General features: G+C 35.9%; 2 protein-coding genes and 1 long non-coding RNA gene across 4 annotated transcripts in view; all 3 read right to left on the bottom strand.

The window, feature by feature from the left end:
* Window positions 1-6085: 6085 nt before the first annotated feature.
* Window positions 6086-68529, bottom strand: LOC123552900 (protein MMS22-like). Of its 2 annotated transcripts, XM_053541374.1 has the most exons (34): window positions 68312-68529; window positions 53530-53633; window positions 53222-53321; window positions 51468-51590; window positions 48499-48557; window positions 47491-47566; window positions 46371-46494; window positions 44834-44924; window positions 44002-44129; window positions 43270-43377; window positions 41477-41555; window positions 40474-40595; window positions 40131-40196; window positions 39250-39369; window positions 35435-35553; window positions 32104-32211; window positions 31606-31717; window positions 26965-27137; window positions 26646-26773; window positions 25591-25681; window positions 24630-24694; window positions 24166-24286; window positions 21442-21516; window positions 20746-20904; window positions 18834-18960; window positions 18209-18379; window positions 17618-17734; window positions 16280-16378; window positions 15431-15487; window positions 12945-13076; window positions 11954-12012; window positions 9662-9799; window positions 8700-8891; window positions 6086-6292 (listed from the first exon to the last, which is right to left on the bottom strand). In XM_053541374.1, the coding sequence occupies exons 2-34, from the start codon at window positions 53630-53632 to the stop codon at window positions 6211-6213; spliced, it is 3624 nt and encodes a 1207-aa protein (XP_053397349.1). In that variant the 5' UTR covers window position 53633; window positions 68312-68529; the 3' UTR covers window positions 6086-6210. The 2 variants fall into 2 exon arrangements, with proteins under 2 accessions (XP_053397349.1, XP_053397350.1); XM_053541375.1 differs by lacking the exons at window positions 6086-6292; window positions 8700-8891; window positions 9662-9799; window positions 11954-12012; window positions 12945-13076 and adding an exon at window positions 13407-13636.
* A 24298-nt stretch (window positions 68530-92827) lies between these two features.
* LOC128556393 (uncharacterized) lies at window positions 92828-98758 on the bottom strand. The gene is made up of 2 exons (XR_008370618.1): window positions 97174-98758; window positions 92828-94030 (listed from the first exon to the last, which is right to left on the bottom strand). It is a non-coding gene; the product is annotated as an uncharacterized LOC128556393 (long non-coding RNA).
* A 35013-nt stretch (window positions 98759-133771) lies between these two features.
* Window positions 133772-144179, bottom strand: part of LOC123551818 (putative uncharacterized protein DDB_G0290521) — an 11750-nt gene continuing 1342 nt past the window's right edge. The window contains exons 2-3 of the mRNA XM_053541377.1: window positions 144045-144179; window positions 133772-139032 (exon numbers count right to left, since the gene is read on the bottom strand). The exon at window positions 144045-144179 is cut by the window's right edge and continues 214 nt beyond it. Coding sequence (XP_053397352.1) covers window positions 138153-139032; window positions 144045-144179 — 1015 coding nt within the window. The 3' untranslated portion in view covers window positions 133772-138152. The remainder of the gene's footprint in view (window positions 139033-144044) is intronic.

Raw genomic sequence — 144179 nt, forward strand, 5'->3', positions numbered from 1 at the left:
AAAAAGCATATTCTAAGTCGAAAAGGGGCCATAATTCAGTCAAAATACTTGATAGAGTTGCCTCCTCCTTTTTACAGACTGGGGTCATGATGGTTAACAAGTATGCAAAATATCAAAGCAATATCTCAATGGACTTTGAAAATATTTGGGGTGGTATGCAAACTTTAACATTTGTGTGACGCTCACGCTCAAGCCGACGCCGGGGCGAGTAGGATAGCTCCCCTATTATTCAAAAGTCGAGCTAAAAATGTGGCTTCTATAGACTGTAAATAAGATTTTTCTTCGATTTGGCCTAGCAACCTAGTTTTTGCCCCAACCTGACCCAATTTTTAACCGTCTGAGATTTCATGGAGACAAAAATTCTGAATAATTTTCATCAAGACTGGACCAAAAATATGGCCTGTTGAGTGTAAACAAGCATTCTCCTTGATTTGACTAGTTTTTGACCCAACATGACATAGATTAGAACTCGTCCAAGTTTTCAAAGAGACAAACATCCTGACAAAGTTTCGTGAAGATTGGAGCAAAAGTGGTCTCTAGAGTGTAAACAAGTTTTTTCTTTGATATGAGCTAGTTTTTGACACCATGTGACTCAGATCAGAACTCATCTGAGATTTCATGGAGACAAACATTCTGACCAAGTTTCGCGCATATCAAATGAAAAATGCAGCCCCTAATGTACACACCAAGTTTTTTCTTTGATTTGACAGTGACTGTTTTTGACCCCAGATTACTTATATGCAAACTTGACCTAGATTTGATAAAGACAATCTGTTCAAAATCCACGAATATCCAGTGAAAAAATGCAGTCCCTATTACATACAAGGTTTTTCTTTGATTTCACCAAGTGACCTAGATTAAGACCCAAGGTGAACCATATCCGACGTAGATTTCATCAAGATCATTTTGACCAAATTTCACAAACATCCAGTGAAAAATGCAGCCACTATCGCATACACGAGGTTTTTCCTTTATTTGAACGGGTGACCTACTTTTTGATCCCAGATGACCCAGATTCGAACTTGACTCATAGGTCAAGACAATTTATTTATTTGGGTTTTACAGTGCACCAACACAGTAAAGGTTATATGGCGTCAAACAGGACTACAAATTTTGGTTCCACATCTCATTTACATCGAAATAAAAACACGAGGTATGGAATCAAAATTTGCATACCTGCTGGAATCACAGAGTTACTGCAAAACCAAGTGTTAAGACCCTATTAGTCGCCTCTTACGGTCATGCAAGGGTAAGGCAGTGGTTCCAATTCTTTTCATACACAGATCGTCCCAGAACCACATGGGGTCAATTCTCATGAGTTTAAAACTTTAAACTGTTGACGACTCTAGTGTTAACATGATTTTCCTTTGATCTGGCCAATTGAACTAGTTTTTGACCCCACATAACCCAGTTTCAAACTTGACCTAGATTTTATCAAGACCAACATTCTGACCAAATTTCATGAAGATAGGATCATAAATGTAGCTTACAAGCTTTTCCTTTGAATTGACCAGGTGACCTGGTTTTTTTATCCCACATGACCCAGATTCAAACCTGACCTAAAGGTCATCAAGAAAAACATTCTTACCAATTCACACGAGTTTTAAACTTAAACTGTGGTCTCTAGAGTGTTAACAAGATTTTCCTTTGATCTGGCCTACTGACCTAGTTTTTGAACCCACATGACCCAGTTTCAAACTTGACCTAGAGATCATCAAGACAAACATTATGACCAAGTTTCATAATTATTGGAAAAAAACCTGTGACCTCGAGAATGTTAACTAGGCAGATGTTGACACACAACGGACAATGTCCTGACACAATAGCTCAAAAACGCAACTGCAATATGCACAACTACATTTCATACTAATCATTGCTGTGATGTTTTATCGAGATCCAACCAGTGATCAAGATGTTGCAAAGACACAGACTGAATTTATGTACAACAAAGGCTGAACACAAGACTATTATACAAGAGCGCCGCCAAGCGGGGCAATATACGCCCGAAGGATTACATCATAGGATGGGAGCAAAATTTTAAGAACTTGACTGTTGTAGCCCAAAGGACTGGAACAACAAAAGGAAAACTTCAAAAAACAAATCCACAAAAAAATATTCAAGGCCTACAAAAAAATCCTTATCAGGTACAGGTATGTAAAAATTGAAAGTACCATCCATGTTGTACCACAGAAAAGTGGTCTCGGTTTTTCCCTACGGCCAATAATAAAAAAGTTTCAAAATAAGCTATTTATAGTAACATAAAAGGGAAGTAATTCAAAAAAAAAAAAAAATTGTAAGTACAAAAAAGAGATCTGCCAAATAAAAACAAGAGCACTGCAATGCAGAGCAATATACACAAAGCAAAGTCATATATGACCTTTGACCCTTAAGTGTGACCTTGATCTTGAAGCGAGTCATCCGGAACATGCACTCCGCACATCGTCTCAGTGTGGTGAACATTTCTGCCAAGTTTCTTTGAAATCCTTCCAGCAGTTCAAGAGTTACAGAGCGGACACAAAACAAACTGATATGACTTTTGACCCCTAAGTGTGACCTTGACCTTGAAGCGAGTCATCTGGAACATGCGCTCTGCACGTCGTCTTGGTGTGGTGAACATTTGTGTCAAGTTTCTTTGAAATCCTTCAAGGGGATCAAGAGTTACAGAGCGGACACGAAACAAACTGAAATGATCTTTGACTCCATATGTGACCTTGACCTTGAAGCGAGTCATCTGGAACATGCGCTCTGCACGTCGTCTTGGTGTGGTGGACATTTGTGTCAAGTTTCTTTGAAATCCTTCAAGGGGATCAAGAGTTACAGAGCGGACACGAAACAAACTGATATGACCTTTGACTCCTAAGTTTGACCTTGACCTTGAAGCGAGACATCCAAAACATGCGCTCTGCACGGCGTCTCAGTGTGGTGAACATTTGTGTCAAGTTTCCTTGAAATCCTTCAAGGGGTTCAAGAGTTACAGAGCGGACAGGAAATTGCTAACGGACAGAACTGATATGACCTTCGACTCCTAAGTTTGACCTTGACCTTGAAGCGAGACATCCAAAACATGCGCTCTGCACGTCGTCTCAGTGTGGTGAACATTTGTGTCAAGTTTCCTTGAAATCCTTCAAGGGGTTCAAGAGTTACAGAGCGGACACGAAATTGCTAACGGACAGACACAAAATTGCTAACGGACAGACGGACACCAGCGTCATAACATAATACGTCCCTTCGGGCGTATAACAACTAAGTTGAACAAGGGCCGGGGCCTCCGTGGTCGAGTGGTTAAGGTCGCTGACTTCAAATCATTTGCCCCTCATCGATGTGGGTTCGAGCTTCACTCGGGGCGTTGAATTCTTCATGCGAGGAAGCCATCCAGCTCGCTTATGGAAGGTCGGTGGTTCTACCCAGGTGCCCGCTCGTGATGAAATAATGCACGGAGGGGCACCTGGGGTCTTCCTCCACCATTAAAGCTGGAAAGTCGCCATATGACCTTTCATGTGTCGGTGCGACGTTAAATTCAAAAAAAAAAAAAAAAAAAAAAAATGAACAAGGGCCATAACATGGCAAGACTTATAAATTATTTTATTACAATTAAAGATTTTATTATGGCAATGACATTTTACATGCAAAACTTTAACCAAATTTTCAAAGTCAAACAAGGATATACTTTTCGACCAAGAGTACTTTTAACTTGTTTATGTATGTACATTTGGATGAGAAGGATGTCTTGTGTGAAGTTTTAATTTAATATGTGTGATTTTTAGTGCGATACTGATTGCAAGTTAGTTGCACTTAACGGGAGTTTATTAGTCAAAAAGGGGCCATAATTTGAACAAGAGGGCCATGATGGCCCTATATTGCTCACCTGAGTTTAATTGCTTGCTTGAACAAGTTTCTTTGCTAAAGCTTCAAAAACAAGAGGGCTAAGATGGCACTAGGTCGCTCACCTTAGAAAAACACCGTAACAGTGTGAACAAGTTTGATCTAGTGATTTCATGGAAACAAATATTTTGACCAATTTTCATTAAGGTTCGACCAAAAACGTGGACACTGTAAATAAGTATTTCCGTCAATTTGACCTAGTGATCTAGTTTTTGAGCCAAGATTACCTACATTCGAACTTGACCTAGATTTGATCAAGGCAATCATTCTGACCAAATTTCATGAACCTCATTGAAAAATACAGCCTCTATCACATACAAAACGTTTTCCTTTGATTTGTCCAAGCGACCTAGTTTTTGACCAAAGATGACCCATGCATATTCAAACTTGACCTTAATTTCATCAAGGCTATCATTCTGACCAAATTTCATGAACATCAATTGAAAAATACAGTCTCTATCGCATACGTGAGGTTTTCTTTGCTTTGACCTAGTTTTTGACCACAGACGACCCATATTCTAACTTGACCTATATTTCATCAAGGCAATCATTCTGATTTCATTTTATGAGTATTGAATAGCCAGTGTAAAATGCAGCCCCTATTGTGTACACAAGGTTTTTCTTTAACTTGACCAGGTAACCTAGTTTTTCACCCTAGATGACCCATATTCAAACTCGACCTACATTTCATCCAGACAAACATTCTGATCAAATTTCATGAAGATCCAGTATAAAATGCAGTCCCTATTGTATACAGTTTTTCTTTGACTTGACCAAGTGACCTAGTTTTTTACCCCAGATGACATATATTCAAATCAGACCTAGATTTCATCAAGGAAATCATTCCGACCAAATTTCATGAACATCAATTGGAAAATACAGTATCGCATACACAAGGTTTTTCTTATGTAAGTCTATGTAAAACAGGGCCTCTTTTCACCATAGGGGCAAAACTTTGAACAATTATGGTAGAGGACTATTAGGCAATGCAACATACCAAATACAGAAAGCCTAGGCCTTGCAGTTTCAAGTTTTATACTATACAAGTCTATGGAAAAACTTGGGACCCCTGGGGCGGGGCCTCTTTTCACCCCAGGGTAATAACTCGGAAAATCTTGGTAGAGGACCACCAGGAAATGCTACATACCAAATATCAAAGGCCTAGGCCTTGTGGTTTAAGACAAGATTTTCAAAGTTTTTTCCTATAAAAATGTAAATCTCGAGACCCCTGGGGAGGGGCCTCTTTTCACCCCAGAGGCATAATTCGAATAGTCTTGGTAGGGCATCACTAGATGATGTCACATACCTAATACCAAAGCCCTATGCCCTGTGCTTTTTGACAAGAAGATAAAGTTTTTCCCTATATAAATCTATGTTAACCATGTGACCCCCGGGGCAGGACCCTATTTGACCAAAGGTTGATAATTTGAATAGTCTTGTTAGAGAACCACTAGATGATGATACATAGCAAATATCGAAGCCCTTAGCCCAGTGGTTTTGGACAATAAGGTTTTTAAAGTTTTTCCTTTCCGTTGCCATGGCAACCTGAGTTCTGTATGGAATTCATTTCTTTTACTAATTTTCAATGAGGATCATGCAAGGAACATTCCTGTGAAGATTCTTCAAAATTGGATTGGTGGTTTTGGCTGGGAGGTGCTTACTGACGCCGGACAATCACTGACCACAAAAGCTCACCCAGCTAGTTAAATACCACCAGGATGAATATTATTCTTAACAATGCTGGAAAGTAGTAAAATGTAATTTGCCATTTTAATTATGGCCAGTTTTGGTAAATACCGACATACATGTATCAAACAACATTTCTCCAGTATGTGAGTTTTCTACAAGCTTTATTGAAATATATAACATTTGTCACTGAGATCTATTATATTCATCAATCTTAACAATGTGCTTCAGACATTTAGTATTCATTCATACATGGAGTGTTATTTAAAATACCAGTGAACATAAATACATTTTAATATCAAGCATACGTTTTATTTTTGTTGGGCTAAAGATCACACTTGCACAATAAAAGGTCATATTGTGACCTCAGGTGCCCCTCTGGGCATTATTTCAGGCATGAAATGGCACCCTTAAAAACCACCAACATTCCATAAGCCAGCCAGGAACCTCACATAAAGAATTCTAAACAACAAACGAGGTTTAAAACCCATAGTGGTGATGAGCAAGAGATTCAAAGTTTAAGCACTTTCAAGTTTATTATACTCATGTTCCACAGACGTGTAAAAAAATCACAGTTGGTAAAGAACCAGTCAGCTAAAGACAAGTCCTTTCTATCTGCCTTCCTCAAAGATGGTAACACATTCAGGAGACATTAGACTGTAGTCTCTTTATTTCCTCAACTCCTCTCTCGCCTAACTGTTTAAGAACTTGATAGTACTGCCCTCTGAAATATTCAAACAGTAAAGCATAAATAATATCACAAGCTGTTACTCTTAAGATTACAAGCAGTTTTTTCTCTCTATGTAAATAACTGTTTTAAAAGTTCTACAGAACCTGACCTTATATACTTTGACTAGAAAAGTGTCCATAGGACACTACGCAAAATTTAAATGTGTGTGTCAGTGATTGTGCTTTGACAACAGACTGGATCAAAGCTGTGACCTTAGAGGTTTAAATTACACATCTTGTTATAGTGAAAGTATAACATAGTTATTAGAATATCCATCTAAGGATACAGAAGTTATCAACCAAACATGAAAAACAATGTAAAATCTTTGACCTCCAAGTGTGACCTTGACATTTGCACAAGGTGTCTAAGTCCTCCTTGCAACAAATTGTTTATTAATTGCTAATTTGGGTTTTATAGTTCACCAACAAAGAACAGGTTATATGGCACCAAAAAAAGACAAAAATATTTGGTTTTACATCTCATTTACATTAAAATAAATTTATGAGGTATGGAATCAATTGGAATCACAGAGATACAGTAAAACCAAGTGTTTTGCTCAAGTGCTTCTGGTTGCTTAAGTTATCAATGCTGAAGCAAACAGTGTTTCATTGCAGTTATTGTTCAGTCATATACTTGCCAAAAGAAACTTAGAACTAGAGCTACATTTGAGAAAAGCTCATGTCTCCCACAACTGCCTAATCATCTAAATTGACATTTCTTCTCCATTATGTATCCAAGTCAACAATGCGCCAAGACCTGTATCACTGGCATCAGTATTTTCAGTAATTCAAAGGCCATAATTCTGAAGTGCCTGGGCTGACTTGACTAGTCAGAGAACTTGGCCGAGGACTCATTGGCAAACACATTTTCATTTTTGTTCAAGTTTGGTGAAGATTGGATGAGAAATGTTAGACTTAAAGAGTGCGGACAAGATTTGTGACAGACAGACAGGAGTAAATCAATATGTTTCCCACCAAAGTGGTGTGGGAGACATAACTATATTGACTTGAACGTGTTATGCTAAGAAACCAGTTTAAGGTATCTTCTGTTTTCTTTCATCCTACTGATCACAAAAAAACATTGAGATTTATTCATTTGTCTTAAACTCATTCACATCTACCCTTTTGGTTTGGAAATTATATTAATCTGATATAAATGCTCATCTGACTAATGAATCAACAGATCCCAGTTAACTTCTGATCTACGCCTACTCCCCAGCTGATCTGAACATTATTACCTTTACATCCAATTCAGGTCTACACCACACTTGTTCTCGGCAATGTTTACCTTGATCCACACCAGTTCCACAGTTGTTCTCAATTATAGTGTTTACCTTAATTTCTGATCCATGCCTACTCCCTAGTTGTTCTCAGTAATGGTTATCTTAATTTCTGATCCATGCCTAGTCCCCCAATTGTTCTCAATAGATTTTACTGTAATTTCTAATCCATGCTTACTCCTATTTCTAATCCATGCTTACTCCTAAGTTGTTTTCAACAGTATTTACCTAAAATTCTGATCTATGCCTAATCAACAAATGTTTTCAATAGTTAACCTTAATTTCAGATCCACCCTTACTTCCCAATTGTTCTCAATAGTGTTCACCTTAATTTTCCATACACACCTACAATTTTCAATAGCATTTACCTTAATTTCTGATTCATGTCTACTCCTATTATTTTCAGGTGGCATTGGTAAAAATTGAAATCTGGCCAGATGATGGTGGAAATGGGCTACACTGACTAGAATTTGATAGAAAATGACAAATTTGTTACAATTTTGTTGTAAATGAAGATAAAACCCAAAAATATCACATTTTCACTGTTTTGGGTGTATTTTTTTCAAAAACTTCATATTTATAGCTAACTGCTAATTTCTGGCAATCGGAGGTAAAAATGAACAAATTTAACAGTTTAAATGTGTAATCTGTATGCAAATCAGAATGGAAAATGACAAAACAGGGCAAAACAAGGCTGCAGTTAACATAACTGCTTGAAAACTATGTTGCAACAGCTATTTTTGGCAAAATCTGACATGTTATCTTATGTTACTGAAAATGCCTTAAAACTATAGAAACTGTTGAAATCAAGTTAAAACTTTGTATTTTTTCATGCAATCAAGTTGCTTGTACATTTCAAATGAAACTAGCACAATGTCAGAGAAAAAAAGTTTTTCTTCTAGGCATACAGACACTAAATGGGAAAATGGTGTGAAAAAAAGGTTGTCAAATAATGGCAGATAAAAATAGTCCCCAGTTCTTCTGATCCATGCCTACTTCTTAGATGTTCTCAATAGTGTTTACCTCAACTTTCAGTTCATGCCTACTGCCAAGTTGTTCAAAATAGTGTTTGCCTTAATTTCTGATTTATGCCTACACCCAGTTATTCTCATCAATGTTTACCTTAATTTCTGATCCATGCCTACTCCTCGCTTGTTCTCAATTTCCATCACACAATCAGACAGTTTTTTAATGACAGTGACAACAACATTTTGTAACAACAAGGCCAATTTCTCCATCAATTTAATAACACCTGTACTACTAAACTTGAAGTAATTGGAGATGAACTGCTCACACAATACTGTCAGCTCTGATCTGTAAAAAAAAAAGAAGTGATAAAAATTAGAGATATGACTTGTAAATGGCTAGTGGAGTGTTCGTGATTTGTTTGTTTGTTTTGGATTTAACGCCGTTTTTCAACAGTATTTCAGACATGTAATGGCAGGCAGTTAACCTAGCCAGTTTTCCTGGATTCTGTACCAGTACAAACCTGTTCTCCGCAAGTAACTGCCAACTTCTCCACATGAATCAGAGGTGGAGGATTAATGATTTCAGACACAATGTCGTTTATCAAATAGTCACGGAAAACATGCGCCCAGCCCGAGGATCGAACTCACGACCCCGCGATCCGTAGACCAACGCTCTTACCTACTGAGCTAAGTGGGCGGGCTTGGAGTGTTCATGAATCTAAGATAGCTGTAGGTTACCTGCTAAAAATTGTAACCTTTTGGTGAAGGTATATATTTCCAAAAAATACAGCATAAATAAACTAACTCTGGTTTGTGAAAATTCTTTCCTTTTGGAAAGCCAGTGGCAATGACAAGTTATGCCAAATATACTTAAACAAATCCAATTACACTACTAATCATAAGGTGAAATAACAGCTAGGCAGTAAATTGCTCAAATGCAATTAATAATTAAAGGAATTAAGTGTCTAGGAGTACAGATCCATACCTCCAGAATCTGATTTGAAAATACGTACCCCTGAACACTTCCAGTATTAAAACCAAAGTACAAATTCACATACACAATGTTACATTAATTACTATTACCAGGCATGCAGATTTCCATTTAAATACACTTACAACTGTATGCACTGTCCGTGGCTGCAGTAAGCATCTGCAAGCTGCTGAAGAATGCCTAACACATTGTTCCATGTAGAAGAATTATTGGGCAACAGTAACAAATACTCCAGGCACACAGGAAGCACTACAGGCAGATCTCTGTAAAATGGTACACAGAAGAATCATAACATCAATAAAAGCAAAGAAAATTGATTCTGTTCATAACAGTTCATGGAGTCTCTTGCCCCTTAGCACAGACTCTGGGATTCCAAAAGAACTAAAAACAGAACAAGACTGAGTTCAATTACTTACGTTTGCTCGTAGAAATCCATATTTCTTGGCAAGTGCAGAATTTGTAAAGGAAATACAAAAATCCTACTATTCATATGACTAATGTGCTATAATCTCTGCCAAGTTAATGCAAAACAATGTTTCAAAGTCTACTATATAAACTTTTAATTGTACACTGAAACGTGATACTTTACCCAGACAATCTTCATTCATATTTCACCATGAAGAGAATTGTCTTTAATACTCAAGTTCAGATAAATCTATGGTATTTGTAGGAGATTATTTCTGTGAATTTTCCAAATTCAATCCCATAGCATGAATTAAATTCCAAATTGTTTTATCTTTAAACTATATCCTTACGAGATACTGCAAACAAGAAATGCGGCAATGCCACGAAACCAGGTTTTCAACACTTTTCATAAGAATAAAAAAGTATACTGAATCACAGTGCACCACTTTGAAGCACAAGCCTAACCCTAAATCCTAACCCTAACCCTAACTTTAGTAACAATGACCTTGACCTTGATCCCAGAAACCCCAAAATCAATCCCAAGCTACAACTTTATATAAGTTTTCTATACACCAAGTTTCATCATGATAGCTCATTCCTAAGTTAAGTTATTGACCGGAAACCCTTTTTCTATTTTAAGTAACAGTGTCCTTGACCTTGATCCCAGAAACCCCAAAATCAATCCCAGCCTTTGTCTTGATATAAGCTACACACATACCAAGATTTATTCAAATATCTTTACCGAAACAAAAGTTATTGACCGGAAACACCAGTTTGACGCCACCCGCCCGACCAACGACATACCCCAATCTAATAACTCAGGTTTTCAATGACCTGGTTAAAAACATGGAATGATGGGACAGGATGCGATGAGGAGCGGCAATACAAGATACTGATAACTTCAGCTGAAACTTGGTATCTCAAACTCACTCACCTCGAATACTCTCTGGGTATTTTAATAAAATTTTCAAGTCTCGTCCCAAGGACACCGTCATCAAATACAATTTTAAATACAATTTACCTTCTCTCAAAGTAAAGTGCAAAGGTACTAGTAACAACGTTTTTTCATGTTTAATTTAGTAAAAATAATCGGTAACTGAATCACTCCAGTCTTTTTCTCGAACTCACCAAATTTATATTGGACAGAGATCTAAAACTGCACCAAATATACAACTGCACCAATAAATCCATTTTGGTGCAAACAAAATTCAGTGTTTTTTTTTTTTTTATAAATTATCAGTGTTAAAACAAAAAAAGCTGTCAGGACAGTGCACTTGACTATTCGAAAAGGTTAACCAAGACATTATCACTATAAAGTATGGGTAAGTGTGAGAAAAGTAATAGGGGCTGAGGAGGTGGAAAGGAGGGAGTAGTTTGTGTATAATGAATCTAAGGAACAGTATGAAATTTAAGTAAATGTGACAAATGTGAATTTATATAGGGGGGGGGGGGGGGGGGGGGGGAAGAGAGAGAAGGGGAGCAGTGCTGGGGGTTGCAATGAGGGAAACATGAGATAGAAATGAAATGAAACAGAGAAGAGTATAATAAACTTTAACCAACTCTTATTGCAACTGCAATCTGACTCAAGCATTCACTGACCTTGACCTTTATGGTACCTGGCCACAGAGCAAAAGTTGTCTGCCCCTTAATAAGATCAATCCTTATGCAAGGTTTGATAAATATGGGAGCAGTAGTTCTGACATGGTGAAATTGCGAAAGCTTGCCATAAAACTTTAACCAACACTACTAAAACATTTGAACCAAGTGACCTTGACCAGTAGGATTCCTGACCCTAAGATATGAGATGTCTGCCCCTTACCAAGGCCAACCCTTATGTGAAGTTTGATGATAACTGGAGAGGTAGCTAAGGATACAGAGTGAAATTGAGAAGCATACCATGAAACTTTAATCTGAATGCGATTGGGACAGTGACATTGACACCAACTTGAGTACAACAGCCCTGCTTATTCTTCAAATAATGTAACTAATAACTGTAAGAAACTGAGACTTGCCTTGCTTTTGTTTCAGGACTTGTGGTCCTCTGGACAACTTCTTGTATAAAGCTAAAGCCCTGCAGACAAGAAATCAATTATGTTTAGATAGCATTTAATTTCTACATCTGAATCTCTATTTTCTATACAGAAATGTTACCTGCCCGTCACTACAGTACAAATCTGAATACTCATAATAGTATTAATTCAAACTAGAGCTGCTTTTGAGAACAGTGCATGTCTCTCCCACAACTGCCTAATCATCTGAATAGTAAGTTTGTCTTTATATATATATTTAGTGAGTCTGGATGGACTCGTATGAATGATTCAGTAATTTTTGGTCATGTGAGTCCAGATGGAATTGTATGAATGGTTCCGTAATTTTTGGTCAAAGGCCATAATTCTGAAGTGCATTGGCCGACTTGGCTAATTATCGAACTTGGCCAAAGACTTATTGGCAAGCACATTTTGTTCAAGTTAGGTGAAGATTGGAGTGCAGACAAGCTTTGAGACAGACAGATACACAGACAGACAGACACACAGACTGGAGTAAATCAATATGTTTCCCACACCACTATGTGGTGGGAGACATAATCATAATTAAATGTATGATAAAATGCTTATTGCTGTATTTTCTTGTTGGGCTTAATGTCACAACAACACAATGTAGGCCATATGACAACGTTTAAGCTTTTCAAGCAATATTTCAGGAACAGGTGTGTACCTGGGTAAAACCATCAACTTTCCACACTCTCGCACATGAAAGAATTCTACATGCATAGCAAGATTTTTTACCAAAAGCACCAACGGGGAAATGGTTTCAAAGCTGGCAACCTTTACCACCTGGAGACAGTGGAAATAGACAATTCATGTGAGGTTACTTATTCATCTACACCAAATTAAAGAGAGGAAGTTGTCTATTACTTATGGTAACAAATGGGTATTTGCACTAAATCAGGGAATGCTATTTAGCTAACTGACCTACAAACAAAGTAGAAGACAACAGACTTACCAGATTATGATTCTGATGAACAGTCATATTTTTCACAGATATGAAGTTGCTGATTACCATGTGGATGAAGTAATGTCTAAACTTCACAGATTCCTCATAAGGACTCTGACTGAATGACCCATTCAAGCTGATCTGAAATAACAACCCAGGTTGTGAAACAGGAGGAAGTAAAATTAATGGATTTTTTTTTATGAAGGATGTGTGTGTGGGTGGGGGGTGGGGGTGCTCTGGACACAAAAAATGACAGATGTTACCTTTGAGATCAATTTGTGATCTTCACCTTTGACCCTACAGACCCAGTTCATGCCCTCTACATATGGCCTAATTGCCATCATCCTATATGCCAAGTTTTAAATGCATATCTTGATGGCTATTAAGTTATACTTCAGACACAATATATGATAGACAGATGGACGTGCCATCACATAACATGTTCTGTTTTTCCAAAACAGGCTTATAAAAAATACTAACACACTGTATAAGAGTCTGGTGTATGGGTGTTTTACAATCGGCACTAACAACAAGAGAAGCTTCTTGAACTTGAGCCCTGTCCTCCCATTCATTATCAGTTTATTGGAGGAGTTGCCTATCTGGATAATTCACAGCAAAACTATCTTTTTTAGATATACACTCCACGACATCTAGTACATATTGCAGATCTTCTAAAATAACTACGTTTATGTATCTCTTGGCTGAAAGTAGAAAGCCAGCATAACACAATTTAAAACAAGAGCACCGCCTTGCGGGTGCTGACGCTCATCTGATTTTTTTTGTATAATAGAAATATTGTCCTACCCATGATTTTCTAAGTCTAAAAAGGGCCATCATTCTTGCAAAAAGCAGGATAGAGTTATGTTTCTTGATGTACAGTGTCCACTTATGATGGTGAAAAACTGTTGCAAGTTTTAAAGCAATAGCTTTGATAGTTTATGAGAAAAGTTGACTTAAACATAATATTCAACCAAGAAAATGATTTTTCTAAGTCCAAAAGGGGCAATAATTATTGCAAAAAGCAGGATGGAGTTATGTTGCTTGCTTTACAGGGTCAGCTTATGATGGTGAACAACAGTTGCAAGTTTTAAAGCAATAGCTGTGATGGTTTAAGAGAAAAAGTTGACCTAAACATAAAACTTAACCAAGAAATCTGATATTTTCTAAGTCCAAAAGGGGCCATCATTCTTGCAAAAAGCAGGATGGAGTTATGTTTCTTGCTGTACAGGGTCCACATATGATGGTGAAAAACTGTTGCAAGTTTTAAAGCAATTGCTTTGATAGTTTAGGATAAAAGTTGACCTAAACATAAAATTTAACCAAGAAAACTGATTTTCTAAGTCCAAAAGGGGCAATAATTCTTGCAAAAAGCAAGATGGAGTTATGTTTCTTGATGTACAGGGTCTGCTTATGATGGTGAACAAGTATTCCAAGTTTCAAAGCAATAGCTTTGATAGTTTAGGAGAAAAGTTGACCTAAACATAAAACTTAACCAAGAAATCTGATATTTTCTAAGTACAAAAGGGGCCATAAATCTTGCAAAATGCAAGATGGAGTTATGTTTCTTGCTATACAGGGTCAGCTTATGATGGTGAACAAGTATTCCAAGTTTCAAAGCAATAGCTTTGATAGTTTAGGAGAAAAGCTGACCTAAGCATAAAACTTAACCAAGCAACGCCGACGCCGACAACCGCTCAAGTGATGACAATAACTCATCATTTTTTTTCAAAAAATCAGATGAGCTAATGATGCACCTCTTTATTTTACATCAAATATTTACTGAGCAACTAGCATAGTAGATTTAATTTCTTCCATATACTACATACAAAAACAAATAGGTCTTGGGTTCGATCCCCGGCCACATCATACCAAAGACGTAAAAAATGGTACTAGTAGCTTCCTCACTCAGCATTAAGAGGGTAGTGCTAGGACGTCAGTATAATTTGACATGGAGGGACACGTGCACCCACACACTTCCTTTGTCAAATTTGTTTTTACTTACAAGTATATAATCAAACCTGTCTGCCCAAACTAATCCTTAGGAAATGAAATGAATGGTCTTTGTGGCTAGATGCATGGTCTCTAACACAGATTTACACTATTCGCAGTTAAATGGCAAGAGAAAATGGCGTTTTAAACACAGACTTTATAGTAGTGTCCTTTATTTGGAGGTGGTCTTTAGCAATGGGATTGTACTTACAAAATTTTAATTGAGTCATTTAAATTGTGAGGTATGACATACATCTGAAGGGGTGTCGCCTTTCAAATGTTCTATGTGTAATCCCATACCAGGTCTTTCTTTGAACACATGAATTTGTGGATTCCAACTTCTAAACATAAAATAGATAAGAATTTTACTTGTTCCCTGGAATTTAATTTCATGGATTTAACCATGAAAAATTAATCCTCCATAAATATTAATTTCTTGGTTTATATAAAAATAATCATTTAACTACTTTGTTTCACAATTGATAAATATTTCGAGGTTAACTTACAACAACTGGATGGACTGTGGTCACACTACTTGCTGTCATGGATACTGAACTGGATCGCTGAAAAATCAAACATGGCTCATCGAAATATTTATAGTAAGGCTGAGCCTGATTCTAAGGGCATAAAAAGAGTAGCCATTACAATCTGATATGTCGCAACCTGCATGCAAAAAGCAGTTTGAGGAATGATAGAAATGATACTTCTCCAATGGTGAATTTGCAATTTTTTTCTGGTAAATTCTGATATTCAAATACAACAAAAAATTATAGTCTTTGATGAACAAATCCATTCACAAAATAATACCAGACTTACTTTTTATTAAATATTGAAAATGTGCCAAACAAAATGAGCACAAAATATAATTTCTGAAACTGTTAACAGTTAAATACATGTAACTTGCCAGTTTTTGACTATTTATCAGCTTAAGAAACAGTGAAAGGCTGATACTGATGGAAAAGGTACCAGTTTATGTTTCTGTTGCAGTATACACCATATGCCTGACAAGTTTCACTAAAATCTGTATAAGGTTAACAAATACAGATCAAAAGGTAATTTTATCATTTCAGAGTCAAAGTCCATGTTTCAGACTTAACCTTCACCTTGCTACATTTCTGTAATGAACTTGTCTATCTTTCAATTTTGACAGTACCAATAACTGTTAAAAGGGCTGCTTATCAAAAAGATACTGACTGAATGGCGAACAGTGAAGATCTTGATCAGACTGCACAGATGTGCAGGCTGATCATTATCTACATTGGTTGCAAAAGCAGAATCAATCATGTCCAGCATGATAAGGGTTAAAATGTTCATGAATACAGGCCCAGGCATTTATGCACATGCAACATACATACCATGGAGAATTTAGGTAGATAGACATTGACAATATCCCTCAATCTTCTCTGCACAAAAGGATCTCGATCATACGGCAGCTTGCTAAGACCCTCGATAAACTGGAAAAGCAATACAAAACAAGAGCTGTCTCCATAGGATGACACATGCTCCCGATGGCACTTTGAATGAATAGTTATGGCGGATGTTAGAGTTTAGGACCTTTGACTTATGGAGCTGGGTCTTGCACGCGACACGTCGTCTTACTGTGTCACACATTCATGCGTAGTTCTTTTAAAATCCATGCATGAATGACAAAGATATGGACCGGACACGCCCATCAATGCACTATCATGAAAAATGACCTTTAACGTCTAAGTGTGACCTTGACCTTTGAGCTACGGACCTGGGTCTTGCGTGCGACAAGTCGTCTTACTGTGGATCACATTCATGCCAAGTTATTTGAAAATCCATCCCTGGATGACAAAGATATGGACCGGACACGCCCATCAATGCACTATCCTTTAACGTCTAAGTGTAACCTTGACCTTTGAGCTACGGACCTGGGTCTTGCGCGCAACACGTCGTCTTACTGTGGTACACATTCTTGCCAAGTTATTTGAAAATCCATCCATCGATGACAAAGATATGGACCGGACACGCCCATCAATGCACTATCCTTTAACGTCTAAGTGTGACCTTGACCTTTGAGCTACGGACCTGGGTCTTGCACGCGACATGTCGTCTTACTGTGGTACACATTCATGCCAAGTTATTTGAAAATCCATCCATCGATGACAAAGATATGGACCGGACACGCCCATCAATGCACTATCCTTTAATGTCTAAGCGTGACCTTGACCTTTGAGCTACGGACCTGGGTCTTGCGCCCGACAGGTCGTCTTACTGTGGTACACATTCATGCCAAGTTATTTGAAAATCCATCCATCGATGACAAAGATATGGACCGGACACGAAAATTGCGGACAAACTGACAGACGGTTCAAAAACTATAAGCATCCCTTCGGGGGCATAAAAAATTTACATTCTTGAGAAGAATTCTGTAAATAACTTCACTATTATTTACAACGTAACAGATTGATAACCCAGCTAGGAGTATGAATTTCCATCCAATGGCAAAACAAAGTGACCATCTGCTTGCAACAGCACATATTGTACAATCATGGGCAATTAGTATTTTGTGGTGTCAGCTATTCTGTGGAGATTTCAAAGTTTCAGTATATATAAATGGAAATTCTATTTGTTGAGATCTGACTGATGCAACAATGTAATCCCGGAAAATATTTTGTCACCGCAAGCAATAAAAGCTTTTAAGATATGAAAACAGAGCAGAATCTTACCAGTTGAAGGTGATCCCTGATCACCTTAAGGAAGACAGGGTTCAGAGGTTTATCAGGGTTGAGCACATTATGTGGAACCACCAGACTGCTAATCAGACTTGGTACTATCACATCTTGCTGCAAAACATGTAATACAAAACTAAGCAAAACTGTAATAAAAATTTTCCCACTTACACTCATGAGGAAGGGTAAGAGCAAATTTAGTGTTCTATGTGCATGCAAGTAAAGTACTTCAGAACCGTTTTGTTCTAACCCCTAGATGTGCTTTATTCGTTTTTTTCAAACAGTGTCTTTCACAGAAATGAAAGTACGCATTTCTCATTACCTAAAAATTAAATTAATGTTACAACATTTCAATGTTTAAACCATGAAACTGCAACTCTGAATAAGTGTCACAATAATAAAATCTGTTTGCATTTATTTCTTTAAATTTAATTTTTAATGCTGAAATTTCAAATACATATATTAGGAGCCTCGACTTTCATTGACTTAGCAGTTGTATCAAATGTATTGTATTCATTACTATTGCAATTGTTTAGCTTTTTCATTTTTTACTAAACCAAACAGACTAGCAGTCCCTGCATTACTTACCCTGACATATATAAGCTTGGCACAGTGTTTGACGAGATAGCCCGTCATTTTGTAGACATTGTTTACAACTTCCTGAGGTGTCATTGTCCTCAATATTGGAGCTATATGTTTCTGTACATCACAGAAATAAGGTATAACCTGCTTCTGGAATGCCATCCTCTCCTGCCAATCCTACAATCAATGTCATATTTTGTAAAACTGTAGCCCCAGAATGTTGAGGAATTTTACACTGTTAACACTTACACTAACAAGAGGACTGTCTTGCGGGTGCAGACGGTCATCTGATTTTTTTGTCTCTGTATAATAGAAATATTGTCCTACCCATGATTTTCTAAGTCCAAAAGTGGCTGTAATTCTTGCAAAAAGCAATGTAGAGTTACGGTACTTGATGTGCAGAAACAGCTTTTAATGGCAAATAACTTGAAGACTGCCATAGCCACATTTAAACATCAACCCTGAATTTCATTTTTTCCTGACTTTTCTAAAATTTCATTTTTCACTGACCATTATTAAGATTTCCTTGACAATTCACTGACCTATAAAAAACAACACACTTCCCCCTGACTTTTCACGGTAAGCGGTAACCCTGCCAAAAATATGAAATAAAAGAAGCATCTAATTTTACCAGTATTTTAATGTGAGCTTTTTCCAAAGCTTTAAGAAAAAGAAGTGGGGCCTGGTCTATGTCCTCAACACTGCTCATATCAGCCTGTTGTAATATATCTCGTACTGCTTTCAACTGTAACACAGGTCTGAAAATACAGTAAACTATGTACTGTGAATATTTTGTGACAGAGGCACTTACATGTTTATACTGCTTCTGAGGTAAAACCTCAATAACTTCATTCCAATAAACAAGTAGCATTCTATCCTTTTCATTATTTGAATCTGAAATCCACAAATCTATATCCTTTGAAACAATTATTTTGGACTATATCACAAAATTGTGTGCCAAAGAAATGAAAAATGCCTAGAGAATACTTTCAGCTAATATAGAAAACTAATTCATAATTCATGAAACAATTTCTTACCCCACTAAAATCACATAAAACTTGTATTTTTTCCATATTCTCAATTACAAATGTGGTTTACTGTACCATACCTTGTGATTTCTACCAACATCTGCCATCCTTCAGGTACATGTAAACAAGAGGGCCATGATGGCCCTATATCGCTCACCTGAATAGAGTTGTTTGCTTGAACAAATTTCCTAGCTGAAGCTTTAAAAATGGCATACTGATGCTAAATTATTAGAAAGTAGGTCACATTCATGGTAAATGAAAGTCAGTTTTAAGATCGGTATGTAAAACTGTACATGTCATCCAAATTTCAAGGCTGTATCTCAAAAAACAAGAAAGTAGGTCAGTTGGTCAAGGTTACAGTAAGGTGACAAGTAATCACTTGGATACAACAGGTAAATATAATTAAACAGTCCAGGAAATATGATTTGATAATTTTTGAAGTATCTTTTCCTATATAACTCATATAACAAGTGACCACCAGGGCAGGGCCTCTTTTCACCCCAGGGGCATAATTTGAACAATCCTGTTAGAGGTCCAATAGGCAATGATACATATCAAATAACAAAGGCCTAGGCCTTGAACATTCAGACAAGAAGATTTTTATTTTTTTCCCTATATAAGTCTATGTTCAACTTGGGACCCCCGGGGTAGGACCTCTTTTCACCCCAGGGTAATAATTTGAACAATTTTGGTAGAGAACCACAAGGCAATGCAACACACCAAATATCAAAAGCCTAGGCCTTGCAGTTTCAGACAAGAAGATTTTTTTTTAAAGTTTTCTCCTACATAAGTCTATGTAAAACTTAGGACCCCCGGGGTGGGGCCTCTTTTCAACCCAGGGGCACAATTTGAACAATCTTGTTAGAAGACCATAAGACGATGTCACATGCCAAATATCAAGGCTCTAGGTCTTGCAGTTTTGGACAAGAAAATCTTTAAAGTTTTTTCCTATATGTCTATGTAAAATTTGAGGACCCCCGATGCGGAGCCTCTTTTCACCTCAGTGTAATAATTTGAACAATTTTGGTAGAGGGCCACAAGGCAATGCTACATACCATATATAAAAGGTTTAGGTCTTATGGTTTTAGACAGGAAGATTTTTAAAGTTTTTTCCTATATAAGTCTATGTAAAACTTGTGACCTCCGGGGTGGGGCCTCTTTTCAACCCAGGGGCACAATTTGAAAATTCTTGATAGAGGACCATAAGACGATGTCACATGCCAAATATCAAGGCTCTACGTCTTGCAGTTTTGGACAAGAAAATCTTTAAAGTTTTTCCTTTTGGTTGCCATGGCAACCAGAGTTCTTCTGGAATTAAATTGAACAATTTTAAAAGGGGACCACCCAAGGGTCATTCCTGTGAAGTTTGGTGAAATTCTGCCCAGTAGTTTTCAAGGAGAAGGTTTTTTTAGAAAATGTTGACGGACACACGACACACGTCAAAGGACGAACATTGAGCCTTTGGCTCAGGTGAGCTATAACATTCGAACAAAACACTTAAACCCTATATTATACCTTGTGATTTCTACTAACATCTGCGATCCTGCAGGAACATACAAACAACATCTGAACCAAACACTGATAATGAACCTCTCATAATTGTCAAGGTCTGACTGCAGCTTGTCCATAACTTCACCACATGACAACAGGTGGCTAAGGAAGCGGCAGCTTATGCTGAAAAATATCATATACATACAAGACTGTGTAATAATACAGATTATTGTTTTTTTTTTTGTCCAATTACTCTTTCTGAGATCATCACAACTTAAAATACTTTTTAAATCTGAAAAAGCAAATCCACTGAACTGGTATTCCCTAAAACATGGGCATATAGTCCCAAATTTTCATGATGAAAATACTAGCTAGCAAAGTATCAAGCACAAACCTATATGCGATTTCAGCAAGATAGTGCAATGAAGTCAAGGAAAAATAGTCCAAACAGTTTACATAATTATAAAAACTTCCTAATACCTCATTCCCAACTTGTGTTTAACAAAAAGCTATTTTCTTTTCTAAATATAATCCAATGAAACTAAAAATGCAAATTCAGTCTCAAAGAATTCAATGCACCAAACAAGGCTCGAACCAATTTTGGTTAGGGGCAAGTGATTCTGAGTCAGAGACCTTAATCACTCGGCAATGGAGGCACCCTACAAGAATTTTAGGAGATCATAAAATGTTTACGACTTAAAAACAAAACAAAAAATTTACCTGACATTGACTTTGTCAGATGATGCAAATGTTTGAAATACAGTCAGGAATGTCAAGCTTCTATCATCTGAAGGACTGAAAATAGCGGAGAGATATATGTGATATATAACTGCAATATAGCCAATATCAGACTACTAGTATACGTCAGATCACAATAGCATGAGATATATCATCCATTAAAATAATCTCTAAAACAAATTTTCTTCTAAACTGAGATAAAAATCATAACTAGTAAATAGGTTAAGTAATTCTTTAGCAAGTAATCAAACAAGACATATATACTGGTACTGATGATAAACCCGAACAGAAAATGAGGTTTTTTACCTGTAACTTTTTTATTTCTGCAATTTGTAATCAATGGTCGGTATCAAAATAAAGCTTAACATTTCCTGAAAACTTTACATAATTCAAATTGATATTTAGTTAGCAAACTCACACGAAGTGAGGCCCTGAAAGGGGTTTGTAAAATGGGGACTGTAAGCAGGTTGACAGATGATAAATTCAAACACTTTGTCATTTACAAAATTTTCTTCTTAGTATTATATTGAAACTTTCCCCAAAAAGCTGCAACAGTCATTCCTGATCAAGTAATGAAGAGTGACCCAATATCAGACCTTCATGTGGCGACAGTGAGCATGCGCAAAAAAACACCCTCTTCCCCAGTAATTTTGGATAAATATTTTTTATACAGATAAATGTAAGTCATTTATTTATACAGAATATTTACCAATTTTGTTTTTATTTACACCATTTGGTGTTGTAAATGGAACCTATTAGATGGTGTGTTCAATTTTATAAATAACCGATTGCAATCGAATATTTCCAAGGTGGTCGACTTTATCATCTGTCCGAGTTTATCATCAGTACCAGTACATCAGGTTAGCATAACAATACAAACAAACAGCCCTTCAAAACTATACAAGAGGGCCAAGATAGCCCTAGGTTGCTCACCTAAGAAACACACCATAACAGTATAAAACATGTTTGACCTAGTGATTTCATGGAAACAAATATTCTGACCAATTTTCATTAAGATTGGACCAAAAAATTGGTCTCTTGCGATAAAACAAGCATTTTCTTAGATATGACCTAGTTTTTGACCCTATATGACCAATGTTCAAACTCGACCTAGATTTTATCAAGGCAATCATTCTGACCAAAATTCATGAAGATCAATTGAAAAATACAGCCTCTATCACATACACAAGTTTTTTCTTTGATTTGACCAAGTGACCTAGTTTTTGACCTCAGATGACCCATATTAAAATTCGACCTAGATTTCATTAAGGCAATCATCCTGACCAAATTTCATAAAAATCAATTGAAAAAAAAATCAGTCTCTATCGCATACACAAGATTTTTCTTTAATTTGACCTAGTGACCTAGTTTTTGACCTCAGATAACCCATATTCAAACTCGACCTAGATTTCATCAAAGCAATCACTCTGACCAAATTTCATGAAGATCAATTGAAAAATACATCCTCTATTGCATACACAATGTTTTTCTTCGATTTGACCTAGTGACCTAGTTTTTGACTCCAGATCAGCTGCTCCAGATGACCCATTTTCGAACTCGGCCTAGATTTTATCAAGGTAATCATTCTGGCTAAATTTCATGAAGATCAGTTGAAAAATACAGCCTCTATTGCATACACAAGGTTTTTCTTTGATTTGACCTAGTGACCTAGTTTTTGACCCCAGATGACCCATTTTCGAACTTGGTCTAAATTTCATCAAGGTAATCATTCTGACCAAAATTCATGAAGATCAATTGAAAAATACAGCCTCTATCACATACACAAGGTTTTTCCTTGATTTGACCTAGTGACCTAGTTTTTGACCCAAGATGACCCATTTTCGAACCCGGCCTAGATTTCATCAAGGTAATCATTCTGACCAAAATTCATGAAGATCAATTGAAAAATACCACCTCTATCGCATACACAAGGTTTTTCTTTACTTTGACCTAGTGACCTAGTTTTTGACCCGAGATGACCCATTTTCGAACTCGGCCTAGATTTCATCAAGGCAATCATTCTGACCATTATTTATGAAGATCAATTGAAAAATACAGCCTCTATCGAATACACAAGGTTTTTCTTTGATTTGACCTAGTGACCTAGTTTTTAACCCCAGATGACCCATTTTCGAACTCGGCCTAGATTTCATCAAGGTTATCATTCTGACCAATATTCATGAAGATTAATTGAAAAATACAGCCTCTATCGCATACACAAGGTTTTTCTTTGATTTGACCTAATGACCTAGTTTTTGACCTGAGATGACCCATTTTCGAACTAGGCCTAGATTTCATCAAGGTTATCATTCTGACCAAAATTCATGAAGATTAATTGAAAAATACAGTCTCTATCGCATACACAAGCTAAATGTTGACAGACGACAGACGACGGACATCGAGCGATCAGAAAAACTCACCTGAGCATTGCTCAGGTGAGCTAAAAATACATGTCTTGAATATCGTAACTGCAGGGTCCGGATTTTATGACTGGACTGATGGGACAAACAAAGGCGGGGGATTTAAGAGACTGGACTGTGAAATATATATGTGTATTTAACCAGTACCATGTAAGAGACTGGACTGTGAAATATATACACGTTTAACCTGTTTAACCATGTTAGAGACTGGATAGTGAAAAATATTCATTTTTCACCAGTACCATGTCAGAGACTGGACAGTGAAATATATGTGTTTATCCAATACCATGTAAGAGACAAGAGGCAAAATGATGCTGCTATATCCGCTATTACTGCTGGTGGGGTTAATGTCTGTGCATGATCCACAATAAAACTATACACATTCCTCCAGAGGGCGCCACCAAACTCTGAAAATATAACATGAAAATTATGAGGCATTTCATTTCATAAAACAATACAGTTCATTAAATACTAAATACTAATAACAGTCATAATATACTTATAATTTCCAAACTTTATAAACTCTACTTGTAAACAATGTTTCCAGCTAAAAGTCAACCCTGAATGTCAACTGAACAAAAGAAAGTATTGTGTCCGGCATCAGAGGACCAAACCATTCACACCTTAATATCTCTTTCAATATCATGATCTAAGAAATGACGGAGTTTATATTTCGCATTTATATCTCATATGACAGATTATACACTTAAAATAAATACTCAAGAAACATTTCACAAATTGTGTGTTTACCTGCATGCTGTAATGAACATCTGACAGTTGACAAAACCTCTCTTCCTGCTTCCAACCTCACCTGCCTAAACAGATTTAACAAAGTAACACTTATTTGCATGTTAGCAATGTACACTGTACCTATAGGTCAGTCTTTCATTTGTCAATTTATCAAGCATACTATAAATTAGGAACTCTGCACCTCATATCACCATCACCTACCTACAATACATCCCAAGTAAAGTCAATACTTTCAATGGTTAACAAGCTATGTTCTGAACACTAAATACAACAGACAGATTTGACCTTTGAGCTCAATTTGTGACCTTAAACTTAAAGACCAGGTTCATGTTCTCTGCACAATGTCTCATCGCTACATACCTATCTGACAAGATTGAAGCCAATACCTTGAATGGTTAATAAGTTATGCTCCGGACACAAATATGACAGAAAGATTTGACCCTTGAGCTCAACTTTTGACCTCCACCCCATTTCTTGTGCTTTTTACATTATCTCATTGACACCTACCTACATGCCAAGTTTGAAGTCAATACCTTGGATGGTTACTTAGTTATGCTCCGGACACAAAATATGATGGACAGTTTTGACCTTGTAGCTAAATTTGTGACCTTGACCTTTGACCCAAAGAGCCAGTTCAAGAGCTCTGCACATTGTCTCACCACCATTTACCTAAATGCCAAGTTTACAGTCAATACCTTTAATGGTTATAAAGTTATGCTCTGGATACGAATTATGACAGATGGACAGACAGACAGATGTACACACTATCAAACAAGCATACAAAAAACTGACCAAAGCCTGCACTTGTGAGAATGAGCACAAAAAATGTATGTTCCTAAATATTTCCTGACAACTTCTTCTTTACAAGATAAACAGCAGCCTTTCCTATTTCAAAGTGCTTCAACTTATTCAATTCCACTTTAAAATAATGTATAGTGCTGAATGTAAGTCAAATACTAACCTGAATTTCTGCACAACAGAGTGTAACATTGACAGAGTTGATCTCAGTTCATGTTCTGAACACACAGTCAGCAACTTGTGCACTGCAGGACCTGTAACATAACTGTATACTTGTACCAGATACTAAACATAACAGGGATGCAAAGTTTATCATACACAGTGAGAGGCTATCACCAGAATCTTCACTTAACAAAATCATTTCCATTTCTCTGAACCAGTTTTTTTTATAAATTCTACTTCATTTAAAAAATAGTATATAAGAGAATCATATTTTGACATATTGAAACAATATCATGAGGTTATATGATCACTTTGTATTCTGACAGCTGTAAATTAATAAACTTACTCCGACAGCCTGTGAGCCATAATGTACCTTACATTATGAATTCTCACAGCTGTAAATTTATGGAACATTTTGTATTCTTACAGATTTAATGTAACTTTGATGAGTTTGTGTTCCATTTGCTACAATGTAACTTACAGATCACAAGTTTGTATTCTGACAGTTGTCATGTAAAAATCTTTGTTTTCTGACAACTGAAATTAACTTACAGATCACTCGGTATTCTGACAGCTGTAAAGACTTACAGATTAGTTTGTATTCTGACAACTGAAAATACACTTACAGATCTGTTTGTATTCTGACAGCTGTAAATAGACTTACAGATGAGTTTGTATTCTGACAGCTGTAAACAGACTTACAGATGAGTTTGTATTCTGACAGCTGTAAACAGACTTACAGATGAGTTTGTATTCTGACAGCTGTAAACAGACTTACAGTTGAGTTTTTATTCTAAAAGCTGTAAACAGACTGTCACTTACAGATGAGTTTGTATTCTGACAGTTGTAAATAGACTTACAGATGAGTTTTTATTCTAAAAGCTGTAAACAGACTGTCAATTACAGATGAGTTTGTATTCTGACAGCTGTAAATAGACTTACAGATGAGTTTTTATTCTAAAAGCTGTAAACCGATTTACAGATGAGTTTGTATTCTGACAGCTGTAATGTTACTTACAGTTCAGTTTGTATTCTGACAACTGTAAATTGACTTACAGATTAGTTTGTATTCTGATAGCTGTAACGTACTGCTGGTCTCTATCACCTCCTGTAAACCCTCTATATAAATCAGTATCAACTTCCACAGCAAGTGCTTGCTATCTATTCCTGCTGCACCAAAATCACTGAAAAAGATAATATGAATAGCCATCTAATTTGGCCAGTTCTAAATGGACATTTCAATGCAAACATTGAAGATTTCTTCTCCCATTTTTAAACTGGCATAATTACAAACAAGGACAGTTAAATAGTGAAATTGTTTGGGAAAATAGCAAGTTGATATCTAGCTGAACATTAAAACAAAATGTATACCTACCTGACTGCATTATCAAAGGCTGCCATCATCCTGTCAGCCAGGAAGCCAACATCCATGTTTCTTTCTACATATACCAACATCAGAGTGAAAGCTCCACGCCATACTACTGAGCGTTTAGCAAAGGTTATAGACTGTACATCCAGCATATCATAGAAGTCACACAGCTTTGATGCCTGTAACACAAGACTTTTTTTGTTGTTTTGTCAGGATAGCTCAGTGGTTTGCATACTGGCCTTCCAACCCTGAGGTCGGGGGTTCGATCCCCGGCAGCTACTCGGGAATTTTCAGAAACGGTTTTCAGTGTTTCTCACCCAATTAGAGGTGTACTGGTCAGGAACCCAGGCAATCCTTGTGTGTATCAGTGCTATACATTGGGCACGTTAAAGAACCAGGCTGTCTATTCACAACACGCTAGGCTAACTTAGCCGGACAAACCTGTATCTGATCTCTCTGTCGTGGGGGCTTTGTCTCACTCTGTCCCTCTGGTCAGATCGCTCTGTGTCTGTACTAGTAGAGGATGAATTATGCCCCCTGTGTGGCTACATTTGAACTATGTAAAGCGCCTTTGAACGTGAAACTGATCATGAAAAGGGCGCAAACAGACACAATTAAGGTCATATGTCAACTTTCATCCATGTATCCCCTTGTAAAAGTTTACTTTTGATATGCTCATATTATGTCATCACCTGCAGCCGCAGACAAGTGGACATGCAGCATCAACTGCAGTTTTCAATCTCTAACTTAAGCAGTTCTTATCCAATGTTCACCAAACTTGGTCACAATGTTTATGGGCAAAAGTTCAATAACTGCTGGATTGTCCTAGTGGCTCTCGAGACACTGTTTTATATTAATAAAAATTATGAAAACTGACACTGTCTACTCTCTAACTTCAGTAGTTCTTAACCAATGTTAATTGAACTTGGTCACAATGTTTAAACACATTATATTTTTGCAAATTTCAATAATCAGCATGAAAGTACAAGTCTTTCTGGAGTTGTGACCGATGAATTACAGTTGAAACTCAGTATCTCAAACTCACTTAACTCGAAATTCCATTTTAAGTCGAAGAAATTTTCAAGTCCCGTCAAATTTCCTCCTTTAAATATATAAATCAAATTTGGTTATGTCAAAATTTGACTTACCAAGACTCTTGATGTGTTGAAAGGGATTTTCAGTCCCATCAATAAGACTTGAGTGCATTGTAAACTAGGTAAGTCGAAGTGAGAAAAATATGCTATAAGATTTCACACATGTCATTTTGAATGTGGTTGGTTTTTAACACATGTCCATGTTTATTGCCTAACCAGAAAGCCGTAATGCTGACATATCAAAGCTGCAGCTATTATCAAAGTGAGATGATGTCATACTTGTTAGTATGTGCCATAACGATAATTGATGTAAACATTAGGTTTCTTTAATCAGCAGTCATTTGCTTTGAGACGTTCTGAAAATTGCTTTTAATTTAAACTAATGAATTAGTTAGTTTGAACCGTTGGGATCTTTAACAAGGATTAATTAGTGGCAATCGCAATGAGACTGTAAAAAAATTAACTTCTTGGGGGAAAGGATTATTCGTTTAAAATGTCAGATCAAAATGCTGTCAATCCTTTGGAAGAGAAACATGGTACAAAAAGGAGACTTCACTCCAAAACATTTGAGGTTAGTATCATTTTTATTCTTTGAAAAACTTGAAAAATTTAATAAACACAAACTGTATGAAATCATGTATGCATAAAGTGCCGACAGCGTATACAAGGCATCAAGGCAAAAGTTTTTATTTTTCATTAAATCTTTTCATAATGTGAACTAACTTCATCCACATACGTCCCTCCTCATAACTCAAATTTTGGTTATCTTGAAATAAAAAGCTCTGTCCCATGAAATTTGAGATACCGACTTTTGACTGTATACAAATCTGTGAAAACTGTCAATGTCTGCATGGTATATTGAGAAGTTCTTTCTAAATGTTCTCCGAACTTGATCACAATGTTTCAGGACACAGCTCAGCCAAATTCAAAAGCCATCTTGACTGTCCTAGTGTCCCTTGAGTTTTGGCCTTGAATTACCAAATATTGCAAAATATGACAATGTCTGCTTTATAACTTGTGTAGTTCCTATCCAATATTCACTGAACTTTGTTAAAATTATTATAGGCATATCTCAGCCAAGTACTGTAACCATCTGGATAGTCCTAGTGACTCTGGAAGTATTGTTTTGAATTACTAAAACTTGTGAAAATTGACGGTGTCTACTCTCTAGCTAGAGAAGTCATTATCAAATAATAACCAAACTTGGTCACAATGTATAAGGAATAATATCTTAGCCGAGTTTAATTACCAGCTTGTTTCTCCTGGTCTTTCTAGAGTTATGAGCTTTGATTTACTCAAAATTGTGGAAACTGACTGTGTTTGCTCTCTAACCTGAGCAGTTCTTATCCAATGTTCACAAAACTTGGTCAATATGTTTGTGGGCAAGTTTGATCACAAGCCAGATAATCCCGTCCCTTTAGAGTTATGATCCTTAAATTACCTAAAATTGTGAAAACCAACTGTGTCCACCTTAAAACTTAAGCAGTTCTCATCCAATGTTTACCAAAGTTTGAATGTTTATGGGCATATTACCTTGTCCTAGTTCAATAACTAGCCAGATAGTCTTTGTCGTCATGTAGATATCATCCTTGAGAGATTGAGAAAACTGGAAACTTGTCTGGTCAGTAATTACAATTAAATGTCTGAGACAGGCATGTAGTGTGGTAGTTTAGCACATGCAGGTCAAAGGTCTATAGATATACAATATAAATGATGTTCAATATATATTGACAAATGTTAATTTAATACTGAAAAATTCATTCAATTTTCCTGGTGCAGTCACAGATAACCAGTGCAAAAAAAAAATCAACCTTCAAATCCATCATTAAACACATATCATAACAATGCAACCAGGGCCCTCACTCTACTTTGGGGGAAGGGGTCCGCAGCCCTCAGGCGGGGGAATTTTCGCGTCGTTTTAGCCAAAAGGGGGAATTTTCATTGCCTTCAAAGAATAACATACTATGTAAGAACTATAACATGTATAACTCTCATTATAAACTAAAGTTGTTTCTTTTTCTCAACATACTACTGGTAACTGCAATTATATCATGTCAAGATCAGCTTTTCAGGGGTCAAGCTATATGTTATTAATGAAACTTCCACCAACTTTACCTAAAACAAGTACATTTTCATTACAGATTTTTTTAAAACAATTTATATTTTAGTTGTCTAAAAGTGGGTGGGGTTTGGTGCCTTTGCATTTTATTATCAAAAAATGCTTCAAAATAAGGGCTGCTTTTGCAATAGTGATCATATTTTTCTTAAATGCAGACTTTCAAATGGCTTTTTATTTAGATTGTACTAGAAAAATCTTGTAAGAAATGATGAAAATGTCCGAAAATCACGGTCGCGAAAACGGGTGACAAATATGGAAAACGAAAGTAAACATTTAAAATTCTTGATGAAGTACCCGTTTTAAATTTCTTTTTTTTTTCTACCATACCTGTTCAATACTTACAATTTCTGCTTATTAAAGCTTTTAATTTATTTTGGACCAAACAAAGCCTCGGCAATGATAATAAATTTTCTATAAACCGTAACGGTTGACCGGCTCACGTAATCGTATCAAGCAAACAAAATAAACAAAATAATGATTTTAATTATCCAATTTGTGCAAAGAAGATAATCTAAGCTGCATTGTTTATCAATTATTTTTTATACATTGATCAGTAAACACCTTTGATAATGACAGGGATTATTGTACTGAATAAAACCGCGAGATGACCACGTGTCAATCGGCGCGTGGCGTGATTGACATCTGTTGGCAGCTAATTAACATATGACGCTCCGCCTACTGCCATACTTCCGCGAATGATGGCGAACAATATTGAAATTGACTGGGATTTTGATTGACAAGGGGCAGAACTTTCGAACACGAGACGCATCAAACAAAATTTCCGCGAGTCAACCCGACGCACGAAGCATATATTGTGCGGGTCAAATACAAGTTTTTCTCGATTTTCGCGAATCAAAAACCCGGGACCTCGGGTCAACCGAATGCCCAGTAAGGGGGATTTTTTTTTCTCAGGAGGGGGAAAAAAGGATACTATTTTGGCGGGGGAAGCAGCCGATATTCGGCGGTAAAAACGGCCGATCGAGGGCCCTGGCAACATAAGGGATTTTGCAGATATTATTCAATTGAACCACGCCATGAGAAAACCAACATAGTGGCTTTGCGACCAGCATGGATCTAGACCAGCCTGCGCATCCGTGCAGTCTGGTCAGGATCCATGCTGTTCGCTTTCAAAGCCAATTGCAATTATAGAAACTGTTAGCGAACAGCATGGATCTTGACCAGACTGCGCTGGTGCGCAGGCTGGTCTGAATCCATGCTGGTCGCACAGCAACTTTGTTGGTTTTCCATGGCGAGGCTCATTATTATTAATAATACTTTAAGCTTGCGCATCCTTATAGTCAGGTCTTAATACTGAAATTAAACTGAGAATTTACATAATTAAAAGTACAAACATTTCCAACTGTCTTGCTGATTCAAGAACTGATTTCTACTTTCAGTTTAATAATAAAGATTCAATCGCAGTTATATACATACAACATCTTCGAGATCTGCAGTCATCCCCAGTGTGATAAACAATGTTGACAGATTATACAATCCACTCTCCATCAACTCCTGTACACGCCGAGCATGAAACTTCGAGTAAATCCTGTTGATAAAATTATTACAAATAAGACAGAGGAAGAAATTCATACAAAAAGACGCATGTGTACTAGTGATGCTTTAACTTACACAACTGTGTTTAGGTAAAGCAGATTTCTGATCATCATAACTATGGATTAGTTGGATCCCTGCTTTTTAAGTTTCACTTAAATACTGTTGAATATTTGCCACACTGTTCTTTGATTTTACGTGCATTAAATTTATGATCACCATTTTACGAAATTTTTGGTAGTAATAATTTATATTTCTTGTTCACATTTTTATTCATTTCCCTTCAAAAGCTTTAGGTGAACAAAACATTGTATAAACTGATCAATTAGAACTGTAAAGCCTATTTTGAAACAAATATTTCTACATGCAGAAGCCAGTTACCTGCCCTTGACTTGTTTCCATTCCTGCGTGGACCCGCTGCTGTACAGTTTACCAACATGCTGGCTCAACAGTCTCAAAAACAACTGGAAACTTGTCTCTTTATCAAGACTGTAATATAGCAAACATCTTTATATAAGGCAATGCTCTACTACATTGGCTACCTTGACATTACTAGTGAAGCCTCAGTTGAGGACTGTATTATTTCTCACTAACCACTGATCCATTTCCTTGCCTCAAGCTGTCTCTTAAAAGAAACTTTATACATAAAACTTTGACCCATTATTTACTATTTCAAATATCTACTTAAATTGGCAGGATTTCAATTTTACTTTTAACATAAGGGCCATGATGACCCCCAGACTGTTCATCAGGAGTTTCACAGTTAGTTAGGTCATCCAAAGAAACATTTTGTGTAAAATTATTTAAAAATTGAGCCAGTACAGATATTTTATAGCCATAAAGAGAAAACTAGCCCCATGCACTAGCAGACATGTTTTTCACAAATCAACAGGGCTTGAAGGTATTTGGTCAAAGTCCATCAATGAAATATTGCAACACAATTATTTGAAATTAGTCCAATGGTTTAGGGGAAGATTTTATAAGTTTTCCATACAGCCATACAAGGATAACTTAATGAAAAAAAGAACAATTTCAAGGAATCTGATACAGGGTCCTCAAAGAAACATTTCTGTAAAATTAATTTGAAACTAGTGCTACTTTTGAGAAAAGCGCATGTCTCCCAACACTGCCTAATCATCTGAATAATAAGTCTGCCTTTATATACGGTTGACTCACAGAAAATATACCTTCGATAGTTTTGGAGTAAGTGTAAGAGTAAGCCGCCTATCAGATAAGTGTTGGAGTAAGCATGTTGGAGCAAGCAGCCTATCGGTAATTCAAGAGCCGTAATTCTGTTGTGCCTGGGCCGATTTGGCTAGTTATCAAACTTGGCCAAGGACATTTTCTTCAAGTTTGGTGAAGACGGGATGAAAAATGTTCAACTTAAAGTGCAGACAATTTGTGACAGACTGGCTAAAATATAGCCATCATTACACATGATCAACCTCCCTATTAAGTTTCTTGATCATAGGTCCAAGCATTCTCAAGTTATCATGCAGAAGCGATTTAACTGTTCTGGGTCACTGTGACCTTGACCTTTGACCTACTGACCTTTAAATCAATAGGTGTCATCTGCTGGTCATGATCAACCTTCCTATCAACTTCTATGATTCTAGGCCCAAGCGTTCTCAAGTTATCTTCCAGAAATGGTTTAACTGTTCCAGGTCACTGTGACCTACTGACCTCAGAGTTGACCTTGACGTATATTTCATAATGTTACACATGTGTACCAAAAATCATTCGAATTGGGTAAGCTTTTCATTGAGTTATTGTCTGCAGACTATGAAAACCAACAGACCGACAGACCAGTGCACTCCTATATACCCCCAAAACTTTGTTTTGTGGGGGTATTATAAGCTGCAGGAAAAGCGTTTTGTGAAAACTAGAACTGTCACAGGAGTGACTCATACCCCCACCATACGGTCTTGTCACAGAAGAATGGCAACCATAAGAAATCTTAAAAAATACTTTGGAGTACTTCATCCTGGGCTTCCACATATAAGTAATACTAGTATAATACTAGTATAGTAATACTAGTAAATATATTAAATCTCTAATATTAGAGATACACTAAAATATACACTAAAAGTGAATACAAAAAAGTGTCTTACCGACCCATGTTACCACAGAAAAATGTTTTTACTTTTTACACAGAACTTATAATAAAAAAGTAAGAAAAATACCTAAAATATTGAAAATCTAAAAATAGGATTTCTAAAAATAGACTTATTCCTGGAATTTAAGGGGAAGAAACTCAGTACAAAAGTTAAAAAAAGGTTACTTCCCTTTGGCTCTAAGCCAATCAGAATGAGATATAGTGAAAATACATCAAAATTAACCTTAAGTTCTAGGTAAAAGGGGACACAATTCAAGAAAAATTAGTGTCAGAGTTATGCACCTTGTGTCACATGATGTGGGTGATGAGGTGGAACATCTGTTTTAAGTCTGAATCAAATCCATTCAGTAGTGACTGAGATATAGTGAAAATACATCAAAATCAACCTTAAATTCTAAGTAAAAAGGGGCATAATTCATGAAAAATTGGTGTCAGAGTTATGCACCTTGTGTCACATGATGTGGGTGATGAGGTGGAACATCTATTTTAAGTTTGAATCAAATCCATTTTGTAATAATTGAGATATAGTGAAAATACATCAAAATCAACCTTAAATTTAAAGTAAAAGGGGACATAATTCATAAAAAATTTATGTTAGAGTTAAGCACCTTATGTTACATCATCAGGGTGATAAGGTGGAACAACTATTTTAAGTTTTAATCAAATCCATTTAGTAATAACTGAAATATAGTGAAAATACAACAAAATTAACCTTAAATTCTAAGTAAAAGGGGACATAATTCATGAAAACTTGGTGTCAGAGTTATGCACCTTGTGTCACATGATGTGGGCACATGATGTGGGTGATGAGGTGGAACATCTATTTTAAGTTTGAATCAAATCTATTCAGTAGTAACTGAGATATAGTGAAAATACCTCAAAATCAACCATAAATTCTAAGTAAAAAGGGGCATAATTCATAAAAAAATGGTGTCAGAGTTATGCACCTTGTGTCACATGATGTGGGTGATAAGGTGGAACATCTATTTTAAGTTTGAATCAAATCCATTTAGTAATAACTGAGATATAGTGAAAATACAACAAAATTAACCTTAAATTCTAAGTAAAAGGGGACATAATTCATGAAAACTTGGTGTCAAGAGTTATGCACCTTGTGTCACATGATGTAGGTGATAAGGTGGAACATGTATTTTAAGTTTGAATCAAATCCATTTGGTAATAACTGAGATAATAGATTTTGGGACGCGACGGGACGCGACGGGACGGGACGCGACAAAACTGACTCCTATATACCCCCCTCAAACATGTTTGGTGGGGGTATAATAAACAGCAAAATCTTAAAACAAGTGGAAGCAAATGAAAAAAAAAACACACAAAAAAATCAACTAAGAATGTGTGTAATTACTGGTGAGACACATATATTCAAACAGATTCTTTCAATAACGCAACATCCTAGGACCAGTAACTCCTTGTCAACATGACCTTCAGGCTATAGCTTACCCATTATCATACATGCTGACCATACTCAGTTCTACACTAGTGTACCAGTGCTGTCACCATACTCAGTTCTACACTAGTGTACTAGTGCTGTCACCATACTCAGTTCTACACTAGTGTACCAGTGCTGTCACCTACCTCCCAACATGACCTTCAGTCCATTGCTTACACCTATCGTACATGCTCACCACACTCTGTTCTACACACGCCAAGCCTTCTAGTGTACCAGTGCTACTTTGGTAAGATTCATTTTGATTCTACAACAAATCACACAACACAATAAAGCAAACATTTGAAGCTTTAATTCCCAGGCTCAACAACAAATTCACAGAAGACAGCAATCAACTGTATTAAGGCACTTGTTCTCTACCTTAAATACATACTGGGAAACTGGAAACTGCAGGGTCTTTCTTGGAAATTTTGAAGAACAGTTATCATGACCTCTTCCAGTTTGGCTTTTCTAGTTATTTTCAATCTGTGGGGGAGAGGGGTCATTTGATATAATTTTTATTAACTTTTAGCCCCATATTCTGAAATAAAATCAAACAACACCAATACAAATCATAGAATGAAATGATTGTTTTACATGTTTTACATCTAAACTGAACAACATGTATACATTTTGTATTACTCTACAAAACATTTGTCAATTTACTGATATATACATTGATTTCCTGAAAAAACAAGAGCTGTCTCCATAGGATGACATATGCCCCCGATGGCACTTTGAATGAGTAGTTATGGCCGATGTTAGAGTTTAGGACCTTTGACCTACGGAGCTGGGTCTTGCGCGCGACACGTCGTCTTACTGTGCCACACATTCATGCGTAGTTATTTTAAAATCCATGCATGAATGACAAATATATGGACCGGACACGCCCATCAATGCACTATCATGAAAAATGACCTTTAACTTCTAAGTGTGACCTTGACCTTTGAGCTACAGACCTGGGTATTGCGCGCGACACGTCGTCTTACTGTGGTACACATTCATGCCAAGTTATTTGAAAATCCATCCATGGTTGACAAAGATATGGACCGGACACGCCCATCAATGCACTATCCTTTAATGTCTAAGTGTGACCTTGACCTTTGAGCTACGGACCTGGGTCTTGCGCGCGACATGTCGTCTTACTGTGGTACACATTCATGCCAAGTTATTTGAAAATCCATCCATCAATGACAAAGATATCGACCGGACACGCCCATCAATGCACTATCCTTTAATGTCTAAGTGTGACCTTGACCTTTGAGCTACGGACCTGGGTCTTGCGCCCGACACGTCGTCTTACTGTGGTACACATTCATGCCAAGTTATTTGAAAATCCATCCATCGATGACAAAGATATGGACCGGACACGCCCATCAATGCACTATCCTTTAATGTCTAAGTGTGACCTTGACCTTTGAGCTACGGACCTGGGTCTTGCGCGCGACGCGTCGTCTTACTGTGGTACACATTCATGCCAAGTTATTTGAAAATCCATCCATCAATGACAAAGATATGGACCGGACACGAAAATTGCGGACAGACTGACAGACCGACAAACAGACAGACTGACAGATGGTTCAAAAACTATATGCCTCCCTTCGGGGGCATAAAAATGCAGAAAGGGGCCCCTCTTCTAGAAAAACTCACAATTTTCAAACTGTTACGTTTCTTCATTTTGATGCATTTCCAGGTGCTGAAATTTCATATTACTATATGGAACATTGTTTACGGCAATTTTATGAAAATATATTAAGTACCAGTCGCATGGGACAGTATGGCAGAATATAATGCCTTTGTCTAAATGATGTCATAAATACACTAGAATAACTGCTTCCATGATAGCCATTTTCTTAATTTTCAAACTAACATATCTTTTTCAATACTTGTCTGACTTTAAAAATTAGTTCAGCATCATGAAAGGATTGATGATTGCTTTCATATGAAATAAACTTATTGCCATACATTCCTTTCACTTGAATGTTTCAACAAAAAGCCATTTAAGTTTGTTAATGGACTTCATGCAGGACCATTATGGATACTAAAGACTACAAAGCACTTTCTTTATGCACACAGCAGACGACAGAAGACATTGCTTTTTGGCACAACTTTGTTAAACAGTCAACCTTATCAAGACAGTGATTTTGAGGTGTATCAGATTGTTAAACTTTCTAAGCAGTCTTCTTTGCTTAAGCAGTATAGACCCATTCAAAATACAGTCGAACTTCGATGGCTCGAACTCGAGGGTCCCGTGGAAATTAGTTAGAGTTTTCCGTTGTTCGAGCCATCCAAATGGCGGCCATTTTGAATTTGGGATTTGAGGGCATGATGTGTTACAAACCTTACATCGTAATATATTGTCATATTGTACCTAAATGTGTGTATGATACGATGATCAGATAAATAAAAAAACGAACCCTGAAATATTCTTTATTATTTATTTTCAAACATGACAAAATAGAAAATAGATACGAATAACCACAGATAAAACACTAATATAATTATAAGAATTTGGTGAAGACAGCATCAAATAGAAAGACATGAATAGCAAATCTTTATGAATCATAGTCCAGTACAAATATTATCAAATATAAACACGTTAAAACACGAACAATTAATTCACGGACATGTACACAGAAATATTTAAGAACATTACTAAATGACGTAACATGTAGACATAGGCTATAAACAGACACATGAAATAGGGCATAAGTCAGTTTACTCGCAATACCGTTCTCATATTTCGTCGTTTTGGACCAAATTCAGCGTAACCCTCTTTGATCGACTCTTGACCTTTTTTATCCAGCCAGAGAGCATGTTTTTTGGAACATCAAATATTTTAGCAATTTCTGTTTTTGATTTCAGACCTTTTTCACATTCGATGATGGCGTTATATTTTGTTTCTAAAGTTTTTGGATCTAATTTTCGTGTTGTTCCTTGCTTTCCAGTAGCCAACTTAGCTATCCCCCTGTTTCCGGGTCCTTTACTAAGTTGTTCAGCCAAGCTAAAGCAGTATGAAAGTGGACATCAGATCTTCCATTTTTATGCAGAAAAAATAAAGACAAACACTGCTCAATTATCTTAAATAATTTTATTCATATTAATCAAAGTCCATTAAAGCATTGCAGTGAATGAAAGTCACTTTGTTTAATTTGTTTGTCGTCTACCGACGCTAATTACATAAGCGTGTGAAAATTACACAGGCGCCGGTTAAAGGGGAAGCTTGGCGAATGTCAGGCAGAGGTGTGAAAAACTTTGTAAACACAAGCCATTCCGGTGAGAAATTGTCTGTTCGACTAAATAGATGTAATTATCACTGTAATTGAGCCGAGGGGACCACCAAATGAGTTTGAGAGTTCGAATTTTCGAAGTTCGAGCAATCCAAGGTAGAACTATATAGAATAAAGAAGGAATAAATTCAGGACCGGGCAAAGAGTTCGAGCGATCCCGGGTGTTCGAAAGATCCGAGTTTGAATCACTGAAGTTCAACTGTATATACAAACACTGAAGCGTATGCGATAACTAAACTTTTGTCACAGTCCATGTTACTCTTTCATTATGAAGCATGAACCAGTGCTTACATAACTAGACTGGGTATGAAATTTTTGCTTTTCTAAATATATGGCCAGGTCTCATCAATAACATTCAAAATTGCTTCTATTTGGTGGTCATTTTGGAATAATACCACCATCATACTTCAGTGTCACATGACAGTGGGCCTTAATTCTGGATTCCTTGAATGGCAATATACATCTACACTTCATGATGATCATGTGTATGCAGTTCTATTGGAATCACTCTGTGGAAGAATTCTGTCATACAATGTTACAATGTAGTGTAATGTTTCAACTGAGGACAAGTTGATAATTGATACAATTTTGTGATGGATATCTAAAGCAGACAAACCCAAAATTATAGCTCTCAAATTAAAATTTTGGGAAGAGGCAGTAACACAAGTACTGACCAGTCTTTTATAGAAGAAGTCCCAGAGTGTGATGAGAATACTTGTGTTTGGTTCCCAGTTACTGGTCAACAACAGGCAAGTCTTCAAATGCCGTCTCATAATACCCTCTGTTAAGCCAGACTGAAATATATAAATGTTCCCCCAGAAGGTAACAGTTACTATGGTATCTAATATATATTTAAGTGTAGCATGGATTTAGTGAGCACCACATGTCCAAACATAGCATAAAAACAATTCATTTCATGAAGCTAAGTGACTCAGATAATCTTGAGTTTTCTTAGTAATTGAACGAACATACATGTATATAAACTTAACAATACACTACTCTGAAATTCTAGAGGTATCTCTATTTTAACATACCTACTTTACATGGTCAAATATTCCGGCCTGCCCAACATATTATTACCTTACTAGTTATCAAATTTCTTCCATTCACTGGGTTTCATACCAAAATTCCAACAATACAGTAAAATACATGTACTTCTTACTCCACACTGTTGATGTATGAGGGCTGTTTCTAGAAATTCATTTGGTCATATCTTTTATGTCTGGATTGCTCGGAAACCCTTGATAATTGAACTATTTGCTTAATATCCCCTTTCAATTTAGAGTGATGGATGTTTTACTGCTACATGTATTCAACAGAATTCTAGCCAGGATGGCAAGATGTCTGTAAAATATGCTTAGAAAATATCACCACCAGAATACTAATTCTAAGTAGCAGCTATCAAATAGATAGGCTGTAACCTATTTGTGTTGAGAGGTTTGGAGCCCAAAAGTTATTGGATACAAATATGATAGTATCAATTCTCACCAATCATTTCAATTCATTTTAAACATTTTTAAGACATCAGTTTCAGTTACAAGTAATGAACACTTACAGTTGATAGAAGTTTCTTGAGCAATGATTGTAAATCATGGTAGTTGCTAACAGCAGAAGCTTCAGTCTGTAATCAAAACAGCAAACATATCAAAGAAACCACACACGCAAAGAAAATGTTATGTTAGTAACTTTTTTTTTTTATTATATCATAAGAAAACAGTAAATTCAAACTTCTATTCTGAAGTATGTCTGTCCTCATCATTCTGTATGTGCAGTAGTCCATGACGCTTTAACAGCAAATGCCTTTCTTAAATCTAGTTGAATTTTCCCATTTTTAAGAATTCTTAGATAATGAAGATAGATTTCCCTGACTTAAGGTGGTGCCACACTTGAAAACTTACCGTAATACTTCCAGGGACTTTCTGAGCAAAGAGTGGTGAAACACAGTACATTATCCACAAACAAAGCCCTACAGCATCATCTGTTTTGAAGCCATCAGGTGGATTTAACATCAGTGCACTGTCTGAAATCAACCCAAATTCTGGTTCACTAGCAATTAAGTATAGTGTAAACATACTTATACCTTAATTCTTTTAGGGGAGTTTTTTTTATAAAAAATACTTTTTGGAGAATGGAACAAGGCCAAGTTTTGTCCTGACAAAAACTGATAATACAGATAATCTGGCCTCTAGGGTTTAAACAAGATTTTTCTAAAATTTGACATACTGGCCTACTTTTTCAAACAAAATGACCACGTTTTGAATTTGTCAGAAATCTTGTTATTTTACAAAGGGAAACATTCTGACCAAATTTCATGAACACTAGGTAAAATTTGTTACTTCTAGAGTGGTAACAGTAAAATTGTTGACAACAGATGCCACATAACAGAATGGGGTATCACAATAGCTCACGTTGTACACTTTGTGTTTGAGTGACCTAAAAAAGTTGCAGTGTATTTTAATTATACAGCAGGAATGTCCAAAACAGTGTTATGGAAGGGATAACACTTGATGCATCACAATAAAATATGGTCACAGACAGCTACAGAGATGCATACAAATTTCAGTCAGTGAGAGAACACCATTTTCTTTCAACTATCTGCATTTTTTTTTCTATTTTTGTTCAAATTTATTCTTTGCACGAAGCAAAATGACAAAAGTTTGACAAGCAGTTTCAGATAAAGTATAGGCTGGTTTTATTATTTCAAAATTCAAGTGCTTTTTTCCAGATTATATTTTATAACTAGAGCATTCTATAAATACTAAATGCATACAAGTATGGTCCTAGATAACTTATATCAAGTTTGACTGGTATCTAGACAAGAACACAATCTGGAGAATTGTTTAACATTTTAACATAAAATTAATGTTTCAACATGCACCAATTTAGCTTTGTCAATATTACCTTCAGCTTCTGTTAACACTGCTTGGTTCTCCACTTCTATGACAGATTTTATCACATGATGCAAACTGATCCAAAAGGACTGAAACACAACAAAACATTTCATTTATTCAGTATTCTTTTGAGCTCCAATCACTGGTGGTAATTATCTTTTTAGTATATACTACTACTCATAGTTGTTTTAAAACTGCAACCCACATTCTTTGTTAATACCAGTGAACAATGTGAAAGAAAAACAATCTAAACTATCACTAAAGGTGATGAATGTACCCCCCCCCCCCCCCACATGCACTGACACAGTACATTGCAATTTGACGCACACAAGATTGCATAATTATGTGGACTGTATGTATATAGACTGTATGTATACAGTATAGTTACAAAAATCAAAGTCCCATATCTATGCAGAATATTTATCTAAAAGAATGTAACATGCACCATGCACAACTAGGGTTGGTACTGATCACTTGTGTGAAGTTTCATTAAATTGTGTATAAGGGTTTGGTAGATTAGGCACGCAGAAGACTGCATATGCAGACTGTATGTACATAGTATGTTAACAAGAAACAAAGTCCCATAATTCTGCAATTTTTGTCACTGAAAGAACCTAACATGCCCCATGCACAACTACTGTTGGTACTGATCACTTGTGTGAAGTTTCATTAAATTGTGTCAAGGGGATGAGGAGAGATGGTGCGCACAAGATTGTGTCTATGTATATAGTATAGTAACAAAAAAACAAAGTCCCATAACTCTGCAAAATTTTTTTCTAAAAGAACCTAACATGCCCCATGCACAACTACTGTTGGTACTGATCACTTGTGTGAAGTTTCATTAAATTCTGTCAAGGGGATATTGAGAGATGGTGCGCACAAGATTGCGTCTACGGACAGACAGACAGACAGACGGACAGACAGACAGACAGACAGACAACCTGAAACCAGTATACACCCCCTTACAACTTTGTTGTCGGGGGGTACAACTATAAAATATATAACCTAAACTGATTTCACAGAGTTTCTCATATCTTATTCAAACTACACTTTTTGACTGTTTCCTAGCATGCTGACATGTACCCATAAGATTAGGTAGGCAGCAGTTGTCCTTAGTTGCCCAGTAGAGTTTCAAATATGAATTTACCACCACACCTTTCACTTCTACATCAATGCATCCCTTCAAGTCATACATTAATTATACCCATAGGATTTAGTTGTGATTTGATACATGCCTAGTAATTTGTCTGAGGCAAATTGATTAACCCCTTTAGTATCACTAAAAGGGAAAAGTTATGACTGAATTAGTTCAAAAACACTATGATTAAACAGCAGCACTGGATGCTGAACTGCGCATATATTTTTTGTGAAATAATCTTCATTAGCAATGTCTTATACTAACTGCTAAAAGGGATTTAATTTGTGATGTCAGAGATCACAGTAGTGGCATGTCTTTTGTTCAAACCAAAGTATAAGATGCAGCGCAACAAAGTTTTAACACGTCTCAAATTGTATTGAAGCTTGCAAATTTAAATTTTGTAAAAAATTGTTGACTTTGGTGCTTATATATTATTGTCATATTCTGAAGTATGCTGTATACCCCCCAGAATAGTGACAAAAACTTGGAGAGATTGGAGACGATGTACATTCTTTGTACAGCTATTCTGTATAAATATGGTTTAATTTGCGAGTGGAAAGATTATTTGTACACCATTATCTAAATGTTTTTATGCTTACATTCAAAGAGTTTAAATTTATCTGATAGGAAACTTTATTGAACTTTAGCAAGGCTGAGACATCTACCTCTCCTATATGGTTGCTTGACCTCCATTCTGTTAATTTCACAATCAGCAACCACAGTTCCTTCACACAGCTACACGAGAACATAGAAGTCTTCTGGGGGTTGACAACCTAAAAATAAGGTCAGGTGTAATATTTCATTTATAACCAAGAAACATAGAAAGATATATCAGTGTAACAGAAATATAGTGGTGTAATACATGGAACAGCTCAAAATTGATTTCCTGCATTGATACTAACATATAAGAGACTGAGACTTGGTAAAGTAGTGCTCTGCATCCCTATCGTAACTAATTTTTCATTTATATTGTTCGCAAATCAATGGTGAAAATATTTTCAAAACTTTCCAGGCCATAAATTAATGGCATACCTCGACAATAAAATGAAATATATATGCGGATAAAAACATATGAGCCGTGCCATGGGAAAACCAACATAGTGGGTATGCGACCAGCATGGATCCAGACCAGCCTGCGCATCTGTGCAGTCTGGTCAGGATCCATGCTGTTCGCTAACAGTTTCTCCAATTCCAATAGGCTTTAAAAGCGAACAGCATGGAGCCTGACCAGACTGCGCGGATGTGCAGGCTGGTCTGGATCCATGCTGGTCGCAAACACACTATGTTGGTTTTCTCATGGCACGGCTCATATACAAAAAACGCGAAACAATTAAACAAAAATCAACACAGTTAAATCAGGTCTCTAAACAAAACATGTATTCATGTTTTACACTTACTTTGTTGACATATCTGAGGTGAGCTAGGCCAACAAGGTCCCACAACACAAGATGTAGCATTTGATCATACAATGAAGAGTCAATGTCATTATCTGGCATAACACACAATCTCCTACTATACCTGTAGCCTGAAATTAAAAGAAACAGATGTCACAGTATTATAAAGTGATAACATCATTTTTTCTTGCATGTCAGACAGGATTTTCTAGTGTTTTCTGGAGCTGCATGGATAAACTCATATTACAGGTGTAAGATGTCTCACATGCTATATTTAGGAATTAAAACGTAAATTCATACACCACTATAATAAAACTGACACATACCCCTGACCTGGTGGACAGATGTGCATGACGTCAATGCAGCCCAAATTAGTTTGTATCTAGGGGTATGATGATCAATTTCAAACTTCAAAACATTAATAAGTTAAATTCTAAAACTTAAGCAAAACTGAATCTCTCCTTTATACTAATAGTTTACAGTTGATGAAACATACAGTGTACCTAGATATTTCATCTGAAATGTATAGTACATGTACAGATTCAGGGCCTATATTCATTCAGGTTTGAAGGAAGAAACTATATTGTGGACTTAAAAAGTGGCAAATACTCAATCTGCCACAGGTATGTTACCAGCAAATTTATATTTACAAACTTTTCCTAAGCTGTCTGTTGAATTGACATGTATGTGCAGTTTCATTACAATTTGTGTTAAAATTGAACCTCTGAAAAGCCCAGAAGCTCAATATCCCATATAAACAGAGGTTGAATATATCAGAGTGTCTTAACTGGGATGTGTATGCAAATAAAGTCTACAAATCAAATGAGGATTCTACCTGGGTATTTTATCTGGAGTTGGTGGAAGATGGATAACAGTCTCCAGTAGACATCTAGATGAAGATGTAAACATTGGTGTGATACACTGCTCTGAAATACAAGTTTGGGTGCAAACAGGAATATACAAAATGTAGACAGATGTTTCAGTTGTTTTTACACCAGACAGACAATGGTATAAAATTCTAAAATTAGATTAAATAAAGTTTTGTTTTTCTTCAGTGTTTTTACTTGTAAGTTGAGCAGATCCAAGCGCTAGACAAAGGAACTCAAGTCATGGGTATAGAAAATACCATCCCTGAAGAAGGTATCCTTGTCCAAATAAAACAAGAGGTGTCACTAGTGAGGAATATTGGACAATAATTAATACTCCTGCAGAACTAATTTTCCTGGTGTTCATCATTGCCTCAAGAAATAAATCAAAGTCCCATGCATTTTATCTTCTGAAGTTGAAATCTGCAAAGTCACTTCTCAAATAAATAACTAAGTTTGCAAAAATTATGAAAAGTCAAGCCCTCACTGTAAAATGATAGCACGGAATCCTGTAACTGGAATGCCCTTGCTTTAGCGATATGGTCTGTGACATCCAACTTTTACCATTGGAGATATAGATCACACCTCTGCATGCATAACATACTTTTTCTCATCATGCTTTACTTTCCATTAAGTTAATCAGGGTTCTGCAGAGGCAGCAATATCGCAAGAATCTCGAGTAAAAAATATAAATGTTGCACTAAAATTGGTCCAGAAGCGCCGGTTGTCGCGTTATGAAAATTTTGGGGACAAATGTCTATATGGGACGACCGGAACTGAGTACGAATTGTACCGTATCGGAACAGAAGAAATTCCCGCAAAAACATCATTTTTATTAATCAACAATGAACAATTTTAAGCTACATTTCTCTATCTTCAGACAAGAAAAGCATTCAGTCTGATGATAAACGGCCTAGTACTAAATGAAGCTTCATAAAACCCCATACAACATACAAACCAGGTTCTGTTAATTGTTCTCCACTCACTGTCTCGGCAGGTGAAATTGTAAGTGTGTCCGTTCGCTGCTTAAAATCTGTCAACCATTCCACACTTATTGCCTCCAAAATTGAAAATGTGTCACAAAATCAAACCACAAAGGGTGCAGAAAATTCGAATGAATCCAAGAAGGAAAGTGACTCCAAATTTCAGGAGCATTGATTTAAAGAGTATCAATGGTTGGACTAAAATAAAGACTTCAGTTTTAGTGATGTTACTGTCTTATTTTATTGACATATGGTCAAAAGTTGTTGTCCCCAAGATTTTGAAAATGTCCCCACATTTTTCATACCAAGGGGACATGTGTCCCCACCATTGTTGATACTCGGCAAAACCCTGAAGTTCAATAACTGCCACACAGTTAAAGCTGAAACAGTGCATTCTGCATTGTCAAACAGACTAAACACATAGACAGACAGCGCTACTGCTACTTGCCTCCCTTCTGGATCATAATATAAGAACTACATCAAGGAAAGCAGGAAAACATGACACAAAACAAAACATTCTTACTTTGTTTCCTACAGAAGTTGATTGTATTACATGGTGAGGTAACTCTGACAATCTTCCCATATATAACAACAAAGAATGTAGACTGCATATCACTTTGTCTAGATTATCTTCTCCCACACTTCCACTGCAAAAACATGTATATTGAGCAGTGTACTGAGTAAAATTACTGTTGAAAACAACAAACCATTAAGACTATCAGAGGCTAAAATATTAGAATATCTTATTTCACCTCATGTGATTGTGCTGAATGGAATGTAGTATAACTATATGTAACCTTCAACATAAATGTTACATAAACATGCTAAGTTTTACAAAAGATCTTGGTTCTGTAGACTTAACAGAACAATTCCTTGTATTTCATATGCTTAAGTTTTAATGGGTACAAATCTTGCTTAAAATATGTTATTGAAAACAAGAGCTGTCACTAATGCTGACAAATGCCCCCGCAGCGCCTTGACCTTTGAACTGGTGACCTTGATCTTTAACCTGGTGACCCCAAAGTCAGTAAGGGTCTTGTACTCAATAAGTACTATCAGCATGTGAAGTTTGAAGGTCCTGGGTGCAGTGGTTTGCGAGTAAAGTGCCTTCATGCAAAAAGTTAACATTGTGAAGAACGAACTAACGAACAAACTAATGAACGGACGGACAGTTGAAAACTAATATGCTTCCCTTTAGGAGCATAAAAATTGGGACTATTAGCTTAAAATTTTGTACCGAATAAAATTACTGTTGAAAACAACGAACCATTAGACTATCAGAGGCTAAAATATTAGAATATTTTATTTCACCTCATGGCATTATGTGATTCTGCTGAATGGAATGTAGTATAACTATATGTAACCTTCAACATAAATGTTACATGAATTGCTCAAACTGAGCATTTTAAACATGCTAAAATTTTACAAAAGATCTTGGTTCTGTAGACTTAACATAGAACAATGCCTTGTATTTCATATGCTTAAGTTTTAATGGGTACAAATCTTGCCTAAAATATGTTAATGAAAAAAATTGGGACTATTGGCTTAAAATTTTGGGGAAAATACTATCTACCATTGAAAATGGGACTGAAGCCATCAAGTTAAGCCTTTAAGAATCACCTGCCTAAAGTAAGAAAGATTACCTTTGTAAGGAGATCATAACATACTGTAGAAACCTGCAACACTGTTCTCTGATGTCTTGCCCATCCACTGTGTCTTCTACAAAATAATGGTAATAATAATGATAACAATAATAACTAGAGCTGCTTTTTAGAAAAGCACATGTCTCCCACAACTGCCTAATCATCTGAATAGTAGTATATGAGTCAACCATGCACCAATAACTCAACTGCCTAATCATCTGACATGATTAGGTCTCAGGGCATAATTAATTTACTCCACTAAAAAAACTTTTAGTTCCTAGGGCACACAAGCTCAAACTCTACTCCCTTTATATTCTTAATTCCCAATCAGACTTTCAGTGCTCTGACTATCATGTTATTCCCAATCAGCCTTAAAGTGCTTTGATTATCAAAAACAATGTTTCAAGGGCCATAATTCTAAAGTGCCTATGCAGATTTTGCTACTTATCGAACTTGGCTGAGGACTTACTGGCAAACACATTTTCTTCAAGTTTGGTGAAGATCTGATGAGAACTGTTACCACTTAAAGCACGGACAAGATTTGTGACAGACAGATGGACACACAGACCAGAGTAAATCAACATTGTCTCCCATCACAGTGGTGTGGGAGACATAATAATAATGTAATGATTTTACTGCAAATCAAATATAATTTGGTCTTTGTCTTGGAATGTCCTTTCACAGGAAACAAAAGGATCTAAATTAAATATTCATTTCAACCATACATCTTGGCCTAAAGGATAGGAGGTCAAAAGCATCGAGCCCCATTAGGATCTGTCCTAACTTGTCCAGATAAGCCATCAGATAGCTAAAGACAGATAATCGAAAAGTGTCTCTGACATCATAATGGCTGTCTCTTCAAAATGGCGAAGTGGAGATTGGGGGGGGGAGGGGGGATAATAAACACTTTGCCTTTACTCAAGGTTAAGCTAAGAGCTAGGCATGATACTGTATATCTGTATGTATTCTATACCTGTATGTTCCTATATCAAGTTATAAGCAGCTTACCTAAAACAAATGAAACTCTTGACCTTTGTGCCAAGGACTGTAATTCTCCAATCTGCTGCCTTAAAATATAACCAATTTTACATTTAAAACATCATCAAAATTGTCTGAAAATAAATGATTCTTTGAATCATGCTATTTTGTTGTAAAGCAACTATTTCTGGCACTGAAACAAATTTAAATCAAATACAGTTTGCTGTAGAATCAACTTTTACTATTGTCTGTAATAGCAGAGCTACCGGCACCGCGAAGCAGCGCCGACAGCGTCGCATTACGGTTAGACGTATGAAAAAGAAAATGAATAGAGAGATCTATCTGTGTATGCTATCGAGTTGAAAATCCGTGGTAATTTTTGGAATCGGTGTTGTTCGGATTTTTTCGAGTACACTATGCACATAGTAATTAATCAGTAAAGACGTCAGTAGACGCTTACTGTTTACGGTTGACAAAAGCGTCTCGCTTACTGTTTTGAATATTGAATAAAAATGTAAATGAGCGTCTGATAATAAGAAACTAGTGCTAAATACATTTTCTACGAAGAAAAAAGAAATAAAATACAATATTTTCATTTTGAAACGACTTTCGTCACACTGCCATTACTGAACTTTATTATATATACTTATGTTTGCCCCAATGACGTCATAACTCCACTGTGGTGTAGTGGTTAGCGAGTTCGCGTTGAAAGCCAGAGGTCGTGAGTTTGAACCTCACTTGGACCAGATTTTTTTTTTTATTCCTTTTTTATTTCAGTTTTTTGTTGTTGTATTATTATGAGTTTTGAAAATATTGTATAACTAAAGTCATGCATGTGAAATTTAACAAGTGTTTATAGTTTTGATGTCAGGTTCCAATTTTGGCAAACATTGTTTTTCTCTAGGTAAAATTCTGATCATTAACTTTTAAAAATTGCAAGTCTTTTGGGTTTAAAACAAGCTTCTACAGTCATGTAAATGATTGTAATTTTCCCATACGAGGCGTCTATTATAGCAGTATTTTTAACTGAAAGTTGGACACATTCTTCCTTCCAAAAAGAACCGAAATTTGACAATAATGACATTTAAAAGAATTACAATAGTCATTTCCAGGATTAGGTAAATTCTAATTTCTATTAACTTTGGAATTGGAACATTAACTTTTTACATTAAGTCCTCATTGCCAACATTCACACGCATAGAGACAGAATTCCTTTGACTATTGGCCTAATGAGATTCTGTTAGGTTTGAAATTTTCAAGGTTCAAGCTTTTCAATTTGAAGGAGTTATCATTTGTGACTGGTTTCCAGTATGATAATAATTTATGTAAAAAAAATTATGCAGTACGTTTTAATAAGAATAACAGAAATTATTCAAATACGCTTTTTTTTCTTTATCTTGGTGCCGATTTTAATCTATATCGAACTTTCTTTTGATTATATATAGAATATCTTTCGAGTTTTCACATGTCAAGATACAAGATACAAATTTTATTTAAAGTCGGTGTTAATATACAGACAACATTAGCTATGTATAGCTATTGACCGACATGTCAAGAATTAATCTTGATGGAGTCTAAAACATGCATTCAGAAATCATGAATTATCATTAATACTTATAATTTTAATAGATCTAATAGAACATAAACTTCCTAAACGAATCCATAATTCCAGATAATTCCAACACCACGTAATTTGACGTAATTTTTAAGGGCACTGGTGATTTTTCAAGGGAGCTCTGCCTTTTAGGTAGCGCCTTATTTCATATTACTGATACATGTAAAACACTATCAGGAAACAATCTATGTACTTAGGCATATATCTTAAAGAGCGAACAGCAAAAATGATGTTCTCTGAAAATACAATATCTATAAAACATTACTGGGAGAAATGATGGTCAAAACAGGTGTAATGGTGTATGCAGACCCATCCAGGGATCATCCTACAAGGCGATTTGAGCGATATCTTCGCTTTAAAGTCGGCCACTTTGCCTAATTATCGCCTCCGGGCGAAATCCGAATCGCCGAGTTTTTCAGCGAGTTATTATCTGTTTACTTAAAGTTGTAAAACTTGATGCATATTCTAGATTAAATTATCGATAAATCCATAGTCAACCCCGCCTACTCGCCTGTCAAACTTCAGCCAATCGTAGCGTTAATATCCCACAGTGTCGATCAATAATATTGTAAGCCGCCGCCATTTTGAAAATTTTCAATTGGCGTGTAAAAAGCTGATAAACTTAACGAGAGCATGATCTTATGCAACAATTGTATATTAATTATTCTTTCATTTTATTAAAGATTACTTCAAAAATTATTTCAATTACCATGATTACGGCCAATTTCTGTAAATGAATTGCTTGAGTACTGTGGATAAAAAATGATTTCGCAGACGTCAGAACTGCCGTACAAAATATTGTAAAAAGATCGCCATTATCTACGAGTTTGGTATCATTTTCGAAAAAATTAATAAATAAATTAATTAAATGTATAAATCTGAACAAGTTGATGCAAAAATCAGGCATTATAAAAGCACGAGAATCGAAACATGAATGAAATTTTTTTCCATGTTTTGATCGTGCACCTGATAAATTTACGAGTTTCGGACATGTAAATTTCGGATAAAAATTTAAAGGCGACTTTTTCATAGCTTATTTTTTATACTTTATTTAGAAATTCATGAAAATGATAATGCAAAAATCAATTTCCTTAAATAAATACTGTTTATAAGTTACAGCTAGACCCATAGAAAGTGGATATATTAGGCAGGAAACTGAATGCTATGCCGATTCTTCTTCTTAAATTCCTCAACTTCTCCCTAAATTCTGTGGAGAAGAAGTCACTTCTCCCTAAAATTTTGACCTAGGATGATCCCTGCCATCACATACAAAGAGAAACAATTAAACTTAACCATCTCCTATTAAAACATCAGTATCAATTCTTAGCAATAAAGACTGAGCTAACTATAATTGCTATACATTACATTAATTTTAAATACCTACCTCAAAATCAGGAACAATTTATCTATGTTTGAATTCTGGATAATAGAGCATGGCCAGGTGTGGCTGAACAATGATAGGGGTTCAGTTGCTGGTAACAGACATCTAGATGGAGAGCTGAACAACCTGTAAACAGAGTGAAGAGAAAGGTTCTTCAAAAAGTCACCAGCATTTAATAAAAAAGACGTCTCTAGCAGAATATTACTAATTTTGGGTTTTGAAGGTGGGGCAGCTCCTTTGTAAGAAGCTTCCCCAAATGTAATACATAAACCATAAAGCACCCATACACAGATTCTTCATTAAGACTGTCAGAGTAGAGCTTGAAAATCCTGGCTTTGCAGCCAAGCATCACACTGGTAAAACAGATTAACTAGCAACAAATCAACCAGCAGAACAGATGCACCAGTATTACAGATCCACCAGCAGAACAGTTCCATCAGTAGAACAGACCCACCTGTAGAACAGATCCAACAGCAGAACATATCCACCACTAGAACAGATCCACCAGTAGAACAGATCCACCAGTAGAACAGCTCCACCAACAGAACATAGCAACCAGCAGAACAGATTCACCTATAGAACTGATCCATCAGTGGAACAGATCCACCAGTAGAACAGATCCACCAGCAGAGCAGATCCACCAGTGGAACAGATCCACCAGTACAACAGATCCACCAGTACAACAGATCCACCAGCAGAACAGATCCACCTATAGAACAGATCCATCAGTGGAACAGATCCACCAGCAGAACTGATCCACCAGAACAGATCCACCTATAGAACAGATCCACCAGCAGAGCAGATCCACCAGTGGAACAGATCCACCCATAGAACAGATGCACCAGCAGAACAGATCCACCAGCAGATCAGATCCACCAGTGGAACAGATCCACCCGTAGAACAGATGCACCAGTAGAACATATCCATCAGCAGAACAGATCCACCAGCAGAACAGATCCACCAGCAGAGCAGATCGACCAGTGGAACAGATCCACCCGTAGAACAGATCCACCAGTAGAACATATCCACCAGCAGAACAGATCTACCAGCAGAACAGATCCACCAGTTGAACAGTTCCACCAGCAGAACAGATCCTCCAGTAGAACAGATCCACCAGCAGAACAGATCCACCAGTGGAACAGATTAACCATCAGACCAGATCCACCAGCAAAACCGATCAAACAGCAGTCCAGATCCACCACTGAAACAGATCTGCCAGAAGAACAGACCCACCAGCAGACCAGATCCACCAGTGGAACATATTCACCAACAGAACAGATCTACAAGCAGAACATATCTACTCCTTCAAAATAGTTGCTAATGAATGCAACTAGATATTCAATTTAAAAATCTGAATATTTTTTCAAGAAAAATTTCTTTTCAGGCACAAAAATGTTTTACTTTCAGGTGTTGTTTCAAATACTGCGACCCTTTCTGCCAACACAACCTAAACACATTGCAAAAGTAGACAAAATTTTATCATAAAAAGAAAATTAGGAGATAAAAAATACTTTCATGCTTTTCCTACAGATATGAAGAATTTATCGAGTAACTTTAAACACCTCTAGTCAGTGCCTAAATACAAACTGTAGTACTTGATGCTGCAGATGAACGAATGTTGAATATAGCAGAGATAATAATCATCAGACACATAGGCCATACCTTCATCTGGGAAAGTGGTAGAGTGCTCATGAACTACACTGAAAGCATTTGTCTCGATTAGCTTGTCAAAGCTATGGCCAGTGTTGTTAAATTACCTGTGTAAAAATCCTGCTCTCCAGTAAGAATCACTATGGTACGTAGACTCCTTGCCCGACAATTCTCCAAGACAACAGAAACAAACATCTCCATTCTCCTCTGTAATATACAGAACAATGTTAATCCACATATATTATACACTTACTGAAAATAGTCAGAACTACTTATGGACAAGCCATTCATTGTTTTCTTATATTACATTAGAACTTCAATTCCGTACCAACTAAGTTCTCACATTCGCCCAGCAAAACCTGTGTCAGCAAATAGGTAACTTATACAAGGGGTCATGAGATAAATATATATTCACCATCAGCTTTTGGTACTTTTGGAGGTGATGGCTCTAGTAATTCTTCAAAATGAAAGCCATTTCCCTCAGGTGACAATGGTGGTGTCAAGCTATCTCCACTCATTCTGAAAAAAATAAAAGAAAAGAATAGATAATGCTACTTTCATGTCCTTCTTGAATATGTCACAAGTGTGTGACACATGCCAAATTTTACATCTATCCAGGCCTGTACCTTCATATATTTTACAATAATTTGTGAAGAGGACACTCCTGTCCGGAAGGTCAGACGCTGCACTACAAACTCTTACTAAAATCTCCAGCTAAAGTCACTTTAAGTCTTTGGCATGTAAAATCGCATCAAGGCTGGGTTAAAGCAGCTTCACATCTTACATGTCCAAGAATCACGGGACAAAAATTCGACTTGTCTGCTCATACTGATAAGTAGAAACAGTCTGAGGAAAAGTGGAATTTTTCTGTTAGATTGTCCGGCAGGTCGAGGAAAATCTTCCAATAGAAATCAGTAATTAATGCAATGAATGTACCAATTTACCAAACCAACCTGGCTGAAAGAAATGTGCAACAATGTCATAATGTCATAGTTGTACGTGTAATTCATATATGCAGGATATTTTCGGTACCTTGACAAGATGTCGAGCGGGTTAGCTTTTCTACAAAAATAAACCAGTAATGATGTAATTTATGTGTGTGCATTGTGCACATTTTATTTAGAAACGCCAATCAATGGGTCCCTGGTACGCATGCTTTTTCCATGCATGCTAGCTTACTCTTATACTGCCAAATTTATACATGCATTGACAGCATCATGGCCAACAGATATCAATACACAATCATCGCGGTTAATCCTGCTTTCGTTCAAAATTGTAGTAGGTGGAAAAAATACTTCTTTATTTGCTTCGGTGTTAAATGGTGAAAACAATGAAGTTGAAAAGAAAATATCTTTAGAGGTAGTCACTACGAAGATGAGTTTATATACATGGGATAGGATTTAACAAATTGTGATATATTTTTGGCAATCTGTCGAGATATGAAAAAGTTGTTTTTTTTTGGTTTTCAAAAGAGATACCAAAATATTTTGATGGCAATTAAACTACATTTAAATGAAGTAGAGTTGCAAAAAGTTGTGCCAATAAGAGGTTAGACCTAAGAAATTTCAAAACAGTAGGTTGTCCATGTTTTCTTAGTTACAATATGTTAAGGGCAACACCACGCTACATTAACTTGAAGTACTGGGACGCCAAACAAAAACATCCTGTGAGTCTAAACATATTTTATGCTTGCACGCCCAGTTTTCATAGAAAACCCACAGAATTTGAAACTGGTCAGTCACAGAGAGTGCAAAAACACTTAAGAAAAAATTGGATGTTCCATAATCCTAATAATATTTCCTTTTGGCCGTTCTAAGCTCTTTAACAGCCTTCAATAATCCTTTACTTTCTAGTGCTGTATTTCTATGGGCACAGCCATTGTTAGTGACGGAGTAAATAATCCGTGTTTGCTGATTGGTCGTAGTATATCGGTAATTTTAATTGGTCGATTTAAGTGACGTCGTGCATATTAATAAGACAGTCTCGGAAAACTCCAGAATATTGACATTATAAGAATCCAAAGCCATTCGCCGGCTGGACGACTATCTTTTGACTTAACCAGCTTTAAATCTGGTCGCACTTGGCGAGTGTTAATTTATATCCCCGAATCTGTACCTTCTGCGTATGGAAAATGGACAAAATTCCCCCTGCATATTCATAGTAACATAGTTGTTTTTTTTCAGCCATTAACAATTTAACATCTGGATGATGTATTGTCTGTAATCTGTATCTTGGACATGACTATATATATCTTATACGTGGGGATCCGACATTACCTCACAATACCAATATATCTATAGGCTTCAAAATGTAAAAATGTTGCGTCTGGTCTTATTTATAGTCAAAATAATTCGACGTTCAGATTGTTTTATATTTGTGACGGGCAATCTAAATGTCAAAACTTAGAAGGACCAAAATAATGGAGGATAAATCACAGTACACAGTCATTTAAAGTTATTGGTTTTATCGCTTGCGCAGATAGCGTGTAAACACGGTAAACGTAACCGTGTACTGCACATACATAGGTTTAAATCACCAGAAGATCCGTAATTTTGGATATTATTTGATATTTTTATATAAATCAATGAGGAATTGAATACCCTTTCAATACAGGTAAGTTTTATTTAAATTTATGGCCAATTCATGAAATAATCGACATTTAAACCGATAGCATGTAAAGCATCAGCAGCAGTGAAAATTTCATCGGAAATTGCTTAAACTATTTTGGTCTTTCAAGTGTTTGCACGAGTGGTGATATTGCCCATATGAAAAAATTATCTCCTATGATTTCCTAGGATCGCGTCAAATTAATTGGACTGGTCTTATTTATAGGTAATCTAACTAATTTGACGCGATCCTACAAAATATTGAATTATTTTTCTTATGGGCAATATCTCCACTCGTGTCTAACACAGGTAGCAGTAATGTACCTAGGATACAGTATGGGTCCATGAGCCATATGCTCTTAAATTTATTACAATTATAATGTTTTCTTAGGGAAAAAATGACAAAAAGCCATTTTGAAAAAAAATTTGCTCCTGTGACAATGAGCCATGAGAAAGGTAGATATGAACAGTTTGACACGTGCATTGCTTCCAGGTCTGTATTTTTTTTTCAAAACAATATTTCCTTATCAATGATTGGCCGCCTTTTCGGCAAAAGATTAATCTTTCAGAAAAACCTTACTTCAAAACCCAGTTCCAAACCGTTTACGCATCACGAGCGAGCAACTGCGTACGAAACGATAGTGATTTCTCCACCCGAATAAATCCCACATATTTTTCGCACCGAAGTCTCCCCCGTAAAACAAATCAAGTACACCATGTCAGTTAAAAATAGCGCTACAAGCAGTCAGAATAGGCTAAATGTAAACTAACAAGACTAAAAATAAGGTTCAATTCTACTTAATTACTTACCAGTTGTTATTTATTTGAATTTGGTAAATAATCTTCGTCACCCATCGCTGCTTGTTTATAATCGGGTACTTTTTGGATTTTATCGCTACGTTTGAAATACGTAAACTGTCTCCGCCAATGAAAACGTTCTTTACAACCACCGTCTTGTCAACGGTAATCATGGCAGGCAAAGGTAATTTCCGAAAGCGAAAAAAGTTTAACAGCGAATTTGTAAGTAATTACGAAGAGTTCAACCTGATGTTCGGTCTTGTTAGTTTGCATTTGGCCTGTTCTGGCCGGTTGTAACGTTATTTTTAACTGGGACGGAGTACTTGATGTGTTTTAGGGGGGAGACTTCGGTGCGAAAAATGTGTGGGATTTATTCGGGTGGAGAAATCACTACCGTTTCGTATGCAGTTGCTCGCTCGTGATGCGTAAACGGTTTGGAACTGGGTTTTGAAGTAAGGTTTTTCTGAAAGATTAATCTTTTGCCGAAAAGGCGGCCAATCATTGATAAGGAAATATTGTTTTGAAAAAAAAATACGGACCTGGAAGCAATGCACGTGTCAAACTGTTCATATCTACCTTTCTCATGGCTCATTGTCATAGGAGCACCATTTTTTTCAAAATGGCTTTTGTCATTTTTTTCCTAAGAAAACATTATAATTGTAATAAATTTAAGTGCATATGGCTCAAGGACCCATACTGTATCCTAGGTACGTTACTGCCACCTGTGTTAGACACGAGTGGAGATATTGCCCTAGCTGAAGTGACATCCGGCAAATACCTTGGAGTCATAATCACCAACAACCTGACCTGGAACACACACGTCAACGACAAGACCAAGAAGGCCAACAACACACTCGGTTTCCTCCGACGGAACGTATCCAGATGCCCAAGGGAAACAAAGGCCCAATGCTACACCAGTCTGGTCAGACCAATCATTGAATACGCCTCAACTGCATGGGACCCCCACACAAGCAGGAACATCCAGCAACTGGAGGCAGTCCAGCGAAGAGCAGCCAGATTCGTGATGGGTGACTACAAAACCACCAGCAGCACCAGCCAGATGATAGGTAGACTAGGCTGGGACTCTCTATAGCAGAGAGCAGAGAAGAACCAGAAACAGACTGGTGATGATGTACAAGATCATCCATGGCCCCTTAGACATCCCTGGTGGACAGTACCTTCACCCATCGGCACTTACAATCCGTGGCCGAACAATGAAATATATGCTACCATTCTGCCGGACAGCAGGTTACCAACACTCCTTCTTCCCAGCTGGCATTCTTCTGTGGAAACAGCTGCCGGAGCAAGTCGCCACAGCCCAAACCTTGGACGCCTTCAAGGTCGGGCTTGTCGCCCACAGCAAATAGAGCCATACAGGGTTTTTATCATCTTTTATAGCTTTTATCTTTCACTGTTCACTCATCAGAACGACCTTGTACATAGTTTTCATATGCGCAATGCTCCAGAGTGGGCCCTGCATATTAACGGAAGAAGAAGGAGAAGAAGAAGAAATAATAAGGCAGGCATGAAAAATCGCTATTTTAATTAAGTGAAATAAGAAAGTTTACAACATCATTTAGGGTCGGTGTAATTACCCCGGGACACCACGGGATACCCCGGGACACCCCGGGGTACATTAATTACTTTAGTAAACCATTGATTTAAATGTTAATGGGTAGATTTTATGCTTGTAAACAGGAAATCGAGCATGATTACAGGTGTAGCTCGTAATACGAACCCCTGGACGCTTGATTATTATTCACTCGTAATACGAACCCCGGGACGCTTGATTATTCTTCACGTATAAGAGCGTTCAGTTATATACCTTTATTTCTATTGAAAAGCTTTGAATAAATTTCTCTTTTTTCCCATATTTATAGGTGTATCCAAAATAGCAGACTAATAAAACAAGCCCCGGGACGCCTGATACATCGTTTCGAGAACAGTAATTCGAGTGCGGGAGGTCATGTGATCGATCCTCGGCCGCGGCATATCAAAGACGTGAAAATGTTATCAGTGACTCCATAGATTGCAGCAATTAATGGGAAGGAGTAATATGTAAAAATGCCTTGATCATTATTGTGTCTTAGTATGAAATAAATGAAGATAATCCTTTATATGTTTTTTATTGTTATAAAATAAACACGAATCAAGAACATATAATAATGAAATAATGAAGAATATACACACGTACAATTTGATCTGTTTTAACTGTAAGGTCTAAAGCACCTCACTACAATGTCAGCCAACAACTTCAGTCCAATACCATATCTCGGATGTACCAAGTCATTCTCATAATGTTTAGGATACTTTACACTTCTCTGTACATCCACAAACAATCCTTCAAAGTGTTCCTTCAGCAGTTTATTTAATTCCCTTCTCATGCGGTTGAAAGATGTTCTTGTTAGTCCGTTCCAGGGTGGAAACTTCCCTCTCTCGATAATACTGCATACCCAGATTCCCTTCACATCTTCGCATTCGTTTAATATTCTGTCCACGCATTGCACGATGTCAGTAAATACACTGTAGATGTCGCTGTCCATCTCAGATCATTGCCACCCACATTGAGAAGAACGTATCTGAAAATATAAAAACAAAGAATCTTTAAATTTCATTACACATTGAATGTTCATTATTTCTTTCAATTATAAGAAAAAGATCAAATATAGTAGAGTATATTAAAAACCGTAATGAGTTTTTTCTTTTAAATGAAAACAAGGCATGCAAAAAGCATGCGCAGTCATGAGCATTGTTGCACACTAAATCCTTACAGCAAGCACACTTTACCTTGGATTGAAGACCTTCATTCTCTGAAAAGCTGCTTCAAATTTCCTGTTGGTTGACATTCCAGGAACGCCGAAATAAGCGTACTGCCTTGCCGGGTGCCTTTCTTTTTTCACGTAATCTTCGAGTCTCGATATGAAACTGTCTCCTATTACTGCAAAAGCCATGATATAGTTTTCTTAGAAATGATATATATTTAATGAAATTCGTGATAGTAATGTTGGCAAATGTGTTCCTCTCTCTATATATATACTTATCAAATTAGGCATGATTTACTAAAACTTCACAGCTTACGTCAATATAATCAATATAATGACGTATTCATTAATTAGGAAAATAGATACAAACAACGAACATTGATTGACAAATTAATTAACTGTTTGTGAATATAACAAGCCGTTAAAAATAAGCAATCACATCTGAGCAATATCTTCTGACATTTTATTTTTTGCTTTCTATTATTGGTACTTTGGTACGTACATCTATGCAGTCTGGTCATGATCGGCATACTTAGTCATTTATTACAAATTAAAAGATGGACCGATCATTATAGAAATTTAGCAGAGGGTCAACGGATTGGCCATTCTTAAATAAAAGTCTACAATATAATAGTTAGAACACCGGTTCCATTTTAATATTGTAATATCTCTTAACTTTATATTTGTACTTTTGAGGGTCATAAAATTTCAAATTATCTGGCATCATGAAGACATAATAATGTTGTTAATACAATAGTATATTTTATTTACGGCAATTAAGTCAGATCAAAAGAAAATGTAAAACGGTAATTTCAACACTTTAACAGGTGTGATGATTAAATCATGGCTGTTACATCATACCCGTGTGCGATTTTTCGATTGCAGCTATTAGCGCCTATTAATAAATATGCGTGTGTAGGCAATTAATTAAAGAACATCATTTTAGATTAAAGACGTCGGGTCTTTGAAAACGTAGGAATTTACATGTAAATTATATATCATTTGCACATTTGAGTAACGTAAACATGATGTTGTTACAAACTTTTGTAATAAATAGTATAAATATTGTACGATTTCCTTGTTATACATCTTTATTATTAAAGATTTTGTTAAAGTGCGCTATTTTATTGTCAGTGAAATATACGCAATTGCTTTCAAAATGCCTAAACGCAAAATTAAACCTTCTGGTAAAACAGATTTCTGGCCGTGTGGTTCATGTAGGAGAAATTCATTGACCGAAAGCATATATTGTGAATCGTGTAAACAGTGGTTTCATGCTAGTTGTGAAAACTTGTGTGTAGAAGAGATGGATACTCTTGAAAAATCTAACTTTCCATATACGTGCAATCAGTGTTTTCAAACTGAAGTTGGTGAGGGACAATACAGCTACCACCAAGGATTGTTGCGTCTGATTGAGGTAAGTGTTATTTAAGCGTTCATTTTATCATAAGGTGAGTCCAGTATTATTTTTCCCATCGGGGTACGAGTCCAAATATATCTCTTCTTCTATATTTCTACTTCATCCGATTTACATTCGGAGCATTTTCACGCTTTTCCTGTTTCATTTTTTTCGTAAATTATTTCGCAATTCATTCCAAATTAATACGTACATCTATGCAGTCTGGTCATGATCGGCATACTTAGCCATTTATTCCAAATTAAAAGATTGCCGGATTCATAAAAGAAATTAAGCAGAATTAAGATCAACTGATTGGCCACTTTTAAAAACGAATTTATCAGTAAGTACATCTATCTAGCACGTGCATTCAATGAATTCGCCATTCATTCCAAATTAAAAGATGGACCGATTCAAATTAGAAATTAGTTAAGGTCAATTAATACGTACATCTATGCAGTCTGGTCATGATCGGCATACTAAGCCATTTATTCCAAATTAACAGATTATTAATACGTACATCTATGAAGTCTGGTCATGATCTGCACATAAAATGCGTTAATATGAGATAGATACCGGCTGTATTGCAAACACTGCAGATCACGATCAGACAGCATAGTTAACACGGTTTATTCGGAAAGCTTGAGATTGCAAATTAGGTTAAATTGTACAAACAATGTACATTTCAGGCCTTGCTCTACGGGGAGAAAATTCTCAGGATAGTTGCCAAACGGGAAAATCAGATCTTACCTGAATTTGAACTATACCGCAGACCAGTCATATCATCAGATTTTGTTGAGATTGATCTAAAGTCAAAAGCAATTATGGAAAAGTGTCACATGTCTGCCATTGGCGTACCATCTTTGACCACCGGTGACGGGAATTGTCTATTTAATGCCGTTTCTATCGCACTCTCCGGTCATGAAGGCTATTCCACAGAGCTGAGACTAAGAACTGCTGTGGACATGACAATAAATAGTGAAATATACAAATCGCGTCCGGAGTTCAATGAATTGCTTGATCATTCCCCATCATATGAGGACTCTTTAGCATACTGCTGTAAGGACACGGAATGGTCGTCAGTCTTCACAATCATGTCTCTGTCTATCGTTATTGGAAAACCAATAAGATCCCTGTATCCACCAATGAACGGCTTGTCTGATCCTGTATAGCTGGCTCTCAATAAAGTTTTTTGGTCTCTAGGCAGATTCGTTGATGATTATGTCAATATTCTTTGGAGCAGACAAAGTAGAAAAACGATTATATGGTCCGCAAATCACTTTGTGCCAGTGATTCCTACATCAGAAAATGCAACTCAAGAAAATACGTCGCAAATTAACATTGATAGTTCAGTTCACAGTGCTGACAGTAATAGTTCTGTACATGATCTCTCATTCAATACAAGCACACCGGTCGGCGGAAAGAAAAGAAAAGCGTACTTTCAACTTTCTGACAATTCTGGGAATCAGTACAAAATTTACAAGGCCGACATACCTAGTGAAGCTAATGAGGTAGATTTAAATGTAAGTACTAGTCCACAAGCAGATGTAAGTGAAAGCGATTCAACTGGAAATGATTCCGTCGGTATAGGACCTCAAGTCCTGCCCACGTGGGCCGATGTGAATACAGATATAAGTAGTAGTAGTAGTGATAGCAGTTCCACTGGAAATGATTCCGTCGGTATAGGACCTCAAGTCCTGCCCACGCGGGCCAACGTGACTACAGATGTAAGTAGTAGTGACAGTATTTCAATTGAAAATGATTCTTGTTCTGATGATAATACATTTCCAGCTCCTGCTTCAATTAAACAGCTAAACAAACCTCATTCATATGATGAAACATTCAAATTACTGCTAGAACGCGAGGATGTTCAATCTGCGGTTCCACCAGGGAACAAGTCAAACTCATATATGTTGATTAACAATGAAAACAATATCAAACGTATAGACGCTAACAAAAAATGCGAATACTACGATGACTGTGGTGTATGGGATTCTAGTAAAGGAAATACTCGAAAAAGCATATTTGTCCGTGACGGAGATTCTTTGAAAGAAGTGAACTTAAAAGAATCAAAATATTGTATAAAACGGCGCGCAAAAGGCAAAACCATATATCAACCACTTGAACCTCAACCAAGTCAGGAATCAATAGTCATAATGCGCAGATACTATACTGTGCTGAAACGCGATCCCAACTTTCAAAAGCGCGTAACATTTTTTCAATCTGGAAGTGATAGCAGTCTTGGCAATGTCGCGCTATATGAGTACACTGGAACACAACCGATTGATTCCCAGTCGCATGGTAATGCCAAAAAAGGCAAGACATTTGTACGAACAAACCCAGAAACTTTAGTCAAAATCAGGAATAAGCCCGAAAACATAAAACCTAGAGAAATATTTAAAGAAATGCATTTGGATGATTCTACTACCGCGCCGCGTGATTTTCAAGTAATAAAAACGCCAAGAAGAAAGCAAAGAAGGAAGAGGGCCGCACAAGTAAAAAGAACACTGCTGACGAAATACTAGAGGTACTGGATATGATAAACACGCATCCATTTGTGCAGACCGTAATACATAGCAAAGACAAGGTGCCGTCAGTAATATGCTATACAGAAGAGCAAGTGTTTGATTTACGCCACTTTTTAACTCGCGAGAAATCTGAACCCATAGGCATCGATAGAACTTTCAATCTTGGGAGCTTTTATGTCACTACACTTGTGTATAAAAACAAAAGAATATTGAGGAAGGACACAAATACAAATCCTGTCTTCATCGGGCCTATGTTGTTGCATAAAGATGCAACATATTCAACATACAAGTCCTTCTTAGAACATGTGGCAACTGCGGTCGACTGTGACATTGATAATGTTGAGATGCGAATGTCGGATCAGATGGAGTTTGGCAGTGATGACGAGAAAGCTTTGACGAAAGCCACTGACCACGTATTTCCAAACGCAACGCGACTTCTATGTACCAAACATCTTAAGGACAATATAAACTTTTATGCTCAAAATAAAGTAGGAATGGACAAGAATGAAAGGGTTGAAATGATAAATGAAATTTTTGGACCGGGTGGGATTACTGATTGCAATAGCACTGTGGATTTTGAAACGAAAACTCATGAGTTACAGACAAAATTAAGAGAAAATCACCCAAATCTGGAATCATATTTCACTGATAAATTAAAACCCAGAATCGAGAAATTTGTTTTTCAGCCAACAAGAACAGACGAGTCCAAAAAGAACTGGACCAACAACAGTGCTGAATCAATTAACAACATAATGAAATTGTCCGTCAATTGGAGGCCGCAAAATACTAAAGATTTGGTTATGAAATTGTATGGCATTGTTCAATTACATTATATAGATTACAGGGCGGCAATTCATGGACAGGGCAATTATGTCCTTGCACCGGACGAAAAACAGTACCATATTCATGATTCTGTGTGGCGGTGTAAGGCAAATGATGAAAAGCATGCTGCCTTTGTAAATTTCTTGAAGGACACGAAAAAGAGGCACAGAAATACGCACGTCACATCAAAAGACGGCAAATTCACTTTTATAAATAAGGCCAAGGGTCTCGCAAAAAAAAACGGGACAAAGGAAACGGGGGTTAAATGAACGAACAAAGAAGCGCTAGTTCCGTCGGTATAGGACCCAAAGTCCTGCCCACGTGGGCCGACGTGAACTGCTTCTTTCATACATAATGCTGTCGGTATAGGACACCTAGTCCTGCCCACGTGGGCCGATATGCAGTGTGCCCGACTCAGATACTCTGTATATTTTCTGTTTATCATGTATATTTTGTTTGATACCAATCACTCTGTTTATCATGTATATTTTGTTTGACACTTGTAATTCTGTTCATTATGTATATTTTGACACCCGTTCATAGTATGTTTCTAAGAGAATTTTTATTTCATTCAAAAGCAAGATTTTTCTATTTCTTTCCATCTTTTTGTTCATATTAATTTGACACAAATAATAATAATAAAATAAACCAATACAAATCAATTATGATTTAACAACCACCGTAATCTACTATGAACGGATGTCTCTAACTGTGACTTTTTTTGCAACTGTACATGTAGGCCTAACTCTCGCACGCTATTTTCAAATTGATATAATTCAATACTCCAATAAAATAAACAAGAGCTGTCGGATGACAGCGCGCTCGACTATTCGAAGAATTGATTGAAGAATGGGGTCAAAATATTTCCATAGATTTTCAGACTAAACAAAAAATGGATTAAACAAAAAATGTTCCTGTATTTGTGGATTTCGATTAGTCTTACACTAAATGGCAATGTGTGACCATGATAGCAAATATGTTAAGTTATATGTTAGGCAAAACATGGACTTATATGAAAAATTTAACTAATTTCTAAGTCCAAAAAGGGCCATAATTCAGTCAAAATAGTTGACAGAGTTATGTACTCTTGCCTACAGATGGAAATCATGTTGATAAACTAGTGTTAAAAGTTTCAAAGCCACAGTTCAAACAGTTTTGACAAAACGCTGACTTGTAAGAAAAACTGAACAAATTTCAAAGTCCAAAAAGGGCCATAATTCAGTCAAAATAATTGTCAGAGTTATGTACTCTTGCCTACAGATGGAAATCATAATGATAAACAAGTGTTTAAAGTTTAAAAGCCATATGTCAAATAGTCTTGACAAAACATGGACATTTACAAAACAGAACCAATTTCCAAGTTCAAAAAGGGCCATAATTCAGCCAAAAAAGATGAGAGAGTTACGTACTCTTGCCTATTGATAGAGACTATTATACTGAAACAGATATAAAAGTTTCAAAGCCATATGTCAAAACACTTCTCACAAAATATAAACTGGTACGAAAAACTTAACCAAGATTTCTAAGTCAAAAGGGGCCATAATTCAGTCAAAATGCTTGATGGAGTTATGTACTCTTGCCTCCAACTGGACATTGTGATGGTAAACAAATGTTGAAAGTTTCAAAGCTTTATCTCAAAAGACTTTGTCAAAATGTGGACTGGTACGAAAAACATAACCAAGATTTCTAAGTCAAAAAGGGGCCATAATTCAACCAAAATGCTTGATGGAGTTATGTACTCTTGCCTACAACTGAACATGGTGATGGTAAGCAAGTGTTGAAAGTTTCAAAGCTTTATCTCAAAAGACTTTGTCAAAATATGAACTGGTACGAAAAACTTAACCAAGATTTCTAAGTCAAAAGGGGCCATAATTCAGTCAAAATGCTTGACAGAGTTATGTACTCTTGCCTATAACTGGACATGATGATGGTAAACAAGTGTTGAAAGTTTCAAAGCTTTATCTCAAAAGACTTTGTCAAAATGTGGACTGGTACGAAAAACTTAACCAGAGTGTGACGCCGACGCCGACACCGACGCCGTGGTGAGTAGGATAGCTCTACTTATTCTTCGAATAGTCGAGCTAAAAATTGATCTATCTAGAAATTTACATTGTTGTTTTATTATGCAACTAATTTTAACTGCTTTAGCATTTATATAAATGTCAAATTTGCGAGAGATAGAGAGATAAACGTAATACAAAAAAAATGAATGAATAGAAAAAATAATAGAATAGAAAAAAAGAAACCCAAAAAAATGAATAGAAAAAAGAATAGAATAGAAAAAAAAACAAAAAAAAATTTAAAAAAAAAAAAAAAATAAAAAAAAATAACGGGCCATGACAAGAGCGCCTCCCCGTGGTGTGGCCTGGATATAGTTGTACTCTTATAGAATAAATCATTATTTCTGATAATATGGGACATAATTTTCTACTAAAAAAAGAAAATGAATTATTTAATAATCAGACAGAGTACAGCTATAACTGAACGCTCTTATCCGGGAAGAATAATCAAGCGTCCCGATGTTCTTGTTATGACTCAGCTTTTTGGTACACATGTAATCATTCTCCATTTCCTGTTTACAAGCATAAAATCTACCCATTAACAGTTAAATCACCGTTAAATCAATGGTTTTCTAAAGTAATTAATGAATCCCGGGGTGTCCCGGGGTGTTTACACTGACCGCATCATTTATGCATGTCCTAACATATATTTTATGCCTCTTTAAAGTTTAATTCTTCCGTAATCCTAGCCTATCCTCATAGGGTTGTCTAGGAATACGCAACATCTGTAATCCTTAAACTGGAGGCTAGGATTACGATTACGGTACCGTAAATTATCGTAGCCACTGCCTAAATATAAAACAATCTTAACCCTTTACCACACAGAACAGAAGCCAAAGTAACCTCTTTTACATAACACTGATAAGTGATAATCAATAATCAATAATCGGTATATGGCTGATAAAGGTGACTGTCTTATCTGAACAGAGGTGTTGGCATTATTTTGTGATTACACACACACATGTTAAAAATGTCATTATTTTAATATTTTCTGTAAGTTTGACATTATTTTTGTCAATATAAAGTTTATAGCAATTTAAATTCTCTTTCCGATGATACAAAATTTATTGTAGTTTCTCTTTGAGTTTCGAAGATATAAAGTGTTAAAAGTACAGGAATATATATTTTTAGGCATAAAATTCTGTTTTGGATTACTTTCACATTGAAATTCATATACAATTTCATTTTGATGTTTGAAAATTTGATTTATAGTTAATAGACTTATCTTCCGAATCGGAATCGGTAAGTATTTATATAAAAAACAACCATCAAACTGAATAACACTACAAAAATAACGGATCGTAAAATTTCTGAAAGTGCAAAAAGATCGTGGAGATCGAGACTCGTAACCGACTACAGTATTCTTGTGCTAAAAATTAAATATTTTTAAGATAATATTACGTAATATTTTGATGATCAAACGTTGGTACATCACGGGTGACTTCCGCAGCAATTAACTCTTGGGGTGTCATAAAATATTTGAAAGCCGCGGTCCTTCTGTTTTGATTAACACTTCCTGTTATGTAAGGCCATAAATTCCAAGCCATCGTATACACAAATTGTTGTTTAGGGGAAATCTGCATGTATCACGCGTGACCTTCATGACCTAACACGTTTAAAAATACTTTGATGTTAAATGGTTGTTATTTTTAGAACGAGGAAAGCCCCGCGAAACGGCTAGTTGCAAGCAGTTTCTCAGTAATTTTCCATGACGTAGCGTCGTGCACATGTAGGAAAAAACCCCGGTGTCTTTCTTTGCAAAGTACTCGATAAATTTAAATAGTAACCACATGATCTTTTACGTAAATAATGATGACGAAATCCCATATTTTGAGTTAGTAAACATCCGGAATTTGTTTCTTTAGGAAAAGAACGAAAATAAAGCGATTGATTATGAGACACGGGATAAAACGATTCTGTTCAAATGGCCGTTAATCGGTATAATACGTTTCTATCAGGGAACCGATAGACACGGGTCAATACGTTTCTGTTTGGTAATCGATAGATACGGTGATAAACGTATCCATGTGGGAAAGGGTTAACATTGTATTATTTTGACTAATTTATCGAACTGAAAGTCTGGAATCATTGAAACTGACATTTTCCTGCAATTACAATACTTTAAAGTTAACATGCGTAAAAGGATATATACAGTATACTACCTATCATGTATACTGCCAAACAGGGCTATGTATGATACTGTACCGGACCCCTTACCAGCTTACCTCGATTCCTGCTTACGGTCCAAGCCACTGCCGTCAGTGATTGGCAAATTATGTACAGCCAGTACTGCATATATCGGCTTGGACAATTAGTACGATATTTATATCAATACAAAATGAATTCAGCAACAGCGATAGACCCTAATCTGCAGCATGTACCACATGACACTTGCTTAAAATCTAAATTTCTTTTCAATATTCGCACTTTCCCGCGGTACTCAACTTTAAAGAATTTTAAAGGGAGCCTACTCGTAAAATCAACCCAAAGTGTAAATATCAGGAAGGTATTGTATAGACATGTATAGTTGATAGGTGTTGATTGCATTAATTTAGGTGCTAATAATTTTTTTTTTTGTATTAGCAAAGCATAATCCATAAGTTTCAAATTTAAAAGATAATAAAGTATATATAATTATGAATTAATTAAAAAGAATTAATTATAATACAAAAACAATTAGGGGGACGTTTTGACCAAATTCTAAACTGAATGGGGGACATTTTGACCAAAATGGGGGTGTTTTGACTAGGGGACATTTTGACTAGCGGACGTTTTAACTTGATACCAGTCTTATCACATGATGTTTTGGAAATACCGGCAATTATCTCTGTATAATTATCTGTCTTTAACATACTGACTATCAATATATCAAGCAACATGCTTAAAAACGGAACCAAATGTTAATAAAGATCAAAAGGTATCGTCGTGAAAAACTTTGTGAACAAAAAAACAAACAAACTTGGTACAGCCAGGTAATGATTTATATATAAATCAGTAAATCCCGATCCTGTATATCATTCCATACAAGTATCTTCTATAACTTTGCTAAAAATTGCCATTAATTGTGATATCGAATATTTTGTTGGATACAATTTATTGTGCTAGTGTTATTTTTTTTATATTACTTGCGTGAAAATAATTGTTTATTAAGAATTGTGTTGTTGTGCTTGTGCTGTGTAAACGTTATTCTGGCTCTCGTGATAGGACATAGCCAGGTCAAATATATATGAGTGAGTACTTGTGGCCAGAGACTTATTCCGTGTTTGCGTAATGACAGCTTTCAAAACACATATATTTCATAGCAAAATATAAAGCAATTAGAGAAAAGTAGGGATGAGCGTATTTTATCACCTTCTGAAATCGATTTTGATTACAGTGAAAAAGCACTAAATTTCAAAATAATATTGCAAATTCGTTTAAGGTCGGATTATTTGTATAAATTATTGTTATATGTAAAGAAATGAAGAAATAAATAGGGATGGCCGGATTTCCCGTCAAAATCCATCCGGATGGCCGGGTATGGCCGGATTATACACATTCCCGCGGCCGAGTACTCGAGTCGCAATTTCGAAGCACTTGCGCGAAGTGCTTGCGCGTGCCGAACATTAAATACAGACCCCGCTGAAAATAGACCCATGGGTCCTTTTTTAATGTTAAAAATTGACCCCGTCAAGATTTCGACATTAAATTTTGATCAAAAGGTCCTTTTTCAACGTTGAGAATTGACCCGCCATAATTTCAACATTAAATTTTGATCAAAAGGTACTTTTTCAACGTTGAGAATTGACCCCGCCAACATTTCAACATTAAATTTTCATCATTCTGATCAATTTTTAGCGGGGTCAATATTTAATGTTACACCGGAAATAAGGCCAGGAGGGCAAGAAAATCCATTTTCCCAATTATCTATCTGTCTGTTCATACTGCCAACCTCTTGCGAATGTTACTAAGGACTAAAACTAGAGTAAGAAGAATAAAAAGTACATGTCATGAGCTGCGGAAAGACTGTTCTATGAAAGACGTTAGATCTACATACTTTGCGGCTATCTAGTCCCATAATATACAGGAAATTGTTCCTATAGCCTACAATTAAAGATGCCGACCATATAGATATAATAAAACCGAGTATGTTTTTATGTTAGCTTTAAATAATAAACACTTAATTATAAAGGGTAAAAACTGTGCAAGAAAAGGGAAGCTAAGATTCCACTTTGCAAATTAGTTGAGCTAAGTGACAATGCTTTATGGGGACAATGTACAATAAAAACTGTAAAAGTTTTCTCGGTTTGTCAGAAAACAAAATTATTTTACTGCAAAGTGCAGTAATAGTGCACCAACAAAAAGAACATCAAGCACACAAACCCTAAAAAGAATAAAAAATAATAAAAAAAAATTCTGAACGCTCTCACCCCCATCCCACACTAAAAAATAATAAAATAGAATAATGAATGCCGAGGTTCGAGAAGCAACTGAATGAAATATAACGGTTTATTTTTACCAGAACTCAGGGTATCTACAGAGAAATCATGAATGCATAAAAAGAATTAAAAGGAAATTCTTTGAGAGCATACCTTGAAGCTCCAAAGGTTCAAGGTAATACATCGTACAGCGGATATAGCTGGTCCAGTGAGCCAAAATAAACAAGAAGATCGAGGTATTTAAATTTTAAATCCATATTTTATGCTTTTTTCATAAAGGCCGTTTACATTCAAACTTCTGCAAATAGCTAGGGTGTATAGACAATGCATATGGAATATTTAAAGCACATTGCCATTGCCAAAAAGACGAAAATAACTGTGTGAAGTTCGGATGCTCACCGCTGATTTGAGCACACCTGCAAAGTTTCTTTCGGTTAAAAACGTAACTGCATCAGTTATCAAAAATGTGAATCGTACAATTTGTTCATTGTAATCTTAAATCAATCCATGCCAAATACTGGAGCTTTCCGTGTTCAACTTGCAAAGAAATTCATCATAAATCACATGCACGGACTGTACAGGGTATAGTTCCTCTCGCCTGTATACTATAAGGGGGATAGTTTTAATCTGTACGGAGTATAGATTAGAAATACATATCTGTAACGGTTGGGAATGTTTGTTTGTCTATTAGGTGTCTTACTGGAGGTTGCAAAAATGGTATCATATACATACCTATATTTTCAGTTGTTTCTTTTATGTTTGCTTTACCCTAATACGTTCTTACAAATTTGATACATGGGATTCTTCTTAGAAATTAAATAAATCTATTTTTTCATTGGTTATGGTTTAACTTATAATTAGGTTAGATTTTGGCAAGAATGATTTAAGTTATCTTCTTGAAAAAATCTCATTGCAGACAAATTCTAAAAGAGATGCACTTCTAGTCATAATTACAAAAGTTACACTGCTGTGATTTGTTACTAATGTAAGATTAAGTTTTTCTTTTTTACAGATGATGAAATAAACTTTTATTATTTTATCATCCTTTGTCTTTTCTGTTGAAAAATATTCATTTGTATACTTAAAAGTGGGATAGAAGAGTGTTTTCAAATGCATTAATTTCCCTTGAAACAATATAGAGTGAATATGATTTAAAGAATGTGTTTTACCCAATGACAAATTTACATGAAAACTCAGCTAGGTATTTGATAAGTTGTCATGCTTGTCTTGCCTTAGTCACTGTGCAAGATTTAATTAGAATAAATAGGATTCTTTCCAGCAAATGCAACATAACAGCTGCTTATTCTATGAAGATATTGATGAATTGGAATATTGTCTTCAAAAGAATGTTGTAAGGAATTTAAACCAGATTTTAGAAATAATCAAAAATACTATCTCAAGGGTCATAACTCTTGTGCAAAAACAAAACTTCAAGTGGGTATTTTCACAAGCTGATTTACATTCATGTGAAGTGTAATGCACAATCTAAAGAGCCGAATATAATTCTGCTCTACATGGATGGACAACAAGTGCATATACTTACATGTTAACATGTCTACACAGTGCAAATCAAGGACAATTGAAAATGCATAATTCAAACACAAAATTGATTTAATATCTAAAAAAACAAAGACAAATATCAAACAGGGAATACCACGCACCAAAAACTCAGCCTCCTCAAAACGAAACCCACAGCACGCAGGCGCGTGCACCACACACACACACACACACAAAGCCAACACATTAGGACAAAACGAACAAGCAAAGGAACACAGTGGGGCACCGCCTTGGAACGGTCAATGGCAAAAACACCACTGGGGAGCTTAAACCGGTTTATGGTGCGCACCCAACCTCACTCTTACCCCCACCATGTTCAAAAACATTTTTATTTTCATATGATCTATTTTTCGTAATGAACGCAGCAGAAAAGATATGAATGTAAGTACTAAAAATGTAGGTACTTTTATCAGAATGACCCCTAAATGTTTGCAGCATGCATCTTTTGACAAATCATTGTATAATGTATCACAATTTTATACAGAGATACATACATGACTATTAATGAAAACAAGAAGAGTAAGCATATCAATAATACTAAGAAATGAAATGAGGTTTCATAAAATAATGTTCCATTGTAGGGATAACGCATGTTTTTCGTGTTATAACGTCTGCAGAATCCCAAGGGGTTCTGAAGATGTTACAACTCCAAATGAACATGCGTTAACGCTATTCTAGCATAAAACGAGCAAAAACTAATAAATAAATACATTCGACCTCACCGTCATTAAATTTCCATGAAATGCGCGGTAAAGTCTACGTTTTTTTCACGTTAACGTCATTTCCTTTTGAATTATCCGTTTTGGGGCCGTAATTCGTTTACACTTTGCCACGAAATGCGCATATATAAAAAAGGTGTTATAACAGCACGTGAGCGCGAGAATCTCTCTTTTAACACAAGTTTTCTCTCCTGTTAAAACACCTCCGAAAAGTGACAATAACAGCAGATTTATGCTAGAATATCGTTTTTAAGCTTCATGTTTGGCTCCACATTTGTACAACATTGTTGACATTTTTTTAAAAGATAAAATAGAAATATACTGGCCATGATCTGTTGCGAAACGAAATTTTAGACTCTAAGGTTGATTGGGCAAACAACATGATTTCTGTATGTATCAGCATTGCTAATAACAAGTTTGATTTACATATAGTTTTGAGCTGATTTACACTTATCAGAAACATAGCACCTGTCCTACTTTAACCACAGGAGCTGCAATTAATGGTCTAAAAGTGACGATAAAATCTTGAAAAAAAACATCAAGGTGTATGGTTAAATGTTTTGTTAACATCATTAACTTTAAGTAATCATATTGAATGAAACCTTCAATACATCTCAATTTTCTTTGTCTACACACCGACCAGGATATTTCTGAAAACGGTCTATACACCGTACAGGATATTTCTGAAAACGGTCTATACCCCGTACTGAAAATGTCTATACCCCGTACACTCCTGTCAAAATTCATTTGGGTAATACAAAAAACTGTTATAGTCAGATATCCAGGATTTTTCCTATGAATATTGAATAGAAAATAAAAGAGAATTGCCGATTCAGAATTTCGATGAATCGACTATCACCGATCTATTTTACTAAAATAGGCACAAAACTAAAGGAGGTTCGACAGTGAGCAAACGGAACATCAGCCTATTTATAAACTGCCTTGTGCCCGTTACCAGCTATATGGATGTACTTTCGGGCATAGAAATCATTCCACTTTTGATGAAATTCACCGTTTACATAATTTTTATCTTAAAGATGTTGAAATAGTGTTAAATCTTACCAGTGGTAATGCAGATTTTCAAAACACGCCATTATTTACAGCGCAATAACTAGCTATATCCGCTGTACGATGTATCACCGTGAGGTTAGACATATCGTTTGCGCAACAATTATGCGCCAACATTAAATCACCAGTATGGATGTACGCACGTATTGAGTGTACAATATACTGACTAAAGGTAACAGTTAGGTTTTACATAGGTTTAATAGTGTGCATTCAAAAAAATCGTCAAAAATAAGAGAAAATGATGATCGAAGCCAAATGATACATAACTGAAACGACATACTAACGGCGCGCATGTATACATTTCACTAGCAGATAATAAAAAATAATGGCGGACGCTGGTCCCCTTATAGTCTACCGTCGTCAGGTACAGTGAGACTTGAAGTAAAGTATTCTAGTCAGTTGCTATAATGTTAGGATATAAGCATGATAAGTGAACAGAATAAAAAGTAAAAGATAAAATCCTCGAACACCGTACTAATCACAATTGCTTGAACTCGTCAAGGTCAGTAATTTTAGGGTTACGATATTAATACAAGAATTAAGCTGGTTCCAAAGGGTGAAACTATGTGGGAAAACACACAGAATTGTTTTTCTTTTAGTTATATGGAGAACAACGGATAGCTATCGAAAAAAATATTATGACCCTTGAATGAGTAACAATTTTACACTGTCGGTGCGTTAGAGGCTGGCATTTCTTACGAAATCCTAATGAAACGTAATATTATATCTGGCCAACTGGCGAAATTTCTGGCGAAATTTCAAAAGGGTTTAATAATGGACACAAGCGTTTAAGTAACATAGGAGATATGACTCTTAAATTCGCCGAATCCACTATATTACCGGAACCATTACATTGCCGAAACCACTATATTGCCATATATTTAACATATTAGAAGTGCAAGTTTTTTTTCTAACATAGAATACGCGGATTGTCCATATGATAGGAAACATAGAGAAGCTGGTACAGCGTTTGCCCGTGTAACATTAAATACTGACCCCGTTGAAAATAGTCCCCATGGATCATTTTTCAACGTTGAGAATTGACCCCGCCAACATTTCAACATTAAATTTTGATCAATGGGGTCAATTTTCAACGGGGTCAATATGTAATGTTACACCGGCCTACGCGTTTTAGTAGTCCAACAAATTTTTGGAAACATTGAGTCATTTTTCTTATGGGCAATATCTCGTTTAGATTTAGAATATAAACAATCTGACCGTCTAATTATTTTGACTACGCGTTTTAGGCGATTAAAGAGGCTAAGTATATTTTCCTTTAGGGTACCATGGTTCCATAAGGGTAGGGTATAACATTTACAATGTATTTTTTCTGGTCCCAGTGACATGAATATTTAGTCCAATGCATAGAACATAATTTAGCAAACATTTTATCAATCCGATTTCGTCATTTAGTATTTTTTGCATCTAAAAATAAATCACAAACACAAAGATCTTATAGGGGAAAACACATACTAGTATACTCAGGGGTATGGTGTAACATGTTCAGCAGCACTGGTGAAAGTGGGGAAAAAAAACAAATGGTGACATTTATTACAGGAAAAATAATTGGACACAGAATGGGGATGTGGGCGCCAATACGGATGCTATCCGCTACTTTCATCACGGAAACTAAGATATCATGTAAAAAGGTCATGTAGATAACGTGAGCATTTTGTTCCTCAACATCTCAGTTGACTTGCTTTCATACGGGTACAATATAGCTGTATAGTGGGTCAAGTAGATCCGTCACATTCTTTATCATTGTCTCAACTATTTCTTAATTTGAGGCATTAATTACTTTCTGTAATGTGTTTATTAAACAATCTTTTACCAGATTTTCTAGTTTAACATCGGACATTTTTTGTATATGCTGAAAACAATTAGTACAGTATTTCTGAACTCTGAGTTTTATTTAAGAAATTACATCATAAAATTTTGATGAATACCGTCTACAAATTTTGTTTGGGGCCTAGTTTGATTAATTATGGCATACATCATAATTGCTTAATAAATTAGCAAATATAAACAATTAGATTACTTTTTCACGTTTATCACCGCCTCGGTAGCCTAGTGGTAGAGCGTCCGCTTTGAGTGCGGGAGGTCGTGGGTTCAATCCCCTGCCGCGTCATACCAAAGACGTAAAAAATGGTACTAGTAGCTTCATCGCTTGGCGCTCAGCATAAAGAGGATAGTGATAGGACTGGTCATTCCGGTGTCAGTATAATGTGACTTGGTAGGGTATCATGCCACGTGTCTACGGCGTGATATTCCAGTGAGGCAGCAAGTTGGGCATTGTGCTCACTGCTACAAGTAGACACCGTCGTTTATATGGCTGAAAAATTGTTGAAAAAGCCGTTAAACCCGAACATACATTTTCACGTTTATCAATAATATTTTGAAAAATATAGTTACATTAGAGAATCCAATATCGGCCCGATGTCAATCCGACGTACGAAATAGTTACTCTAATTGATGTCGATCTACCGATTTCAATATTTTGCGGCACTACAAGGGCCCGACGTCGGCCCTATATCGGCCCTACATCGGCACATTTTGCCGACATTCCGACATTTTACCTATATCGGGCCGATATAGTCATGCTGGCTGGGACACCGCATAACATATAGAGTTTACCATATTATTGTCGTTATTCGGTGTTTTTACTCGGTCGATAAGAACACTAGGCTCAGATGCGGTCGCTTACACTGACGTAATCAGGAAGCATAATTGTATAACATTTATTTCCCCATTACCTTGTTGAGTCAAAGGCGGTTTTTCTATTTTTGGTCAAGTTGTGAAGTACAGGATAATTTAATTTAGACAGTTAGACAACAGAAGTGAGAGAATCATACAACAGAACTGAGACAGTTACACAAAAGAAATGAGACTACCAGACGACAGAATTGAGACAGATAGACTATAGAATCATACATATGTTAATTTATGTTAATTTAGCACCCTACCTATTTTCTGAGCTATTTTTACAGAACAGAGATTAGAATAAGTCAGAAATGTTGCTAAATTGCCTTATTAATACTCGTGTGAAAACAGCCTCTTTCATCAAGTAGAATTTATGATGCACAAGTTGACATGCTGCAAACGCATTCAAACCCTCAGCTCCCATTACAAATTTTACTGACCGTTCCAAGGCGATGCTCCTATTTTCAACTGTTTTTGTCTGTAATTTTGTTTAATTTTATATCGTCTTGTATGCTGATGGTGTTTTCACTCGCCCCCTTCCTCTATTTCCACCCTTTACTTCTACCTCTACTTTTACAGTGGTTTCATGACAAAAAAGTATAGCTCTTTCTACTACCGTTTCAATTTGTGGCCTGTGCGATCTAGCCTGATTACACTTGCTATATGCTCTATGGTTACAGGGGTTCTTTTCTTACTTTTTTTATTTCCATGACTGCAATTTCCTTCGGCTTACGCTGTTAACGTGTGACCGTAATCACATAGCACAGGGTCTTAGACTTGTGCGCTATTCTTCGTCGCATCATGGGGAATATTTTTACTGGGTATTTTTGAAATTCCTTTATAGAAAGCCGAGATACGGACTGGACACAAAGTGTGACGACTTGGTGGAAAGTCAGACAATTCTTCTACCTTTAAAACGCTTTACATCGATGTCTTTAACAGATACGGAGGAATCTCCTTTTAAGCTCACCTGGGTGAGCTATTAGTATAGGGTAGATGGTCCAGCGTCCGTCGTCTGTCGTCCGGCGTCCGTCGTCCACATTTTGATGCAGATCCATTAAACCGTTTATGAGAAGAAGCCGTTTAAAGGTTTTTCTATTTTTAGCCCTAGCGGCCCCTAAAAGGGGCCAAGTGCCCCGGTTTGAACAAATTTGATAGAGGACCGTATAATGATGCTAAAGATTAAGTTTAATGAAGATCAATCAAGCGGTTCATGTTAACATGTCGTTTAAATATATTTCTATTTTTAGCTCTAGCGGCCCATATAAAGGGCCAAGTGCCCCCATTTGAACAAATTTTAGAGAGGACATTATAATGATGCTACAGACCAACTTTGATCAAATTTCATCAAGCGGTTCATAAGAAAAAGCCGTTTAAAGATTTTTCTATTTTTAGCCTTAGCAGACCCTAAAGGGGCTAAGTGGCCCCATTTGAACAAGGTTGAAAGAGGACCTTATAATGATACTACAGACCAAGTTTGACGAAGATCCATCAAGCGGTTCATGAGAAGAAGTCGTTTACAGGTTTTTCTATTTTTAGCTCTAACGGCCCTTAAAAGGGGCTAAGTGCCCCTATTTGAAAATACTTGAATGAACAGGACCTTACAATGATGCTACAGACCAAGCTTGATGAAGATCCATCAAGCGGTTCATGAGAAGAAGTCGTTTAAAGGTTTTTCTATTTTTAGCTCTTGCGACCTCTAAAAGGGGATCAAATGCCCCCATTTGAACGAACTTGACATAAGACCTCACCAGGGCCGAGTTGTTCAAAAGTTTAACAGACTGTTAAACAATTCGCCTGTTAAAGTTTGATTCAAAATACTAGTCTTGGTGGGAAACACTCGTACGATGTTTTTATTTTACTGTAAAGACATTTTAGTGTTTAGAATCCTTAAGTCATACATTTATTTTTCTAAGTTTTCTAAAATGTTGAAATATTACTTTAAAAGTTAATCGACTGTTACCTTAATCAACTGTTAAAGTTTCGAACAACTGGGCACATAATGCTAAAGACCAAATTTGGTGTTATTCTGACCGGTAGTTTCAGAGGAGAATATGTTTAAGTAAAAATGGGGCCACTTGGGCCACTAGAGCTAACAAGAGGGTCATGATGACCCTGGATCGCTCACCTGAGTAATATGAGCTACATGTTTCAAATGTCAAACTGATGATAAAAATAATACTTTAATTATAAAAGGATAAAGAATAGTGATGTTTGTTTTTATTTTGTATAAAACAGATGCTCAATAGCTTTTCATGTAAGTTTGCATTCAGTTCACTTGACCATGATTGTTGGATTCCTCACCATTACATAATGTTCTTTACAAGTTAACAACAACTTCTACACATTAAATGAATATATTTTAAACTTTATAGGCATTTTGTTAAGAAAGTCATGCTTTTGATTAAAACATATTACACTTTTCATATAAAATTTTGTGTTCTATGTACTGAGGTAACTAGCTAGGCCATCTTTATCTCACATTTCAGCTTTTTTTAAGTATTTTTAATTTTGCAGATCAACTATTGATTAACTGCTGAGGAACATCTGGCATATTGCTATGACCTAATAAAAAAAAAGGAATTCTCAAGGAATGCCTACATACCACATGCTGGAAGAGTTTGTGGGTTTGTAATTTTCTTCATTTTTGCAGTTAAGATAAATACATCTTAAAAATATATACAAAAACTAAATTCCTCTTAAAATAAGAACAAGTAAGTTAAATACATCTTAAAATAACATACACATAAATTACCTGATTGTATAAATAGCATTTTGAAAGAAATCATTACTAATAGATTCATTCAACAAACATCTAGCATATTAAGAGGAGAGTGGGGAAATATACATAATGATTGAATATTATCATACATGTATTTTACCAAGAAACTGTTGCAGTATTTGAGTATTCATTTAGTTAGATTGAATGAATGAATTCTTTTAAGTGTATGTCTAGTATGTCACAAGCTTAGCTAGCTTTTGTATTTTTGAAAATTATAAGATTGATGGAAGGATGGATACTTATTAGTCATGCTTTTATGTAGATTACACAAAAAGACACTTTATTTTTTTTTAAAAATGCTTCACAGTATTCTATTCTGTAACTTTCTACTTAAAAGTTACTAATACTAATGTTGTATTTTTGTTTTGCAGAATGGCTGAAGGATGAAAGACTTTCAAGAAAAATAAAAGTCTTTATGAATTTGTGAATGGAAATGAAACGCAAGGAACTAATATATTTGCTGACCATCCAGTCGAAAGTATGCTAATGGAATAAAGTACAACTGTCACAGAAGTGTACAAAATAAGATTAGTTTTTCTGCAAAAGTTCATCAGTTCATCAAGCTGATTCAAACTACAAATGGGAGTCAAGAAAAAAGTAAAACTAACTGAACTGTGAGAAATGTTTGTTAAAAGTATGTTTTGTTGCCAGGACAGCATTATGTTTATTTTCTATTTGTTAAAAGAAATAATGCAAGGTCATATACTTAAGTAACAACTGCATCAACATAACATTATGTTATCATATGAATCTGCCTTAAACTGGCAAGAGTTGTAACTGTGTCACGTGTATCAGAGAATTATGTATACCCCAAAAAGTGTCACATCAGTTTACATGAAATGAGGTTTTCTTACTTTTGAATATGAAAGTAGACAGCTTTCGATGTAAATAGTATTTAAAAAAAAACAACACTTTAACATATTCATTTATTTCAAGAACTTGATAGAAATGGTACTTTTGGTAAGAAAATACATCATTGTTGCCATGGTAACGAGTCACTGATTAGTATAACATCTGTACTACTACTACTTTGAGCAAAATCACAGTTTATAATATTTTTAATAATTATATTTTTTTGCCTGTCTAACTGTTACAAAGAAATATGCCAATGAATCAAGTGTTCTAACAACAAGGTTAATGTCCTAGTTTTGTCATGTTATATAACTCGATATCCAGTAAATCTATTTTTGTACAAAAGAGAGCCATAAGATTTTTGCAAAAGAAAAAAACCTGTTATCTTAAAACTCTATCTGTACACTAGAAAATGTTGACGGTATATTAACTTCACTTTCTAGATGTTAATTTTGGCTGGATTTATCAAGGAACTATTAAAATCAGATTTAACAGCTGTGTTGCTATGGAAACGATTTTTAGGGAAAAATAATTTGTGCTAATATGAAAGAAAGAAACAGAAAGAAATAAATTTAATTAACTGCATGTTGTGTTTGATATTTCATTATGTATGAACTTTTCATATTATTTTAAGAAAGAGTCTGCATCAAGATATTCTGCTTCTTTTTTGATACAGTAAGACGAAAATATGGTGTCAGAAAAGTGGTAATTTCTCCATAACAACGGCTGATTTCTATTGTCAAATAGCAAATTTGTACTTGGAACATGACAATCTGTCAGATTAGCAGAAAACCCCATTTTCGACCAAAATCGCATTTGGGCCAAAAATCTCATGTCCTGACACAAATATTAAGAAAGTCAGTAGGTCACATTCACGGTCAATGAAATTCAGTTTTACGATTTGTGTGCAAAACTGTGTATGTCATCAAAATTTCAAGGCTGTATCTTAAAAAACAAGGAAGTAGGTCAGTAGGTCAAGGTCACAGTCAAGTGACATCATATTACTTGGGGTCATCAGGTAATTATAATTAAACAGTCTTGGAAATAGGATCAGATAATTTTTTTAAGTATTTTTCCTATATAACTCACATAATAATTAAGTGACCCCAGGGCAGGGCCTCTTTTAACCCCAGAGGCATAATTTGAATAATTTTGGTAGAGGACTACTAGACAATGCATCATACCAAATATCAAAAGCCTAGGTCGTATGGTTTCAGACAAGAAGTTTTTCCTTTCGGTTGCCATGGCAACATGAGTTCTGCATGGAATTCAATTCTTTGAACAGATTTGAAAGGGGGCCACCAAAGGGCCATTCCTGTGAAGTTTGGTGTAATTCTGCTCAGTTGTTTTCAAGAAGAAGATTTTTTTTAGAAATTGTTGACGCACGACGGACGACGGACATCAAACGGTCACAATAGCTCACCTTGTCACTTCATGACAGGTGAGCTAAAAATAGAAATACGTTAAAACAACTTCTTATCATAAACCGCTTCATTGACCTTCATCAAACTTGGTCTGTAAAATCATTCTATGGTCCTTTCCAAAATTTGTTTTAAGGGCCGCTAGAACTAATAATAGAAATACCTTAAAACAACTTCCTCTCATGAACCGTTTGATGGCTTTTCATCAAACTTGGTTTGTAGCATTATTATAAGGTCTTTTCTCAATTTTGTTCAAATGGGGACACTTGGCCCCTTTTAGTGGCTGTTAGGGCTAAAAATAGAAATACCTTGAAATGACTTCTTCTCATGAACCGCTTGATGGATCTTCATCAATCTTGATCGGAAGCATCATTATATGGTCCTTTTCCAGGTTCGTTCAAATGGGGGCACTTGGCCCCTTTTAGGGGTCGTTAGGCTAAACATGGAAATACTTTTAAAAGTCTTTTCTTAATTTAAATTTTTCTTTTTTTTAAATTCTATTTTAAATATTATACTTTGTCACGAGTAAGAATTAGGTCAAAGTCGGCCTCAGGTGAGCGACTTAGGCCTACTTGGGCCTCTTGTTTAATTAAGAAGCATACAATAAACAGCAAAACGCGGAGAGAAAGTTGCAAAAAGCACGTCGCCCATTCTTATTCGAGGGTTTCTAGAAATATTGCCAAAAGAAAAAGAAGAAACTCGTAAAATAATATCATTCTGTTTAAGCGACATGTACATTTCAAATAACCGCCAAAATCGAAATTTTGTGTGTGATATAGTATGCATCCAATTAAAACTTGTGTATCCAACCCTTCTCAGGATTCATTGACTTTAGGTATGACGGAACCAAATAATTTCACTATCAAGCTCAAACATATCCAGAACTATTCAAACTAGTAACAGATCATACGTAGGTAATGATTTTGTCAGGAGTTTATGTTTGTTTGTTTTTTGGGTGTTTTTTTTTTGTTGTTGTTGTTTTGTGTGTGTGTGCGCGTGCGTGGGTGCGTGTGTGCTAAAATTACGTGTAACAGAAAGAATTAAATCATTCGAAATCTGGATGCGGTCGCCAACATCGAGGTCATCCACTTTGATGCCGATAATGTGAGTATTTTATTTATTATTAGCTTTATATCTCATCTTGAGGAAAATTATAGAATACAAACTTGTTTATCAGGGTTATTTTGCATGTACCTCCTGACAGACGGGAAGAAAACACATGGGTAGCCAAAAGTAGAATAGTACCCTGCGAATCTTCCGGAATAAGTTACAGCGACATTTTACAGCGCAGTCTATTTGATACAATTCCGTCCCTTAAAGTTTAAAGTAGATGGTTACCTGTTCCAATTAAAATAGCCACCTTGAATGCGAACAATGACAGGACAAGATCAGGTACGTCCGTCATATCTTTTTCATGCACACTCCTTAATCTCTACCGCTTAAATTCTTTTGACCTAACTTTTTGATATGATTTCCACTTAAACTTATACTTTATATTCATATTATTTTAGTTTGGATCTCTGAATTATTTTGCGGTTTGCTTAAATAAAAAGACTTTTACTTAGTTTTGAACTTGAGCATGTTATTCGGCAACTCAGTTTTATTGTTCTTACTATAATAGTCATTTGGCATTTTGGTGTCCGTTCAATATTATCTTATAGTAGAGTTCCACACAGGGCGGTGTTATGGCGTGAGTAATCTGTTTCCATGCCCTCTAACGGTTTCCATCAAAATGTCTTCCCATACTTTTTCGAAGTTCACAGGGAACCAGTCTATGGGCGTGAGCTTGTGTTGCAATCGTGAATAGATGCAATCAAGCTGTTTATTGGCTGTGTACTGTGCTGTCATCTGATCATTTTTGTAGATTTGATTATTTTCAAACTTCTCCGACATGCGTTTGTTGATTTTGCTGAATGACTGGCATAGGGTCGAGTGAAATGACATTTGATCTTTTTTTATAAATTTATATTTTGTTCTTTTTATTATTTCTGTACATGCATTAAAGTTTTATGGAGAATCTCAGTAGTGCTGGGCACTATAGCAAAACAGTGTACAACAAAGATCACACAAGCATTTTTAGAAAACTGTTCTAAGTAGTCAAAGGCAAACAGCCCTTGTTATCGCTTTTTCTTTTCTTCTTAGTTTTTATGGTAGCCATGTTTAACGCCTTCACTCAAGAAAACAAAAACTTCGCTATCCGGAACTGAAATCAGCAGGTTGAAAAATCCGAAAGGATTAGATCTTCTAATATTGGGTAAAATATGGTTTAGAAGAAGATATATAATATCATCTTTTTCGTACAAGAAAATGCAGTTCTTGCCTCTTGTCAGCATACTCTCATATACTCTCAGAATGTTGACAGAAGAACTTGTTCAGTTAATGGAGAGTTTGAGATTTCAACCTTCGCCTTCCCCTTCAACGTCTCTTGCGAAGTTAATGTATGAAGTTGAAGTTCGATTAAAATTCCTTGAGATTTCAAAGTTTAGAATGAACCTTACTTCATTTAATCCGCCTATTCAATTTATCCGTAATTATGATCGTTTTTCTCGTGCATTTTGATATCAATTGTCCAAAAGGGCACGGCTTTTACAAGAGGTTTTAAAAATGAAAATTAAATAAAAACATTTCAATTAATATGATTATCGCATGGATATTAGTGCGATTACGATAAAAAAAAATCGAAACAATGTGAACAATGTAAAAACTCGTTGGTGTTGCTCCAAACAGTTAGATTTTATATAAAATGATGTCAGTATACAATGTACAATTGCAAATCATACATTAGAGGAAATAAAAATGATAATCATATCAACGTATTTTATTGTTGATGGTGTTCTTGAAAGATGATGCGGTTAATATTTTTCAAACAAAAACATGAAACACCAAATGCATTTGTCGAAGTACTTTGAAATTAAATTAAATATATGCGATAAAGCAAACACAAAAGGCATGACCATAAAGTATAAAGGACAGATTCATCCGTCATGTTGTTGACTAGTATTTCATATTTTTTCTTAAAGGCTTTTTTCACTTTGAATTGGTACTTTGTACATCGAATTCCTTAAAAAGACGCGTTTTACTTGTACACACTCATAAACAATGTACCTGATGAAAGTTTAACCTTTTAAAAGATATGTTGATAACATGAGTCAATAAACACCAGTTATGAATACATGTAACAAGCGCATTGAAACAAAATGTAAGATACTCTCGTGATATCATACGTTTTGGCATCATGACACTTGCATGACTGTATAATGCCAAACTCTCAGACATGTGTCTAGCGAAACAGTCAAGAAATGTTAGGTGGAGACGGAAATTGTCGCACAAAATAACATGTGGGCATATAGATGTATTTGTTTGAATATACTATTTTATAAGTAAAGCATGTGCAGATCCAGGAATTTTGGTTAGGGGAACACTAACTTTAAAAAGGGGGGGGGGGCGGGGTCACCCATTTCAGGGGTGGGTTGGGGGGTGTGTGTGTGGGGGGGGGGGGTCACACCGAGTTTCAAGACCGATTTTCTTTGTAAAATGTAAGAACCAAAGGGGGATTGACCCACAATGCTCCTCTGCCAGGCTCTGGGTCCGTGCATGTAAAGAATGGAGTTATCCCATACGGCTAACAGGAAACTTCTCGCATCATGATATCATAGATCTGAAATTGTCTGATACTTCAGATTTTTTTTCCCGTCTTTCTAGTACCATTTTATGTTTATAATTAAAACGTAATTGTCTTATTAAGTGTCCAACAGAAACGGATTGATTTTATTTGGATGTTAAAATAAAATGTTCCACCAAATGATAATCGCGCGTTGTCATTCATTTTTCAAGTAAAATGACTGTCATGCCATGTGCCTCCATCCAGATTTCATTCTTTGATGCCGAGTATGTGGACAGAGTAGATGTACAAAGACTGAAATTTTGACTTTCGTGATATCACATCTTCGGACGTTCAAAACTTCACTTCTTACGACAAAAAGGTCCATCTGGTATAATCAATACTGCCTGGGGTCACAAATATGCCGTAGAAGTTAAAGTTTGAACAAAATCTCAAAGTTTCTCAAAATCTGTTGATAACTTCATATTTCCATGTTCAATTCAATGTATTTAGTTAAAATCATTAGCTAAACAAAACTTCATTATTCTTATACTTATTGATAGTGTTTCGCATCAAATTTAGTCCAGTTATACATATGGATTATCGAATAACTTAATAAGCAGAAATCCTGAAACTAAGCTTTTTATTTCACATAGTAATAAAGCGAAGTCTTAGGCTTACTTGATATTACATGGACAACTTTAGTAGCAACGTCTGATATAAATAAAATACACGCATATCGGTGACGTTTTACCCCAAATATATATGAGACGTTGAAGGGGAAGGCAAAGGTTGAAAACTCAAACTCTCTATTGTCTCAACTACTACTTACTTTGAGGCCCAGAACTTGTATACTTTCTGTAATATGTTAATTAAAAAAAACTTTTACCACATTTTCTAGAGTAACCTCAGACATCTTGTTGTACAGTATATGCTGAACAAGTAATACAGTATTTCTGAACTTTGAGTATTATTTACATTTTGTAATTTAAACAAGAATATTATTCTGCATGCAATGGAACTGCATTACTCTAAGCATTTCCCATGTAATTATATGCACAAAAACTATCTGACGTTGAAAGTACCCCGTACATGAACTCGGTGTTCTTATAGTTTTCTGTTCCTTTTGGACTATAAAGTCAATTCAATGTACCTGTATAACTGGTGCTTGCAGTGAGGTGTGAGCGCGTGCGCGCGCATTTCATAAGTTCTCGTGAGCAGACACAATGGAATTGGGTCTATAGATATTATTAACTTTCAGAATAATAGTCTTGAAGCGATGACCGTTAACAGTGTACCCGTACTGACACTCTGTGTTTGCTTAGTAGCATTAGAATGCTTCAAAACTGTTGAAGAAAATGGTAGAAACGTAACAACTCTAGCCTTGTTACCGCTTGTTTTTGCTCTTCATTTGTTTTCTACTTAGCTGTTATGAAAACCGAGCGCAAGGCCTTCAGCCAGGCAAGCAAAAACTTCCCTTACCGGAACAGAAATCAGTAGGTTGAAAAATCCGAAGGGATTTGATCTTCTGATATAGGGAAATACATAGTAAACAAGAAAAATTAGAATATCCTTTTCTCCGTTTAACAAAAATTCCGGTTTGCTTAAGAAGCCGCGCGCTACTTCATATTCCCTATGGGGGATGCAAGGTATTGACAAAAGTACTTGTTCTGTTAATGCTCGAAATCTAAGCTTCTTTTGAAATATCACCATCGGAACTTCAAACTTTGCTTTCACCAAAAGGCAACGTAGAAGTACATTTGAACCTTCTCCAATCATCACATATATCTTGTCTAGTAATTCTCTTTTCTCTTTATCAGACATTCTACTTTCAAGAAGATTTTTTGATGGAATCATATAACTTGGGAGAAATCGCCATGTCACACTAACCTTAAGATATTCCAATATTTCTAACAGTCTTTTGAAGAAAAAATCCTTTCTAAAACAGAAAGACTCCGTTTTTTTCAAAAACCCAGAAAACTATATTTTTAACCACGTATGAACTTATGTTTTCACATAGTGGCTTAAGTTCATTTTTGGCCAACATTTTCATGACACAAAACAGTTTAATCTGAGTATCATTGAACTATTGAACTAGTTTCTGTTCAGCTAGCGTAAAGGAGATTCTCCATTGCAGAACCTCATCATCACATCCTTTTACACCAGCGGGTACCAGTAGTACATCTAAGCCTCTCGCCGTTTCTATAACATCTTTGTGCGGCCAGTCATCTTTCCCGGTACGTTTGCACCAAGCATCTACTACCGAAGGAAGAGAGCACGAAAATGCTTGAACTACGTCAAGAGATAAATGACATTTGTCTAAAAGTGGCAGTTCAAATGTAAATTGTCTCGCAGGTCCTGCAGTGTCTGCAAACACATTTTCCTGTTTAATTAATCCTTTACGGTTGTTTAAAAAAGGTCCCCCAAAATACTGATCATTTCTTAGATATTCAAATCCATTTCTGCCTACAATTCCACTTTTAATATTCTCAACAAAGTTCTGATTTCCTGTCGTAACTTTATAATTCTGAATTGAAAGTATGCGTAGTTTTGCATATCCGCATGGAACGTCTTCGAAGTCTAGAAGAACTGTAACTGGACAGGAACATGTAGCATTTATGGCCGAGTTTTCGATACAATGCACGGACCAATTAATGCTAAGTAAGTCAAAATCATTGTCAACTGATGTTGCAACCCCCTCTCCACGACTGCCAAGAATAAATATATCTACATCCTCTCCTGTTTTTGACCTGGAATTCAACTTTACAAAATCAGAAGCTTTGTTAAATATTTTAATTTTAGGTTTGGAGAGACTCTTCGTGAATCCAAGTTTTTCAAGGGTGTCAAATCCATGTGCATATATTTAAAGATCAAAGACCTATATGTAGTCCTTTACATATTGATGAATAGATCACAAACATAATACCAAGCAACTTCTTGACCGAAACATGTCCATATTGTTCTCTCTCTTAAACTGTATTATTTCGTCCTGATTATTTTAGAAGAGTGTGGAATTTCAAGATGATTATTCGGTATATGTGATAGGTATTTTTCTTTAAAACTAATGTTCGAAATGGCAAAATAAATTCACATCTGATTTATGTTCCGTCTTTTCGATTAATGTGTATTTTAAGTCCAACTTCCTCAATAACTGATAAGAGAAATGTCTGCAATACATTGAAGTACAGCAAAACTCGGAGGTATTAAAAAAATCACAGGTACTATATTTATCACAGATACAGATAATCTCAGCCTGGTAACAATACATTGGAATTTGTAGTAAAATTAGGTAAAATTAATTTGTATTTATTTAGATATGCACCACTTTCTACTAAATTCACATGATTGCCATTGATATTAATTGCTACTTAACATTCCCCTTAAAGTGATGCCTCTAAACAGCATTCGAGCGTCATTGCGGGTCGCTCAGTTCGTCTAAGGATTAAGATTAAGAATGGCAAAATAAGTGTTCTTGATATTTCAAACTAAGGAACTATTAAAGATTGATGTTTCTTCTGGGCATTTATTTTCGATGAGCTAGACAAGAGAGACGCGATGCCCTTCTGACGTTTACCAGAATTCAATGTTAGAAACTCCAAGATTGGAGGTCAGTGTTAGAATGTAACCTTGACATTTATCATTTTAAAAACTGATTTCAGAAATATCCAGTCAAACGCTGAAATTTTGAGACTGTAATCCAAACTGGGTTTTATTACCGGGGGTCCTAAATACCTTACATGATATCAGATAGATAAAATGTACTATGTTGCAATATGAAAATATAGTAGTTTGCAAGGGTCATAACTGATGTTTTTAAGCAACCTTGTCTATTACCGAACTTTTCACTGATCTTGTGTTCATTTATGTGTGCGTATTGCTCAACAATAGAGTTCTCTTACTGTGTGATATATATATACTATGACGTCAACTAGTTCAAAAGTCTATAACTCTGGCAGGCCCGTAGCTACGTTGAGGCAAGTGAGGCAGTTGCCTCGGTTAAAATTTGGCATGCAATGAAAAAAGTAATTAAGTACATGTATTTCAATTAAGAATACAAATGGTACCAATTCAAGTTCAAGTTAAAAAACGTACGGAAATGATATATTACACCCATTCAGAATGACTTTACAGTAACAGCCGTATTATAGATCTACAGCCTATTAGATAATTCTTAATCATATTTAGAATTATGGATCCGCATACTCATAAGTGTGTCGCATTTATGTTACTTTTGTAAACAAAAAAAAAATGATCGACATTCTAACATATCGAGCTCGAATCGGACGTTTTTGCCCGAGAATGAAGGCCGTGTTTGACCAGGACACCTTGCATGCAGTAGGTGTCGTTGGATTCATTGGTATGCTGCTATTTATCACAGACGCTTGGTTAGAGGTTACTTAAACCTCTGAATGGTCAAAATCATGATGAAATATTCGACTAAGCATGCATATAGACCGAAAATGCCCAGAAAGTAACAAAATAATAATGTGTTTTACCGACAGTCCCCAAATCAGACTATATAGACCGAAAATGCCCAGAAAATAACAAAATAATGTGTTTTACCGACAGTCCCCAAATCAGACTATATAGACCGAAAATGCCCAGAAAGTAACAAAATAATGTGTTTTACCGACTGTCTGTAAAACACATTATTTTGTTACTTTCTGGGCATTTTCGGTCTATATGCATGCTTAGTCGAATATTTCATCATGATTTTGACCATTCAGAGGTTTAAGTAACCTCTAACCAAGCGTCTGTGATTTGTTCAACCATTCTCGCTCATTATCGAATTTGGGCACTACGGACATTGCACACCTGTTTGTTTCTATATTTAAACATCATGTAAATGTTAATATTACATTTTAAGCCGAGAGAAAAATAATGTCTGCTGTGGTCGAATGGTATGCACACCCGCTTGTCACGCAGCGGAACCCCGATCGGATCCGTGAAGGTCCATTATTATATTTTTTTTTTAAATACATGTCATTTCAATATTCTTGTTCCCATTTTAATGAAATATTTATTCCATTGGGTTTTCAGGATGAATTATCCATGGCATTGCTATAAGAGAAATGGTCGACCATTGCCAGTTTCATTACCATTAAGTCAACAGGCAACGGGAATTAAGCTAGTTTTACATTGTTATAATAAACCTTATTTTCGAATTATTTTCTGTCATTTTATCATAAAAACATAAAAAGAAATCAGTACAAAACTACATTAAAAACACCAGATTTAAAGTAGTAAAACATGGTCGCAGGACCCTCCAGAATGCACCATAGACGACCTAGAGAAAAAAAATTTCCCGGGGGAGCATGCCCCCGGACCCCCCTAGACTGCCTCGGTTAAAATTTGTCTCTGGCTACGGGCCTGCTCTGGTGTTAATATATAAATATTGCATTCCTAAGAGGTTGATATGAAAATGTTCACCTCGCGAAAATTGAATATTGACGAAGTCGACAAATTATATCACATGCGCAGGGAACCAAACTGTGCTTTTGCGCAAGAGATCATATTATATGAGCAGAGAAAAACAAAATAGCTCTTCTACGCTTGGGATATTAAATTATTGAGGAATATGATGTATAATATCAAAGTTAACCAAAGGGGACTTTGTAATGACCTTCTGCACATGTACATTTGGTCACCTGTGTGTCTTAATACAAACGGGGCAGGTAATTAATATTGAAAAGATTCTTAGCAAATCACTACTGTAAGTACTGAAATCCGTTCACATTTCCCACTGAGGAAGCTGGAGACGAGACTGATAGCTTAACCTACATTTGACATAAACAATTACAAAATGTACTTGTCTATAAATTGTCAGCAGCGCTCAAGACAGTATCCATCTAGAAGAGGGTCAGGCATATGATTATATGAAGTATATAAAGGTATATGCCAAAACAATTTTGTTATAAATATTCCAGCATGACTGTCAATGGTCATGCTGATTTTCCCAACATCATACACCACAAAACATGTAGAGTTTACCATATCATTGTCGTTATTCGGTGCTTTTACTCAGTCGACAAGAACACTAGGCCTGGAAGCGGCCGCTTACACTGATGTAATCGGGAAGCATATCAACATTTATTTCCTCATTACCTTGTTCAGTTAAAGGCGTTTTTCTAATTTTGGCCAAGTACTGAAGTACTGGATATTTTCGAAATTTAATTGAAGCAGTGAGACAACAGAATTGAGAGAATAATTCAACAGGACTGAAACAGTAACGTTACACTAAAGAATTGAGACAACCAGACGACAGAATTGAATCCACAGTTGTCTGATATCAGTCTACCTATTTTCTAAACAATTTATATAGAACAGAGATTAAACAAAGTATGTATGCATTACTTTAATGTAGTGACTGATTGTGAAATGTTTCTTGAATATCCATACTGAATTCCTAATCTCTAGAACTTTTAAATGTGACCGGATAGGGATCTAGGCCTGCATACGGCGCGTTGTCTCATTCCAAAATATTTGTTCCAAGAATATTGAAAGTTATGAACATACAATAAAAGACCCTGTTGACGTGTGACCTTAATCACGTCGCTCAGGTTCTTAGTCTTGCGCGCAATACGTCGTCGCATCATGGGAAAGATTTGTGCCGTGTATTTTTAAAATCACTTAATAGAAAGCAGAGCTACGGACTGGACATGAAGTGTGCCGAAAGGGTTTTGCCTTTAAAAGGTTTTACATCGATATCTTACGCAGACACGTAGGCATCTCTTTTTTTCAAATTAAGAAGCATAGAACTACAACAAACAGCAAAGCACGTCGCCCAGGGATTCTAGAAATATTGCCGAAAGTAAAAGAAGAAAGTCGTAACACAATAGTTTTCTGTTTAAATGGTCATAATGCCCCTTATTAAAATCTGGATGTTACATTGTTATAAACATAAAATATTTTATTTTATTGTTAAATCTATTGTTTGATAATTGTTTTCTTATGTATTTGTTACAGGTTTGACTATATGATTAACATAATAGGAAGTACTATGAAATGCACTGATTTGATAATCTTCCTTTCAATGATGACATTGATTTCAAAATGTTATGTGTATTATTGGAAGAAGTGTTTTTCTAACTATTCAATTATGTGTAGTCTCTATTTGGAAAACAGAATTATTGTTTTTAACAAAATTAAAAGCCTTATGGAACATTAAACGACATGTACATTTCAAATTACCGCCCAAAACGTAATATTGTGTATGATTTAGTTTGCATCCAATCAAAACTTGTGTATCCAACCCTCACGATGCATCATTGACTTAAGGTATCACAAAACCAAATAATTTCACTCTCAAGCTGACAAGTATGCAGAAATATTCAAACTAGTTACAAAATATGGGTTGGTTATGATTTTTTTATCACATGTTTAACGTCGCGGGAGTGAAATAAAGCCATTACATAAATTTGATAATACACTAGTGTAATAAAGCTTTAACGTCGACGTCGTTTAAAGTATCGAAGACGTTGTAAAAATTGAATTGTTTATAATAGTTAAAGAAAGTGTAATTTTTTATGTTGTGGCTGAAAAAGCTAAGCTAACATGCGATAAAAAGAATAATACATTTGTGACTTTCCACATTAAATTTATTAAACTCGTTGAATAAAATTGATTAAATTCTCGACAGAGCCTCGCATTTTATTATTTTATTCAACTCATTTAATAAATTCAATATGAAAAGACACTCATGTAGACAAAACATGTGTGCATAACTGGTCCTAAATCGAAGAAAATATGACAATTTTAAACAAGCACTCTATGATCTTCACTGGCTATCCATCAGTTAAAGCCTAGAATCACATTCAAGATGCTCACCTACGTGTATAATTGTTCAGTCGTGAATTCTCCAGAATATTACGTTGGAACTAAACTCTGGAACGAATTGCCTCTCGAAATAAGGAACTCAAAAACATTAGATGTTTTCAAAAAGAAGTTGAAAACTCATTATTTTAGAAATTACTTTGCACTCTTTTAGAGCCTGTGGCTGTGATTTTGAATATATTGTGGTAACATGAACTGGATGATGTTTACTATGTTAATACATTCGAATATGTACAATTTCATCACTGTTAAGGACGCTCGCTACAGTTTCGTATTTTTTTTCGCAATAATAGATTTTGATGAAATGTTTTGTATGAAAAGATTATGTTACTGTAAAATCAGAAATTTTCGCGAGGGATTAATTTTCGCTATATTCGCGAATAGAATATTCTCGCGAAAATTTATCCTCGCTGAAATATTACCTTATACATGTATATGCATAAATTTTCACTAACGTCTATTTCAAAATAAACATGGCGGCCCCCACTCTGCAGTCCGGATTACACGGACTTTAACGTTATGCACAAGGGAATGAATAAAACACTAACGAATGGGTTACAAAAGGATTACGAACTTATTTGCTCCGATAATCATCCAACAGAGCATCATAATGAATACTATTACTTAGCGTAAATTCCACAGTTGTTGAATGCCTTAACGAACTGATCTGCTGTTTTGCTCATTTTTTCAAAAGCCATTTGGATCCATTTAGCATGGAGAGGCTTCACCGTTTTTGTAGAAATGTCAACACTGTCGACGGGTTTATTTTCACGTAACCCCTTCGCAACTTGTTCTGTATAATATTCAGAAAATTGAGACTTGATTATATCTTTGAACTGTTTGTTCGGGATCTGATCCATCGGTTGTAGCTCATCCGTACAGCATGCAGGGACAAACACAACTTTAATGTTTGCGTCATATAGTTTCTGCAGCATATCTTCACTGCGATGTGCTTTGAAAACGTCGAAAATCGCAAGCGCTGTCTGGTTACATCTGAAAATTAAAAACTGACTATAAGGTGCATGTTTTACATGCTGCAGGCGTGTTTGAGAGAAAGTCGTTTCAATAGGCTGCAATTTAGTCTCGGACACTTTTTTGAATAGATACTAGTACCGTGATGAAAACACTGACCTTTTTGATTGCTGTACAATGGGATTATTTTTCATATGGCTGTATTGAATTGGAGTGTGTCTATGAATAACAAGTATGATTAAATATTATTTGTTGGAAAGATAATGTTGTTGTTGTGTTATAATGTGTGATAAATACATTGTAACTAAATAAACATACCGATCTATGGGAAGATTTTCCCGTACATTTTCTACGTAGGGAATGATGAATATATCAAATCAAATTACAACGAGGTGGGGTGTGGCGGGCATTTATACAATGCAGGTTGGTACGAAATATTCTTTCAGTGTTTGAGCAAATGACTTAGAAATATGTATATAAAAATATCAAACCGCAGATTTCTTAATAAGCGGATTTTAAGGTGTTTCTGAAGCATTTTGATGGCATAGAACGATGAAAGGTTCCGCCTTTTTTTAAACAAAACCTATAGTTTACGAATGTACGGTACGGGTACGGTACGGGATTAGAAACAGCTGTGACTCAATGCAGAGTTTGAGGCTGAACACCACTAAATCCAGCTGTTCTTTATTTCATATAAAATCTACTTACTTCATAACGGTTTTTCGACATTTTCTAAGCATATACAGATTTTCCAGGAGATTATAATACCCTAAAGAACTAGATCGCAACTTCAGAAATCAAACAAGAGGGTGGGTGTTAACTTTATATAAGGGAAAAACTACAGTTCGTTTAAATACAAACGCTTGATTTACTACTTTTCGCTTCTTTCCAATTTCACTTATGTCATTAATTCCTAACAACGCCATTTTTTTTACATGGATAGGAACATCGATTCAATAGAATTTAGTGATTAATACTGAAACGCGTTAGGGTAAAGTAAGCACTTTCTGACCGATTAAAATCACTAGGAAAGGAAAAAAATGTCATATATTTTATTGGACATCTTGTGACTAGACTGCGGAGTTCATTTAATTGGATAGTGTTCAGCCAATAAGGTAAAATTAATAATTTAGCTTTCAATGATTTGTCATTCCCTATTCAAGGTTACACTGTTTACATGATCTGCTTAGTTTTGGTGCCAAAATATATGAGAAAATCTAGAGAAATTGACAATTCATACAGGCCACCCCCTTCCTAAAATCAGCGAAATTTAGCCTTGCAAGCAATAATTACATTTTTTTTTACCTTTACTTCGTGAGGAATATTACATTTAAATTCTTTAATCGTTACATTTTGCATTTTCATCAGACACATGCAAACCAATAATAACAGAAATTTGAAGTGCAAAATGCGGAAAAGCGACATTTACTAGGTTATAAAACGCCAAATTAAAAACCACCTGGTCCGAAAATTCGATCTAAATTCCAGAAACACAGATATTTAACTGTTTTCATCATTTTTTACCATTTACATCATAAAAATAATTAATTGCATTTCCAATCATTTTCGAGGAGTTTCAATGAAAATACCCTGTATTAGCCCTTTAATAGGTTGGGAACACCACTAAATCCATTTGCTTCTTTATTTCATATAAAATTATTATACTTCATACGGTTTTTCGACATTTCACATATCCAGGTTTTCAAGAGACTAACCTTTAATTCCCATAAAGAACTAGATCGCATACTTCATGAAAATTCAACAAGAAACGGGTGGTGTGTTAACTTTATATAAGAAAATACAGTTTGCGTTAAATTAAACCCGCTGAATTTACTATTTTCGCTTTTTCAATTTCTTTGTATAACTGGTCATAAATTCTTACACAGCCATTTTTTAACCTTAGATTGCGATAGAATGCCGATTTCAAAATTAAGTGATACTTACTGAAATCGCGATTGTATACATAACGTTCAGCGTAGCTGCGATAAAATGACATGGAAGGAAAAAAAAGTTCAGATACTATTTATATTGAACTACTTTGAATGAGACCTGCTGCAGCTTACAATCTATTTATGATCCCTATATCCGTGGTATAAATAACAACTCCAATATATTATTGAAGCCACAAAAATTACTTATAATACCTAAATGTATTTTTAATATTTACTTATTATCGTGTGATACTTACCCTATACTTTAGTCAGTATATTATACATTTTCTACATTAAATGCATGCGAACATACAATAATTTGCGGATTTTTTGCCGTACGCGACATTAGATAATCACTTCCGGGTATGCGCAGAAGACCGCACCAACCCTGCAGTGAGCTACATCGAAACCAATTTGTCACGGTGTTGGGGTAAATATCGACCCGTCCGGAAAAACTGTAGCGAGTGCCTTTAAATACAAAAGTACAGTTGTTTGTAATAACTTATGGACATGTCACAATCATTCACTTTTCACTTACTTCCTAACAAAACAGCTATTTTTTTTTTTAAATTAGTCTAAATATTCTAATATTTTATTAATCTTATCTTATTAAGTTTTAACATGCCTGAACATTTTTTATTAATACTTATTAAATAGTTTAAATGATATTTATGCTCATTTATTTTTTACATCTTTAAAATGTCTTAATTTTAGACGTAAATATTGTAAAACGCCATTGAATATGTTTTACGGAAAAATATGCGTTAAATCAAATAAAACAGTTTCAAGTTTCATGTAATATCCTCTATGTCAAGTTTATTTTTTGATCGTTTGTTTTTTCCTAAAAGTACGTGTAACAGAATAAACTATCGCATTCGAAATCTGGATGCCGTCGCCAACATCGAGGTCATCCACTTTGTTATGTAAATCAAGAAAACCAAGGTGAAATTAATACTTTTTTCATGTCGATAATGTGAGCATTTTATTCCTTATTACCTTTTTATCTCATCTTGAGGAAAATAATACAATACAAACTTGTTTATCAGGGTTATTTTGCTTGTGTCTACAGACGGAAAGAAAACACATAACTAACCAAAAATAGAACGGTCTCAAGTGAACCTTTCGGGAAAGGCGACATTTTACAACGCAGTATATTTGATACAACTGTCCCAATTAAAGTAACCACCTTGAATGTGAACCGTGATAGGACAAGATCAGGTAGGTCCGTAGTACCTTTTTCACGCTCACTCCTTCATCTCTACCGTTTGAATTCTTCTGACCTATCCTCTTGATATGTTTTCTACTTAAATTCATATTTTATATTCATATTATTTGAGTTTGGATCCTTAAATATTTTGTGGTATGCTTTAATAAAAGACTTTTACTTGGTTTTACACTTGAATATGTGATTCGGCAACACAATCTATTAGTCATTTGGCATCTTGGAATCTGTTCAATAATACTAAGTATTATATAGTAGACTTCCACACTTGGCGGTGTTATGGCGTGAGTCATCTGGTACCAGCGGGTACCATAAGTACATCTAAACCTCTTACAGTTTCTATAACCTCTTTATGTGGCCAGTCATATTTCCTGGTACGTTTGCACCAAGCATTTACTGCTGACGGGTAGGAACATAGAAATGCTTGAACTTAATCAAGAGATAAATTGCACTTGTCTAAAAATGGTAGTTCAAATGTAAATAGTGTCGCAGGTCCTGAAGTGTCTGCAAACACATTTTCCTGTTTAAGTAATCCCTCCCGGTTGTTGTATAAAGGTCCTCCAAACGTCTGATCATTTCTAAGATATTCAAAGCCATTTCTTTTTACTATTCCAGTTATTATATTCGTCACGAAGTCTTGATTTCCAAATATAGCTTGATACTTCTCAATTGATATAATGCGCAATTTTGTATATCCGCATGGAACAGTTTCGTCGTCCAGCTGACTTATAACTGGACATGGGGATATTGCATTTACATGAGAACTTTGACAGATTTCGACGCAGTGCACAGACCTATAAATGACAAGTACATCAACGTCGTTATCAAATGAAAGTGCAGTTCCTTCTCCACGACTTCCAGCAATAACTATGTCTACAGATTCCCGTGTTTTCCTTGTATAGTTCAGTGTCACGAACTCACCAATTTTGTTATATATTTTGCGTTTAGTCTCACAAAAATTCTTTACTATTCCAAGTGTTTCCAGCGTATTGTAGTAAATTTCTTTAAGCGCTAAATAAGCCATTTGAACTTTATGTGTATTGTATCTGTATAAATAGCAATGATCATTCACAAACACGCTTTACGAAAAGTCGAACATATCCTTGAAATACTTTCTATCAACCTAAAAAAAAACGCACACTGAAAGTTGCCATCAATAGATAGATCATCTACTTCCTCTTCTCGGAAACCAAATCTATTTGAATATCCAAATAATTCAGTTTTGTGTTATACTATACGTTAACTTCCTTCGACGGTATTGTTGAAATTAAATATGATGAAATATCAATATGACACACCTTTTATATTTCACGCGTTGTTAATAATGTCCTTATAGAACATTTTCGATTTTCAATGACTGTCAGCAATTTACAGTGAAAGTACTGTGAAAGGTGGTTTGTATACAATGAAAGAATAATGTAACATGTAACAACATCACCACCTTTACACAATTTATTTTCAGTCAGGTTACACCATATTTGAATTGGCAGTTAAATTAGTTGGAATCTTTAAATAACCCTTAGCCTGTTGGTGGCAAATGATTTTGCCTTTGCGACCAGTGCAGACCAAGATCAGCCTGCACATCCATGCAGTCTGATCATGGTCTGCACTGTTCGCCATTCAGTCAGTATCTCTTTGGTAAGCACCCCTTTTAACAGTTAATGGTACTGTCCAAATTGAAAGATGGCGGACACATTCATTATAGAAAATTAACATTTTCTGTCTCCAGCAAACGTTTCTGTCCTGCAGGGTTCCCGCACATTAAAGGTTTACAATGGCTGCTGGGTCCGAAGGGAACGCGACTGAGAATGCACAAAAGCTGCCCTTGATCGAGACTGAGAATGCACAAAAAGCTGCCCTTGATACTTTTATAGTATAAGATAAATCATTTTAATCCTCAAATTTGAAATTGTCGTGCTTTGACTTTGGGTTATAATTTGTATTGTCCGCCAAGCAACTCAACCGAATGGCCATGACGCTTCTATGTCTTGTTTATTGTAATGAGGGTTAGTTAAATTTCAGCTACGGGTCTGTGTCTTTCCTAGTATATAATTATTTATTTTATTGTTTTATTGTATACTACTTACTTCTGTTCTCAAACTGAAAATGATTTCACGACTGTTTTATATATCTCGTTGAAATTGGGCATAGTTTCATCACTTAGTGATTTGAAAAGAAATGGTTTGATCTTTTCATATTGAATTATTTGGACATTAGAAAAATGAAAACTGAAAACATAACATTTTATATTAAATATATTTACAATCTAAAGATACAGCAAATGGTGCAGTTACCATACAATGTCCAGAAGTATCAAATAAATTTTAAGTAACTGCGTTTTGACTTTCAGGGGTAAGTGTATGTATCCTTATTAGTCCCGTCAACATTGAATACCAGTTTCGGGGACTATACGATTACGCTATATGATTCGTCCGTTCGTCTGTCTGCAATTTTGTATCCGGTTCTGTCATTCATCAAAGGATTTTAATATCACTTGGCTGAAATGTTCCCCATAATAAGACGATTTGTCCGGTACAGAACGCCGACCCCTAAATCAAAGGTCAAGGTCACACTAGGAGGTCAAAAGTCAACAAGAATTTTTCTTGTGCTGTCTGTAACTCAATCTCAGATAAGAGGCTGACAATGACAGACATTTGATGAACTGGGCCTCAAAGGTCAGGGATTTATTACAGAGAACAGGTTTTAATGATGTATGTTTATTTCCAAATTCGGTCAATACTAAAGTATTTTTGCAGTTGTTAAGGTGCAGATTATTAGATATGTACATTAATGACTGGAGGCAAGATATTTCAGTTAAGTCTTCATTATCACTTTATAAAGAATTAAAAACGAACTTTGTAATGTCTGACTACTTGTTAAAACTTAGTAATGTTAAATAAAGAAATGCCATTGCACAGTTACGATTATCCTCTCAACAATTAAATATAGAGATTGGAAGGCACCGTAATATCCAAAGAGACGAAAGGAAATGTACTCTTTGTGAAAAAATGATATTGAAGATGAGTTTCACTTCATTCTTATATGTCCTGTATGTGATCATTTGAGAAGTATTTATAAACCTACAGTAGACGACCTAACACGATAAAATTCATAGAATTGCTCAATGTTTCAAATGTAAAGATATTAAATAAATTTGCAGTATTCTGCATTAAAGCATTTATGCAGAGACAAAACTGTTTGAACTATCTGTATGATTAATATATACTCCAATTATAAACAAGAAATATCTTTAAAAATGATGGTCGGCGAATTGTAATAAGGAAAGAAGTTTATGAATTTTTCATCTAACATTCATCTTTCATCTAACATTTTTCAAATTGCAAAACTAAACACCGCACTTTAACAATTTAATGGTTCTCTTTTAATTTTTCGCAAAGGTTTCGTAGGGTTGCAATTTTGTTTCGTTTATCATTAGACGAATAATTACAGCAGTAGTTTGATGAAGATTCATGAAGCGGTTCATGAGAAGAGGTCATTAAACGTGTTTATATTTTAGCTAAATTGGTCCCTATCCCCATTTGTAACAAAATAGCAGGAGACCTTACGATATTGTTACACATCGGGTTTGATAAAAATCCATTTCATTTTAGTGGTTAATGCGAAGAAAGGCATATCTACTTTTAGCTATAGTGGTCCCTAATAGGGCCCTAGTTCCTATATAAATAAATTTGGAAGAGGACCTTATAATGATGCTCCAGACCAAGTATGACAAAGATCCACCAAGCTGTTCATGAGACGCTGTATAAAGGCATTTCTAAAAGGGGTCAAATGTCCCAGCTGAACAAAGTTGGCTGCGGGCCTAATAAAGATGCTACAAATCAAGTTTGATTAGAATACATGAGAAAAAATCAATTAAAGGATTTTTATTTATTATTTTTATTTATTTCTAAAATAGGCCAACTGATCCCGCTTTAACAAATGCATATTCGCTATTCATGAATCTTTGGACAATGACGTCACACCTATAAAAATTGAAGGTCAAGCAAAACATACAATTGTAATTATTTCAATATTTCTGTTTCATAAACAAAGTTTGACCGTAGTCATATCACATAGATAAACTGTATGCAGCCTACCTTCATTTCAGTGTAATGAGATTCAGTCATTATATAGCATATATATAGTAAAACAGATTTCATCTGAGTTCAATATTTGCATACCATACTAAAGAAAAATATTTATATATAATATATCAGTTAAACAATTTATAACAAATATATCAAAGCAAACAAGTACTCATTTTAATATGCAATCACAAAAGCAAGAAACCTTCTCATATACAGACGACAATTGTAACAAGGAAAATCTTTTAAAAAGCACTTCTCTACATAAAAGACTCTTATCACATCCTTATTCATGTGATACGCAGACCGTATTCAGCTCTTTCTTTAATTTGATATATGTTGGTAGTTGAACAGGTTTTTATCATATCTATTAAACTTACCTATCATTTTGAGATATATCAATATTCTTGCTAAATATACTGAGCCAAAGTTAGCTTTAAAACTGTGAACAGCGTCGTTTAGGATAAACGCTTTGTCTACATTTCGCTCAGCGTAGCACAATCAACAGAGTGAAAGAAATTGACACTCTCGTCCAATCAGGCAGAGTGTTGCATAAATCTTCCATTTTGATAAATTATCTATAATGCGTTATCAAGTAGTTTGATTTGCAAACTGAAGTCACGTGGCATAGGTAACGAAAACGAATTTTGACGGCGTCGCCGAAAAATGTATAATCCATATGTTAAACGATATTGTTAAACATTAGAGATGTATGGTATACTTAGTAATAGTGCATATATTTAGTGTCTACGCTTGGGTGGTATTGTAGCTATGAAAAGATGTAATTTTGTTACCTGATGGCTTGGGAGTTCAATGTAACTTTCAAAATAATGCAGTCTTACATGATACTGTTTATGTCTTATATAGTACTGTCCGCAATCTCTATTCACTATCAGGTACGTATGCACTTGTATTGGTTTTAACGATGATATTATAAAGCATAAAATATAGCCTCTGATAAATTTTAACTTTCGTTTCGCAAAGTTTATCAAGTCTAGGCAACTCTAGGCAGAACCAGTGCTGTTTTGGTAGTTGGTAACCCTTACAATTTCGTTTCGGTAAGGATTTACACTATTGCTTAATGTAGTTTAATTATATTTATTATTGAACAACGGCGTGTATCATAATATTAATGCACTCTTTGGCTAGGTGAGCCCATGATTAATTTATTGCTATTAACAAAGTAAAGTATGTCTGCTTCTGTTCTTGGCTTTGATACACCTAAACACAAGTAATTAATTATATTGTTAGTTTAATTGTGAAATTTGATCTCATTCCTTGATATGTAAAAAAATGTCATTATACCATATTATACCATATATAAACACTTTGCTAAATTTATCAATGAAGTCAAAAAATTAATAAATTAATAAGTACTAATTTGGTAGCACGTAAAAAATTAAGAAGTGCAATTTGAACAATGTCAGCATGTTTTTAGTTTATTTTATTTCATATGTATATATTGTTATACTCTCTCGTATACACGCATGCATGTACAGTTTATGTGACGATGAACTTCTATGTTCAAGTCAGGTTGTTAGTAAAATTTCTGTTCTGTTTTGGTCTGTTCCTTAACTCAACAATAAATCAAATGATTTTAATATCGCTTGGAACAAATGTTCTTCATAACAAGATGTATCACGTACAACTTTCTGGTCCCTAGCTTACAGGTCAAAGTCACACTTGGAGGTCTAAGGTTAACATGGCAATGACGGGGTTTGTTTTATGTACGGTCCATTGATTATTTAATGGAGATTTAAATATAACTTGGCTGTTCTGCGCAACCTCTTGACCCAAGCTTAAAAGTAAAGGTCAAAGCCGGAGGTTCTTTTTGCCAGGTCTATATCTTTGTCATGCATCAAAGGATTTAAATATTAGATGGCACAAATGTTCCCAATAATGAGACAATGTTTTATGCATAACACATACAAACACATCTAGCTCAAAGGCCAATGTCACACTCTGAAGTCGAATGTCAATAGTTTTTCCCTGTCTCGTCCATGCCTCTGTCATCTAGCAAAGGTTTTTAATAAATCTTGGAACAAATGTTCCCTATAATAAGATAACCTGCAGACAATTAAGATAAAGACGGTACCCTGATAGCTGATTATTAGTCTTCAAAGGGTTTTTTTTCTGCAAAAAAGAGGCCCAATGGGCCAAAGTCTCTCTCTAGAAGAAAACCTTAACCGTCCGACTTTGCCTTTAACTAGCTTTGATGAAAATCCTTTAAGTTGGTTATTAAAACAAGTCATCTAAATTATTTTTTCTCTCTTTTGCTGTCACTCACCAAAACGCATAAAAATTCGAACAAAAAAAAATAAAATCAAAAATATTGTCTTTTTTACTTGATTGGATCGCTAAAAGGGCCTAAGTGTTCCCATTTGAACTAATTTGGTATAACACCATGTTACTGACCAATATCAATGAAGATTAATCGAGTAGTTAATGGGAAGAAGTATTTTAAAGTATTTCTATTTTAAGCTCTAGATGCCCCTATAACATGACGAGCGCCCGCAACAAACATGATAAAGAATCTTAAAAGGAAGCTCCTGACAAGGTTTGAAGAAGATTCACCAAGCAGATCATGAGAAGAAGTTATATTAAAGGTATTTCTATTTTTAACTCTAGCAGCCCCATAAAGGGGGCAAGTTTGTCTCTAATTCAACAGATTTTTAAAGGCTCTTATTATCATGCAATAAATCAAGTCTAATGAAGATCCATGGGCCAAGTGCTCACCAAGTGAACAAATGTTGGAGAAGACCTTATAATGATACTACAGATCAAGTTTAATGAAGATCAACTGAGCGGTTCATGTAAAATGGTTGTTAAAAGATAATTCTATTTATTGCCCTAGAGGCCCCTTATGGAGACTAACTGCCCCATTTGAATGATCTTGAAAGAGGACTTTATAACGATTCTACCGACCGAGTTTGATGACGATTCACAAGTCGTTTACAGGTAGTTTTAATTTCCGTTCTAGCGGCTCCTTAAAGGAGCGAAGTATCCAGGTTTAAATAAATTTGAGAGAGGACCTTTTAATGAGGCTACAGGCCAAATAGATCTATCAAGTGGTTTAAAGGCATTTCAATTTTAGCTCTTGTGGCCTCAGCCCCAAATCAAACAAATTTAAGAAAGGACCTTTAATGATCCTATATATCAGGTTTGATGAAGGTCCATCAAGCAATTCAGGACAAGGCATTTCTATAATTAACTCTAGCGGTCCCTTTTAAAGGCTTTTTCTAATTTTAGCTCTGGTAAGCCCCAAAACGGGCCAATCGTCGTTATTTGAATAAAATTTGGATGAAACCTTATAATGAAGACACAAACCAAGTTTGATGAAGATCCACCAAACAGTTAATATGAAGAAATCATTAAAAGCTAGTTTTTCTTTTAAACCTACTGGTCCCGACAAGGGGCCTACTGTCCCCAATTCAACAAGTTTAGGAGGACTTTATAATGTTGCTACAAACAATGTTTGGTGAAGACCAGTCCAGCAAGTCATGAGAAGAAATCGTTAAAAGGTATTTAATATTTATGTACTAGGGGGCCCTAAAAGGGGCCAAGTGCTCTCATTTGTAAGAAATTGGGCGAGGACCTTATAATCATAGTCTAATGATGATCCATCAAGCGGTTCATGAGAAGAAGTTTTTTTACAGCTATTTCTATTTTTATCTCTACTGGCCTCTAAAAGAGATCAAATGCCCCCATTAGAATAAAATTGAAAGAGTACCTTAAAATGATGCCGTAGACCAAGTTTGATGAAAATCAACTAGCAATTCATGAGAAAAGGTACTAGTAATTTAAGGTATAACTAGTTCTAGCTCTAGCGGCCATTAAAAGGTGCCAAGTGACCCCATTTGAACAAACTTAGGAGAAAACCGTTTAATGGTGCTACATATGAAGAAGGTTTTCTTTGAAGGTTTTTCTATGTTCAGCTCTGGAAGCCGATAAAGGGGGCACATATATTGTCTATTGACTATTAAGAAGATACAACAGGTAAACTCAAAAAAGCTTTGCTTTATAAGTAAACAAGATCTACAAATATATGCCCTCAATCATATAATGATGATAGCAACAGTTTCCTTAACACACTCATTGACTCCTAAAAGTCAAAGTGGCAAGCTTTACAACAGAAGGCATCTACTGACGACTGGCAAATACCTTATAAGGTTTAGACCGTTTTTCAGTATCAAAGCCATGGTGAGCTTGACTTTCCTCCTACCAACTGGGTATATCAAACTTTGAACTTTCACCTGCAAAACAACAGTGTATATTTAACAACAACAACATGCAATCATGCTATGAATGTTGCTCTATGTTGCCAAAGAATTCTCTAGCTACTTAGTTTAAACCATTTGCAGTTCAAAGGTAATGGTGACCTTAATATTTCACCTATGCCGCTCCAACCCCCTTAAAACATAGGTTATCTACTGACCACTGGCGATCACTTCTCTAGTTATTGAGCAGAAAACAAATGTTTTACAGACTGGCATACCGATTGATGCAAATGAAACGATATATACTCCCTGCGCTTTGCAGGGTGGTAAAAAACATATCAAAGCTTTTGAACCTATTTATTACATGTTAACATGTTGATAGACCCTGTATGAAAAATGATAAAATCTACTCATCAGATTTAATTATAGCACACTGTATAATCCTCGTTTTATGTCTTATACATAATATTTGCAGGTTTATCTGGCTGTGACAAAAAGATATTCAAAAAACTTTACATATTAACATTTACAGTATAAATCATTATTCCATGTAAATTACACGAATATAACTTAAATGTCATACATTACTATATTTCCAACAGCACAAGTTTGATAATGCACAAATCCAAGCAAAATGAAATTGAAAGGATTATGTATAGCTTATACACTTCACCACATAATCACCCGTAACTTAGTATACATATTTTTAAGTATTTATATTTTCCATGTTTTTTATGGTTCTTTTTATTGTTTTGTTTTTGTGGGGAGTATTTTATTATTATTATTTTCTTTTTTCAGAGTTGTGTTTTACATTTTACAAAATGCTAAAGCATGAATTAAAGAATGCATTCTATATACATACATGTATTCTGTCACAGTCAAATTATGAAGACAAATATTGTTAGTGTCAAAGGCAACTACCAAATTTTGAATAATGCCAGGAACTCAATGAAGTTATTTATTTTCATTCATAATTTCTAATAAATGAAAATAATTTCTGAAACTTGAAAAAAATATATTCATTTGGAAGTGTGTCTTCAAAAAAATGAAAATATGCTCACAGGACAAGGATGCCACCAATACGTGATGCCTGGAGAGACAGAAGACTGTTTCTTGTAAGTAATAGCATTTTGACAGCAAAACAACTAGACTGATCCTACCCCTCTTGCGAGTGTTATGGGTAGGACTTTGTGCATGCAGTAAATAAAATCGTAAAAGTAAGAAGAATATAAACACGTTTGTCGTGAGCTGCGAAAATACTGATCTTAGACGTTATGTATACTGTAGAATCATTTAATTCCGTGGGCATAAAATTCATGGTTTTGGTCTAAACGTCAATTTTGTGGGGTTATGAATTCGTGGATTTCAACTTTTGAACATAAAATTAATGGAAACTTCTTTTTCGTCGTGATTAAATTTCGTGGATGGACTCAACCATGAAATCCACGAAATTTGGTCCTCGACGAATTTTGATAATTTCACAGTATATACGATATAACTGTTGAGGTGATAACGAGGCTCTACCGAAATACCGTGAAACAGTTACCCGAGAGCCAGATATTTCCATCCGCACCTTCAACTAGTGATAGTTACTTTTTCTAAGATATCGTATTCTTATCGTATTTAATTAATCGAATAATAAAATAAAATAAATGCTTTCCTTTTAAGCATTATTTTATCATAGTATCGTATGAATTTATGCATTCATTCATAAATATTAGAACGCGAGTCATCTAAGATTAGTTTTTCCAGCACCGACAAAAACAAGGAAAAACTATCATTTTCTGCCCAAATTTGGTATACATATTTCAAAAAATACAAGTATGAGGAAAACCTTCATAGGCCAAATGTTTCAAGCATTTAGACGAGATGTTGATAAAAGCATTAAGACATCATTCCAATATGTTTACATTTGTTATTATGCCACATGAGTGGCTCCGTTCTTTGAATGGAATGTGACTTTTCCTGTTGGACTTTGTCCTCGTTTCCATGGCGTTTATGTGGCAATTCGATCTTTTGAACACAAGAAAGCTGCCGAAAGAAGTGTTATGACCCTTGAATAAATAACATTTATCATTTGTTGCACTGTCTGTGCGTTAGAGACTGCATTTGCTGGAATTTCTTACGAAATCCTAATGAAACATGATATTACATATGGCCAGCTGGCGAAATGTTTGGCGAAATTTCAAAAATGGTTTAATAAATGACACAAGCGTTTAAGTTACATCAGAAATATGACTCTTATAGTCGGCCATACCACTATATTGCCGGGACCACTATATCGCCGAGGCCACTATATTGCCATATTTTTAACATATTAGAAGTGCAAGTTTTTCAAACATAGAATACGCGATTTTGTCTATACGATAGGAAACATAGAGAAACTGGTACAGCGTTTTACGGTTTACACGTTTTAGTAGTCTAACAAATTTGAAGCGATCCTAGGAAATATTGAGTCATTTTTCTTAATGGGCAATATCTTGTTCAGATTGCTCGTCACAAGTTTAAGCTGAACGTCGAATTATTTTGACTACGAGTTTTAAGCGATTAAAGAGGAGTATATGTTCCCTTTGGGTACCGTGGTTCCATAGTACACATAGGGGTAGGGTATAACATTTACAATGTATTTTTTCTGTTGCCAGTGACATATATATTCAGTCTAATGCACTGAACATATTGTAGCAAACATTTTGTCAATCGTATTTCGTTATATAGTAATTCTTGCATTTAAAAAAATAGTTGGGCAAATATTTTATACGGGAAAGCATATATAACCAGGGGTAATGGTATAACCTGTACAACAGCACTGGTGACAGTGGGAAAAACAAAAATAAATGGTGGCATGTATTACAAGAAAAATAATTTGACAAAGAATGGGGATGTGAGTGCCAATACGGGTGTTATCCGCTTCTATCAACACGGAAACTAAGTTATTATAAAAAGGTCATGTAGATAACGTGAGCATTTTGTTCCTCATCATCTCAGTTTACTTGCTTTTATATGGGTGCAGTAAGCGGTAAAAAAGGAACATGACAAACTTAGAATTAGGATTAGCTAACTTGACTTTAAGTAACATAAAGAGTCAACCGCCATACCCTTATCTCAACTACTATTTACTCTGAGGCTCAGAAATTGTGTATTTCTGAACTCCGAGTGTTATTAACATTTAATCTAGAATATTATTCTGCATGCAATGAAACAGCATTACTCTAAGCATTTCTCATGTAATTATATGCACTAAAACTGTCTGACGTCGGCCGTAGAAAGTACCCGGTACATGAACTTAGTGTTCTTAAAGGTTTCTGTTCCTTTTTGGACAATATTTAAGTTTATTCAATGTAACTGTATAATTCCGCTTATATTGGTGCATGCAGTGAGGTGTGAGCGTGTGCGCGCGCATTTCATAAGTTTTCGTGGGCAGACACAATCGAATTGGGTCTACAGATTAACTTTCAGAATAATAGTCTTGAAGCGGTGACCGTTAACTGTGTCCCGTACTAACAGTCCGCGTTTGCTTAGTAGCATGAGAATGCTATGGTGGCTGATTTCTGCCATTTCGTGTGTTCGTGTCAGCGAGGCGAAATGTCGAAGTAACGAAAACACGAAAGGTCGAAATAATGCTTATTTGTCGTGTGTTTGCCTTTCGACTTTCGAGGCGAATACACGAAGTAACGAAGCATTGAAGGCGAAATAGCGAAATTTCAGAGACGAACACACGAACTTTTGTATTAATCACCTTTCGTATCGGCGGGTATTAAAACTTCGTTATTTCGCCTTCAACGTTTCGTTACTTCATGTATTCACCTCGAAAGGCGATCACACGAAAATTGAGCTGTTTTCGACCTTTCGTTACTTTTGACCCACCGATACGAACACACGACAAATGTTTCGTGTAGGGTCTGCCTTAATACACTATTATAATGACGCAAAATTGGGCGTAATGTATGTATGAATTTAATACCAGAACTGAAATACATGTAGAGTGACATGTTTTATTGCATATATAACATTTTCTATCATAAATTGAGAAGATTTTTTATATAAATGGTAAAACACATTATCTAGATAGCATTCAAAGTTCAGGGCGGCGTAATAATCTGTCCCGTAAGACTGACAGAAGCTTAATGTATACATGTCCAAATTTAATACTAGTGATAAAATATCTACACAGTTACATCTTTTATGGAATATAAATCATTATATTTCGTTTTAGGGCAAATATTATTTTATAAATGGTAAAACACATTATTTAGATAGCATATTCATTTCAGCAGCATATGTGTAAATTGTTATGCGCATGCCTACCGGAAGGTTAATACACGAAAGGGCGAAATTGCACATTTGTCGTGTGTTCATGTCGGCGGGTCGAGGTAACGAAAGGTTGAAAGGTCGAAAATTACTTATTTCTCGTGTGTTCGCCTTTCGACTTTCGAGGCGAATACACGAAGACACAAAATAGAAGGGCGACAACACAAAGTTTTGATACCCGCCGACACGAAAAGTGATTAATACAAAAGCCTGTATGTTCACCTCTGAAATTTCGTTATTTCGCCTTCATTGATTCGTTACATTGTGTATGCGCCTCGAATTTCGAAAGGCGAACACACGACAGCAGTTTTCGACCTTTCGTGTTTTCGTGTCTTCGACATTTCGACCCGCCGACACGAACAAATATGCATTATTACGACCTTTCGTGTTTTCGTTACTTCGACATTTCGCCTCGCCGACACGAACACACGAAATGGCAGAAATCAGCCACCACTTCAAAACTTTTGAAGAAAATGGTAGAAACGTAACAACTCTTGCCTTGTTATTGCTTATTTTTGCTTTTCACTTGTTTTCTACTTAGCTGTTATGAAAACCGTACGCAGCGCCTTCAACCAAGCAAGCAAAAACTTCCCTTACCGGAACTGAATTCAGTACGCTGAAAAATCCGAAGGGATTTGTTCTTCTAATATATGGAAATACATAATAAACAAGAAGAATTGCAATATCTTTTTCTTCGTACAAGAAGAAGTCCGACTTGCCTAAGAAGTAGTAAGCTCTCATATATTCCATCTGGGGGATGCAATATACTGAGAAAAGTACTTGTTCCATTAATGCTCGAAATCTAAGCTTCTTTTGAAATATCACCATCGGAAGTTCAAACTTTTCTTTCACCAAAGGGCAACGTAGAAGTACATTTGAACCTTCTCCAATCATCACATCTATCTTGTCTATCAATTCTCTTTTCTCCTTATCTGATATTCTACTTTCAAGAAGATTTTTTGATGGAATCATATAACTTGGAAGAAATCGCCATGTCACACTAACCTTAAGATATTCCAGTATTTGTATCAGTCTCTTAAAGAAACAATCCCTTCTGAAAAGGAAAGACTCCGTTTTTTCAATCACCCAGAAAATGATATTTTTAACCACGTATGAACTAATGTTTTCACATAGTGGCTTAAGTTCATGTTTGGCCAACATTTTCATGACACAAAACAGTTTAATCTGAGTATCATTGAACGAATGAACTAGTTTCTGTTCAGCCAGTGTAAAGGAAATTCTCCATTGCAGAACCTCATCATCACATCCTTTTACACCAGCGGGTACCACTAGTACATCTAAGCCTCTCACCGTTTCTATAACATCTTTGTGTGGCCAGTTATATTTCCTTGTACGTTTGCACCAAGCATCAACTACCGAAGGAAGAGAGCACGAAAATGCTTGAACTACGTCAAGAGATAAATGACATTTGTCTAAAAATGGTAGTTCAAATGTAAATTGTGTCGCAGGTCCTGAAGTGTCTGCAAACACATTTTCCTGTTTAACTAATCCTTTACGGTTGCTGAATAAAGGTCCTCCAAAATATTGATCATTTCTTAGATATTCAACTCCATTTCTGCCTACAATTCCACTTTTAATATTCTCAACAAAGTTCCGATTTCCTGTGGTAACATTATAATTCTGAATTGAAAGTATGCGTAGTTTTGCATATCCGCATGGAACGTCTTCGAAGTCTAGAAGAATTGTAACAGGACTGGAATATTTAGCATTTATAGTCGAGACGTCGATACAATGCACGGACCAATTAATGCTAAGCAAGTCAAAGTCATTGTCAACTGATGTTGCAGTTCCCTCTCCACGACTGCCAAGAATAAATACATCTACATCCTCTCCTGTTTTTGACCTGTAAGTCAACGTCATAAAATCAGATACTTTGTTAAATATTTGAATTCTAGGTTTGGAGAGATTCTTCGTAAATCCAAGTTTTTCAAGCGTGTCATAGTACATACACTCAGTGGGTGTAAAATCCATGTGCATATATTTAAAAGACAAAGGCCTATAAATAGTCCTTTACTTATAGATGAAAAGATCACAAACATAATACCAAACGACTTTTTGACCGAAACATGTTCATATTTTTCTCTCTCTAAAACTGTATTATTTTGTCCTGCTGTTTTTAGAATAGTGTGAAATTTCAAAATGATTATTCGGTATATGTGAAAGGTAATTTTCTTTAAAGGTAATGTTCGAAATGGCAACAAAAAAAATCACACCCGATTTATGTTCCGTCTTTTTTATTGATATGTAATTTAAATCAAACTTCCTCAGTAACTGATAAGGAAATGTATGCTATACATTGAAGTACAGCAAAAATCGTAGGTATTCAAAAAAAATCGCAGGTACTATATTTATCACAGATACAGATAATCTCAGCCAGGTTAAAATACATTTAAATTTGTAGTTGAATTAATTTTTATTTATTTAGACATGCACCACTTTCTACTAAAGTCACATGATTCCCATTGAGATCATTTGTTACATTTAAAACTTTCCGCTAAATGTGATGCCTCCAAACAGCATTCGAGCGTCATTGCGGGCCGCTCATTACAATCAAGGATTAAGATTAAGAATGCCAAAATATCTGTCCTTGATGTTTCAAACCAAGGAACTATTAAAAGTTAATGTTCTGGTCTAGTGTTCAAAAAACATTTTTCGGTCGCAGCCGAGTCTGAGTTTGAAATTTCAATATAAATTTTACCAAAACTTCTAGGTTAAATTCAAATTGAGACCGACCATCAATACTGAATAGCCACTTGAAAATAGTTATTAATTTTAAACATGCTATTTAGATATAAAAGGCAAATATAGTTTCATTTTCAAACTCAGCTGAGACTTAAAATGTTTTGTGAACACGGGGCCAGGACATTATTTTCCGATCAACTAGACAAGAGAGGCGCGATGCCCTTATAATGTTTACCAGAGTTCAATATTAAAAACTCCGAGCTTGAAGGTCAGTGTTAGTGCCCCACTGTGTTCCTTTTTTGTTCGTTTTGTCGTAGTGTGTTTGCTTTGTGTGAGAGTGTAAGTATGTTGGTCGTGTGCGCGTTCGAGTGTTGGTTTACGTTTGGAACGTGGCTTTCCCTGTTGGATATCAATTGTTGTTTTTAGAATGTAACCTTGACATTTATCATTTTCAAAACTGATCTCAACGATATCCAGTCAAACGCTGGAATTATGAGACTGTAATCCGAACTGGGGTTTATTACCGGGGACCCTAAATACCCGAGATGCTTAAACTAAAGTTTAAAATGTACAATGTTAGAATATGAAAATATTAAGCAATTTGCCAGGGTCATAACTGATTTTTTAAGCAGCCTTGTCTATTACCAAACTTTTCACTGATCTTGAGCTCATATGCATTATGTGTGCGTATTGTTCAATAATAGAGTTCACTCGAGCATGTGTTACCTATGTAATATATAATACTGCGATGTCGACTAGTTCAAAGGTCTATAACTCTGGTGTTCATATATAAATTTGCATTCCTGAGAGGTTGATACCTCGAGATAAATGAATATCGATGGTGTCGAGAAATTACATCACATGCGCAGGGAACCAAATTTGTGTTTTTGTGCATGAGATCATATCATATGAGCAGGAATCCAAAATAGCTCTTCTGCGCATGAGATATTAAACTATTGAGGAATATGATATATAATATTAAAGTTAAACCAATGCGGAATTTGCATTGACCTTCTGCACGTGTAGATTTGGTCACTTGTGTGTTTCGGTACAAACAAGGCAGGTGATAACTGAATTTCCTCGCAGTAATGACTTGAAAACTTTTAGGTTTTTTTTCTTGAGTATTTAGTCTGGTATAGTTTTAGGTTTACACTGTATTTTCATCCACTGACAAATATTGATTATTTACACCTTCCAAACATTGACGGAATATCGATTTTCACCAGGTAGCACGTCCTCTGATCTCACCTAGGGGAAACAATCCAGATATGCACGAATTGCTAGATTATCAAGGGAGACTACAATGAAAATTGGCTATGAAAGCTGGCAATGATTGAAAAGATTCTTTCTAGATGGCTACTGTCTTGACCTCTGCTGACATTATATAGACAAGCACATTTTGTAACTATTAATGTCAAATGTAGGTTAAGCTATCAGTCTCATCTCCCGCATCCTCAATGGAAAATGTGAACGGACTTCTATCTCTACTTAATATTTGGAATCTACAAAAAATCTCGGAGAACTTACATTACTGATTTGCTAAGAAGGTCAGATATATGATTACATGAAGTATATGAAGGTATATACCAAAACAATATCGATATAAATATTCCAACTTGACTGTCAATAGTCATGCTGATTTCCCCAACATCATACACCATATAACATTTAGAGTTTACCATATTATTGTCGTTATTCGGTGTTTTTACTCAATCGACAAGAACACTAGGCCCGGACGCGGTAGGCTACACTGACGTAATCGGAAAGCATATCAACATTTATTTAAAGCGTTTTTTCTTCTTCTAATTCTGGCCATGTACTGAAGTAATGGATATATTCAATATGTCTGAGACAGTGAGACAACAGAATTTAGAGAATCATACAACAGAACTGAGACAGCTACACAAAAGAATTGAGACAGCCAGACGACAGAATTGAATCCACAGTTGTCAGATATCAGTCTACCTGTTTTCTAAACAATTTATGTAGAACAGAGATTAGAATTAGTCAGAAATATTTATAATCGCAATAGTGCTAAGCCTAATCAAACAATAAAACTCTTTGTTACTCGAGCTGAAAAAAGAAGGAAACAGATAAGATAAAAAGAAAAAGAACAAAGAAAACAGTGGGAAGAAAAAATAGAAAAACAAGAAAAATAAAGAAAGACAGAAAAGTATAAGAAGTAAGAAACAAGAAAAAAGTAGAAGAAAAAGTAAAGTGGGAACAAGAAGAAAAAGAAGAAAAAGAAAGAGAGAGAGAAAAAGACAAATGTAAGCTTCATGAAGGTAATTACTTAACTGAAGCAAGTATGGCATTCAATATGCTAACAAAGTAAAATATAAAAAGTTTGACAAACTCAAAGGACAATTGTTTGCTGATATTTGAGCAATATTCTCCATTATGAAACATGCCCAAGATCTTGTGTACACAAAAGATATTTTCGTGAAGATTGTCCAAAAATGAGTTATATAATACTGGTGAAAGGCGAAACGCTAATGTGAGCTAAATTGCCTTGTTAATACTCGTGTGAAAACTGTCCCGTTCATCAAGTAGAATTTATGATATACATGTGAAGTTGACACGCTGCAAACGTATTCAAACCCTCAGCTCCCATTATAAATTTTACTGACCGTTCCAAGGCGATGTTCCTATTTTCAACCGTTTATGTCTGTAATTTTGTTCATGCGTTCTATATTGTCTTGCATGCTGGTGGTGTTTTCACTCGCCTTCTTCCTCCATCTCCACACTTTACTTCTATCTCTACTTTTACAGTGGTTTCATCACAAAAATGTCCTGCTGATTGTTAGTTGAAGAACACATTCTGTTATATTCTCTTTCTACTACCGTTTCAATTTGTGGGTGGCCTGTGCGATCTGGCCTGATTACACTTGCTATATGCTTTATGGTTACAAGGGTTCTTTTCTTACTTTTTTATTTCCATAACTGCAATTTCCGTCGGCTTACTCTATGGCTTGTTCATTCCTGTGGCACTTCGTTCAAAACTGCGTTGTATATATTGTATCGACACACGCTATTAGGTAAGTTCAGTATTTGCTAAGATTGCTTATGACCATTTAATAAGTTTAAATAGACATTTCTTGAAAGAGTTAATTTGACCGTACATTTTCACCTGTTCCACATCAATGTCATATTTAGCTATTAACCTATTAAGTAAAATACTTGGGTTTGCATTCTGTAAATCTCCATTTGAACGCAGCTGTAAGCCAAAAAATGAAAGTTTACTGTTGTCTCTTTGACTTTTATATTTCAGCTAGCGGCTGTGACTTGCAAATGGCGCAGTTGGATATTTATGCCAGTTCGTTTCAATATCCATGCCTACAAAAACATTACAGATAAAAATACCGAAAATCATTTATCTTTTACATTCACGCTAGATGGCTGTCTCTTGTATGCATTACTTTAATGTAGTGACTGTTTCTGCATTTGAATATCCAATAAATAACATATACTCTTTAATTTTTAAGTGTACCCTTGACCATTGAGATTGGGACCTAGGACTTGCATACGGCGCGTTGTCTCATTGCAAAATATTTGTTCCAAGTAATATTGAAATATTATATTGAAAGTTATGAACGACGCTGTTAACGTGTGACCGTAATCACGTCGCCCAGGGACTTAGTCTTGCGCGCTAGTCTTCGTCGCATCATGGGGAACATTTGTGTTGGGTATTTTTTAAATCCCTTAATAGAAAGCCAAGTTACGGACTGGACACAAAGTGTGACGACTGGATGGAAAGTCAGACGATTCTTGTACCTTGGAAACGCTTTACATCGATGTATTAACAGATACGGAGGAATCTTCTTTTTAGCTCACCTGAACTGAAGGTTCAGGGTGAGCTATTAGTACAGAGTGGATGGTCCGGCGTCCGTCATCTGTCGTCTGTCGTCCGTCGTCCGTCGTCCATCGTCCACAATTTAACTTAAAAATCTTCTCCTCTAAAACTACTGGTCAGAATAACACCAAATTTGGTCTGTAGCATCCTGGTGCGGTCTTCTATCATGTTTCTTCAAATGGGGGCATTTGGCCCCTTTTAGGGGTCGCTAGAGCTAAAAATAGAAATACGATTAAACGACTTCTTCTCATGAATCGCTTGACGGATCTTCATCAAACTTGGTCTGTAGCATCGTTATAACGTTCTCTTTCAAGTTTTTTTAAATAGGGGCCCTTAGCCCCTTTTAGAGGCCACTAGAGCTAAAAATAGAAGAACCTTAAAACGACTTCTTCTCATGAACCGCTTGATGGATCTTCGTCAAACTTGGTCTGTATATAAGGTCCTTATAAGGTCACTAGAGCTAAAAATAGAAGAACCTTAAAACGACTTCTTCTCATGAACCGCTTGATGGATCTTCATCAAACATGGTCTGTATATAAGGTCATTTTAAGGTCCTCTTTCAACTTTGTTCAAATGGGGGCACTTAGCCCCTTTTAGGGGCTGCTAGAGCTCAAAATAGAAAAACCTTTAAACGACTTCTTCTTATGAAACGCTTGATGGATTTTCATCAAATTTGGTCTATAGCATCATTATAAGGTTCTCTCCCAAGTTTGTTCAAATTGGGGCACTTGGCCCTTTTTCGGGGCCGCTAGAGCTCAAAAGTAGAAATACATTTAAACGACTTATTAAAATAAACCACTTGATTGATCTTCATCAAACTTAGTCTGTAGCATCATTATATGGTCCTCTATCAAATTTGTTCAAATGGGGGCACTTGGCCCCTTTCAGGGGCCGCTAGAGCTAAAAATACAAATATGTTTAAACGACTTCTTCTCATGAACCGCTTGATGGATTTACATCAAACTTGGTATGTAGCATTGCTATATGGTCCTCTTCAAAATTTGTTGAAACGGGGGCACTTGGTCCCTTTTAGGGGCCGCTAGAGCTTAAATAAGGAAAACCTTTAAACGACTTCTTCTCATGAACCGCTTAATGGATCTGCATCAAACCTTGTCTGTAGCATCATTATAAGGTCCTCTCACAAATGTGTTCAAATGGGGGCACTTTGGCCGCTAGAGCTAAAATAGAAATACGTTTAAACAACTTCTTATCATGAACCGCTTGATTGATCTTCATCAAACTTGGTCTGTAGCATCATTATATGGTCCTCTCCAAAGTTTTTTAGGGGCCGCTAGAGCTAAAAATAGAAAGACCTTAAAACAACTTCTTCTCATGAACCGTTTGATGGCTTTTCATCAAACTTGGTCTGTAGCATCATTATAAGGTCTTTTCTCAATTTTGTTCAAATAGGGGCACTTGGCCCCTTTAGAGGCTGTTAGGGCTAAAAATAGAAATACCTTGAAATGACTTCTTCTCATGAACCGCTTGATGGATCTTCATCAAACTTGTTCGGACTCATCATTATATGGTCCTCTTCCAAGTTTGTTCAAATGGGGGCACTTAGACCCTTTTAGGGGCCGCTAGGGCTAAAAATGGAAATACTTTTAAAAGTCTTTTTTATTTATTTATTTATTTTTTTTTTTTTTTAAATTTAATACTTTGACACGAGCAAGATCTAATTAGGTCAAAGTCGGCCTCAGGTGAGCGACTTAGGCCCACTTGGGCCTCTTATTTAATTAGGAAGCATACAACAAACAGCAGAACGCGGAGAGCAAGTTGCAAAAAGCACGTCACCAATTCTTATTCTAGGGATTCTAGAAATATTGCCAAAAGAAAAAGAAGAAAGTCGTAAAATAATATTAGTCTGCTTAAGCGACATGTACATTTCAAATAACCGCCCAAAACGTAATTTTGTGTGTGTTTTAGTATGCATCCAATTAAAACTTGTGTATCCAACCCTCCTCATGATTCATTGACTTTAGGTATGACAGAACCAAATAATTTCACTATCACAGCTCACACAGATCCAGAAATATTCAAACTAGTCACAGATCATACGTTGGTAATGATTTTGCCAGGAGTTTATGTTAATTTTTTGTTGTTGTTGTTGCTGTTTTGTGTGTGTTTGTGCGTGCGTGCGTGCGTGTGTGCTAAAATTACGTGTAAACAGAAAGAATTAAATCATTCGAAATCATGATGGATGCGGTCGCCAACATCGAGGTCATCCACTTTGTTATGTAAATCAAGAAAACCAAGGTGAAATTAATACTTTTTTCATGTCGATAATGTGAGCATTTTATTCCTTATTACCTTTTTATCTCATCTTGAGGAATATAATAGAATACAAACTTGTTTATCAGGGTTATTTGGCTTGTACCTCCTGACAGACGGGAAGAAAACACACGGGTAGCCTAAAATAGAATGATTCCCTGCGAACCTTCCGGAAAAAGTTACAGCGACGTTTACAGCGCAGTCTATTTGATACAATTCCGTCCCTTAAAGTAGATGGTTACTTGTTCCAATTAAAATAGCCACCTTGAATGCGAACCATGACAGGACAAGATCAGGTAGGTCCATCATACCTTTTTCATGCACACACCTTAATCTCTACCGCTTAAAATTCTTTTGACCTAACTTTTTTTATATGATTTCCACTTAGACTTATACTTTATATTTATATTATTTGAGTTTGGATCTCTGAATTCTTTTGCGGTTTGCTTAAATAAAAAGACTTTTACTTAGTTTTGAACTTGAGCATATTATTCAGTCTTATTGTTCTTACTATTTATAGTCATTTGGCATCTTGATGTCTGTTCAATGATATTTTATAGTAGAGTTATACACACAGGGCGGTGTTATGGCGTGAGTAATCTGTTTCCATGTCCTCTAACGGTTTCCATCAAAATGTCTTCCCATACTTTTTCGAAGTGCTCAGGGGACCAGTCTATGGGAGTGAGCGGGGTTGCACTCATGAACAGACTCAATCAAACTGTTTATTGGCTGTGTACTATGCTGTCAACTGATCATTTTTATAGATTTGATTATTTTCAAACTTCTCCGACATACGTTTGTTAGATTTTGCTGAATGACTGGCATGGGGTCGAGTGAAATGACATTTGATCATTTTTATATATTTATTTTGTTCTTTCTATCATTTCTGTACTTGCATTAAAATTTCACGGAAAATAGGGCACCATAGCAAAACAGTGTACGACAAAGATCACACTAGCATTTTTAGAACACTGTTCTAAGTAGTCAAAGACAAACAGCCCTTGTTATCGCTTTTTCTTTTCTTTTTAGCTTTTATGGTAGCCATGTTTAACGCCTTCACTCAAGCAAACAAAAATTTCGCTATCCGGAACTGAAATCAGCAGGTTGAAAAATCCGAAAGGATTAGATCTTCTAATATTGGGTAAAATATGGTTTAGAAGAAGATATATAATATCATCGTTTTCGTACAAGAAAATGTAGTTCTTGCCTCTTGTCAGCATACTCTCATATACTCTCTGGGGTATACAGAATGTTGACAAAAGTACTTGTTCAGTTAATGTTCTAAATGCAACTTTCTTTTGAAATTCCAACTGCGAAAGTTCAAACCTTTCTTTTATCAACGGACAGCGTAGTAATACATTTAAACCTTCTCCAATCATTACATCTATTTTGTTTATTAATTCTCTTTTCTCTTTTTCTGATATTTTACTTTCTAGAAGATTTTTTGATGGAATCATATAACTTGGAAGGTATCGCCATATAATACAAACTTTTAGGTATTCAAGTATTTGTAACAACCTGTCAAAAAAATATTCCTTTCTGAAGAGGCCAGGCATCGTTTTCTCATTCACCCAGAAAATGATATTTTTAACCACGTATGAACTTATGTTTTCACATAGTGGCTTAAGTTCATGTTTTGCCAACATTTTTATGACACAGAACAGTTTGATCTGAGTATCATTGAACGAATGAACTAGTTTCTGTTCAGCTATGGTAAAGGAAATTCTCCATTCCAGAACCTCATCAACACTACCTTTTACACCAGCGGGCACCACTAGTACATCTAAGCCTCTCACCGTTTCTATAACATCTTTGTGTGGCCAGTCATATTTCCTGGTACGTTTGCACCAAGCATTTACTACTGACGGATAGGAACATGGAAATGCTTGGACTAAATCAAGAGATAAATTGCACTTGTCTAAAAGTGGTAGTTCAAATGTAAATTGTGTCGCAGGTCCTGAAGTGTCTGCAAACACATTTTCCTGTTTAAGTAATCCCTCCCGGTTGTTGTATAAAGGTCCTCCAAACGTCTGATCATTTCTAAGATATTCAGAGCCATTTCTTTTTACTATTCCAGTTATTATATTCGTCACGAAGTCTTGATTTCCAAATATGGCTTTACACTTCTCAATTGATATTATGCGTAATTTTGTATATCCGCATGGAACATTTTCGTCGTCCAGTTGAATTATAACTGGACATGGGGATATTGCGTTTACGCGAGAACATTGATAGATTTCGACGCAGTGTACAGACCTGTAAATGACAAGTACATCAACGTCGTTATCAAATGAAAGTGCAGTACCCTCTCCACGACTTCCAGCAATAACTATGTCCACAGATTCTCGTGTTTTCCTTGTGTAGTTCAGTGTCACGAACTCACCAATTTTGTTATATATTTTGCGTTTGGTCTCACAAAAATTCTTTATGATTCCAAGTGTTTCTAGCGTGTTATAGTAAATTTCTTTAAGCGCTATATAAGCCATTCGAACTTTATATGTATTGTATCTGTATAAATAGCAATGGTCATACACAAACACTGTTTACGAAAAGTCGAACGTATCCTTGAAATACCTTCTATTAAACAAAAAAACGCAGACCGAAAGTTGCCACCAATAGATCATCTACTTGCAGCCTCTTCTAGGAAACCACATCTATTTGAATAACCAAATAATTCAGTTTTGTGTTATACTGAACGTTAACTTCCTTCGACGGTAATGTTGAAATTAGATATGTTGAAATAGCAATATTTCACACCTTTTATATTTCACGCCTTAACAATGAAAGAATAATGTCACATGTAACAGCTTCACCACCTTTACACAATTTTATTTTCAGTCTGGTTACGCCAGATTTGAATTAGCAGTAAAATTAGTAGGAATCTTTAACCCTGCTGGCGGCAAATGATTTTGCCTTTGCGACCAGTGCAGACCAAGATCAGCCTGCACATCCGTGCAGTCTGATCATGGTCTGCACTGTTCGCCATTCAGTCAGTATCATTTTGGTAAACACTCCTTTTAACAGTCGATGGTACTGTCCAAATTGAAAGATGGACAAGTTCATTATAGAAATTTAGCAGGGTAAGGGTTAAACTCTCATGAACATGAATGACATTTTATGTCTCCAGCAAACGTTGTCTCTCCTGCTGGGTTCCCGCACATTCAATGTCTACAATGACTGCTCGGTCCAAAGGGAAAAACAACTTAAAATACACAAACAGCTGTCCTTGATACTTTACTAGTATAAGATAAATCATTTTAATCCTCAAATTTAAAATTGTCGTGCTTTGACTTTGGGTTATAATTTGAATTGTCCGCCGAGCAACTAAACAGGATGGCCATGGCGCTTCTATTTCCTGTATAATGTATTAAGGGTTAGGTAAATTTCAGCTAAGGGCATGTGTCTTTTCTAGTATATAATTATTCATTTCATTGTTTTATTGTATACTACTAACTTCTGTTCTCAAACTGAAAATGATTTCACGACTGTTTATATATATCTCGTTGAAATTGGGCATAGTTTCATCACTTAGTGATTTGAACTGAAATGATCTTTTCATATTGAATAATTTGGACATTGGAAGAATGAAAACTGAAACATAATACTTTTTATGTAAAATATATTTTAATGGTAGAAATCAGCAAAACTTAAGTGAAGTTTTTGTTTTTGTTTTTTATTTTTTATTGTTGTTGTTGTTTTAACTAGGGAGAAGCCATACTGGTATGTATCCTTATTAGTAGCCCCCTACACATTGAATACCAGTTTCGGGGACTATATGATTGAGCTCATTCGTCTGTCTGCAATTTCGTGTCCGGTTCTGTCATTCATCAAAGGATTTGAATATCACTTGGCATAAATGTTCCCCATAATAAGACTACTTGGCCTTTGCAGAACGCGGACCCCTAAATCAAAGGTCAAGGTCACACTAGGAGGTCAAAAGTCAACAAGACTTTTTTCTTGTTCTGTCTGTAACTCAACAATAAATCAAAGGATTTTAATATCGCTTGGAACAAGTGTTCCTCATAACAATATGTGTCACCTTCAGTCCCCTAGGTTAAAGGTCAATATTACACTCGGAGGTCAAAGGTTAACATTGGGTTTGTTTTATGTCCGGTTCAGATGTCTGTCATCCATTGAGAGATTAAAATATAACTTAGCTGTTTCCCGACATGTCCTGCGCAACATCTTGACCAAAGCTTAAAAGTCAAGGTCACACATGCCATGAATATACTAGAGCTACCACTTTAGATTCCCTACAGTTTGTTAACTCAGTGCAGGGTTATAGTAATGAGTACAGCCAGTCTACCTACCCCTCTGATCCGTGACATTCCGTGCAAAGCATAGTTGTAAATACATGTACACTACCGACTAGTGCACAAGTTAAAACCATTAGAGCTAATACGGCTTAATATATTATGTTATTATTAAGTTATTAAGCATATATCTATTTCCTGAATTTTAACAAAACGTTTGATAATTTTAGGTTTTTATTTATTTATTAATAACTCTCTTACATCTTTAAACGATGTTTCAGCAAATAACTTTTTATTTACACTACAGTAAGTTCTTTGATTTTTATGCCCCCGAAGGTGGGCATATTAAAATCGCACTGTCCGTTCGTCTGACCGTAACTTTGTAAATTCTTGTCTGGGCTGTAACTCTGCCATCTATGAAGGGATTTTGAAATCACAGACACTTGAGGTTCGGACCCCCATCCTCCCCGCTCTCCTCCGGCCCTGGTTAAGTTTAGCCAATAATTTTTAGCATTTTACCATGTATTGAGCAAAGGCGACGATCATAAAACGCATTTTGTAACATTTCAGCGTGTTTTTATAAAATGTATTTTTTACCATCAAGATCCAAGGGGGTCAAGCGCTCACCAAGTGAACAAATTTTTGAGAAGACCTTATAATGATGCTACAGATCAAGTTTAATGAAGATCAACTGAGAGGTTCGTGTAAAATGGTCGTTAAAAGGTAATTCTATATATTGCCCTAGAGGCCCTTTATGGAGACCAACTGCCCCATTCGAATGAATTTGAGAAGCGGACTTTATAACGATCCTACCGATCAAGTTGATGAAGATCCACAAGTTGTTTACAGGTATTTTTAATTTCCGTTCTAGCGGCCCCTTAAAGGAGCTAAGTATCCCCGTTAAAATATTTTTATCCCCGTTTAAATAAATTTGGGAGAGGACCTTTTAATGAGGCTACAGGCCAAGAAGATCCATCAAGTGGTTCACAAAGAGTCATGTCTATTTTTAGCTCTAGTGGCCTCAACCCCCAATCAAACAAATTTAAGAAAGGAACTTTAATGATGCTATTGACCAGGTTTGATGAAGGTCCATCAAGCAATTCATGAGAAACATTTTTATTATTAACTCTAGCGGTCCCTTTTAAAGGCTTTTCTAATTTTAGCTCTGGTAAGCCCTAATGGGGCCAATCGTCCCTATCTGAACAAGAGCTCGTCGAACACGAAATGCCCCCCTTTATGCATTTAGTAATTGCACAAGGAACAGAAATTATATGCTCACTGTAAACAAAAGTTCTACCATTCTGGTTTAATCTGACCTTGACCTTTAACCTATTAACCTAACAAGAGAGTACAGAGTGATCTTGGCGCCATCCACTGAGCCATTTTTGAATGTTCCAAATTTCAAGACTAGCTCATGGTCAAAATCAAGATCAAATTTCATTTCGGTACAAAACAATGTGTATGTAGTCCAAATTTGAAGGCTGTAGCTACAGAAATGTGAAAGTAGGTCACTAGGTCAAGATCAAGGTCAACTCATGTCACTGTTCATCTTGCCACTCAAAACTATACATGTGGTCCAAATTTGAATGATGTAAGTTATGGACATGAAGATTCTAAGTTTTTCCCTATATAAGTCTATATGAACCATGTGACCCCTGGGACGGGGCCGTATTTGACCCTAGAGGGATAATTTGAACAAACTTGGTTGAGAACCACTAGATGATGCTACATTACAAAATATATAAGCCATAGTCTTTGTGGTTTGGACAAGAAGATTTTCAAAGTTTTTCCCTATATAAGTCTATGTAAACCATGTGACCCCCAGGGCGGAGCCATATTTGACCCTAGGGGAATAATTTGAACAATCTTAGTAGAGGACTACTAGATGATGTCATATACAAAATATCAAAGCCCTAGGCCCTGTGGTTATGGACAAGAGGTTTTTCAAAACAATTTCCTATATAAGTCTATGTAAACCATCTGACCCCCGGGGTTGGGCCATACTTGACCCCAGGGAAATAATCTGAACAATCTTGGTAGTGGACCACTAGATTTTGCTATATACCAAATATCAAAGCCCTAGGCCCTATGCTTTTGGACAAGAAGATCAGAAACCGTTTAACTGTTCCTGGCCAATGTGACATTGACCTTTGACCTAATGACCTCAAAATCAAGGTCATCTGCTGGTCATGGCCAACCTAACTATCAATTTTCCTGACACTAGGCCCAAGCGTTCTTGATTTAATGCCCGGAAACCATTTTACTGTTCCTGGTCACTGTGACCTTGACCTTTGACATACTGACCTCAAAATCAATAGGGGTCATCTGCTGGTCATGACCAACCTCCCTATCAATTTTCGTGACCCTAGGCTTATTAGCGTTCTTGAGTTATCATCCGGAAACTGTTTCACTGTTCAGGGTCACTGTGACCTTGACCTTTAACATACTGACCTCAAAATCAAAAGGGGTCATCTGCTGGTCATGACCAACCTTCCCATCAACTTTCATGATCCTAGGCCCAAGTGTTCTTGAGTTATCACCCAGAAACCGTTTTACTATTCAGGGTCACTGTGACCTTGACCTTTGACATACAGACCTCAAAATCAATAGGGGTCATCTGCTGGTGATGACGAACCTCCCTATCAACTTTCATGATTCTAGGCCCAAGCGTTCTTGAGTTATCATCCGGAAACGGATTGGTCTACATTCCGACCGACCGACCGACATCTGCAAAACAATATACCCCACCTTCTTCGAAGGAGGGCATAATAAAATTTGGAGGGGACTTTATAATGATGGTACAGACCAAGTTTGATGAAGATTCATCAAGCAGTTAATAAGAAGAAATCATTAAGAACTATTTTTACTTTTAGATCTATAGTGGCCCCTACAAGGGGCCTACTGTCCCCATTTCAACAAATCTGAGAGGACTTTATAATGTTGCTACAAATCATGTTTGGTGAAGACCAGTCCAGCAGTTCATGAGAAGAAATCGTTTAAAAGTATTTCTAATTTTTGCTCTATCGACCCTAACAGGGGCCAAGTGCTCCCATTTGTATGAAATTGGGTGAGAACCTTACAATAATGCTATAGTCTGATGAAGATCCATCAAGCAGTTAATGAGAATAAGTCTTTTACAGCAATGTCTATTTTTATCTCCATTTGCCCCCATTTGAATATAATTGGGAGAGTACCTTAAAATGATGTCATAGACCAAGTTTGATGAAGACCAATCCAGCAGTTCATGAGAAGAAATCGTTAAAAGGTATTTCTAATTTTAGCTCTAGCGGCCGTTAATAGGTGCCAAGTGCCCCCATTCGAACAAAGTTAGGAGAGGATCTTATAATGGTACTACTTTTGAAGAAGAAGTCCTTTAAAGGCTCTTCTATTTTTAGCTCTGGCAGCCGCTAAAAGGGCCAAAGGTGAACCATTTGAACACATTCTGTGTAATTCTGACCTGTAGGTCCAGAAATGATTAAGCAAAAATGTTGAAGCAGAGACCATGGACGCTGGATGCCAGACCATCCACCTATACTAATAGCTCACCCTGAACAAAGTTCAAGTGAGCTAAAGCAGGAGGACAAACAATGGACTATCCACCTATCCTTATAGCTCACCCAGAACAAAGTTCAGGTGAGCTAATAAAAGAAGAAAAATCAATTACATATTTTTGTTTTATTTCTTACCAAACAAAACATATTGTACACTGCTGGATGTACAAGAAGATTGTAATGTTTCAAAAATATTATCATTATCATATATCCAAGCATTTTCAAGTGAATACACGTCTTTCTTGTCAATCAAAAATGTAAAGGAACAGAAAGATCTTTGGCACTATCACTGATATTTTTCAGGCTACATACATTGTCTAATGCCTCTATTAAGAAGATAAAACGGTAAACCCAAAGAGCTTTGTTTCATAAGTAAACAAGAGCTGTCCGTAAGACAGCCAAGCTCGACTATTCAAAATATTGTCACAGAAGCAGGAAATTAATACCCAAAACGTAAAATATCAAAAGAGTTTTAAGTTCGAAAGGGGACATAATTTGACCAAAATACATGGGACTTGATGTTATCAACTAGTTTTATAACCCCGAAGAAACATGTTAAGTTTCAATTCAATATCTGCATTAGTTTTGGGGATAGTAACTTGCATGTAAAACTTTAACCAGAATTTTCTAAGTCCAAAAGGGGGCATAATTTGCTCAAAATACATGTTAAGAGTTATGGGACTTGACCCAGTGAGGTAGGTAATTGATCTAGAAAAAGAAAAAATAAGTTTCAAATCTATTTGCCTTTTAGTAATAGCTGTATGTACTTGCACGCAAAACTTTAACCAGAATTTGCTAAGTCCAAAAGGGGGCATAATTTGGCCAAAATACATGTCAGAGTTATGGGACTTGACCCAGTGAGGTAGGTAATTGATCTAGAAAAAGAAAAAATAAGTTTCAAATCTATATGCCTTTTAGTAATAGCTGTATGTACTTGCACGCAAAACTTCAACCAGAATTTTCTAAGTCCAAAAGGGGGCATGATTTGGCCAATGAAGGACAGAGTTATGGGACTTGGTGCTATCACCTAGTTTTATAACCCCGAATACACATGTGAAGTTTCAATTCAATATCTGCATTAGTTTTGGAGATAGCAACTTGCATGTAAAACTTTAACCAGAATTTTCTAAGTCCAAAAGGGGGCATAATTTGCTCAAAATACATGTTAGAGTTATGGAACTTGACCCAGTGAGGTTGGTAATTGACCTAGAAAAAGAATAAATAAGTTTTAAAGCTATATGCCTTCAAATGATAGCTGTATGTACTTGCATGCAAAAACTTAACCAAGGTGTGACGCCGACGCCGACGCCAGGGTGAGTAGAATAGCTAGACTATTCTTCGAATAGTCGAGCTAAAAAGATCTACAAATATATGCTCTCAATCAGATACTGACGACAGACAACCGTCTACCTAACCCTTACTATGCTGGACACGACTGATTCTGCCTTTGCGACCAGTGCAGACCAAGATCAGCCTGCACATCCATGCAGTCTGATCATGGTCTGCACTGTTTACTATTCAGTCAGTAAATTTTCAGTAAACACCCCTTCAAACGATAAATGGTACTGCCCAAATTGGAAGATGGACCAGTCCATTAAAGAAATTTAGCATGGTAAGGGTTAATTAACACACTCATTGACTCCTGAAGGTCAAAGTGGCAAGCATTCTCAAGCTATTAGGAGTTTTTCAGTCTAAAGGCCGCACACAATATAAATATACTCCCTGCTTTTTGCAGGTTTGCATAAAATGATTCAAAGTTATTAAACCTAATTAATACATGTCAACATTTTAACAAAGCCTGTATGAAAAAATGATAAAATCTAGACATCAAATTTAAGTGTAGCACACTTTAGTCTTTGTTTTATGTCTAATACATAATATCTGGCAGATTTATCTGGCTGTGACAAAAATAAATACCTAAAACACTACACATCTACATTTACAGTATGAATCATTATTCCATGTAAATTACACAAACATAACTTAAATATCATACAACTAACATTTCCAACAACACAAGTTTGATAATGCACAATATCACACAAAAGGAAATTGAAGGGATTATGTATAGCTTATACACTCCTCCACATATTCACCCCTAACTCCCTAACTTAGTGTACATTTTTTAGGCATTTATATTTTTTACGTGTTTTTTTTTCGTTTTTTTTTTTATTTTTTTTTTTTTTTTCAGGGCTTTTTAAAAACATTTTTCACAAACATAAAAGCAGAATTTAAAGAATGCATTATATATACACATTTGTTTTTTTTCTCTATTTTTGTCACAGTCAAATTATGTAAAAGAATATTGTTAGTGTGGAAGACAACTACCAAATTTTGAATAATGCCAGGAACTCAATAAAGCTATTTATTTTCACTTACAATTTCTAATAAATGAAAATACTTCCTGAAACATGAAAAAATTATATTTATTTAGAAGTGTGTGTCTTGTGAGTAATAGCATTTTGACAAGAGAACATTTAGACTGATCCAAAAGTGTGATATTGACCTTTGACCAAGAGATTAAGTCTTGCATAGGACGTGCCCCTTTTTATAGTGAATGTTCATGCCAAAGGCTTTGAATACCAAAGAAGTTATAGACTGGACAGGAAAGAACACCCTCAAAACATTTGGCATTGTGTGACCATGACATTTCACCTGAGGGTCTGTGTATTTTCTATGTGACACCTTGTCTTCTGATGGTAAGTTATTTTATGATTGCTGTTGTACACAAACAAGAAAAATGAACCCAAAGATTTGACCTCTAAGTAACATCTGTACCTTTTAGCCAGGAGTGGGTCTTGTAACACACTCTTGTTTTACATTGTTGTTTTGTGTGCGTGTGTGTGTGTTAAATATATCAAAATTTGTAATATCCTTATATGAATACAAAAGTTGCAGACCATACCAAAACAAATGAAATTTAATCTTTGAATTTGATCATTCAGCTTGAGCTCTGGACCTTGAACATGACAGGTACACTTCATATAAGGAATGTTTGGTCCAACTTACTTAAATATTCATTAATGCATGAAATGTTAACTGCCCTTTTATGGTATTTCTTAATCTTACCAAGCACTATAAAAGTGCGAGTAACATACATGTGAACTGACACACACAAGGGTTACACCATTTTGAGCATCTGATTAGTAAACACATGGAAGAATAAGCAATACAAAATTATAATATATGATTGCTGTAAAATGTTGAAATATTTATAGAAAAAATAAACTTTTATGTTGTGTTGTGTATTAATGCATTTGTACAACAAGTTATAATTGTATACATTGTAAAAGTTATCAAGATATCACAAGTAAATTAGTCACCTTATACTCTCAGTACTATTTCAAATAGCCAGTAAACTAAAAGTTCTAGTTGCTCATATTACAAACCAACTTGAACACAATACACAATCTCATGATATATTTACACAGGAAGATTTTATTCTACATATTTCTTAGAATTTGACTGAAGTTTTGCAAATAAATCCTAGAGCTATCACTACTGATGTCTTTAAGAACAATGATCTTTTACATGTTTACTGATTTTCACTATTCAAAAAAGTTTTTTGCAAGTGAAGTGTTTGTATTTTTCGAAATGAAATACCCTCTGTTCATTTTCTTTATTCAAGTATTTTCTTTAAGAGCATTAGTCACTAAAAACAACCAACCAAACTTAAAACAACTGGAAACAACCACTAAACAAGAGGACCATGATGGTCCTGAATCGCTCACCTGTTCCCATATGACCCAGTTTTGAGTATGACGTCGTTTTTTCTATTATTTGACATAGTGACCTAGTTTTTGAGCTCATGTGACCCAGTTTTGAACTTGACCTAGATATCATCAAGATAACAAGAGGACCATGATGGTCCTGAATCGCTAACCTATCCCCACATGACCCAGTGTTGAACTGAGTATGACGTCGTTATTTCTATTATTTGACATAGTGACCTAGTTTTTGAGCACATGTGACCCAGATATTATCAAGATAAAAAATTCTGACCAATTTTCATGAAGATCCATTGAAAAATATGGCCTCTAGAGAGGTCACAAGGTTTTTCTATTATTTGACCTAATGACCAATTTTTTTTGAAGGCACGCGACCCACTTTTAAACTTGACCTAGATATCATCAAGGTGAACATTCTCACCAATTTTCATGAAGATCTCTTGAAAAATATGGCCTCCAGAGAGGTCACAAGGTTTTTCTATTTTTCGACCTACTGACCTACTTTTTGACCGCACATGACCCAGTTACGAACCTGACCTAGATATCATCAAGCTGAACATTCTAACCCATTTTCATGAAGATCCATTGAGAAATATGGCCTCTAGAGAGGTCACAAGGTTTTTCTATTTTTAGACCTACTGACCTAGTTTTTGAGGCACGTGACCCAGTTTCGAACTTGACCTAGATATCATCAAGGTGAACATTCTGACCAATTTTCATAAGATCTTAGAAATATGGCCTCTAGAGTGGTCACAAAGTTTTACGATTGTAGACCACACTGACCGAGTTTTGATGCACAAAACTACCTTTCACTTGACCTAGTATCTCAAGTGAACATTCTGACCAATATTCATAAGATCTCATTTAAAATATGGCCTCTAGAGAGGTCACAAGGTTTTTCAATTATTTAGACTATGACCTAGTTTTCAACCGTCACGTGACCCTTTTGAACTTGACCAGATATATCAAGCTGAACATTCTGACCAATTTTCATGAAGATCTTGAAAAATATGGCCTCTAGAGAGGTCACAAGGTTTTTCTATTTTTAATCTACTGCCTAGTTTTTAACCCACGTGACCCAGTTTCGAACTGACCTAGATATCATTAAGGCGAACATTCAGACCAATTTTCATGAAGATCATTTGAAAATTATGGCCTCTAGAGAGGTCAAAGTTTTTCTATTTTTAGACCTACTGACTAGTTTTTGAAGGCACTTGACCCAGTTTCGAACTTGACCTAGATATCATCAAGATGAACATTCTGACCAACTTTCATACAGATCCTACGAAAAGTATGGACATCTAGAGTGTCACAAGAGTTTTATTGTTTGACCTACGGACGCAGTTCGAAGGCACGTGTGATCCCATTACCATCTTGACTAATACACAAGGTGAAACATTCTGACCAATTTTCATGAAGTCCATTGAAGAATATGGCCTCTAGAGAGGTCACAAGGTTTTTCTTATTTGACTATGACCTAGCTTTTCAAGTACGTTGACCCAGTTTCTGAACTTGACCTAAGATATGCATCAAGGTGAACATTTCACCAACTTTCATAACATCTCATGAAAAATATGGCCTCTAGAGAGGTCACAAGTTTTTCTATTTTTATACCAACTGGCCTACTTTTTGAACGCACGTGACCCACTTTCGAACTGACTCTAGATATCATAAGTGAACATTCTGACCAATTTTATGAAGATCCATTAAAATATGGCCTCTAGAGAGGTCAAAGATTTTTCTAATTTTAGACCTACTGATAGTTTTTGACCATTGACCCAGTTTTGAACTGACCTAGATATCATCAAGATGAACATTCAGACCAACTTTCATACAGATCCTGAAAAGTATGGCATCAAGAGGTCACAAGGTTTTTCTATTATTTGACCTACTGACCTAGTTTTGAAGGACGTGACCCATACAATCATTGTCCTAAGATATCATCAAGGTGAACATTCTGACCAATTTTCATGAAGTCCATTGTGATATGGCCTCTAGAGAGGTCACAAGGTTTTTCTGTTTTAAACCTACTGACCTAGTTTTTACTCGCATGACCCAGTTTCAACTTGACTTAATATCATCAAGTGAAAAATTCAGACCAATTTCATACACACCTCATGAAAATATGGACCTCTAATTAAAGAAGTAGCAACGGACTGATTCGGACCTGCGGTATACCAAACTACCTACTTTTGAAGGCCGTGACCCACTTTCGAAAACTTGATCTAGATACATCAAGATGAACCATCTGACCAATTTTATGAAGATCCATTCACAAGTATGGCCTCTAGAGAGGTCACAAGGTTTTTCTATTTTTAGACCTACTGGCATAGTTTTTGATCTCACATGACCCAGTTTTGAACTTGACCTAGATATCATCAAGATGAACATTCAGACCAACTTTCATACAGATCCCATGAAAAATATGGCCTTCAGAGAGGTCACAAGGTTTTTCTATTATTTGACCTACTGACCTAGTTTGATGGACCGTGACCCACTTTCGAAATTGTCCTAGATATCATCAAGGTGAACATTCTGACCAATTTTCATGAAGATCTTGTGAAATATATGGCCTCTAGAGAGGTCACAAGGTTTTTCTGTTTTTAAAACCTACTGACCTAGTTTTTGACTGCACGTGACCCAGTTTCGAACTTGACTTAGATATCATAATGTGAACATTCTGACCAATTTTCATAACGACCCCATGAAAAATGTGACCTCTAGAGTGGTCACAAGCAAAAGTTTACGCACGGACTGATGACGGACGCTGCGCGATCACAAAAGCTCACCTTGTCACTTTGTGACAGGTGAGCTAAAAACTAGAGCCCCTGCTCTAACTGCTAATCAAAGCTGCTTAACCCTTACCCTGCTGGCAGTAAGTAATTTTGCCTTTGAGACCAGTGTAGACCAAGATCAACCTATACATCTGTGCAGGCTAATCACGGTCTGCACTGTTCGCTATTCAGTCAGTAAATTTTCAGTGAACACCCCTTCAAATAATAAATGGTATTGTCCAAAAGGAATATGGACAAGTCAATTTTAGATATTTAGCAGGGTAAAGGTTAAAATGCCCAAAACATGAAGCTGACTTTTTGTTACAGTGTAAGATCAAAATATTCCTAAATGTGTGAATACCAGATACAGTAATTTCACAAATGGCATAGCCATAGGCAAAATTTTAAAATCTTGTTTTCACAAGTGAAAGATATACATGATGTTACATGTTAGCTAAATTGTTCAGACTGTGTGGATTTATATCAGTGAAAAATTGATTTGATTTGTTTGCTTGGTAAAATTATCAGATATATTCAATATAATAATGAGCCGTGCCATGGGAAAACCAACATAGTGGGTGTGCGACCATCATGGATCCAGACCAGCCTGCGAATCCGCGCAGTCTGGTCAGAATCCATGCTGTTCGCTAACAGTTTCTCCAATTCCAATAGGCTTTAAAAGCGAACAGCATGGAGCCTGACCAGACTGCGCGGATGCGCAGGCTGGTCTGGATCCATGCTGGTCGCACACCCACTATGTTGGTTTTCCCATGGCACGGCTCAATTATTATGTACTCTTAGACTAATATTCCAAAAAATCCCTACCCTAAAACCCATGTCATAAAGACCTATTCTAATAAATGTAACATACTTTACCCATTTAATGAAATGCTAGAATATATCATAGAACAAATATAATGAACAAAAGGCCCAAGTGGGCCTAAGACTCTCACCTGAGACCGACTTTGACCCAATTAGATCTTCCTTGTAACAAAGTATTAAATTTAAAAAAGAATTAATTTCTTTTTTATTTTAAATTAAAAGACTTTTAAAAGTATTTCTATTTTTAACTCTAGCAGCCCCTAAAAGGGGCCAAGTGCCCCCACTTGAACAAACTTGGGAGAGGACCATATAATTATGCTACATACCAAGTTTAATGAAGATCCATCAAGCAATTCATGAAAAGAAGTTGTTTAAAAGTTATTTCTATTTTAAGCTCTAGCGTTCCCTAAAAGGGCCAGGTGCACCAATTGGAACAAACCTGGGAGAGGACCATATAATGATGCCACAGACCAAGTTTAATGAAGATCAGTCAAGCAGTGCATGGTAAAAGGTTGTTTAAAAGTATTTCTATTTTTAGCTCTAGTGGCCCCTTAAAGGGGCCAAGTGCCCCTATTTGAACAAATTTTGGAGAGGACCATATAATGATGCTTCAGAACAAGTTTGATGAAGATCCATCAAGCAATTCATGAGAAGTTGTTCCAAGGTATTTCTATTTTTTGCCCTAACAGCCCCTAAGAGGGGCAAAGTGCCCCCATTTGAACAAAATTGAGAAAGGACCTTATAATGATGCTACAGACCATGTTGTTGAAAATCCATTTAACGGTTCATGAGAAAAAGTCGTTTAAAGGTATTTCTATTCTAAGCTCTAGCAACCCTACAAGAGGCCAAATGCCTCTATTTGTACAAATTTTGAAGAGGACCACATAACAATGCAACAGACCAAGTTTGATGAAGATCAATCAAGTGGTTCATGATAAGAAGTTGTTTAAACGTATTTCTATTTTTAGCTCTAGCGGCCCCTAATGAAAAAACTTGGGATAGAACCATATAGCAATGCTAAAAACCAAGCTGAATGAAGATCCATCAAGCGGTTCATGAAAAGGAGTAGTTTAAAGGTATTTTCATTTTTAGCTCTAGCAGCCCCTAAAAGGGGCTAAGTGCCCCCATTTGAACAAAATTGATAGAGGACCATATAATGATGCTAAAGACTAAGTTTGATGAAGATCAATCCAGCGGTTCATGTTAAGAAGTCATTTAAAAGTATTTCTATTTTTAGCTCTAGCAGCCTCTAAAAGGGGCCAAACTACAGACCAACTTTGATGAAGATCCATCAAGCGGTTCATGAGAAGAAGTTGTTTCAATCTTTTTCTAGTTTTAGCTCTAGCGGCCCCTAAAAGGGGCCAAGTGCTCCCATTTGAATAAATTTGGAAGAGGACCTTAAATGTATAATGAAGGTACAGATAAAGTTTAAAGTTTTTTCTTCTTCTATTTTTAGATCTAGCGGCCCATAAAAGGGGCCAAGTGCACCCATTTGAACAAACTTGGGAGAGGACTTTAAAATGATGCTACAGACCAAGTTTGATGAAGATCCATCAAGCGGTTCATGAGAAGAAGTTGTTTAAAGTTTTTTTCCTATTTTTAACATTAGCGGCTCTTAAAAGAAGCCAAGTGCTCCCATTTGAACAAAATTGAAAGAGGACCTTATAATGATGCTACAGACCAAGTTTGATGAAGATCCATCAAGGGCTTCATGAGTAGAAGTCGTTTAAAGGTTTTTCTATTTTTAGCTCTAGCTGCCCCTAAAAGGGGCCAAATGCCCCCATTTGAATAAAATTGATAGAGGACCTCACCAGGATGCTACAGACCAAATCTGGTGTTATTCTGAAGAGTTTCAGAGGAGAAGATGTTTAAGTAAAAATGTAGACGACAGACGATGGACGCCGGACCATCAACCCTATACAAGTAGCACACCCTGAACCTTTGGTTCAGATGAGCAAAAAAAACCACACTTAATGCTGTTTAAATTAAAGCTCCAACATGTATATGATCACTTACTTCTTATTATGAGGTGTCATTTTACTATTTATGTCCTATTCTGGGATATCCTGAATTTCTTTATGGATATCACCAACTCCTTAATGGATATCCTTAATTTTTTTATGGATATCCTTAATTTACAGATATCCTTAATTTATTTATGGATGTCACAAATTCATTTTTTTATATAATTAAATTATTTATTCATATTTTTAACCCAAGGTAACCCAGTTCGATCTTGTCCTAGATTTCACAGAGATTTTATGAATGATATTAGGGATGAAAATCAAATTAATGTACCACGCATCCGAGTGTTGCAGGACTTTGTAACTTTCTCAAAAATACAGTTCATTTCTATGGCAACCAGTTATCAAATTGACGTTATAAATGTTTTTTATTTAATACATTTATCCTATCATTGCATGGCAGGAGTTTGAAGAAAATGCTTGACAATGTGTGGCAAAATTTTCTCAGTGGTTACAGAGAATGACTGTCAACATCTTGACCAAGTTTCATAAATATGAGATAGAAAATGTTGACCTGGAGTGTGTGAACAAAGTTTTCCTATTAACTGACCTAGTAACCTAGCTTTTTATACCATACATCTCTGTAACAGTCTGTCTGAGACTTTATTGCAGTTAATATTCTAACCAAGTTTCATTAAGATTGGCTAAAATAGTGACCTATAGTGTTAACAATGAAATTGTTGACCACGGACAATGGACATCCAACGACATATGATGGATACAGGGTGCTCACAAAATTAAATCATTTTATGACATCATCAAATGAATTAAGGATATCAAACAATTAATTTGTGAATATCACAAAAAAGTGAATAAAAAGTAAAAGGGCACCCCATGTCTTATAGCAGTAACCTTCTCTCTATTACATGAATACAACCAAACATATACAGTGCATGCCAAGAAAATGTGAACACTTGAAATTACTGTATATCTAAAAAATCTTTATTAGGTAGAGATAGGTAAAAATACACCTAAAGATTTGATGTCGGTGCCTGGTGTTTGTGTGGAACACTCCGCCTCATCGAAGTGAACATTAAGGCCAAATAAAGATTGCTCCATATTTATCAAAGTTAGCACCCGACTAAGTTCTAAAATGACCTTTCACCCCTAATTGTGACCTTGACCTTTGAGTTAGGAACCTGGGGTTTGCACATAACATTCCATCTCATAAAGGGATATATTCAAGCTTATTATAAATAACATTCCTTTATGCATGTCAAAGTTATGGCCCAAACAAGATCTGACATGACCTTTGACCTCCAAGTGTAACCTTGACCTTTGAGATAAGAAGTTGAGGTTAGTGCATGATATTCAGTCTCAAGGATGTAAACATTCATGCCAAATATAAACAAGATTGCTTCATGCATGTCAAAGTTATTGTCCCGACAAATAAAATTGGACAGACGCAAACACACAAACACACTTACACCGAACAGCCTTTTCGTTTCTGCTAGCAGGCTCGACAAAAAAAAGCCTGTATCTAATAATTACATTCATTTAAAAATAAAATTGCTAACCACAAAATATGGCAACATCTTTGGTACACTCTTAGAATTAAAACTATATGAAATATTTATTCGGATTTCTGGCAAGATATTAGAAAATGGGTAAGGTCCCTGCACAATCGGAAGTCAAGACATTCAAAATACAAGTCACAACATGTACCTCCTGTCTATACCAAAATGATTTCTTACAGTAGTTTCTTTTTAGTACAACAAAAGGGTAAAGGTATTCAAAATATGTCAGTCATCTTCAAGAGTGAACAGAGTATGCATTTGCACCAAACTTAAAAAAAAAAGTTTATTGATGAAAAAAATACATGCTCATGTTTCTGCATATACATCTTAGAAAATGAGACATATATGAGCCGTGCCATGAGAAAACCAACATAGTGGGTTTGCGACCAGCATGGATCCAGACCAGCCTGCGCATCCGCGCAGTCTGGTCAGGATCCATGCTTTTCGCTTTCAAAGCCTAATGGAATTGGAGAAACTAATAGCGAACAGCATGGATCCTGACCAGACTGCGCGGATGCGCAGGCTGGTCTGGATCCTTGCTGGTCGCAAACCCACTATGTTGGTTTTCTCATGGCACGGCTCAATTATGTATATGTGCAAAGAACTGAATGCATTCACCCTCTGCAGATAAAGAACTTATGATGAATATGACAATTTTTCTGCAACTATCTACAACATCATATCACATTTTGACAGTAGCCAGTGTTACCCAATAATACAGTTTTGACAAGTAACATAGAGTCACTGAATTAACAACGCAAAGTAAACATTTCATAACTAATACAAGATCAAAAAACAATGTATTTACATAAAAAGTATGTTATGTATAAGATATGTACAATCAAGCCTATTTACAACATACCGGTACTTATAAACAAAGAACATCATAAGTGCGTCGGCTTCTCATCATTGAAAAATTTCATCACAGAATTAACATCCATTACATCCAAACTCAATAAATCTGTCAAAGAATCCTCGTCTGGGTTCAGTAAATGTGAATTTACAGTACCAGTTACATTTGCAGATGTTTCTGAAACACAGTTCATAAGACTCTGACTGTAGACACCACCTGATGCTGGTTCTGACATTACACTAGCAAAACTCGACATTCCTGTCAGTAAGTTGTCTGAACTTGCCGTCGACGTAAGAAGGTCCATTGGCTGGAATTCAGAGATCTCTGATGAGGCAAACAGATCGGGTATTGGCTCACATGTCAAATGTTCATCAGGAAGAATCAGTGAACCATTAGAAATAATGCCAGATGAATAGACAGGGATGAATCTGTCACCACTTGGAGTATCGAAAACTTCCATTTTCATCAGTTCTGAATTATCGTTCATGTACTGTGAAGGAGATTCTGTTAAGTTGGCACTTCCACTCTGACACGTTTCTACTGATGTGGAGACAAAAACACTGGATAATTCTGCTGTAGTGAATGAAATTCTTGGCTCAGGTTTTGGTAAGTCTAAATCAGAATTCATACTGGAAATAAGAGATTCAACAAAAGTGGTAATAAGCTGATCTTCAGTGGTTTTCACCTGACCAGTGCTTATCCGTGTTTCCATGGAGCTATTTGGAAGACTAGAAACCATACTTGTACTATCAGAGGCTGTTGTCCTGGTAACGGCACCATACTGACTGGTTTGCATCAGCTGAGGTGATGTAAGAAGCTGACTGAGCAAGGGAAGATTTGGATTTCCAACTGGTGAACCATACTCCATCTTCACTTCCTGTTCCTCACCACTTCTCCTCCCAGATCTAGACCTATTAAAACAACATCCAATTCTATTATAACTTTTGACAATCTTTTCCATAAACTATTATTTGGGGGAAAATATTTATTAAATGAATCAAATATCAATGAAAATCACAGTTTTGGTAGGCATCATTACTGTAAAACAAAGTATATGTAAACTAGGTGTGTGTCCATAGGGCACTTGTGCCCCAATTTCCTGTCATTATATGGTATTATGTTTCTTGCTGACAAAGCAAGACTGAGTAATCTTTCATATTACCTTAGGCTATGGGTGTTCATTCAGGGGAGGATACTGATGGGAGGTGGGTACTTTAAACCTTACCCTGCTAAATTTCTGTAAGGAACTTTTCCATCTTTCAATTTGGGCAGTACCATTAAATGTTAAAAGGGGTGCTTACCAAAAACATACTGACTTAATGGCGAACAGTGCAGACCATGATCAGACTGCATGGATGTGCAGGCTGACCTTGCTCTGCACTGGTCGTAAAGGCAGAATCACTTGCTGCCAACAGGCTTAGGGTTAAATCCCAAATAAATCTCCTACCCAACTTCATATGCTGAATAACATTCCTATAAAGTTTACTGACATGCAACACAAACTTTTAGGCACATAATGTGTATTTCTGACTAAATCTTGCAGAGTGTAATCCTCCCAAAAAAAAACAGTTGCACAACTTCACATACTATATATTTCTGTATGGTTCCATGACTCCAGGTCAAATCTAGCTCAAACACTTCTTGAGATATATTAGATAGAAGCTTTTAGGTCCTTTATGCATATTTGATTTACCATGTCAAGGGCCATAACTCTGATCTGACTGAGTGAAATGCCAAGTTAAATTCCAGGTGCACAATTTAACAAGCTACTAATATATTACAACAATCCTCAAATCTAGGTCAAATAATTGTTGAAGTATGTGTGTCCAAACTTTTAGGTCCTTTATGTATATTGTTGACTAAGTCAAGAGCCATAACTCTGGTCTGTCAGAGTGAAATTCCACCCTACATTACAAAACTGAACATGCTGAGTAACAATCCTACCAAGTTTGATGATTCTTGGTCAAATACTTTTTGAGATCTATATGCACAACACAAGTTTGGACAGACAGACATTTGGACAAAGATGCACAATCTAAATAACCCTCAAATTTGGGGAAGTTAGGGAGGGGGTGAACAAGAAAAAATAATATACAAGGGATGTTCAATACATACCAAGAAAAATGCTCGAATGTCTTTATTTCTTGTCATATTTTGTGAAGTTTCAAAAATTTGACAGACAAGAACATATTGAATGTGAATACTAAAATAACGGAATTCAGAACAGAACATTATTTAATATATACCATTTCTATGGCAACACATCTACAACTTAAGAGGCCCCATGTCATTTTGCTGCTATCAGATCAAACAAAAGTAATCAATACTCCTCATGATTTCCAGTGGTTCAATGTTTCTTGCCATTTATTGCATTGTCTACACATTGCAACAAACAAATAAACAAGAAACACGGCAATGCCACGAAACCAGGTTTTCAACACTTTTCATAAGAATAAAAAAGTATACTGAATCACAGTGCACCACTTTAAAGCACAACCCTAACCCTAACCCTAAACCCTAACCCTTACCCTATTTTTAGTAACAATGACCTTGACCTTGATCCCAGAAACCCCAAAATCAATCCCAAGCTACAACTTTATATAAGTTTTCTATACACCAAGTTTCATCATGATAGCTCATTCCTAAGTTAAGTTATTGACCGGAAACCCTTTTTCTATTTTAAGTAACAGTGACCTTGACCCCAGAAACCCCAAAATCAATCCCAGCTTTTGTCTTGATATAAGCTACATACATACCAAGTTTTATTCAAATTTCTTTACCGAAACAAAAGTTATTGACCGGAAACACCAGTTTGATGCCGCCGCCGCCCGCCCGCCTGACCAACGACATACCCCAATCTAATAACTCAGGTTTTCGTTTATAATATTCTTGTGGTATTGATGAAATGTGGCACTTAACTGTGATCCATATCAAGGAGTTCTGTAATTTTCAAAACATGACCAGGGCCCAGTTGTTCGAAACTTTAACAGCCTGTTAAACTAATCGCCTGTTAAATTTTGATTCAACATACTAGTCTTGGTGGGAAACACTAGTATGATGTTTAAATTTTACTGTAAAGACATTTTAGTGTTTATAAACCTTATAAACCTTAAGTCATACATTTGTTTTGCTAAGTTTTCTAAAGTGTAAAAATATTAATCTAAAAGTTAATCAGCTGTTAGCTTAATCAACTGTTAAAGTTTCGAACAACCGGCTCCAGATGTTATTGTCTTCTAATGTCTGAACTGTGAGTCGTCAACAATACTCTCCAGGCCTTTTTTAAACCACACATACCACTGATAAAAGGTTGTTTTCCCAAAGGGCATTGTTGCTTTAAACTTGTGCAAAGTAGCATTTGTCTCTATCCTTAATATTTGATTCAAATTGCTGCAGTATACTTCAATGCAACACTGATTCTCGGGCAATGACCAACATATTATCCCTGCCAAACATTTTACAATGTCTATATTTGCCCGATTTCAGAAAATGCAGCTAGAATAATAAATAAGTGGCAAGTAATGTTTTAGCAAATGCAAAATTGGGGATGCAACCCTAGGCTGGACTATGCGACATGACATTGTCATGACGACTAGCATCCTAAGAAAATATGATTTTGACATATCAACTAAAAATTCCCATATCTACATCATATACACTTTCATCTACTTTTCAAGATATTTTAAGAAATGAGAAACACTTTTCCAGGTATTTACTGAACACCCTTCTTATTGGTATTGCTTGAAGTATCATGAATGTTTCTGGCAATTTATCCATTACTTTGTAAGAAAACAATACCTATCAAATCTAAATAGAGCTGTTGTAGGACAGCAACACTCAACTATTCAACAGCCTTGTCAGTTGAATGAATATAAAAGTTGAACTATAATGTGTACATTGGACATGGATGCCCCACATACTGTGCCATCCTCCAAATAGCTAGGTTTTTAGCACAGACCATCTTCACATGAAGGATGTTTGACTAAAAGTTTGAAGCAAATTGTATTCAGATAAGGTTGTGCATCTGAGCAAATTCAAATCCATTCCTTCAAAACGTGTATGAGGAGTTGAATATACCAAATTTCTTCACTACGACCTATTTTGTGAAATTAGGAAAGGGCCATAATTCTAGAACAAGAGGGCCAAAATGGCCCTATATCGCTCACCTGTTATCATTGCACTTAAGGACAAGAAGGTCAAAAAATCATAATCAAGATCAATCAAAAGAATTATGAGAAAATATAGTTGAAATTTTCTTAAAATTACTTCAAATAAAATTATTTTCAAATTAGGCCAGTAGTTTCATGCCTGAAGGATTACATCAGACGAGGTTAGGAGCAAAATTTTGACTGATGAAGCCCAAAGGACAGGAACAACAAAGGGAGGAAATTAAAAATAAATCTAAGTCCTCAGAAAAAAATCTAAGTCCAAAGGACAGGAACAACAAAGGGAAGAGTTTAACCAAAATTAAAAAAAATTCTTACAAGATGCAGATATGTCAAAATACACCTAAAAATTGGAGGTACCATCCATGTTGTACCACAGAAAAGTGGTCTCGATTTTTCCCTACAGCCAATACGGTAATAAAAAAGTTTCTTAAATAAGCTATTTATAGTAACATAACGGGAAAGTAATAAAAGAAAATTATTGTAAGTGAACAAAAGGATCTGCCAAATAAAAACAAGAGCACTGCAATCGGCGCAAATGCAGAGCAATATACACACAAAACAAAGTCATATGACCTTTGACCCCTAAGTGTGACCTTGACCTTGAAGTGAGCCATCCGAAATATGCGCTCTGCACATTGTTTCGTTGAGGTGAACATTTGTGTCAGGTTTCTTTGAAATCCTTCAAGGGGTTCAAGAGTTACAGAGCGGAAGGGAATTTGCTAACCAACAGACATACAGACAGACGGACACCGAGGCGATAACATAATATGTCCCTTTGGGCGAATAAAAAGGAATCAAGATCTTATGGTGATACAAGTTGTGTGCAAGTTTGGTTAAAATCAAATCATAAATGAAGCTGCTATTGTGCAGACAAGGTCAAAATTGCTAATTTTGGCCCTTTCAGGGGCCATAACTCTGGAACCTATAATGGAATCTGGCCAGTTGAAGAAAGAAACCAAGATCTTGTGGTGATACAAGTTGTGTGCAAGTTTGGTTAAAATCAAATCATAAATGAAGCTGCTATTGTGCAGACAAGGTCAAAAAAGCTAATTTTGGCCCTTTCAGGGGCCATAACTCTGGAACCCATTATGGGATCTGGTTGGTTCAAGAAAGGAACCAAGACCTTATGGTGACACAAGTTTTGTGCAAGTTTGGTTAAATTCAAATCATAAATAAAACTGCTATTGTGCAGACAAGGTCAAAATAGCTCATTTTGGCTCTTCAGGGGCCATAACTCTGGAACCCATAATGGGATCTGGCCAGTTCAAGATAAGAACCAAGATCTTCTGGTGATACAAGTTGTGTGCAAGTTTGGTTAAATTCAAATCATACATGAAGCTGCTATCGTGCAGACAAGAAATTGTTGACGCACAAAAATAGCAAATTCTGGCCCTTTAAGGGGCAATAACTCTAGAACCCATGATGGGATCTGGCCAGTTTTCGAAACGAACTGAGATATCATGCCAATACAAGTTTTGTACAAGTCTGATCAAAATTGCTTGCAAAATGTGGTCTCTATCTTGTTCACAAGAAATTGTGGACGGACGACGGACGGACGGACGACGGACGATCACAAAAGCTCACCCTGTCACTACGTGACAGGTGAGCTAAAAACTAGCCACAGAAAAAAGTCCATTATTTATGATCATCTTCACATGAAGTCCTTCATCTGTGAAACTTCCAAGCATATCCTTTAAATAATGTTTGATAGCTCTACCTATTCTACAAACAGTCAAACTAATAAAACTATACAAAACCTGTAATTTGATCGCCTTTTCGGTTTAGTTTCTTCAGGAGCTGGTGAATTCGACCTTGACCTACTTTCAGTTGACCTCTGAATTTCCCTCTTTGATGACCTTCTTGAAACCGTCGGGGTTCTTGGTGGAGTTGGT

Source organism: Mercenaria mercenaria, chromosome 4 (assembly GCF_021730395.1).
Source record: "Mercenaria mercenaria strain notata chromosome 4, MADL_Memer_1, whole genome shotgun sequence".
In the NCBI taxonomy this organism is placed as follows: domain Eukaryota; kingdom Metazoa; phylum Mollusca; class Bivalvia; order Venerida; family Veneridae; genus Mercenaria; species Mercenaria mercenaria.

Excerpts from the sequence above, each read along its gene's own strand:
- LOC123552900 (XM_053541374.1), bottom strand. The coding sequence starts at position 53,632 with ATGAGTGGAGATAGCTTGACACCACCATTGTCACCTGAGGGAAATGGC. Across the intron at positions 20,905-21,441 it reads TCTGACAAAGTCAATGTCAG|CATAAGCTGCCGCTTCCTTA; the intron begins GTAAATTTTTTG and ends GATATTTTTCAG. Across the intron at positions 16,379-17,617 it reads TCAGGGATCACCTTCAACTG|TTTATCGAGGGTCTTAGCAA; the intron begins GTAAGATTCTGC and ends TTGCTTTTCCAG.